General features: G+C 39.6%; 2 protein-coding genes across 5 annotated transcripts; both read right to left on the bottom strand.

Moving 5' to 3' along the window:
• Positions 1 to 21,088: 21,088 nt before the first annotated feature.
• Positions 21,089 to 54,302, bottom strand: npr3 (natriuretic peptide receptor 3). The gene is made up of 8 exons (XM_053420429.1): positions 53,318 to 54,302; positions 35,178 to 35,300; positions 34,532 to 34,707; positions 32,621 to 32,756; positions 24,655 to 24,749; positions 24,413 to 24,530; positions 24,224 to 24,308; positions 21,089 to 23,153 (listed from the first exon to the last, which is right to left on the bottom strand). The coding sequence occupies exons 1-8, from the start codon at positions 53,973 to 53,975 to the stop codon at positions 23,042 to 23,044; spliced, it is 1,503 nt and encodes a 500-aa protein (XP_053276404.1). The 5' UTR covers positions 53,976 to 54,302; the 3' UTR covers positions 21,089 to 23,041.
• A 4,620-nt stretch (positions 54,303 to 58,922) lies between these two features.
• pdzd2 (PDZ domain containing 2) lies at positions 58,923 to 104,173 on the bottom strand. Of its 4 annotated transcripts, none has more exons than XM_053420426.1 (26): positions 103,726 to 104,173; positions 92,584 to 92,942; positions 91,363 to 91,841; positions 87,574 to 88,087; positions 82,772 to 82,917; positions 82,258 to 82,390; positions 81,655 to 81,807; positions 81,005 to 81,104; positions 80,497 to 80,645; positions 79,588 to 79,707; positions 77,065 to 77,179; positions 76,847 to 76,920; positions 76,451 to 76,673; positions 76,144 to 76,261; positions 75,548 to 75,680; positions 74,648 to 74,735; positions 74,370 to 74,473; positions 73,107 to 73,272; positions 70,895 to 71,802; positions 70,578 to 70,722; positions 64,747 to 67,420; positions 63,431 to 63,548; positions 63,210 to 63,311; positions 60,342 to 60,603; positions 59,996 to 60,112; positions 58,923 to 59,416 (listed from the first exon to the last, which is right to left on the bottom strand). In XM_053420426.1, exons 2-26 carry the CDS (start codon positions 92,701 to 92,703, stop codon positions 59,265 to 59,267), a joined length of 7,413 nt encoding a protein of 2,470 aa, XP_053276401.1. In that variant the 5' UTR covers positions 92,704 to 92,942; positions 103,726 to 104,173; the 3' UTR covers positions 58,923 to 59,264. The 4 variants fall into 4 exon arrangements, with proteins under 4 accessions (XP_053276401.1, XP_053276399.1, XP_053276400.1 ...); XM_053420424.1 differs by having other exon boundaries at positions 59,996 to 60,130; positions 103,726 to 104,171; XM_053420425.1 differs by having other exon boundaries at positions 59,996 to 60,130; positions 73,107 to 73,269; positions 103,726 to 104,171.
• Positions 104,174 to 106,110: the final 1,937 nt, after the last annotated feature.

The raw sequence follows: 106,110 nt of genomic DNA, 5'->3' as shown, positions 1-106,110 counted from the left end.
AATTAAAACAATTATCAAGAAAACTAGAAAGGAAGTGGCGCTCTAGCAACCATGGTGAAAATCTCATAGACTGGAAGAATAGTGTTAAAGAATATAAAAAGGCTCTCCACAAAGCAAGAGCCGCCTACTATTCAAAACTAATAGAAGAGAATAAAAACAACCCCAGGTTTCTCTTCAGCCCTGTAGCCAGGCTGACAGAGATTCACACCTCCACCGAACCCAGTATTCCTCGATCCCTAAATAGCAATATCTTTATGACCTTTTTTAATGATAAAATTCTAACTATTAGAAATAAAATCAACCATCTCCTGCCCTCAACTGGCACTAATACCCTCCCAACAACAGAGATCTCAGAAACGGCTGAGAATCCTACCCATTACCTAGACAGCTTCTCTCTGATCACCTGTGATCAGTTTACCAAAATAATCTCAGGTTCTAAACCAACAACCTGTATCTTAGATCCCATTCCTACAAAATTACTTAAAGAAATTCTGCCCCTAATTGATAGTTCGTAACTTAATACAATCAATCTGTCATTATCATCAGGTTATGTATCACAGTCTTTTAAAATAGCAGTAATCAAACCCCTTCTCAAAAAACCCACCCTAGACCCAGAGGTTTTAGCCAATTACAGACCAATATCTAATCTCCCCTTCATGTCTAAAATCTTAGAAAAAGTGGTATCAGCTGTGTGAGTTTCTCCAGGAAAATAATATATATGAAGACTTTCAGTCGGGGTTTAGAGCCAATCACAGTACAGAGACAGCCTTGGCAAAAGTCACTAATGACCTTTTAATAGCCTCAGATCAGGGACTTGTGTCTGTCCTCGTTCTGTTAGATCTCAGTGCAGCATTCGACACAATTGACCATCAAATTTTATTACAAAGACTCAAACAGTTAATTAACATTAATGGAACCGCCCTTAACTGGTTTAAATCGTACTTTTCTGATCGCTCCCAATTCGTGCAAAATAATGATGAGTCATCTGTGCGCACCAAAGTTAACCATGGTGTTCCACAGGGCTCTGTGCTTGGCCCAATTTTATTCTCATTATATATGCTTCCACTAGGAAACATTATCAGGACACACTCTGTAAATTTCCACTGCTATGCGGATGACACCCAGTTATACTTATCAATAAAACCTGAACAAAGTAATCAATTAACTAAACTTCGAGCATGTCTCAAGGACATAAAAACCTGGATGACCCGCAATTTTCTCTTATTAAACTCAGACAAAACAGAGGTTATAATACTTGGCCCCAAACACATTAGAGATATATTATCTAATGATATAGCTGCGCTAGACGACATTGCCCTTGCTTCCAATGAAACAGTCAGGAACTTGGGAGTGATCTTCGATCCTGATTTATCCTTTAATAGTCACTTAAAACAAATTTCTAGAACCGCTTTTTTCCACTTGCATAATATCTCAAAAATCAGACATGTCCTTTCGCAAAAAGATGCAGAAAAACTAGAGACTGGACTATTGTAATTCGTTACTATCAGGCTCCAGCAGTAAGTCGTTAAAGACTCTACAGCTTGTCCAAAATGCCGCAGCACGTGTCCTGACGAGAACAAAGAAAAGAGAGCACATTTCTCCAGTATTAGCATCGCTACACTGGCTTCCAGTTAAATCTAGAATAGAATTTAAAATTCTCCTCCTCACCTTCAAGGCCCTTAATAATATAGCGCCTTTTTACCTTAAAGAGCTGTTAGTACCTTATAAACCCACTAGAGCACTCCGCTCACAGAATTTAGGCCTACTTGTCGTCCCTAAAGTCTCTAAAAGTCGAGTAGGAGCCAGAGCATTTACTCATCAAGCTCCTCTGCTGTGGAATAAACTACCACTTTCAGTTCGGGAGGCATACACCATCTGTTTGTTTAAGAGTAGGCTCAAAACCTTCCTTTTTGATAAATCTTATAGTTAGAGCTAATTAGTGCGCCAGAACGTATCTTGTTCTATTTTATGACACATGACACACGGAGCTTCTTTTTCCAGCTTCTCCTTCCTCTTCTCCATCCTTATCCCCCTTCCCCGGAATCCCTTTGCTTTATCACCCGCAGATCCAGGGCCTCTGTGGCCGCACCATGGATTGCGGTTTGAGGATCGCGCACCGGGGTCGCGGTAGTGGATCCAGTGTGGCGGATTTTGTGTCGTGTGGGCTGATCGTGGTGGTGGTGGCGGACCCTGTGTCGCGTTGGCATCGGGTACGGGCATTGGACAAGGACCGCGGCGGCAGCTCGTGGTGGGTGGCGGTGGACGGTGACTGAGGACTGGATTGGCGTTCTGGTCTGGATGGTGGATCGTGGTCCTGCTGGTTGCTGACCATGGACTGTGATTGCAGCGGGACTGCTTGGCATGTCATGTTGGGGTTGTCCTTCGGGATGTCTACCCTCATCAAATGCTGCTAGAGACTTTAATCTTTAATCTTGAAGACTTTAATCTTGATGATGTTTTCCTGCACGTGGCATCTATTGCACTTCTGTCCGTCCTGTGAGAGGGATCCCTCACATGTGGCTCTCTCTGAGGTTTCTAAGTATTTTTACCCTGTTAAAAGGTTTTTTAGTAGTTTTTCCTTACTCTTGCTGAGGGTTAAGGACAGAGGATGTCACACCCTGTTAAAGCCCTATGAGACGAATTTTAATGCTATACAAATAAAATTTGATTGATTGATTGATTGATATCAGATGCCAACACGATGCTCGATCCACAATTACGATCACGATCTCTGATTCGCGATCCACCATCATAATCCACGATGCGGCCGCAGTCGCGGCCCAGGATCTGTGACCGATAAGGCAAAGGGACTCCGGGGAAGAAGTCAAGTCAGTAACGTGTATTGATGTGATAAGGAGGGAGAAGAGGAAGGAGAAGTTGGGAAGAGAAGCTCTGTGTGTCATGGGTCCCCCGACATTCTAGACCTATAGCAGCATAACTAAGAGCAGGTCTAAGACAAGCCTGGACCGGCTCTAACTATAAGCTTTATCGTAAAGGAATGTTTTAAGCCTACTCTTAAACGTACAGATGGTGTCTGCTTCCCGAACTGAAAGTGAGAGATTATTCCACAGGAGAGGGACTTGATGGCTGAGAGCTCTGGCTCCTACTCTACTTTTAGAGACTTTAGGGACGACAAGTAAGCCTGAATTCTGGGAGCTGGTGCTCTAGTGGGTTGATAAGGTACTAACAGCTCTTTGAGGTATAATGGTGCCATATTATTAAGGACCTTTAAAGGAATTTTTAATTCTATTCTAGATTTAACCAGAAGCCAAGTGAAGTGAAGCTAATACAGCAGAAATGTGGTCTCTTTTCTTGGTTCTTGTTTGGACACGTGCTGCAGCACTTTGAACAAGTTCCAGAGTCTTTAACGACTTGCCTGAAACATGCTTCTGCGACTGCGTCTGCGGCTTTTCACGCCGCTGTGGCGCAAGACTCGTTGTCATTCATGCTTCCCCAACCGTTGCGCGTCTTACAAAGCAATTCCGCGCCAGAACACTAGGCGGAGTAATGCTTTTTGTCGAAGACGACCTGAGAGACGCCTTCCTTCTTCTTCATCGATTGTTTATTTACATAGCTACTGCGGCTCCTTGTAGCCTTTTTCAAGCGGACAAATACGCCAGTCAGTGACGGGTTATACAAGTGGACATACTTTCGGATCTCTTCTGCCAAACGCTCTTCTATTTGGTCCATATTCATTCTTCTAAATCTCCCGTTGTTTCTGCCTGTATTATGGGGCATGAAACCGGAAATGCAGCTCCAAAAGGGATGTAGAGCAGACCAATCACAGCCTTGCGGGCTGAGTGAGCTTGCGGAGCTTTGCCGTAAATTTTAGAAAAGTGGGGCGACACCCGTCAGCACGTAAGAAGGGATACATAAGCACGTAAGGGACCCGGAAGGGCTCTTGCGCTTACGGGCCCGTGAAAACGCAGAAGCATGTTTCAGGCTTTACTGCTGGAACCTGATAATAAGGAATAACAATAATCAAGTATGGATGTAACAAAGGCGTGGACTAGTTTTTCTGCATCTTTTTGAGAAAGGACGTGTCAGATTTTTGAGATGTTACATAAGTGGAAGAAGGTGGTCTTAGAAATTTGTTTTCAGTGAGAATTAAAGGACAAATCAGGATCGAAGATCACTCCCAAGTTCCTGACTGTTTCATTGGAAGCAAGGGCAATATCGTCTAGCGCAGCTATATCATTAGATAATGTATCTCTAAGGTGTTTAGGGTCAAGTATTTTAACCTCTGTTTTATCTGAGTTTAATAAGAGAAAAAAAATGGATAAAGGAGCTTTGTCCGGACAGATACAGTGCTGTGAAAAAGTATTTGCGCCCTTCCTGATTTTTTTTTTTTTTTGCACATTTGTCACACTTAAATGATTCAGATCATCATACAAATTTTAATATTAGACAAAGTTAACCCAAGTAAATACAAAATGCAGTTTTTAAATGATGATTTCATTTATTAAGGGAAAAATGCTATCCAAACCTACTTGGCCATATGTGAAAAAGTAATTGCCCCCTAAACCTAATAACTCGTTGTGCCACCCTTGGCGGCAACAACTGCAATCAAGCGTTTGCGATAACTGGCAATGAGTCTTTCACATCGCTGTGGAGGAATTTGGCTCACTCTTCTTTGCAGAATTGTTTTATTTCAGCCACATGGGTTTTGTGGTATAAACGGCTTGTTTAAGGTCATGCCACAGCATCTCAATCGGATTTAAGTCCGGACTTTGACTAGGCCACTCCAAAACCTTCATTTAGCTTTTTTTGAGCCATTCAGAGGTGGACTTGCTGGTGTGTTTCTGATCATTGTCCTGCTGCATAAACCAACTGCGCTTGAGCTTGAGGTCACAAACTGATAACCGGACATTCTCCTTCAGGATTTTCTGGTAGAGAGCAGAATTCATGGTTCCATAAATTATGGCAAATCATCCAGGTCCTGAAGCTGCAAAGCAGCCCCAGAACATCACACTACCACCACCATGTTTGACTGTTGTATGATGTTGTTTTTCTGAAATGCTGTGTTAGTTTAATGCCAGATGTAACGGGACCCACACCTTCCAATAAGTTCAACTTTTGTTTCGTCAGTCCACAGAATATTTGCCCAAAAGTCTTGGGGATCATCAAGATGTTTTTTGGCAAATGTGAGACGAGCCTTAGTGTTCTTTTTGGTCAGCAGTGGCTTTCGCCTTGGAACTCTCCCATGGATGCCATTTTTGCCCAGTATCTTTCTTATCGTTGAATCATGAACACTCACTTTAACTGAGGCAGGTGAGGCCTGGAGTTCCTTAGATGTTGTTCTGTTTTTTTTTATGACCTCCTGGATGAGTCGTCGATGTGCTCTTGGAGTAATTTTGGTAGGCCGGCCACTCCTGGGAAGGTTCACCACTGTTCCAAGTCTTCTCCATTTGTGGATAATGGCTCTCACCGTGGTTCGCTGAAGTCCCAAAGCCTTAGAGATGGCTTTGTAACCCTTTCCAGAAAGATATATGTCAATTACTGTGTTTCTCATCTGTTCTTGAATTTCTTTAGATCGAGGCATGATGTGTTGCTTTTGGAGATCTTTTAGCCTACTTCACTTTGTTCTATTTAAGGGATGTCTTGATTCAACAGGTCTGGCAGTAATCAGGCCTGGGTGTGGCTAGTGAAATTGAATTAAGCTTTCCAAAGAATGTGGTTAATCACAGTTCATTCATGATTTATCAAGGTTGGGCAATTACTTTTTCACATAGGGCCAGGTAAGTTTGGATAGCTTTTTTCCCTTACTAAATGAAATTATCATTTAAAAACTGCATTTTGTATTAACTTGGGTTATCGTTGTCTAATATTACAATTTGTTTGATTATCTGAAACATTTTAGTGTGACAAATATGCCAAAAAATAAGAAACCAGGAAGGGGGCAAATACTTTTTCACAGCACTGTATGTGTCTGTTGTCTATTAGTCTGGAAAAGAATGACTGCCTTAAAATAAGAGATGCAGATATACTCCAGTGCGGAGTGTGAATGCTTCTGCGGAGCATCATTATGTATAATAGGTAGTTCCAGTGGCGGCTGGTTAATGTGGGGTGCTGGGGTACCTTGACCTGCACCACAGAGGATCAGTCAGCACAGGTGAGAGCTGGTAGCTGATTTATCCTTATGCTTAAAAGGAAGCTTGTCTGAGCTGCCTCAAGAAGACTCTCTCCGACACACAGGAAGGACTCAGAACACTCACACAGACTTTCAGCGACACTGAGACACTGAGCTGGAAAGCTTAGGAAATTTAGGTTTATTTAGGTTTATTCAAGTGTCTGGACTTAATAAAATGTTAAAACTGCCACAAATAGTTTATTTTTACAATGTGCTTGGTAGACCGCAAGTACCTGTGAGCATTAAATATATGTTGTTTTCAAATAGTATTTGGTTAATTTCTGTCTAAATGCTTATACTTCCTGGTGTGGGGTGCTGGACAAGGGAGGCTACTCTTTAATTGATTGTTGCAGATTTTCCACGGGACACAGCTCTCTGCGCCCCAGACACTCCCACTTTTATTTACAGCGAATAGGTATTGATTTAGCTTTAGGCACATCAGCCTTCACTAAATTACTTTTGCTGTCAGATGACCAGCAAATATATGGCGAGTTCAAATGGAATAGTGGCAAAACTGATAATTTCTTTACAAAAACTATCCCAAAAAGAAAACTTGATAAAGGAGTTTGGCTGACCCGATTTACAGATTCACCCGGGCCTCACCTGCTCTTGTTATGAGAAACAGAGTTGACTAACTGGATGTGGTGTAAGTAATGTCTTTTATTGTTTTTCTGTTTTCTGTTTCAAAGTGCCCGCAAAGAGGTACTGTGGACGACGATCCGGATTCGAGACCTAAAATAACTCTCGAAAAAATGCAAATGGCATGAGAGTTGCCACAGTCACTTAGACACATTGAGGCTAAATTTTTGTGGCAGTCTTGCTCAGCAGCTCAATGAAGGCTACAGGAATGGCATGTTGGCAACACTGCGCCCCCCCCCCAATAAATGTTATCACCAGTCGCCACTGGGTGGTTCCTCACAGATTTTGGTTCTTGGTGGACGGGAGTGTAACCTAACAACCTAGCGCTCTTCTAGTCTTGATGACCACACCACACACATTCATACAGTGCATATATGGGCAGCCCTTTTTTCTATGAGGGCAAATTCAGGGTTCGGTATCTTGCCAAAGGACACTTTGGCCTGCAGATTGGGAAGACTGGGATCAAACCACCGACCCTCTTAGCTAAGAGGCTAAAACTAATTTATAAAGAGAATTAGTGGAGTAGTTTTTCTTGAAGAACCATCAAAGAGAGACTAACGATGTGACATAAAATAAAACAAGAAAACCATCCAGTTTTTCTTTCATCCTGTTAAACAATGAATAACTGCAGAGTTGAGGAAGATATTACTGTCCTGACAAGCCATGCATACTGTAGCAAGCCCAAAAAGATATAACTGTACATTTCATTTGTAAGAACAAAAGCCTGCTATGACTTACTATTCGTAAATCATAGCAGGCTATGACTCATGAATATATATATCTGTATATATATATATATACAGATGAAATATACAGAAATGTAACACTGTACATTTCATCTGTTCTTACAGATGAAATGTACAGTGTTATCTGTTTGGGCTTGCTACAGTATGCATGGCTTGTAAAGACAGTAATATCTTCCTCAACCAAGAGTTTTCAAAAGAAGACATGAGAAGTAAAAGGAAGCAAACATATTTATTAAGCAGTGTAATTTGAAACAGGGAATAAATGAGCTGCAAAATGACAACCTCAAAGCTACAACAACCACCTTCACCTGAGTTCTAGTAACTCTGTATGTCCATCTTATCACCTGAAATTAACCAGAGGGGCTGTATAAGAAAATGTAATTATCCGAATGAGCCCATGTGAGAATAAATGAGATTATCTTGGGAGTTTACTGTGCTTTTCAATGTCAGTTTTTTTCCATTTAATATTGAATGACACAAACCTTGAAAACCAGTTGCGTATTGCATCATCATCACTACCATCTGACACCCAATGCATTAGCAAAGTCAAACAGTTCCAGTCAGTCTAGTGTGATGTGACTTATGTTAAAAAATATGTTTCAAAAAATTGGTATGGCCTTCAATAAATGCTATAAAAAATGGCCCAGGCTATGGTAAAAGGTTAAACCCCTACTGAACCCCAAAACAACCCTGATGGCTGTACCGTCAGTGTGTGTAAGATGGGCGACAGAAAAGTGCTGCGTATTGTGGTGTTGTATGTATGTGTGTAATTCTGGATGAATGTGACCTTTAGTGTTGACCAATTTGAGTGGACATTAGACTAGCCATACCATTTAGCCAAAGGCTCCAGTTATTTAACTGAGCGGCAAAAGACATCAGCACTCCATCTCACCTTGTTCCGTCTCTTAACTGATCTCAGATTCCTAGTAGGCTCAATCAGACAACCCTGGTGTGCTATGGCAACAAACAGCTTTTTGATTCACTTGCGTATGCCCCATCCATATGTTAGAATAAATAAAGATTTGCAAAGCAATTTTATATGTGTTAAAAAATTTTAATTTTTGAAGGAACATTAGTGTACACTTAAGCACATGTATTATGCTGATAGCTTAGCTATCCGATTACTGTTATCACCACCCAACACAAGGCTGGATGAAGTAAAAATAAGTTTATTTAAAGACATGGAATAAAACGGAATCAAATTAGAAACAACACCAAACACTGTGGAATCGATGAGGGAGAGAGGACTGGCTGAATGCTAACAGCTATAGTTCAGCCATTCCAGGGGTGGTGAATCTCAGGCTCCTGCAGAAAGTGGCCTTCTCAAAGAGGGTTGTCACACCAAACTAAACATGTGAAAAGTCCTAATAGCCAACATATTTATTTGCACGATGCAGACGGACACCATATTATAATTATACATTTATTAAGTTAACCAAATACCGAACATAAATACCTAACATTACTCATCCCAGGCAGTGGGCATGGGGACTGGATCGATTTTGACATTATAGCACTATAGCATTAATTTGAGCCGTGTCAAGACCTTTATTTTAGGACCATTTATTTTATCAATAGAAACAACGACTTGATAATGTCATTATCAGTGCCTCAGTCCTACTATAATTGTCTGAAAAACAATTCTAAAGTCAGTGATCGAAGGCATGCGACTCCAATCCACGTTAAATCAGGCGCGCACACACACACACAAACACACACACACACACACACACACACACACCCAAAGAGAGAAAGATAGAGAGATAAAATCGAGTTAGATGTTCTTTAAATATGCAGTTTGTCTGTGTTGCTATGACACCTCACTGTGGTGTTGTGTGGGTTCTTGTGTTTAATGGCAGTATTTATGTGGCACCTTTGGTTTTAAAAGAAGGGCCACTAGAGTCCTACCGCCTGGACATACATGAAGGTGACAGAATAAACTGTGTTGCTTTGAGATTTATATCTTAAATACAACATTGTATTTTGAACGAGGTATCCAGTGTGTTGCACTGTCCATCCACTACCCTGATTCCACTATTCCTGCTTTACATACATAATTCTCAATCGGTGATTTAAGAATTTACTTTGATCACAGCTATTGGTAGTTGCGTTTGAAATAATAGTTGACAAGTTTGTGTAATACATCCTTTGCTTTTGTTCTAAGGGTGAATGGAATACATCTGTATCTAATGCAAAGGTTGTGAGCTGGAGGTTAAACAGTGAAAAATAGGGTGCAGTGGATGTGCACAGCTTCCTACTCACTGTAGCAGTGAGGTTGTCAGTTTTGCAAAGCTGAATGTCACTCTCATAATTGTGTGTAATCTCTTTATCACTGAGAGGACTTTGAAACCAGTTCTGTGATGCATAGCATAGCACTTTGTATTTCATTTGATCAGACATAATTTTTTTTTATTGTTGATGTGGAATGAAAACTGCTGAAATAAAATGGTTGTGCTCATTTACTGTATAAGAAACATTTAATTGAAATTGAATGTTTCAATTTCAAACTTAATCATATTTTTTTTTAACTACTTTTTAAATTATGTTAAAATTAAGTGAAGATGCATGATTGCTTTGAAAAATATTTAAAAAAACAGCCTGGCATGCTGAAGGAAAGTAAAACAAGCATAAGGAAAGTACGGCACTAATGAGAAAGGAAGTATAAAGTAAAGAAGGAAGGAAGACATTTCTTCCAAAGCTGAGAGGGGATGCATTCTATTGCAAATGGTCAACTTGGCCATGGAGAGTGTGAGAATTCTATCTGATAAAAGGGTTTTGACGTCACCCAAGTCAACAGATGCAGATGGATAATGTCCAAATCAACATCATAGACTTTCTGATAGGGTAATAGGGAAATGGCCAAAATGAGCTTTCTTTGTTGAGGCGAATGCTGAGTGGCTCCTTTTGTGATGTTTACAACATTGATGCCAATCAAAGCTCAGGCATCACTCCAAACATCCCGCCTGGATGCCACTGTTTCCCAACTCACATGCAACTGCATAATGTCAACACAAAGTTAATCTTCCTCTGCAAGATCTAAACTTTAAGTAACTGTACATGCAGGTTGACTTGAAAAAGCACAGGAATGCTACACTGAAAACAATATTTGAATGGGGGTTATTTGAATATGTAGCAGTTCTCATATAAAAAACAAATTACTCAAAGGTCAGTGAAATTTCTTCCTGGATATCCTGAAATATATGTACCACACATACTGAGGGGTGGTCATTGCTACCCTCCATCCACTCTGCAGGCATTTAAAGCCAGTGGTGGAAAGAAACTAAGTTCATTCGCTGGAGTACTGTAATTAAGTAAATATTTGATGTACTGAAACATGATAATGAAATATGGGTATTATAGGACACAGTGTTTTGAAAACTTGAGGCATAGGGGAGAGCGGGGTAATGTGAGACATCGGGTAATGTGAGACACCATGAAGGCCATGAAGGAGAAGTTGGTGCTGGTGCTGTGGTAAGTAGGTTTTTTCCCAAAAATTTTCTTGCTTTGAACTTAACCAACTGTTGTGTAAAAACAAATTGATTCAGGTAGAAAAACTTATATCATACATGTTGATGAACTTCCAATATATAAAACGATGTGATTGATGCTAGCTGGAGATTAGCCTGAATTGCTAAGAGATGTTTTTTCTAAAATGGTGGCTGTGGGGTAAAGTGGGACAAATGCTGTGGGGTAAATAGAGACATGAAGCACAAGTTAAGTTTAGTCTTAAACATGTTGTAGTGTGATATTACATTACATATGTTTTATTTTTAATGTCATAAACATTGTAGAAAAGCCATCATGCCAAGAAACTACACCAGGAAGACGTTTGACTACATTACATTATGGATGTGCAATATTAGCCAAACTAAGCAAAGTTAACAAAAGCAGTAATAAGACTTTGGAACGTAGACCTCAGTCTCATGAACTGGACTTACATAAATAAATGATCCTATCAGAGGACCCTTGGCTGAATCAGCTGTATGTTTAGAGCATGTCTTTGGATTTACTGGAAGCAATACTTGTTTATGAACAACTAATTTGAAGTTGTTCATTTTGTCAACGATCTTTATGCCTCCAAACTGGCTACAGTGTGAGGCATGTCTTCATGTTGTTTTCTCTTTGTTTGTATATCCATACAGTACACCGGTCCCTTACTGACCAAGATAGCTCAGGAGATAAGATTTCAGATTCAGATTTGGAAAAGAAATTGGTAAACTGACAAGCTGCAAAAGAGCAGGTTGTATGAGTACAAATGCAGCTTTGCAGAAAGGGTGTCTACTCTGCTGTTGAAAATATAAGCAAAATATTTAGTCATGGAAAATACACGTGATCGTAACGGCGGATCCTGTATCGTGCTGCCTGAGCGTGATAATAATGGCGGATCCTGTATCGTGTTGGCATCTGATAATGGTGGTGGACCACGATCGAGTTGGCCGCTGATGGTGGATCCCGGCAGTGGACAATGATAGTGGATTATGGTGGCATCTGATCTTGATGGTGGATCATGATCTTGCTGGCTGCTGACCATGACTATGATTACAACAAGACTGCTTGATGTATAATATTTCTCCTCAGATACTCAACCATTACTGACAATTATCCATCAAATCATTGACCTTTCATTATGCGTAAAATTGTTTATTCTAATCAATGCTGCAAATACCCTTATCTTGCTGATGTTATGCTTTACATGTGGCATATATTGCACTTCTGTCCGTCCTGGGAGAGGGATCCCTCACATGTGGCGCACACTGAGGTTTCTACATTCTTTTTACCTTGATACAAGTTTTTCCTTACTCTTGTTGAGGGTTACGGGCAGAGGAGGTCACACCTTGTTAAAGCCCTATGAGACAAATAGATTTTTGTGAGTATGGGCTATACAGATAAAATTTGATAGATTGATTGAAAGGGATAAAACAATGAAGTCACAGAAGATGAAGCAACATAAGCAGATCCATTGCGATCCAGCTTTTAATCAATCGAATACAAAACCGGTTAAGCAGCCCTGCTGACTGTACATTTGATTTTCAGTGAAGCTGTACCCACAAGCAACATAGCAGTTAATATCTGCAGCATATTTGCAGTGGATCCAAATGTCAATCCGTTTTTCTCCAACCAAGCTTTGCTTGTTCCAATGTTTCGTTTTTCTTCCCCATGTTTTCTGACCTGAAATGTGCAGTGAAGCTATTCAAAGAAGGACATTTGGATTATGTCATGGTTTGAAAAAAAAAGGGTTAAGGGTTCCCTAAACTGTTTCCATTCTAAACACTACCTCTATTTACGATAATATCAACATCATTAACAATGATTTAAGCAATTCAGTTTTCACTCATTGGGCCATCATGTGAGAAAGAGGTTGTAATCACATTTTTTAAATTTTTCTTAATAAAATGAACAGTACTACTGGTAAAGAAACTTTGTTCATATGTTGAAACTCATTTAGTGGTTGAACAGTTGAATGTCAGGGTTTGAGCTTGATGATAAAACAACATTATTGATAAGCGAGAAGTTGCATTAATTAATGAGCTCCCTCACTTTAGGAACGAATGCGCACGACTCTAGGTTTAATAGGCTCTAATGGTTTTGGTGGTGGTCCAATATTTTTGTAAAAACATTATAAGCAGATGTTAAACAGATTCAGCTTCCTGCTTTATTGAAAATTGCTACAGTTTGAGACTTTCTGTAACACTTTAACATAGAGCATCTCTTCACATGAAGCTTCCATCTCAGCTGTGTATTGTTAGGGGGTGGGTATAAATAAACAAGAACATTGTGGGACATGCTACTGCTCTCAGGAAACATCCATCACTACGGATACTGATGGCTCCTGTTCCTGTCAGCTCCCCAGCCAAGCTGTTGTGTAATATTATGCTTTTGCTGTTTCCCTTAAAATGAGGAATGTCTGCAAAAAACTGAAGGTTTGTCATACTTTCACAAGTATGCATGCATTATAACTTTAACCCTTTTTTAGAAAACCACATAACTGATATCTTTAAAACAGCCCAGAAACAGAGTGATGGAACAGTTTGCATTGGGTCGTGTTCATACCACACAGGCAGGAGTGTTGGAAAGCCTGCAGTATTAAAGGAAAGAATATGTTCTCATTTTTCTCTGTTTTCTGTTGGTCTATCAAAGACAAGAAAGCTAAGCGAGGCAATTTAAAAAATCAACTCTTCCCAGCTCTCATCCAGGAGCACAACCAAGGAAGTCCAAGAAATCCAAGGAAGTCCAAGAAATCCAGCAGCTTCTTACAGCCAAACCCTTTCTTCTTCTTTACCTCACTTCATTCTTCTAACTATCTGTCTCAATTTTCCTCTTTTATTGTTTTTCATCTCCTCTCGCTCACAGCTAGCTCATTTATCCCTCTGCTTTCCTACTTACTGAGGATTTATAGAATTATTCATGGCTTTAAAATGACCCAAAACGGGTCAACTATAACATTTACAAATCATTGGCAAACAGGAATCAAGCAAATAGGCAAATATACAGACATCAACAGGGATGGAAAGCTTGGCTGAATGACAATCTGGCAGATGGTGAGTGAAACAGGCAGGTAAATAGGAAAGTAAAGACTTGTGTGAACGGGGTGTGTGCAGAAAAGAGGGAGAAGTTGAAATTGTAAGGACATTTATGAAAACAGAAATTGAATGTGCAAAACAGTGTCAACCCAACCTTCAATTGATGACCCAGTAGAGTTAAGCAGATGATGGATTTCAGGAGGTTGTCCTAATGTATGGATGTGACCTAAATGTGGATAAATTACCTCAGAGATGGGAAAAGGGCGGAGGCATTCATTTCTGAGGCTTAACCTCTTGGGGCAGATCCCAAAAGGATATGTCACTTTGCCCTGGTAATAAGAGGGAGCCAGAGACCATCGATGACTGGCAGCCCACACTGAACTGTGGTCCGGATATTAGCGCAGGCTCATAGTCAAGTGTGTCTGCAGCAGCAGAAAACCATGTGTGCACTTTAAGGGGGCACCTATGCCACAATTAGGGAGAGTGTTGAGAGCATATTGAGCCAAGATATACTTTCAACACATCTCTGGGGTAGAGCGGTTGTTCACAAAGCCAGAAGGTCAGAGTCTTCCCCATATGCATCCTTGTTTGAAAAAAGTGCTGCCCTTATGCACTGGGAATAATAATACATCTTCATATTACGATTTATCCCTTCTCTTCAGACAGACAAAATGTCCATAGTTGCTCAAGCAGTGGGTCATTTAGGAGGAGGAGTTAAATGTGCAAACCTGTAGAAATAATAAACCACTGTGATATTAGTGAGGATGGAGGGAGGCCATTAAAGAGATGTGAGACCAGTCGGGGTGGCACTCAAAGGGAATGTAGCAGACCAACAAATTGAATGTGGGAACTCTTGTTTTGTGAGCACAGAGGGTACAATGCAACAAACTCCCTGGGGTCCTGTTCCATAGTTGCCAGCTAGAAGATGTCTCAGCAAAAGGACTTCTTCTGGGGGACATGCTGGGAGGAATTACCTCACATCAGGACTGGGAGACAACAAAGACTGAGGCACATAGATGTTTTTTGAGAGATTCTGATGACCCATGTCTAAAGGCATGTGGGTGTAGTTGATGAGTTGATTGTGTTTTACTTTGTGTCCTTGAAGGTAAAAGAGGAAGGCAGTTACGGCAGTAATCCAGATTTCGAGATCCACCTTCCCATTAGAATTAAAAACAAATACTTTAATCCATGAGTTTGGCCCAATAAAGTTGGAACTTCCTGTCTTTCAGAGACAGCACAACTGACAGTCGTTGCCAGCCAGCTGGCAGAGAGCAGTTTCTGAACCCAGTCACCTCATCAAACGCGAAGTCCAGGCAAAAAATGCAGGGGTTGTAACACTTCTGCTGTATGAGATCCAAAAATTACAAATTATGTCTGTTTGCCTTTCTTCCACCACAGTAACAATCGAAACACTTTCTTTCAGACTTTGTGGTTTCTGGCGTTGCAGTGTCTGCAGCCTGAAGTCCATGGACATGTTCTCATGCTGGGGAACGTTGGAGGAACGCTGAGCCATGAGCGGAGGTCATTTTATGGACCTCTAGAAGTATTGGTAAAGTTGAAAAAATTTGAAGTAAAAAAACCCAATGCTAATTGAAACTAAATTTAATATATACAGTTAACTCATATATAAAGATAAACAGATAGCTTCATTCCAAAGTTTTTTTACTTGATTTGTGTTGTATGGTTCTGTTTCCTGTTTTATTTAGAAATTTGACTTGTCTCCATGTGTATATACGTCTCTAAGCTTCCTTTGTATTCGTCAGTTCGCCTTGTTGTCTATCAGTTGTCTAGCTCTTTTTCTAAATGTTTCTTGCTATAGAAATTACTTGGACTTTGATTTTAAAGGCCTGTTTGTGTTCAAGTTTGTCAAGCTTATTTCACTTAATTTGAAATAAATAACATTTTAGTTTTTTGGCTGGACTTGTCCCCTACATTTGGGTCCTCCGGCTCGACACATTAAGAGGGTCGGGTTTATAGGAGACTGTAGCTGTGTCCGAAATCACAAACTCAGTCACTATTCCCTAATTCACTATATAGTGCCTTCTATATAGAGAACCATACAGTGAGCTCCTCGTGAAAAGAAAAAACTTTGGGACACTACCTGACTCGTTTTTGAGGGTTCAGGGCAGAGGATGTCAAAGCTTGTTAAAGCCCTATGAGACAGTTTGTGATTGGTGAATATAGGGCTATACAAATACGATTTATTCAATGATTGATTGATAATGTAAGTGTGTTTTTACTAGGGCCCAGGTGTTTATAGTATAGTTTAACATAATGTTAAGGTAGCTTCTTACATCTGGTTCAACTATAGCATCTGTGTTTTGTTGTGATTACCTGCTGTATGTCTACAGTTAATCAGGTTTGATTTTCTATATTCTCAGATTCATTCTCTTACCTTTTACCTAATTTCAACTTCATACCTAGGGGTAGGGGAGCACGGGGTAATGTGAGACATCGGGTAATGTGAGACACCCCCTGTATCTAGGCAACGGAACACATTTGTGGTCATGTGACCATTATGTTTTCAAGCCCCTCCCATTCCCCCCTGGCCATGAAGGAGAAGTTGGTGCTGGTGCTGTGGTAAGTATGTTTTTTCACAAAAATGTGTTTATGCATGTAAAAGTACATTTTCTTGCTTTGAACTTAATCAACTGTTGTGTAAAAACAAATTGATTCAGGTAGAAAAACTTATATCATACATTGTTGATGAACTTCCTACATATTAAGATACATTTATCAGTCCTAAACACATGCAAAGACATGCACACTCATGCAGGTAGGGAAATGTAGCCTCTGCTTTTGACCCATCTGGTGCAGGACACACAGAGCAGTGAGCGACCATGTACGGCGCCAAAGTAAAACCATGTGATGGATGCTAGCTGAAGATTTTTTTTTTTTCTAAAATGGTGGCTGTGGGGTAAAGTGATACAAATGCTGTGGGGTAAAGTGAGACATAAAGCACGAGTTAAGTTTAGTCTTAAACATGCTGTAGTGTTATATTACATTACATATGTTTTATTATTTAATGTCATAAACATTGTAGAAAAGCCATTATGCCAAGAAACTACACCAGGAAGACAACCTGGGGCCAAACACCCCTCGCAGAGATGGAGAGTGCAGCTGCTGAGGTCATGCAAGGAAAGAAGTCCTTAAGAAAAGCTGTAAGGGATAGAAATATTGACAAGACAACCCTCAAAAGATTCATAAAGAAAAAAGAGAAGGGGAAGTAAAATCAGTAGCCTGGGGTGCAGTAGCTGAGGCAAAGAGAATATTCACAGGTGAGATGGAGGAGGACCTTGCCAAACACTTGAAACAACTAGCTGACCAGTTCCATGGCCTTGCTCCAGTTAAGTGCCGTGAACTGGCATTTGAATACACAGAGAAAAACAATATCCCTGTCCCTGCCAATTGGACAGAGAAACAATGTGCAGACAAGCTAGGGTGTGCACATGAATCATAATAATCATAAATGTGCTTAATTGACCAATCCCCATGATTCTGTTACTAGTCCGATATTAGTGGTTGTCAATCTAGCTGTCAGGATTTTAACTATTACAACAGGTTTTGTTATGATAGTTTTAAAGTGGAAAAAGTAAGTGGATCCCTTTACCCCCTTGATTTCTCTGGTCTGTCTCACTTTACCCCTAAGCTGGGGTAAAGTGAGACACAAGACCACTTTTTAAAAAACAATCATATTTTCACTGCCCTTTGTACTGAAGACATTCTGATCATTTCTATTGCTAGGAAACATCCTGAATTAATGGGAAATGTGTAAATTTGACTGATATATCATTTTAGCTCACCTAAAGGGGAGCAAATGTAAAAAATGTCTCACATTACCCCGCTCTCCCCTACCCTGAATGCTTTGCCAATCACCAGCAAGCGGGGAGAGAGACCCACAATTTTAGTATTTTCTCCATTAATAAGGATTTAAAAATTAGGATAGTTATTGTAATTTCTTAGTTTAATATCGTTTCAATGTATTATTGTCGATTTTTAACTACAACCTTAAAAAAAAGAGATCACGAGCATGCTAGCCTTAGCATTCTAGTGATCTTTTTTTCCGATGATAATCCCGTATTTTCAAATAATTTCATATTGCACCCAACAATGTTATTACAATGACATCCCTGGCAAAGCTTTAGTCTGGTCTGTTGACATCGATGACCAATGATTGGTTTTGTGACGACTATTGATGATGTAACCTCTTCTTGAAGGGCTGTCCCAATTCATAGGGAAAGATATTAACCACAACCCCCTGGGTCTCCGTTTCAAGGGCCAAGATAACCCTCGAGAACAATGGGTAGGGGTAGGGCCAAGGGGTGAAAGTCTGGAAAATGTCAGGACAATGGGATTCGGTTATTAATAGGAATGTATCTTTCACCTATGAACAATGCAGCAGATACATTTTGCTGTGGAGATATGTTTATGCTCCAAAAAAGAAAAGGAAGAGGAAGGGCTGGCGTTGTTGTGATTACTACTGGCCATATTGAAGGAAACCAACCTGGGACACTGTTTCCTATGAGACAAATTGGGATTTGTGCTATACGAATAAATGTTGACTGACTAATTCCTTCATTGGCTCATCATTACATATCAACCTTTTCGTCTCTTCTTAGTGTCTAGAATTTCAATTCTTTGAGAGATTCTTGTGAATTTTTCTTGATATTTTGTGAAAAACCAATGACTTTGAATTTACTCCGATCTACTTTTGAAACCCAGACGTCTGGAGAGGAACTTATTAATTCTGAGACTTCTTGGAACACATCCCTCTCTCTAGTAGTAGTGAGACTGTGCCAGTACAGTCTGGTCTCCTTTTGTGAGGCTCTACTTACACATGCTTGGCAGTGGCACGTGTATTCTATAAACCAGGATGAAGTTAAATAGACTGCAGAATATGAGATTTCCCCAGGAAGCATCAATGGGGCTCTGATAGTATCCATTTAGTCAAGTAGAGATGACAGTGCTCTGTATGTAGATTTAGAGGAAAAACAATGTCAGAAAGACATGATACTTGTGAGAACTGCAGCAGTAACTAGGAGAAGGCTATCAGAGGACATTTAGTCTAAAAAAACGCTGTAATTGACCCAGTTTTGCGTCGAATTTGAATGTAGGGGCTTACTTGGATCACACCACAGGAGCAGTATGGAAGCGTTTTATGTTTTTTATTTTTGTTACGTCAATTCGGTTGGATTTGGCTGGAACATTGTTTACCCCTGAAACTCCAAAACTATATTTTAACTTTAACTTGAATAACATTCACTACTATATTCATTTATATGTACCTCGACAAAATAGTGCCACGCACTGTCTTACCAATTATCTCTGAAACGAATATTAACAATGTATAATGATTTAAAGAGTAGGCTTGTCGTTGTGACCCCTAGTTATGCTTTAGGTTTCTTACAATTAGTTAAGTGTTTTCTCTTCACTGTTGCCAAGGGCTTACTCATGGGGGGAAATTAAGTCTCTTGGCACCAAATAAATAAACTTAACTTTAATAAATTTACTTCTTCACTCAACCCCAAATTTCTAATTGCCCCCTCATTCTGAGCAATCTAGATCTGAGCCTAAAAAGAGGTCTCTTTCAATTAAAGGATGAATGGAATGAAGCATTACCTAGACCAACACGATCAACACATCAAAACATAGACACATTTTTCAATCACATTAAATAATTTCACCTCAGGATATATATATAGAAATAATTTAAACATCAATTCAGCCCCCAGGAACTATTTAATTGTAAATATATTGAGGAATAGTAGTGTCCTGAGCAGTGAATGTGTGAGTTTGTGCGTGTTGTGATCAGAGCTTCTCTGGTCTTTGCATTGGTAGCTGGGCTGAGAGTGTGTCCATGTTAGTAAAATAGCTAAAATAAAGACAGCATATGTAAATTAAAATGTGTTAGGGTAAGGTCCACCTTCCAAGATGGCCCTATGTTTTCCTGCTGTTTTAAACTCCCCTCAAGTGTGTTGCTTTAGCTGACTACCTTTCATGCTCAGATTTTCTCCAGACCTTCTCTGGCGAGCTGTTAGGGTTAGAAGACACTGACAAAGATATCAAGAGAGTATGTTTCCCATCACCAGCTGCTTCTCGCATATGTCCAAGATAAAAAATTAACTAAGAACAAAACTGACGCAGTGACGTTTGAACATGCTGTCACTCTATTAAATTGAACTTGTGCGAGATATGGACTTTGATCAATGACTTTTCTTTAAAGAAGGCCAGAGGAAAGATGGAAATGCAGTTTTGAGTTTTGTATGTGGCTCTGTACTACTTTTCATTTACTGTATATAATGTCTCAAATATGTTTAATCTTAGCTGTGCATGGCATATGTGAAAGATCTAAAATGGCATTCAACATGTCAAAACAACAAATATAATTAATCTATATGTGATATTTATGGCTGCCGTGGCTGAGGGGTAGAGCATGCGAATCTAATTATATGTCGCTTTGGATAAAAAGCCTCCGTCAAATTACATGTAATATATATGCAGTTAGCCTTGCGGCTTAGCAGTGAGTGTGAGCTAACGGCATGTTTGGGTAGGTGTCTGTAGCAAGTTTGTGTCCCATCTATGGTCCTGATAATCCATCCATGAAATGGAAAATTTGATTTTTTTTGTCAGGAAATATGTACTATAGGCCATGTAGGACATTTGTAGTCTGCAGGTAGGAATTCAGTGTACTGAACTATCAGACAGTATGCATCGGGACTGCCAGACACAAAGCGAAAAAACACAAGATTTTCAAAAGCATTTATTTCCAAAGATCTTCCTAGAAATGTCTCACCACCATCCATATTGCTTGATTGCTGTGGCTGTATCTTTTGATTGTTTTGAAAATAATCATGGAAAAGCACAACCGGGGGGCGTATGGCTCACCTGGTAGAGCTATCCCCCTATATATGCTGTGGCCTCAGTTCGATTCCAGTCTGTGGCCCTTTGCTGCATGTTATCTCCCACTCTCTCTGCCACCCTTTCACTGCTAAAACTCTCAGTCCTTTCAAATAAAGGTCATAAAAGGCCATAATAAACAAAGAAAAGCACAATTAAAAATCAAGTAGATTTATTATGCATAGACTGATCTGTGAATACTTCATCTTGAACCTTCTGATGTGCATTCCACAAGCGGTATAAAATTGGTACGTGGTATGAAATGATGTAAAATAATGTCTCGAAAAACCAGTGACAAACTAGCATCCATGATTTGTCACATATCTTGGCGTAATGATGTATTTTCTTTACATGTGCCCTACGATGAATAATACAACTTTACATGATTAGTTTATAATTGGAATTTCTAAAACCTGGCACTAAGCTAAAATAGGTATACATGAAAACATAATCATGGGAAGAAACCAAAAAGGATGAAGTTTAAATGAAAAATTGAGAGAGAGAAACAGCCTCATAATATTGATGTTATAAATAACATAAAATAATTTAAATATATTTAGGTCACTGTAAAATCACTATACCCTACCAGATACCAAAAGTCACTACAGTAATAATTGTTAATTAGTAAGTGCATGAGGTGCTCCAGAATAACACATTTTGAAAAGGTATGCAATAAATCTGTTTACCCTCCCAATCTTTTCCACAACACACAAACTGAACCAACAGGCTTGGATGGTTGTCTTTATTTTGTTTCTATAAAAACTTTGAATTCTTTAAAGTCTGCATGAATAAAGCAACTGACAGAAATTTCACATAGTCTCCACTGTTTTGGATTGTATCCCACACTGCCATTATACCATATAAATATTACCTGTCATGTATGTCAGTTAATTATGATTTCTGTTCCACTTTCTGATAAGGAATATTTAGGCTTTATAATTCATAATAAACATCATGTCTTTGGTAATATTAAATAAGTCAAAAATTAATGTGTCAGTAATAAAACATGAATAAAACAACTTTTGTTTATCCTACTTCAACAGTAACCTTGCTTTATATATAAATAGCTCTATAAAGTAATTTTTTAGCATTTTTGAAAATCGTTATCTTGTGTTTCTTTGGCTGCAGTTTTTGCAGCTCTTGCCACCAGTTCAATCAATTGTGGTGACACTGTTCTCTTTGAAAGATGTTAGAACACATGAAATGTGCTGTTGCAGGACTGGCAGGTCAGATGATCATAAACAATCATAGCTAATCCAGAGCTACAAACTACTAAGTTTGTAAATAGCTTTCCTTTAGTTCATTGGGAGGACAATTAGCCATAAAACCAAGACAACCTAACCCATGTCGTCCCTATTACTGATGTATAAACCATTTTATAAATCATTTATAAATTATATGTTGAAATGTTTGCCCATCAGAAAGTGGTACCACAGTTTTACATAGGAGCACCTGGGTTTACAAAATACTCATAATTCTAAAATAATATAAGAATGTATGAAGAAGAGATACAATTTTAAGATGATAACTGACAGTGTGTCTTTCAATTTAGGAGCAATGTCCTCATTTAAGAATTAGGAACTTGGTTTGTGTGGAGGCTGCTGGATCTCAACAAAGTTATGGTGAACTGAAAACATTACAATATCAGTAGCTTAATATCAGTAGCTTATAGCCTATATGTGTAGAAATAGATCTAGCCTATATCTCTTTTTAGTCACTTAACTCCAGCTGTATCAAGTTTAGCTCCGCTATTGTTTAAACATGAGGCCTCTATTTGTCAACCTGAAGGCAAAAGTACAGTAGACCTCACCCACCCTACTTGTGCATGCTAATGTAGTGTTACATACACTGTCTGTTCTTAATCATTCATAGTCATGATATATATATATATATATATATATATTTTTTTTTGCCAGAGCTTTCCATACACCAATACAATCATATACCTTTGTATTGAGGAACATCCAAGTAAGTGGTGCTTTGTGACTGTTACAACTGTCCTGAGTTACAATAAGTCAAAACATTAAAGGATACAAACACAAAAGATCTCAGTCTTTGGTCACATTCAGATGTGTGATTCTCTGTGAAGGGACTGCCACTGCTGCTAATTATGCTGCGGAGAAGTTTGATCTGATAGAGTCCTCTCGTAACTGACGGTGCTTCCCAGTGTCACCCTCTTCACTACGTGAGCGACGCTCAATTGTAATCCTGTAGTTCTTTCTGCAAAGGAATGTATCACATTAGAGGAAAAGTCATGTTTTTTTTTAATTCTCAGTCATCAATCATTCAATCAAATTTTATTTGTACAGCCCATATTCACACATCACAATTTGTCTCATAGGGCTTTAACAAGGTGTGACATCCTCTGTCCTTAACCCTCAACAAGAGTAAGGAAAAACTACTAAAAAAAGGGGGGAAACATAGAAACGTCAGGGAGAGCCACATGTGAGGGATCCCTCTCCCAGGATGGACAGAAGTGCAATAGATTTCACGTGTAACTGAAGACATCTAGGTCCTGATTGTCCAGGGATTGAACTGGAGAGGCCTCTTAGAGGTGAAAATCTTTGTCTCGATTTAACGAATTTTAAACTGTCCATTTTTGGGTAATTCTACCCAGAATTCCATTTATTTAGTCTTCTAATTAATCATAGTGTTTTGGGTGTAACATGCAATCAACCAATCACACTGCCATCTCCTATTCCCTTTAAATGACAGGTGAGTCTTATTATTATGACACATTTTCAAGCTAGTAAGAGAGAACACATCTCTGTAGAGGAAACGTAGATAATCTGCGTGTGTGTTGTGCACCTGTCTATGTAGGTGCATATCACTTTCTTGATAATGCACTGTAAAATAACAGGGCAATTAGCTGCTATCCAATTGTTGACATTGGATACATAGAAATAAAGGGGCTGCATTGTTCAACAAGTGGTTATTAACTGTGTAACAGTGTAATTTAATGCTCTGTTGCCAAGTGATATTTCCGAGAGGTAGCAAGTAGGATGCATAAATATAGCTGAGCCGGTTGTATTCTTATATCTGTGTGTGCTGAAAGGTTCAGACAGAATGGTTCAAATCAAGGTCTGTTTCCAGCCTGTTTGTTTATCTGACTTCTTTCTTGCATTGCTGGACTGTACTGTTAAAGTATTGCCAGTTCTTGGCTGTGAGGTTAGTGAATTGATTGTCAAAACTATAAAAGCCTTATCAAAGTGGTTTTAGGTAAATATATTTGTCTCTGGGCATATGGATGCAACAATATTAGTTTACATGAGAACATAAACATCACATACCTGAAAAAGTAGAACGCTATAAGCAGAGCAGTTCCAAGAACAGCTCCCACTATGACTCCAGTCAAAGCTGATACTCCAAGTCCACCTTTTGGATCAGTTATTGGTTGAAAAAAATCCTTTATACAGTCACACATAATGTAGGTAAAACACAAATGTCACCACTTCAGGTGAACAGTAGTGAATATTTACATGATTTGTCAGCAATCTCTGGAAGTTCTTTATGTCTTCCTCTCAAAGTGAAATGCTCAGTGTTGAAGGCAGGCAGCATCTGAAAAGATCCATTTACTCCAAAGTAGTTGGCTACCACCTGTAAGATAGTATAACATATTATCATTCAGTTCATTTCCACAAGTACATATACTAACTTCTGCCTGGTCGGGAAGAGTTCAGGGATGTCACAACAAAATGTTGTAATTTGACTCTCATCTTACCTCATAGGTTCCTGCCTCAACATTGGTCATGGCCATCAAAGAGAAATCTCCATTTCTGTCACCATTAACATCCATGGACACCTGGCCAGCAATTCCTATCCACCATTGTGTAAACAATTGAGAACATCACTTAGCTACAATCTTGAGGAAAATGATTCTCTGCTATTGTAAAATAATTTGTCATTAATCTTTAGAAAATACTAAAATGACATTCCATTCTAGTCAAAAACACACTGACACAAACATACAATAACATCTTTAAAAACAAATATCATGAAGTTTTACTAATCAATACGTGTCATAGAATTTCATAGAATAGACTGTCAGTTATTGACATTGTGTATGAAAGTTAAATAAAGCAAATAAATAGCAGTACCAGAAAGTACCAAGCAGCAGTAATAACAGCAGTGTGTTCAAGTACAACTTTGATAGAAAAAAACACTAAAGCCTTAGAACTATTCATTCTTTAATAAGGTGACCAAGCTTAAGGGGCATCAGCTTAAGACTCCTATAAACGGCAAAAACGCTATTTACTGAAAAAAGCCTCATCTATGTGTCAAGGACTTCCTTTACATGTCAAGGAGGATTGCCTGTGTAGGTGGCACTATAACTGAATATTGGCATGTACCTGTCCTCTGACTGAGTATCTTATACAACAAAGTTTGATAAATTTGGAGAATATATACAGTATTTGAGTTAAAACTATGTATTGTTTTATGCAAAACATTGAAATTTGCCATGTCACAATAAACATGTTGTTAAAAAAAAACTCAAACATTGCAATTTAGCATTGCAAAGGTCTTAAGATTACACTGACCAAATATGATGTTGATGTGATTAACTGTCTTTGAGGAAGCGGTCTAAATAAAACTTAACCAAAACTGCATAGTAATCAAAATGACGGTTTTATGTTGAGTTTAGGGTATGGCTCATAGATAAAGATGGATGATATGACAAATCCCAAAAGTGAAGCCCCCTGGTGACTGGCTGCAGTATAGATCATAAACCCCCCTCCATGGTTGCAGATGGGACATAGACCAACCTAAAAAGTCAGTACACATCAAATACATTATCCTCACAGATGGTTTCCGTCATTTTAGGTAGTTTTTATCTCACATATGTATGTTCCAGTATCATTTTTTTGATACCTCTAATAGTTTATTATCTGCTAAACAGACAGGGTGAAAGTCAGGACCTAAATGCCTCCACTTTATGATCTCCACTGCACAGACTCTGGCTTAAATTACCTTAAAGTGCAGGATGAGGGCACGTGAACCGGGTTTTATATGAGCTTAATTTATGCACAAGAGGTAGAGAAGCGACATAAATTTTTAGGTATGTATGGTTGTAAGTTAGTTTTTTTCAAATATACCACATGAGATAATTGGTTGAACCTTTCTAGGGGTGCACTATCAAGTCATTTTGCCACACCCACGCAGACCAAAAATCCACCTTTACAATGTGACAGGTGCAATGTTTTCTTTTTAAGTCTTTAATATCTGGGTGGCTTTAGATGTTGAAGTGAAAAGCTTCCTTCATAGCAAGTAAAATGAGGAAGAATAGATAACTACAAATCTCCATCTTAACTGATTCATTTTCATAAAACCAGTATAGGGAGTTTTGACAGTTTGTCCTGACTGAGGTTTTAGTTGAGAATCTACTTCTGTTTTTGAAACATATTACTCTGCACTGCATAGCTCTTAATACCAACAATTCCCTGCAAAATTCAACAGATCATCACAATTTATTATCTCACCTCCGCAAAAGAATAAAACCGCTGCTAAATAAAAATACTCTTTCAAGATGTTCGACCTCTGTTTCTGCTCCAGCATCAGTGCATGCCACTTGGAGCTAGACATTCTCCAGGGGGAGTGCAGGCAGCTGAGCAGAGTAGATGTAAGGAAACATGCCCCATATGGTGGAATGATCTAGCTGCCCTCATAGAGATAGAGGCTGAGAGAGCAGTAGAGTATGACATGGACAGTGTTGGCTCAACACCAAGGAACGCTCCAAGCTAAATAAAAGACACATAGTTTAGCTCTCTCGCGACTTGGGTTGAGCAGAATCCTGACCACCAGTGCCTAAAGAACTCCAGAACCACCAGGGTGCTAAAAAAGGAAGAAAGGGTAAAGGGTCATAGCTAATCCCGCCTAAAGTAAACACTCTTCTTCACCTACCTTCTTGGATGAGCATAATGATATCAGGTAACTCCAACTTTACTTCTTTTGCAGAAGATATTGTGCAATTTACCCCAATAGCTGCGATAGAAACATTGAAGACTACCATGGGGAGGTTGAGCACAAACTGCCTCACTACACACCAGACAAAAAGCTAATTATGTGTAAATCAACCAGTAGGTATGTTCATTGATGCCCAATCCCATGACCATCTCATCTTGTTTGTGATAATTACTCACAACTCTGCAAACATCTGTAAGAGGGATTCCTTAAAATGATGAGACATCAGCAGCCATCAGCACCATCCAGAAGAGGCATAAGAAACTGTCGTATATTCAGCTAATGGATCTTTCTAACATGGTTATAAACCACAATGGCATGTTGCCATCTTAGGCGTGTTGATTCTGAAATTCTCAGGCTTTTTAAGTATTATTCCATATGTTCATGTTAGTTCTCTCCCTTCTTGGAATGATCTATGACCTAGGGAATAATCTCTGACCGGCTAACGGATGGGTGAAGATTTAGCAGGCACCTTCAACTTAAGGTACCAAAACCTGTCCATGTTTAGTCAGAGACCCAATGGGTGACGTCATTTTGTGTGTGGTAAACATCTCCCCTATAAGAGTCTTGTCTTGCAGAGGCAAAGCTAATTTTCACTTATTGGCTTGCGTTTTATATCCGAGTTCTGGGTCCGCGGTTTCCTTCCTTAAAATATCTTCTTCAACAACACTCTGCTGCATGAAAGACACAACAAATTAGAACCTCCATAGGAGCAAGGCGGTAATATACGAAGCCTGGAAGAAGATCAACCCTCACTCCTGTGTGCACACTCCTGTTACACTAATGTGTCAACAGGGTAAATACAAAATGTGGAAAATTAGTAAAATGGCTCAGATTACATGGGAGATAGTTGTGAACCCAACTGGACAAACAGGACATTAGGTTGGTCTTTAGCCAGTGTGTCAATGTGAGGAGTGTTCAGAGTAAGCGCCCCCCAAAGCAGCTGTCTACAAAATCATCTCCACGGTAAATGTGGGGAGACTGGGTCAGGACTGTTCTCCTGAGACCTGCATTGATCCAACATTTAGCTCGGATGTTTAGAAATTGCCAACCATTTTCATTAGACTACACACCAAATAGGGGTGGATTACCAGTAAAACCCACCCACTAACCTGTAAAGCTTATCAAACTCCAAAAGCATGCACTAGTACTTACACGTTCAAATTTACATTATTGCATCGGATCACATGAATGCAAATTGAACTTACAAACTCAGCATTGGTGACACCTTTTACCAGCAGACCAAAAAGGTTGAAGTTCACCATGTAAAAGACTGGACTCAAAACCTTATTTTCCAATCATGAGGAGACAGTCCTCCCATCAGTCCAGTTTCCTTATGACTCCTCCTCATGGGTCATCATAGCAGGTAACAGACAGACTGTACCAATGGATAAAACTACTTCACACTGACCTTGACTCTATAATCATCATCCCTGACAGCTTAAAGTTTGTCTCTCGATACACAAGCTGTCATCAACCTCAGGAATATACTTATTAACCCTTTTCTCAAACACTGTGTCTTTCTCTTTCATGTATACTATCATTTGTATATTGCTTAGTTTTCACATGTAGTGAAATGCCAACTTCCCAGATGCTCACAGCCTTTACACCCGGGACATACAGCCTGCATTGCCTGTGATTGGCAGCAACCTCTGTTGCTTGCACACATGTGTCCACACCGCCCGATTGTAAGCTACTGTAATATCAGTGCTACTGCCAGCTAAATCTTCCTGCACTGAGTTTGCCTTTGACGGTAATCAATAATAATAATATTCACCGTCACTGGTAAGCAGTCTGAAGAGAAAACTATTGTGTGATTTTGGGGGGTGGGGGGGGTGGGAAAGAAACAACAGATGCACCATACCGGCGCATGCTTCTGCGTTTTCACGAGCCCGCAAGTGCAAGAGCCCTTCCGGGCCCCTTACGTGCTTATGTATCCCTTCTTACGTGCTTACGTGCGTCGCCCAATTTTTCTAACTATACGACAAACCGACGCGAGCCTCACGCAGCCCGCAAGGGATGTGATTGGTCTGCTTACTACATCCAGTCCGGAGTCTAGTTTCCGGTTTCATGCCCCATAATACCGGCAGAAATCACGGAAGATTTAGAAGAACGAATATGGACCAAATAGAAGAGCACTTGGCAGAAGAGATCCGATAGTATGATCACTTGTATAACCCGTCACTGACTGGCGTATTTGTCCGCCTGAAAAAGGCTACGAGGAGCCGCAGTGGCTATGTAAATAAACAATCGACGAAGAAGAAAGAAGGCGTCTCTAAGGTCGTCTTCGACAAAAACATTACTCCGCCTAGTGTTCTGGCGGGGAATTGCTTTGTAAGAGGCGCAACGCTTGGGGAAGCTTGGGGAAGCATGAATGACAAAGAGTCCTGCGACACAGCTGCGTGAAAAGCCGCCGACGCAGTTGCAGAAGCATGCGCCGGCCTTAAGTCTTAAAGTTGTATTTAGTATATGTGAGGAATGTGTGCAGACTGATTAATGTAGAATCTGTCATATTTCCTTTGTTTGCTGCCTTTGTAGATAGATCTCGCTTTCTCTTCTCTCCTCTCTCTTTCCTTCTCTGATTCCCTTTCTCTAACGACCGAAGAAGTTGAGTTGGGAGTTACAAAGGATTCACTAGTTGGAGGTCTAGTTGGGACTGACCATTAATTGGAGATCCCTTGCCTCTCTTGTGTACATCCCTCCCTCTCCTTGGCATCTTGTGTTTTTGTATTACAATTACAGCCCCACCTGTTATCTCTCTCCTTCTCTTCTTGTTTCTTCGGTCTGTGCCTACAAGGCCTACCACGTCATGCTGGTTGTTGCACTTACATGATTTAAATAGAGTCCTTTATGTTTGATAGCCTACATCCTTAATCTCAGTGATTTCTGCCAGGGTTTTTCATTCCAATGATTAACAAAAGCATACAATTCCTAAATTCAAACACCAAATTGCAGATTAATACACCTGTGATATCCTGGTAACATCTAAATTTACACTGACCAGTAACTTTGATTTAGATTTTCTGGAGAACAATTGCATCCCCTCAGATTAAAGTAGTTTAAAATCTTTACCCCTTGTGAATGTCTCAAGTGCTGTGTGATTGTGGAAACAGAAACTTTTCGTGGTTTCATCCTTGCACCTCACATAGAGGAGAGCGGGGTAATGTGAGACATCGGGTAATGTGAGACACCCCCTGTATCTAGGCAATGGAACACATTTGTGGTCATGTGACCATTACGTTTTCAAGCCCCTCCCATTCCCCCCTTGCCATGAAGGAGAAGTTGGTGCTGGTGCTGTGGAAAGTATGTTTTTTCACAAAAATGTGTTTATGCATGTAAAAGTACATTTTCTTGCTTAGAACTTAATCAACTGTTGTGTCAAAACAGATTGATTCAGGTAGAAAAACTTATATCATACAAGTTGATGAACTTCCAACATATAAAACCATGTGATGGATGCTAGCTGAAGGTTAGCCTGAATTGCTAAGAGATGTTGTTTTTTCTAAAATGGTGGCTGTGGGGTAAAGTGAGACAAATGCTGTGGGGTAAAGTGAGACATGAAGCACGAGTTAAGTTTAGTCTTAAACATATTGTAGTGTAATATTACATTACATATGTTTTATTTTTAATGTCATAAACATTGTAGAAAAGCCATCATGCCAAGAAACTACACCAGGAAGACAACCTGGGGCCAAACACCACTCGCAGAGATGGAGAGTGTAGCCGCTGATGTCATGCAAGGAAAGAAGTCCTTAAGAAAAGCTAGAAGTGATAGAAATATTGACAAGACAACCCTCAAAAGATTCATAAAGAAAAAAGAGGAAGGGGAAGTAAAATCAGTAGTCTGGGGTGCAGTAGCTGAGGCAAAGAGAATATTTACAGATGAGAAGGAGGAGGACCTTGCCAAGCACTTGAAACAACTAGCTGACCAGTTCCATGGTCTTGCTCCAGATAAGTGCCGTGAACTGGCATTTGAATACGCAGAGAAAAACAATATCCCTGTCCCTGCCAATTGGACAGAGTAACAATGTGCAGGTAAGCTAGGGTGTGCAAGAGATCACATGAATCATAATAATCATAAATGTGCTTAATTGACCAATCCCCATGATTCTGTTACTAGTCCGATATTAGTTTTGGAATTTGTGGTTGTCAATCTAGCTGTCAGGATTTTAACTATTACAACATGTGTTGTTATGGTAGTTTTGAAGTAGAAAAAGTAAGTGGATCACTTTACCCCCTTGATTTCTCTGGTCTGTCTCACTTTACCCCTAAGCTGGGGTAAAGTGAGACACAAGACCACTTTTTAAAAAACAATCATATTTTCACTGCCCTTTGTCCTAAAGACATTCTGATCATTTCCATTGCTAGGAAACATCCTGAATTAATGGGAAATGTTTAAATTTGACTGATATATCATTTTAGCTCGCCTAGAGGGGAGCAAATTAAAAAAAATTCTCACATTACCCCGATCTCCCCTATAGCTTGTCGGTCTCTGTATTTTAGCGAGTCTTGTCACTTCCTCATCTACTATTCTCTGCAGAGTTTACACTCACAGGGACAGGGAAGCAGTGATGTGGTGAAGAGAGGTGAGGTGGTGAACGAGCTGGTGTATATCGACAAAAGGGTGAATACAGGGTTTTCACGACGATGCAACACTGTAAGGCGACTAACATCGCTGTTGCTATTCTGCACTCACTTTACACTTAAACATACGAAAGAGAAACCTTTGGAGCCTTCAGTTGTCATAAAAACTCAAAAGGTTTTCTCGTTTGGACTGCTGGGAAAAATATGGGGCCTTACATAGAGAAGACCCGCTCCTGATGTAAATGAAGAGTAGTTGAATATAAAGGGCCCATTCAGGGGTAAAGAAAACCACAATTTGTACAATTTAGATGAAACACACAAGTAAAGACATATTCAACTTCTTCCATCTTACCAGCCAGAGAGTCCATTTTATTTACTGTTTTGGTTGTCTGTGGTTTATGTTTAACTTATTTAGGATATTTTAATATTTCTAAGTCTAATTCAAATTTCAGACTGAATATTCTTGCATGATAATGCTATAATATTACCCTTATACCAATGGTTTAAAATGGTTTCACAAAGATGACAATAATATCATTTGTTGCAATAATTTCTGGGACAAAATATTGTCCAACAAAATTTGTTATATGCTATGTAAGATATGGCCTATCTTAGTACCTTTTAATAATGCACTAAGGTAGAAGTTCCCTTGTTCTTTAGTTCTCTGTGAAATTATTTCATATCCAGGAAAATATGGGTATTGGTCAATGAAATATTCCGAACTGAATCGATATTCGAACAAATCATATCGAACTTTATCTTATTTAAGAAATTACCAATGTATATGTGAATTGTCAAAGGTATAATATTTGTACAAAAGGCACAGTTAAAAAGTTAGCCGCAACAAATGTAAAAAGTTAGTCTGGAGCCCTGAGATATGCTACACATAAGTCTTTAAAACATGCAGTGACACTTTCTGACATGAATAATACCTTATTATATAAAACATGAGACAGGACCAGTCTAATTGTGGACAATCACTTTGTCACAGCTGGTGTTTGAGGTTTAAAAACAGAAAAACCAAAACTTGAAACTGCAAACATGCCAATGTCTTCTTGGAATAACTTTACATTTTGAAGTTTTGACATGCAGTATATATTTTCAAGATATTTCAAATAACTACTATAGTGAGAAGAGTGCTTTACCCTCAAAGGTTCTGTTCCACATGTTTGAGGTAATCACTGTTCCATTCTTCTTACTGTATCCATTTTTCATGGCTTCATGCAACGCGCCGGCATACAGCAACATGGCATCATGGAATCCCTCAACAAACATGTTGACCTGAAATGGAACATTAAGTTGTAAAGAGAAGTGATCTTCTAAATGAAATTGTACTGCATAATGTCCAACAGTCTTCATAAGACAATGTACTCTTCGAAGAATTCACAGCATTTTAAATTATTATTATTATTATTTCAATTCTTTTATCATTTGAAAAATTAGGTTTTCAGCTATACTTAAGCTTGCATAACTGAAGTGTGAATTTGGACAAACAACTGATTTTATTGACAAGTGAATAAAAATTAATTTGAGTGAATGTTTAAATTTTAGTTTAGTCATCTGACTTTTTCTTAAAGGGATGGTTCATCCAAAATGAAAGGTCACTCATTATCTACTCACCCCTATGCCGATGGAGGGGTGGGTGAATTGTTTGAGTCCACAAAACACTTTTGGAGTCTCAGAGGGTAAACTTTGTTAGAGCAGAATCCAATACAATTGAAGTCAATGGTGAGTCGTTCTTCAGACCTAATAAAACAACAGAAAAAACACAACATGTCTCCATACTGCTCCTGTGGTGTCATCCAAGTGTCCAGAAGCACCGACTTTCAAATTCAACTCGAAACAGTGACATTTACACCAAGTTTTAAGCCTAAATGTCTGCTGATATCTTCCGACGAGGTGCATTCCGGGGCTGTCGAAAATGCTAACGTCCGCTAGCTTAGCCATTTCTGGTCGACTTTTGGACTTAAAACTTGGTGTAAATGACATCGTTTCGAGTCAAATATGAATGTAGGGGGTTCTGGACACTTGGAGGACACCACACTAGCACTATGGAGGCATGTTGTGTTTTTTCTGAGTGAATTTTCATTTCTGGTTGAACTACCCCTTTAAATCGTACACAGCAGACCAATTTTTTTCTGTCTGCAGTGAGTAGGAGGGAAAGGAAAGAAGAAAAGCAAGACTTTGATTGACTGACAGCCTGCCCAGGGAGTAACCCACTATGAGCACAATGTCAGTTGCAAGTCCATTTAGATCCTAACCATTCAGATTAACCAAAGAAAAGGATCCCTGCCCTTTGGACGTGATATGTCTGCAGAGAGATGGGTCCAGCAACCCTTTGATTAACCATGAGCGGAACTTTGAGGCAGGACTGTTAGGGAAATAGAGACCCGGGATACCACCTGGACAACAGAGTGCAAACTGTATTTCCTAAGAAAGCTTGGTCAACTTTTCAACTCTGTCATGTGGCAAGGTTTCATGCTGAGTTCTCAGATGTTCAACCCATTTTATCCTTTAGACCAAATGAATGTTTTTGAACCGAATTTGAAGAAATTCCATAAAGCTGATCTTAAGATATCATGTTCAAGAAAAACATAAACATTCTATGTCAGGCAACCATGACCTTGACCTTTGGCGATCAAAATCAATCGACCTTGAGTATAAGTGAATGTTTGTGATAAATGTGAAAGGATTACCTCAAGATTACAAGGCAAAAAAATTGTTTTGTGAGGCCCCTCTGACCTTTGATCTTCCAAATCTAAAAAGTGTATCCTTGAGTCCAATTGAATGTTTTTTGCAATTTTGTTTGAATTCCCTAAAGGCATTTCTGAGATATTGTGTTCACAAGAATGGGACAGATGGACAACCCGAAAACATAGTTATTACATTATTCCAGCTGCTGGCTGTTGCTGGACCAGAGGCATAAACATACTACTGATTCCCAACCTTCAGGTGAGGAGGTTCATTGCTACAAATTTATCATACATCAATTCATATTTCAGAAAAAACAAAAAAATGAGCTAAAGTTCTGGTGTGAGATAGACACACATACGTACACTTTCGCAGTCCTCGCAGTCATGAATCCCAGCTTTTTCAATGGACTTTTTCATTTCCATGGAAAAGTTCTCAAACTCTGGCTTAATTGTCCTGAGCAGCGTCACCGTGTTCAGAGAGGAATAGGCTTGCCTCGCATCATTGTCATATTTATCTCCTCTCTTCCATGAGCCATTACCTAGAATTTAATATAAAAGGGACACAACAAGGTATTTTTTCAAAACATAACTGAAAAAAATAATTGTTTGTTCAAAATCTGTTTAGACATACTAATACCTAAAGCTAAAGTAGATAAAGATTTTGTAAGGAAAGACTTAGTAACAAATAACAGTGCAGAACAGATGCCTTCAGTAGAAAAAATTGCAAACAAATAACAATAACAACAAATACTTAAAAAACGTCCAATATGAAAACTGTTTTAAATGCGAACGCAACTCTGCTCAGAATTACCTTCATTGTGATTTTGTAGCGCACAAATACATTCCAAAAGTAATCTATATAGCAGTATAGGCATATATATAATAATATATAAGTATGTGTGTGTGTGTGTGTCTGTTTGTGTGTGTGTGTGTGTAGAAATCTTATTTATGCATTGAAGCTATTGTACAGTAAAACTCACACATTAAAGTGATAAAATATTAACTCTACCATAAGAAGAAGCATTGAAGAGTTCGACATTAAAGAACATATAATTTCCATTGGTCAACCGACGTCTGTGTGCAGCCAGCATGATCTCTCGTATTTGGTCTGCTCCCATGCACATGATCACCACTGCAGAAAAATGACAGAGACAAATACAGTTATGGTCATTGCAGGCAGCAGTGCGTCTAAATACCATAGATTATAAATCTTAGTAAGAACAGTGTTTGTGAGATCATTGAAGGAATCTAATTTCCATCAGTTAATTACTAAAATGTCAAGAGGTTAAGGCCCTTTTAAGTTAAACCCTTCAGTATTATACAATGATCAATAATGGTAAATGGTTTTGTATTTATATAGCGCTTCTCTAGTCTTGATGACCACTCAAAGCGCTTTAAAGTACAGTTTTACATTCACCCATTCACACACACATTCATACAGTGCATCTATTCGCAGCACTTTGTTATTCTAGGGGGGGCCATTCGGGGTTCAGCATCTTGCCCAAGGACACTTCGGCATGCAGATGGGTCAGACTGGGGATCGAACTGCCGATCTTCAGGTTGGAGGACAACCACTCTACCCCTCAGCCACAGCAGCCCTCAATAGGCAGAAACAATGTTCAACCAAATATTTAAGAAAAACAATCAACAGAACTAAACACTGATTAAGTACAAATCAGCTATCAGAGCACTTTGCAACCATTATTCATGTCTTTATAAAGGCGTCATATGTTTTGGACCAGCACCAACTCACACACCAGCAGTTGGTCAAACTTACCTATTCCATAGGACCAATATGCAGCATTGTCATTAAAATAATCTAGATCCTAGTAACCCTGAGAACCAAATGAAATACAGACAAATTATTAATTTCATTACCTTGTTATATAGTTAAGTGAATCAGATACTGTAGTATTTTTTCTTGGATATGATACTAGAGCAAACATAGTTTTCTTTATTCATAAAATAACAGACACAAAATGAATATACTTAACCTTAAAACAATGTATATTAGAAATACTATTTGTAGTAGTAGTAGCGATGTGACCACACATCGTCAGCTGGAAGCTTCCAGAAAATGAATGAAAGGAATAAACCCAGACATATACAGAGAGACAAATTAGATGATGGCTAGGGGCCTGAAGCTGCTCTGGTTGTAAATAATGCTTGGTGACATCAAATGTGCAGGCTTGCTCTCAACAAGACAAAAGTTAGGGCCTTGAAGAGAGTTCTGAAGAAATCTATATACACTCCTGATCAAAATCTTGAGACCAGTTAAAAAATTGGATGAATTTGCATTTTGCACTGTTGAATCTTAGGAAGGTTCTAAGTAGAGTTTCAAAATGCAAAAAGAAGAAATGGGAACAAGAGACCAAAAGTTGTGAGCAGGCAATTTATTGAAAACAACAATTTAACTGAAGTAGGCTGTTCATCAGCTGATCAAAAGTTTAAGACCACAGCTAAAAAAAAAAAAAAAAACTCCTAAAACAGAAATTAAAGTGTCAAAAACTGACTCAGTAATGAGTAGCTCCACCATTATTGTTGATCACTTCAAAAATTCGTTTTGGCATGCTTGATGCAAGTGTTTCCAAAAGGCTAGTGCGAATGTTGCGCCAAGTGGTGAAGATGGCTTCACGAAGGGCATCCACTGTCTGGAACTGAAGTCCATTTTTGTAAACTTCCCTTGCCATCCATCCCCAAATGTTCTCAATTGGATTAAGATCAGGGGAACACGCAGGATGGTCCAAAAGAGTGATGTTATTCTCCTGGAAAAAAGTCTTGGTCAGACGGGCATTGTGAATTGGAGCGTTGTCCTGCTGAAAAACCCAGTCGTTACCACACAGACGAGGGCCCTCAGTCATGAGGGATGCCCGCTGCAACATCTCAACATAGCCAGCTGCTGTTTGACGCCCCTGCACAACCTGGAGCTCCATTGTTCCATTGAAGGAAAAAGCACCCCAGATCATGATGGCGCCCCTTCCACTGTGCCGCGTAGAAAACATCTCAGGTGGCATCCCCTTGTCATGCCAGTAACGTTGGAAGCCATCAGGACCATCAATGTTACATTTTTTCTCGTCGGAGAATAAAACTTTCTTCCACCTTTGAATGTCCCATGTTTGGTGCTCCCTTGCAAAGTCTAAACGGGCAATTTTGTGGCGTTGAAGGAGACGTGGCCTTTGAAGACGTTTCTTGTTTTTGAAGCCCTTCCTTCGCAGATGCCGTCTGATGGTTATTGGGCTGCAGTCAGCACCAGTAATGGCCTTAATTTGGGACGAGGATCGTCCCGTGTCTTGACGGACAGCCATTCGGATCCTCCGGCTCAGCGCCGGTGAGATTTTTTTGGGTCTACCACTTGATTTTTTTGTTCCATAACCCTGAGGATCTTTTAAGAAATGCAAAATGACTGTCTTACTGCGTCCAACCTCAGCAGCGATGGCACGTTGTGAGAGGCCTTGTTTATGCAGTTCAACAATCCTACCACGTTCAAAGACGGTGAGCTTTTTTGCCTTTGCCATCAAGAGATCTTCAGTGTGATTACTTGACAGGAAATGACATGGAATCCAAATTTTTGCACAGATTTTGGCTTTTAAAGGCTGTGGTCTTAAACTTTTGATCAGCTGATGAACAGCCTATTTGAGTTAAATTGTTGTTTTCAATAAATTGCCTGTTCACAACTTTTGGTCTCTTGTTCCCATTTCTTCTTTTTGCATTTTGAAGCTCTACTTAGAACCTTCCTAAGATCCAACAGTGAAAAATGCAAATTCATGCAATTTTTTAACTGGTCTTAAAATTTTGATCAGGAGTGTATACTATGGGAAACAATGCCACCATTCTAAGCCCAAGTAAATGCATCATGCACGGAGTAACCCGCACAGAGTATGCTAATGTTTTTTTTCTGTTCCATTGAACTTTGCATTTTTTGGTTTCATTTAGTTAGAGCTGGGTGATCAACATAAAGCAAGTAATCACTAACAGCTTGAAGGACTGGCCATCTGGCAATTTGTCAAATGCTAGAAGGGCTGCCCATGTATGGGTCATTGCATTGACAACAACAACAACAACAACAACTACAACTACAATAATAATAATAATAATAATAACTGTTGAATCTTTCCTTACTGATTGAACACAGCTGGATTGGCATTAGGACCTGTGCCTCACCTCCCTTTGAGGGCAGAGTAAGTCATCAAAACACTAAACTGGCACAGATGAGGAACCAGACATAGTGTCTACACAGTGGACATCCAGTCACATTTTCCAGTCGTTTATCTCAGGCCTGTCTGCTAGCACAGATGCATAGAATCAGTATAACAACAGAGGACTGACTCCTCTACCTGACTCTTCTTCATTATAAAGAACTGAGGCTGATGCTGCCTTATATTACACAGCCAACTCTGTTTCTTGTACTGAGCCAATCAATCCATCAGGATTAGTGGTAGCTTTATTATCATGGGGACAAATATAAAAAATAAATAATACAATTAAAATAAACATCACCCATAGTAAACGAATGACTAGTTACTCTACATGTTACTCTTGAAAACTGATCTAGGGCTATGTTGAGTGTTACTGTGTTTGACTACACAGTTCAAGTTATTTTTCATTGTGATGTAGTATATCCTACAGTTACAGCACTAATACCCTTCGAAATTAGAATTCTCCTTTTCTATCCGTCCATGTGTTTCCAAATAGTTCTCAGGAAAAATGAGCAGTGATACACAGCTCTCTGTTAACAGTGACAGAGATTCCTGCTATTCTCGTTTGGAGCTGTATTTGTAGGTTCTATACATTTTCTGTACAATTTTCCTCCACTGAGTTGATACAGAATTTTCCTTTGGTGTCCCTGTGATTGAGAATAAATAAACAAACAAACAAGAAGCTGCACAAACAAGGGTCGCAATAGAAAACACAGTAACCCCAGCGTCCCTGTTAATAAGGAAGATTCAGAGTCTTGCTGGAACATTCCTCACAACTCTGTCACTTAAACACACCTCCTGAAATATCCCTTGAGTCAGTGGGACAAACTTCACCTCAGTCCTGCCAGCACTATAGCACCCTTTAATTACACTGGGCTCTACACACACTACTGGCCCTGTGTATGCTCTGCAAGCCATTCCATGGGGCAGCGCTTGCAGCCAGCAACATTTTAAAACGTCTGGATTTTTCTTTTTGCTAGGGCACTGATGCTAGTTACAAATTAACTGAGGAATAGGGTAGCACATGGTGGGCTTAGTGTGTGCTCACAATGTATTTCAACTGACCTGTGTTGGACATTTACTTGAAAAGCTATTGCATATGCAAATAGGGGGCTATTGTGCAAATGTATTATGCCATAATTCAAAAACAAAGATTTGTGCTGCTGGAGGTGTCATAGGAGAACAGGATGAAGTAAAGAGAGTAGGGTGGAGAAAGCTAATATTCAAGTAAATCAGACTCAGTTGGAAGGAGCCAAACTTGACATAGATAGATACTGTAGCTGAGCAGGTAAATGACCATGGATAAGGTAACTGATAAAGTTCCTACTTGTTGTTATAAACATTATTGTCATGGTAATATATTGCTGTCTTTACCCTTTCAGACTGAGCCTTAAGACTTTTGTGGTCATACAGTAAGAGCGAGTCATTGCCTGTGCAGGAGCCCAAGGGGAGTTCTCTCTAAACACAAAGACTTCATACAGACTCAGGATGGGAGTGCATGTCTCAGGAGGATTAACATCAGAAATGGACCAATCATGAGAGCGGTGCTACATTTTCCCTCCTAAGTGGCTGTTACATGTTCTAATATTGTGTGGTTGATATAACATAATTTGTACAAACTGATGAGTTTTTTTTAGAAGCAAAGCATGGGAGGCTGTCTAAATGAAAGAAAGAAGTGGATAAATGTAAGAAATAAGTGTAGAGCTAGCTGAAAATAATAATAAAATTATTCTAAAATGAAGAGAGGAACATTGCTTTTGCTTCAAAATGTGTCAATCCAATTCATTTAACTTGTTCATAGATCTACACACTTTAATATTCAGACGCATGAAAACGATGAAGAAGGGTAAAGTAGTTTTACTTAGTTGATCTAATCCCAAAGCATGAACTGAAATTAAATTCTTTACACATGCTACATCTGGACTTCCTACGTGGATTAATCCAAATGAGGGGCTTCAGCTTAGTACCATGGTCACACATGAGGGCATCAAGCATTAAGTATAATTAATGAGGTCACCGTGACCTAGACCCTTGAGCTTCAGACAATAAAATCTAATAGTTCAGCTTTGAGTCAAAGTGACCATTTGTGCCAAATCTGAAGAAATTCCCTCAAGCCAATCTTAAAATATAGTGCAAATTAATGTTTATGCCAGATGTAATGGATGGAATGCAATATATGTATATATTGCATTCAAAACAACGCTAAGTTATGTGACCTTGACCCTTTGACCTTTGACCATCAAAATGGTCATCTTCATCACCTTCGCTTTCCTCTTTCACCCCCCTGTCTCCCAATCAAGTTCTTACCTTGGTAACCTCCGCCCGCCCGACCACCTACCCCCTTGACCCCATCCCTTCTCACATTCTCCAGTCTATTGCCCCTGACCTTCTTCCTTTTCTTACCCATCTTATCAACACTTCCCTGTCAACTGGCTGTTTCCCTAATTCTCTGAAGGAGGCAAGAATAAATCCTCTCCTGAAGACACCCACCCTTGACCCGTCTGAAGTAAATAACTACAGACCTGTCTCTCTTCTTCCCTTTGTTTCCAAAACTCTTGAGCGCACTATCTTTAACCAACTCTCCTCCTATCTTAACCACAATAACCTTCTTGACCCTCACCAGTATGGTTTCAAGGCAGGTCACTCAACTGAGACTGCCCTCCTTACTGTCTCTGAGCAGCTTCACACTGCCAGAGCAGCCTCTCTCTCCTCTGTCCTCATCCTTCTAGACCTCTCTGCTGCAATTGACACTGTGAACCACCAGATCCTTACTTCCTCCCTTCAGGACCTGGGTGTGTCAGGCTCTGCTCTCTCCCTGCTCTCTTCCTACCTCAATGAACGCACTTATAGGGTAACTTGGAGAGGATCTGTGTCTGAACCTTGTCCTCTCACTACTGGGGTCCCTCAAGGTTCAGTCCTTGGTCCTCTCCTCTTCTCTTTGTACACCAACTCTCTCGGCTCTGTCATTCACTCACATGGCTTTTCCTACCATAGCTATGCTGATGACACCCAACTAATTCTGTCTTTTCCCCGATCTGAAACACAGGTGGCAGCACGAATCTCTGCCTGTCTGACTGACATCTCTCAGTGGATGTCTGCACACCATCTAAAGATTAACCTTGACAAGACGGAAATACTTTTCCTTCCAGGGAAAGACTCTCCCATCCACGACCTGACTATTAACTTTGACAACTCCGTGTTAACCCCCACTCAGACTGCTAGGAACCTGGATGTGACACTCGATAGCCAACTCTCCCTTACTGCAAACATTAATGCAACAAAACGGTCCTGTAGATTCATGCTGTACAACATCAGGAGAATACGCCCCCTTCTCACTCAGAAGGCAGTGCAGGTTCTGGTCCAGGTTCTGGTCATCTCACGCCTAGACTACTGCAACTCCCTCCTGGCAGGTCTACCTGCTACTGCCATCCGACCTTTGCAGCTCATCCAGAATGCAGCAGCTCGACTGGTTTTTAACCAACCGAAATTCACTCACACTACTCTGCTCCTCCGCTCCCTTCACTGGTTACCAGTGGCCGCTCGCATCCGGTTCAAAACACTAGTACTTGCGTATCATGCTGTGAACGGATCAGGTCCAGTCTACATCAAGGACATGGTCAAACGTTACAACCCAGCTCGTTCACTCCGCTCTGCTTCGGCTAATCAGCTTGTTGTTCCCTCACTGCGAGCTAAACACTCATCAAAATCACGACTGTTTGCTGTCCTGGCTCCTAGATGGTGGACTGATCTCCCCATCGACATCTGGAAATCAGAAAGTCTACACATCTTCCGCCGAAAACTAAAAACACACCTCTTCCGACTTTACCTTGAATAAAAAAATAAAAAAAACTCTTTGAAACTAACACTTAAGTAGCACTTACAATGGCACTTACTTATAGCACTTTGTAGTTTTGCTTTATTTTGAAGAAATTGTACTTTCTTGATTCTTGTCGTCCTGGGTCTGTACCCTCGGGGTTGATGCACTTATTGTAGGTCGCTTTGGATAAAAGCGTCAGCTAAATGAAATGTAATGTAATGTAATGTAAAATCAAATCAGTTCATCTTTGAGTCCAATTAAATGTTTGTACCAAATTTAACAAAATTCTCTCAAGCAGATCTCAAAATATCACATTAAAGAAAAGGAAACATATTTTGTGAGGCCACCGTGACCTTGACCTTTGACATTTGGCTTCCAATATCAAATCACCCAATCTTTGAATCCAAGTGAATGTTTTTATTACATTTGGAGAGATTCCCTTACAGTATTATTGAGATATTGTGTTTACAGGAATAAGATGGACGGATGGATAGAAGGCTGTCGTAGCGGCATACATTTTTTAAATTTATTGCTTATATAAAGTGGATAAAGGTTGCTGTGGGATTGAATCACATAAAATCCTTTTCCTCCCAGTTTGCTTTCCACCGATTTAACACTGACCTTCTGATAAAAGGAAGACCCACTTTAACCCCTAAGCTCTACCACCATACTCAACCCAAAACTATCTTTCAAGACATAACATTTTCCTTATGGAGAATTTTTAGGTGGCCTTGCATGCGGACACAAACCCCTGCAGAATGGCTTAGAAGAGTTAAAGCAGATAGTTTGTTAACTTTGCAAAGCTTTTAAATATTCCTTGTTGTCTTTATTTAAGATACATAAAACAATCAGAGTTTTCATTTTTAAAGTGCAACACTGTCCATCATTTGTCTACAACTCGTCTCCTGTAGCACAAGTGACCGGTTTAAATGAAACTGATTTTGCTCTGATCATATCATGTTGTTGATCTCAGCCACAAATCCATCTGTAATTCAATTATAAATGCACAGCCTCAGGCACTACTTTTGCCAGACCTGTTGGACCGAAGCTGCCACCTTTGATGAACTTTCAGTTGAGGAGACGGTGATGGTTTTGTTATGAATTTTTACTGTAGAGACTTTAAATCTTAAATAAAACATTCAGCTTAATTACGACTTTGCAGAGATTGATTTTTGATATAGATATATATTTTGTTAGTTATGATCTTTTTTTTTACTGTCAGCTTGAAACAAATCAGCAGATCCAGAAGATATGACTCCCTTCCTTTGGAGGTTAGAGTTGTGAAATGTCTATTAACTGTGATGGACAATAGACAGTGGTGGTAATATGTTACTGTATGTCTTTGTCTCAGGCAGAAAAGGACACTATATCTTCACTGTGCAAAGAAATAATGGATTGAAATAGACACTCAGTCAGACTTTCTGGGGCCAAGATTTGATAGGTTATAATGTTTTGTTATAATGTTTGGCAAAAACTGATCTTTTTGTTGAATTTAGAATCTGTTCTCAGTCGTTTTTATAAACAGAATGCAGCAATTTCAGGTAAGCAGGATTTTACTTCTAGACAGCACTGAACAATGCTTTAGCCTTTTTAAAAGACAGATATCACTCACAGAGGACTGGTTACTTTTTCAGTGAAAGCCAGCATCTGTACTCAGTCAAAGGTCAAGAAACGATGGTGCATTTTTGTCAAGCAACAAGTACAACAGATTGTGAGTTGTTTCTGGTGATATGATCTGCATCACACCAGTTTCAAATTTTAGGACGTTATCATAAATATTTAATTTGAGGTTGATTCCACTGTCATATTTATCTATGAAGCTACAGACAGCAGGTCCATGGTTAGTTTAGTGCGGGACAAATACTGGTAAACCATTCTATTGAAAGCTATCAGCAACACTATATCAACACATCTGAGGTATGTCTGCTGCAGAAATCACAGGACTTAAGAACATGCTAAGAATGGAAAACCTTCATTGGTGCACTGTTTGTGCCTATGTATTGGTATGTTTCCATATTTCACACAGTAGTGGGACAAGTTTACCTTCAGGGCTCTCTGTCTGGAAATCAGGGGAAGGAAGATGTGAAGATGACTGGGTCACACGCAGGGCATTCAACTGCGAGACTGGACGAGTTGCTTCATATTTTCAAATGTTTCCCTTTTATTTTAGCAACAGTTTGTTTAGTTTATGAAACAAAACTATTTGGTTGTCAGGCAATACAACTTCTCGGTTAGATTACTGAAAGATAACAACCATCCTTTTGCTCTAACGTTATACACCAGGGACTAGCCATATCCTAAATGCAGCTAATACTGCCTGCTGTGGAGACCCAGCTGCACAAGAGGAGCTGCAAGATGCTGCAACAACAATGGACAGTCCCGCCTATAGCTCAAATCCCCTAGATGACCATATGTGGTTTAAAATTCAGAGTGGAAACTTATAACTGCTTCGAGAGATACTTCTCTTTAACCCTGTTTAAATGAAAAAAAGGTGAAACTGTGTAGAGACATGGTTTTTATTTCCCTTCAAAGGAACGTCTTTAATATATATTACTTCATTAACCTTCAGTATGATCAGATAGCCGCAGTGAGACTGTGGTTGTTCCTGTGTTGCACTGTGCTGATGATGGAAAAAAAGGTTCACAACTTAAAACATTTGGCAGTGAATGTGGGTGCTGGACTTGGGTAGAAGAGGGTGGTTAAAGTGTAGGTTTCTAGCAGAGTGGGGGCGCTAGGGCAATTTGGTAACAAGAACTTTGAGATGAGGGTTGAATCCACTCCATGTCAAAGACCAGCAAACATCACATGTGTTTCTTGATGGCTGCAATATGGAGGGTATGAGTTAGAGTTAAATGTGGAGACTGGGGCAGATCCTCTGAATTTCTTATGGCTTGCTTCACACAAATTGCTTGAATCTAAGCACAGGAACTTAGTAAGATCTGTTAACTGATGCTCATTATTTAAAAGGCTCAGTTTGTACGATTTAGGTGAAAGGGATCTTTTGACAGAAACTTAATATAAAATAATGCTAGTGATGTTTTCACTTGTGTGTAATCATCTAAATTGTACCAATTGTTGTTTTCTTGTTACTAGCCTAGAATGGGACCTTTTATTTGGTAAATGGTCTGTCTTTATAATGTTTTTTTCTATTCCTGATGACCACCCAAAATCTTTACACTACAGTTTTACATTCATTCATTTGTACACACGTGCATACAGTGCATCTATGTGCAGCACTTTCTCTATGAGAATAGAGAGGATGGCCACTCTAACCCCTGAGCCACTTTTAAATACTCTATATTTATATCTCATGGGTTTTTTTAAAATAAAGAAATAAACGTATTATAATTGTAGTAAACTTTCATTTGAATCAGTGTATATATGAGGACATGGGAAAAGTGTCATTATAGTTTTTATCACTTTTGCTGTTTCTGTACTTGAGTGGCCTTTCCCAGTTGGATTTGTTGGCTCCTTGGTTTCTAGGTTTGAAGCAACTTTTACAGACTGGCTCTGTAGCGTATGTGGGCTTTCCCAGTGAAATAATGTCATATTCCACTTCCTGTTTCTGTTTTGTCGACGAGCTGTGGACCATCAGAGAGAGCACTTGTATTAGCAGACACACCTCTCGTCTTGTAGTCATCATGAGAGCTAAAAACACCCACTATGTCTGCAGGGAGTGGAAGTCGAGCACTACACACACATTTTCACACTCTCAAACACACACACACTTCCTCACTATCGCACATCAGTGAAACTCGTAGGCAATATCTCTCTTTCTAGAACACAAATACTAGTGGTTCTAGTAAAATACAGTACACTTGTTTTAGAAGCAGGGTATTGCAATATTTTTGTGCTATTACCATGCCCCAGAGAGGAAGACTGCGGAGTATGATATGTGACGGTGCTATATCAGTGAACTAACGACTGAATAAACAGTGTAAATAGACATCAGCATGGCTGTTAACACAAGACCCAAACTTAGCAAAACATCAACTGGGAAAGGGTCAAAGGTCAGACAGCTGGAGAAAGATCAAGGAAGCCTGTCACAGACAACAGAAACAGAGCAGACCAGAACCCCAGAAGAGGATACAGCAGTTAAGATCATGGTCCCCATTTTAATTGGGCAAGTTTAATGACATTAGCAAAGTGGTGGGTCATGGTTGGCCAGGCCTGTGTGGTTGACGCCAAGTGTGGTATTTTGGTAGTATTTATGGTTTGGGTTGGCCACAGCAGAAAGTGCAAACAGGCTAGCTTTAATGGAAAATACATCAGAAGGTGGTTAAATAAACAGACTGTCACGTCACTGCTGTCATAGCTCTGACACAGATGATTCAATCCCAGTGACGCATGATAACAACAGCTCAACAAATAAATAGATTGCTCCATGAACTGATATTGTTATCTGGATGCAGACAGAGCAGCATGATGTGAACACACAGCACCACAAATGTGCCTCCAAAGGCGGATGTTGTTGGGTTTTAAGTAAATTATTAGAGCTCTTAAAATAGAAATAAATCTTTAAAAAAAAGTCGGCTTTTCAAATTCGAATCCAAAACAACTTTATTTGTCCCCGGAGGGCAATTCTTGTGAGTGCAGGCATCAATTAGTGCAGATTCGCTCAAAATACCTGATTGCAGCTATTTTACTAAATCTGCTGACTAATTAATGAGCCTATCATTAACACAATACAATGATGACAGATCATGTGCATCAAATGTCACCTCTGTTCACATCTACATGTGGGCGGCTGTGGCTGAGGGGTAGAGTGGTCGTCCTCCAACCTGAAGGTCGGCAGTTCGATCCCCAGTCTGACCCATCTGCATGCCTAAGTGTCCTTGGGCAAGATGCTGAACCACGAATGGCCCCCCCATAGAATAACTAAGTGCTGTGTATAGATGCACTGTATGAATGTGTGTTTGAATGGGTGAATGTAGAACTGTACTGTAAAGCGCTTTGAGTGGTCATCAAGACTAGAAAAGCGCTATATAAATACAAAGCCAAAGCCATGTTTGACAAGAAAATCAAACAACCTGCTGTCAATAGATAACCAACCAACTGCAGATTGATAACTAATCTGTGTCTGTTGTCCATTTTTAGCTTAGCTTTAGCTTTAAAGTTAGCAATTACAGCTGTAACAACTGTTATCATGTGAATTTGGGAATATAGCAATGAAACTCTATTCTTGATTATTTATCCTTCCTGTTAATGTGCTTATTAGGTATTTCAAACAAATATAAAAATGCAGAAAATCTCCCGGATTAACAGTTATCAAATGTATTGATTACACAGGGTCCTGAACTCTCAGTTTGACAAACACTGCAGTAACAGATGCTAGCACAGAAAAAAGATGTTGAATCTTGGAAACAATACAGGAAGGATAGAATTGTTCCTTCCTACAAAAACCACTGTACTCGATACACATGGAAACTAAGGTTCCAAAATACAAAATAAGCAATGCATTAAGGCAACAACAAACAAAAATAATCTAAAAATCAATTTACCTTATAATCTAAGTTTAAAGTTTACTCAATTTGTCTCCTTTCCCAAAAATATCACATGACATCAGATTTGACATATCCCAGAGTGGGAATCACTAATTACTGTTTTATTAACTGTCAGGGACAATAATATCCCTATCCCCCTTCCCCGGAATCCCTTTGCTTTATCACCCGCAGATCCAGGGCCTCTGTGGCCGCACCATGGATGCGGTTTGTTGATCGCGCACCGGGGGTCGTGGTGGTGGATCCAGTGTGGCGGATTCTGCGTTGTGTGGGTTGATCGTGGTGGTGGTGGCGGACCCTGTGTCGCGTTGGCATCGGGTACGGGCATTGGACCAGGACCGCGGCGGCGGCTCGTGGTGGGTGGCGGTGGACGGTGACTGAGGACTGGAGTGGCGTTCTGGTCTGGATGGTGGATCGTGGTCCTGCTGGTTGCTGACCATGGACTGTGATTGCAGCGGGACTGCTTGGCATGTCATGTTGGGGTTGTCCTTTGGGATGCTTACCCTCATCAAATGCTGCTAGAGACTTTAATCTTTAATCTTGAAGACTTTAATCTTGATGATGTTTTCCTGCACGTGGCATCTATTGCACTTCTGTCCGTCCTGGGAGAGGGATCCCTCACATGTGGCTCTCTCTGAGGTTTCTACGTATTTTTACCCTGTTAAAAGGGTTTTTAGTAGTTTTTCCTTACTCTTGCTGAGGGTTAAGGACAGAGGATGTCACACCCTGTTAAAGCCCTATGAGATGAATTGTAATTTGTGAATATGGGCTATACAAATAAAATTTGATTGATTGATTGATTGATTTAAAACCTAAACCTTAGGAAAATGGCTTGAACAATAGGGTTGGGGGTGTATCCAAATTTTGACACTGTTAAACCTTGCCCACAATTGCCTGGGGCATACTGTATTACCAGGATTCATTTATTATCACCTCACGAAGTGTTGGCTTGCATTCAGTAAATTGGCAAACATTATATACATAGGCCTATTAAAATGTAATATATAAATATATAAAATATACATAACAACACAACATTTACAATGTTTTCAACTTTTATTACCAGCAAAAATAAAACTGCAGTGCAAATACAGCATAACAGAATTAAATTAAGACCATGGCCAATACTGTAGATCGGTTCATATTTAGAGTGTAGATCAAATAAATTTAAAGATTAAAGCAAGCATAATAGAAACAAAACAAGAAAAATAAGCATAATTGTAATTATGCATCCTAAGCCTATTTTGTGTTTTTTTCACTGAGGCTGAAGGAAGGTGAATTTGCGCATCAAGTTGTGAACCAAATCACTTTCTTTTTCGGCCTCCAGCAAGAATTCCAGCTTTTATTGACTAACCCTAACCCTAACCCTAACCCTAACCCTAACCCTAACTTAACGTTCTCATCTGACACATCTTCCCTGCAAAGCTGGAGCATGGGGACGAGAGAAGAGCTGGTCACATAGTTTTATCCAAACAAAACATAATATGTTAAATACATTTTATTCCCTGTTGTTCTATTCTATTAAGTCTGAAATTTTCAACTGATGATAATCAACATGCGTTATAAAATGTGTTACTTATCTGCACTACATCTAGCCTACATTCATTAGATTGTTGTCTGTAGGCCTATAATAGATTGATGTAAGCTTACCGTAATAAGAATATGCTCTGGGAGTCCCAATTGCACTTGCTTCATGTGCCGTGACAGCTCTGTTTTTTGCCTTTGGTGTTGTGTAGCATTTTTAACAGCTGAGTTAAGATTGTGACTGAAAATGAAGCCACAGACAATACAGGGTCCTGATGCAAAGTAAATGTTGGCAGTGTTGCTCGTGGTTATGGCGGAAAGTTTATTTTCATGAAGTTACCAGTGCTGTAGTGCATCTCTGAGCGCAGCGGCAAGATTGTCTGCTAAATGGCTTTGAGGAAGATAGGTTGACAGGAGCTATTTTGATTCAAGTTTCCACTCAGGTGGGACATATGGCGTCATGCTAGCGGACAATCAATAACTAACTGCCCCGCACAGCAGCACTTGAACCTTGTTTATATCTTTTTTTTATTTTCTATACAGGCAGCTCATACGGGGCATTTATATTGACAGTTATATAAAATATCAATATAACTTTTACCGCAAATAAAATGATTTGGTGCTGTACAAATAAACTGAATTGAATTTTACAGTGTAGAATTCTTTTAATATCACAATATAGGATACAATGTAGTCATTAAAGCTAAGGTTGATAAACCTGGAAAAGCTAGCAAGAGCAGGTCACACTATAAACTGCAACCAAGACATCCCACCCCCTCCCGTCGGCCCTCCCAAAGCTATGCCCATAAGAACATGCACTGCCTAAAAACCTTTCCATAACTGGCAGGCTAACTTCTGGCTATAGTCTGTGTTTCAAGGTTTTTTTATATTTTAAAGTCATGTGAGGGGCACAGACTTTTTCTTTTTTTTCCGCTGGGACAAAAAAGTGTTTAAAAAACTAATTAAAAGCTTTACCTTTAAGCAGTGGCGATTATTTTCTAGTTACACTAAAGCTGAGGAATTATCCCAATCAATCTCTATTTTGAAGGAAAAATAATCAAGAATAGAGCACACACACACACACACACACACACACACACACACACACACACACACACACACACACTATGTTTACATACCTTTTTTGGAGACAAGAAACCTAAACTTAATCTTGAGCTAACCCTTACCTTGATGTGACTCCCCAACACTATTAGCTACTGATGTGATGAATATACAGAGTCCTGAGACAAATCTCCTGTTCTACCACATCCCAGAGGCGATCAACTGGAGTCTCCTGGGGTCACTTAATTTCACTGAGCTTAATGTCATGTTCATGAAAACAGTTGTAGACTAGCATGGAGCATTATCCTGCAGGAAATATTCATTGGAGGATGGTGTATTGTGGCCATAAAGGGAAGAACATGGTAGTCTCAGCAATACTCAGATAGACAGTTTAAATCAAACCATGATTGATGGTATTTAGCACCATGGTATGACAAGTAAACATTAGTCATAATCACACATCACACCACCACCAGCAGCCTGGACTGTTGACATTAGTAGTAGTAGTATACGTAACTAGCAGCAGTGACCGACAGTGCATCCGTAATCAGATGGGCTCAGAGCTGCTGCTGTGATTATAAGGAAAAGCTTGGGATGCCAGTATACTGCAGATGTACACCACAGCCAGGGTAAACAAATAAGCTAACTAATAACATGACGTTTTTAATTGTTTTCAGGGGCTTGACAGTCAAGACAATACAACAGCAGCTATGTATAGAGAATGACTTAATAATAAGATTTTGCAGAGTATTTCATAGTGTATGTTCATATTGTTCTTGTAAAACCCAGCTTTCTGTGCTTGGATCTAGCTATGGTTTACAAGCAAGGGGGAACATCCTCTGCCCTTAACCCTCAACTGCAGTGAGGAAAATACATAATCAAGTCCTGGAAATGTGCTAATGATAGTAATGAGTGCTGGAATTGTGCTGCACACTCACTTCTAATCTTAGAGATGCAACAGCATGGTCAAATATGAAAGCTTGTAGATTGAAGATTGAAAATGTTTTATAATATATACATTGTTTGATTAACATATGTACACATGCTAATCAAGCCCTGCTACATCATGCTGAAGTAGGCCTCTGCTTTCTAACATTGCTAAGCTGTGCTGAAAAGCTGTACAACCTTCAAACCTCCCAGTTAAGCACCTGACATGCCGGGAATACTAATTTCTCACCATCAGGTGCTCTTTGTGGCTCCAGCATTTAGCATGTATAATATATGCTAATTTATACAACAACCACTCCTGTGATATGAGGTGATGTAATCACAAACTGTTATGACTTATATACAAAGTTTAATATTCAAAATTTGTTCATGTTCAAAGCAAAAGCAATTCTGTTGCAGAGTCTTGCTTTTTTTCCTCTAAAACATAATAAATATTTGCTCTTATGATGATGGGCATCTATAAGGGATTTTGATTGGATATCTCATGGGACATTTAAATCTGCTGTATATTCTACTCCTGGAGTCATTCATTTTAATAAACACATTCAGTTAGCCCTTCTGCGAGACTGCCATCTGTAATGCATTAACGTATTGTATAAGAGCTGAGAGAGAGGATGTCCTGTTTTTCTCACTGCATGTCTACCAGCTACATGTCCCATAAAGAGTTTGAAGCACCTAACCCATGCAGCTCATCTCTGATGAGGTCTGTTCATGACTTGATGTCCCATGCCAGTAGCATGTAGGACGTTATGTAAGTGTGTGTTGGTGCTGAAGGGTGCAGGAGGAGCCCATCAATAAATGTCCTCCTCAGTGTCAGTTCCTGTTACACGGGGGAACGATGAGGTGGCTTCACTCTTAATTCAGAATGTGGTTTGGCTTTAATTTACTCAGTGTACAGTTTGGCTGCAGCTTGATTGTACGATTGTAGTTGATCTATCAAAAAAAAAAATTAAATGATTTATTCAACTATGTTTCATGCTAGGTATTATCAATGCCCAAAGGGACATCTTATCGATGTTGATTTTGTGTTGTGTTGTGTTGGTTGGCTGAACAATCGATGTGTCAGTTTATAGAAAAGAAATCAGCAATCATTCATTTTCAGACATTTCCCTGTTCCAGCTCTTTAAAAGGTTAGATTTAGATTAGGTACCTTTTTGCAAACCTGTGTAGCCATTACAGTTCATACTGGCCCTGAATAGATCATATCTTATAAATGTGATGGGTATCACTTACTCTCTTCTGAACAAAAAGCCTGAAGCTCAACTGAAGTTAATGAGGCTTCAGCAGTCTGTGTTAATGATCATCTCAAATGAATGTGTTCAATCAAATATTTCCTCTGTATTCCCTGGGTAGTTATGACCAGATGTGGAATAAGAACACACAAAGGCAAAATGGTTGCAACTGTTTTGTATTAATGCACATATGGGTATATGATTATTATTATTATTGTAAAATATATTACAATTGAAACATGTGTTTTCTTGTCAGGATTGCTTCGTTTTTGTTTTTGTTTTTTTTTAAATTCCTATTGATTTCCGGTTAATCCGAGAATTTTTCAGATTTTTCACTGGTGTTGAAACAGAGCTGATTCTTTTCAGGGGAATTCATCAGAAGTAATATATTCTTGATAGCATCAGTGAATAACCAGTCAAATCAAGCTTTACTTGAGGAGTAGTAATTTGTCATGTGGGATTATCACCTAATTAACACCCAAGTGTTGGTCGCACAAAACAACTCATTTGAAGACATTTTACTATGCTTAGGAGCATGTGATTGATATTTAGTAGCATCTAGAGTCTTTGTAATATCGTCAATTCTTTGAGCTCAGATCAATTGACACTTGAACCAACACTGGTATAAAGGCAACACCACGCAGAAAAGAATAAATCAATGTACACCTTAGATGAATCTCTTTTAATGATCAAGTGAAACTAACACTGAGCTATGAAACCACATTGTCATATTAATACGGACACGGAGGCCTAAATTGACACATTTGGAGATTTAGTTTTTTGTAAGCCTAATGGAATACAGTATTGAGGTATGGACCACTTTACATATATGGATTGAGACCACAAAGGGAGTGCTGAGAAATGCTTACCTTCAGTGTCATAGATGTGGTGGAGGATGTCCTCAGGGTCCAGGCGATCCTCCGGGGAAAAAGGGTAGATTTGGATGTTGAAGTCAGTCATGTGATGATAGACTCCCTCCAAAGTGAAGTAGCAGTTCCGCTCCTGCTTGTCGTCCTCGTACACGAGCAATGCGCTCCTCCAGGTGAAGTGCTCGAACATCGCGGTGAAGGTCTCTGCCATTTTCACGTAGGACGGGGCGATGCGGGTCAGGTGGGAGTATTCGCCGAGCTTGTTGCCGAAGGCGAGTGCCAGGGCACCTGCTGAGATCACCGGGATGTTCCAGTGCGATGCCAGCCTCACCAGCGCTGCAGCCTCATACTCACACACTGGACCCAGGATCAGATCCGGCATCTGCCCACACGACCTCTCCACCAGCAGTAACATGGCATCATTGGCACAGTCGGAGTTCTCAAAGTGGATGTTGAAGTGGAAGCCGGAGAACTGCACGTCTTTCTGGAGCCGTGTCTGTGCGTAAAGGATCGCCGGAGCGACTCGTGCGTGTGAAAAAAGGTAGGAGTTATTTTGTGGCAAAAAGACCAAAACATCTATGTCCTCGGTGATGGTGTTTGTCACAACTGGGTTTAGGACCATCAAAAAGTACACCCACAGTGTGTTGAACTGTGGCATGATGCGACTTCCCAAGTCCCACTTGAGTGAAGTAAGAGAGTGTTGGAGAGATGTTCTTCAGATGTTTCTCTCCACAAGTTGGCTCCACTTGGCAGAGCAGCTGCAAACACAAAGCCCACCGCCGTCACTAAATGCCTTAATAACTGTATTTGTCTGTTAAAGTAGCGACTCTGCTTGAATGTGCGTGTTTTATTCAGCATTGAGAATGCCCCCGAAGCCTCCTGAAACCTGCTCTGGATATTCTCCCCACAGTTCCTGCCAGGCACCGAGATCCTTCCAGCTCCGCCAGCAGCCACCACACACGCTGGCTCCGGCCTGGAGTTTTGAAGCATCTTCTCAGGATTATTCCTGCGTCATCGGAGCGCTGCCCACCTCCTTCTTAAAGCTACACTGCTGCTGAGCTCACAATGAGCCACTTCAACCCGGCTCCAGTTAGCGCACAGGTTTAATGGGAATTATGCCCCTGGAAGCCTGAAACAACTAACAGCATACAGAAGTGTGAGATGTCGTTATTCATATGTGCAGAGGATGAAGAAATATAAGATCAATTATTGTAATGTGTTAAACATGAAAAAGATTGGTGTCAATTGGAGTGTCAAAAAAACCGCTGAAGTCCATCTGGGCTGTAATGTAATATATTACTGACTGACTCTGCTCAAAAACACTGGCTACAAGTTACATTTTCCATTTATAAGTGCTGGAACTTTTTGAGAAAGGTTTAATGTTTGTCCAGTTAAGAATGCAGCATGCTCATGAACATATACCGCAAGTGTTGTTGGTATTAGTCGGTAGCCTCAATCTTAGTCCATGGCAGCGGTGAAGGAAGTAGTAGTACTAATTAGATAAGTAAATCATTTTGAATGAGGCAAACATCCTCCATGAATAGCCTCCTTGGTAGAAAACATCTGTCAAACAGTCCACACAAAACAGCTATAATGCTAGAGATTTTATTTTATTTGACAGAAATATCACCCAAAGTCTCCATTCCATCGCACACAGTAAACACTTTCTTTTCTTTCCACCTGCACACTCATTATGCTCCAAGCCTTTACAGAATACTGTGAATACACTGCTTGTACCCAGCATGTATAAACCACTCTCTCATCAACAGATGATTGTTTCAGGGGAGTATTTGATAGTGAGCATTTGATGCTGCTGGTGATTTTTATGATATCACTTAATACTGAACCTTAATGCCAGAACTGTGTTTGATAAACTGGATTAGTTCCATGTGGCTCCAGTTTTCCCTGCTTATCCCTCTGTTCAACCTAAGATGTCTCATTAAATAAACATTTCTTCAAGATTTCATTATTTCATTCAAGTGTCAATAAAAAGGGGACTTTTATATAATACATAATTTAACATACTAATAAATACCATGAATATAAAACAGTTATCGTTATTATAACTGTAATAGGACTGTTGATTACCTAAGCCTCTTCTTCGGGAGCAAGTGTGAGAAACATGCTTTGTGTCTGCCTTATCCCCCACAGGGGACTGGAGTGTTCTCTGGGGCACATGGTTCTTCCTTCATAGTAAATACCTACCATGAAGTATTTGATCTCCTCTAGATGTTTCTGTTCCTAACTATAGATGTAATACAATTGGTAAGATGTTATACTGTGTGCAACATGGTCCCTCTCTCCTTCACTACGTTATGTTCAGTGATAACCATTTTGTTTGTTGCCCATTTGTTGGGGTGTAAGGTGAACCACCAGTTCAACCAGAATGAAATCACAGACAGTAAGTAGTGCTGTGGTTTCACTCTGTGATATCACAGACAGCCTGTGGTTTTGTTTGACAGTTAAAGGAATATTTAGATAATTGTCTTGCTTCCAGAGGCAAAAACACAACAACGAAAATTTCCTTAATTGAGGCTGCAGCCCTTAATTTTTTACATGAACCCAATTGTGTAAATCCACTAGTGACAACAGTCCACAGAGAATCAACAGTGCACTTCCTCTCAGCTATAACTCATTGTGTCAGCTTCTCTCTCATCAACTTTGTTTCCAGCAGCAGACAGCAGTGGAAGCCAGTGTGCACAGTGTGTTCGCCCTAACAACAGCTTGGTATGCTGCCCCTACGTGGCTAAAAAACTGTAAATGCAGCTTGAGTTAAAAGTTATTTCAGCAAATTCTACTTGAGAGAAGCTAATTGGATGTAATTTGTAAATTGTTGAGAGTAAGTGAATCTATCGTTTTATTTTACAAGTTGCTATGTGTGAATCTTTAAAGTTAAATAAATGTTTTTTGTGTTGTACCAACTACTCGTTCTGACATTGATGTCGTTAAGAGTTTCATTATAAGCTTGTGTACTGCACAGAGGTTCATTTTACAGAGTGACTGACTTCTGTGCAAAAAAAAACAACATCAACCTCAGCTCGCATCCTCTGCTGAATTAGCAGCCTTGCACTTATCACGACACATGAACATGTGTCACTAATGACTCACCTACCAAGTATCTCAGAAGACACATTTTGTTTGCTGGCAAGTGGAGTGGAATTTGCTGACGTACATGCCAATGTTTTCCACAGCTCTCGTTACACTTCCATCATTAAATCATTACATGAAAAGGTAAGGTATTATACTGGATGTGAAGCACAATTCTGTGCTGTTTTTATCTGAAATGTCCAAATTACACCAGGGAGCACAACATGGGGATATTTTGCAATTATGTTCATTAAACGAAAAACAGCACCTTGTCATATAATGACACATTTTTGCAGTGGAATTGGCATGGTCTGTGGGAACTCAGTCTTATCATGGGAGCGAATTTTCTTATTGCTGCAATTCTGCTATGTTTATGTGCCTTCAAATCATCTGTGCAGATTGTCCAGACTTAAAGCTATTGTTTGTTTCCCTCTTATTTGGTACTTGTTCAGTAATAACGATACCATTTTGTTTTTCATAATGCTTAATGATGTGTGCATGTACTATAGATGGCCAAAGATATCATGTCAAACTACGACCATCTTTCTTTAAAGAAAAGCTTTTCATTTTGTGGAAAAGCTTTACTGGTGTCCTGACGTCAATTCTTCCTGTCATCTTTGGGATCAATCAACCAATCAAATTGTATTTGTATAGCTCATATTCACAAATATAATTGGCCTGATAGGGCACAACAAGGTTTGACATCCTCTGCCCCTAACCCTCAACAAGAGTAAGGAAAGACGACTGCACATTGCTGGAGCTCGGAAATAACCAAAATATGCATGGAGTATCATTTCAATCCAGCTACAGACCTGTTACTGTACATGTTCTTTTCCTCCCATGCTTTTGCAAAAAGGCAAAAAAACATCGACTTAATTACCCATGTATAATTAAATGGTTAGCTGTTATTAAAAAAACTGCATCCTCACTAAGATTAGAACATGACTGTTAAAATTCCTGAAGAGTATATTGTTTCCGTCTGACAGTGAAGACATTTGGCAGAAAAAGTTGAATGAATTTAGAACAGCGATAAAACCAGAGTCTGTAAAATGTTTGTCATGCCCATAAAATGTTTAATTAATTAATTCAAAGCATTGTAAATATGTGCTGCAATTAAGCTTATAGGCTAAGTATTGCATTGTGTACAAAAAAAGCCTAATGAAGTTCTTGTAGGAAATGTATATGTTCACTGAATCAGGGCAGGTTTACAATGACATCCACACACAGTCTGTCACATACATAACTCATTTTATGTACCTCATCTGGTTTTATTTCCTTTAAAGACACTTCGTAAAAATGTTAAGAAATGTGCTATATAAATTAAATATATTATTTATATATCTATTGTATACATTTATTAACCTCTACTGGAAGTTACCACTGTTCACACTGAAACTGGTCAGTATATTCTGATCAATTTTCTCTTTTACGGTACACACTGCATACATTGTAAATCATGAATTCATCATGTGTTAGGAGTGACTTGTTTTTGTTTATGTCAACAGTGTTCCTCTCACTGTCTGTCAGGACATGATAGAATGACTTTTCTTAAACGCTGTCAAAGGTGACAACACTTAAACAAAACTGTGCATGACTCTTTTGTGTAGTGGAGATAAAGAAGGTTTCATCAACATGAAGAAAATGATTTGTTCCAAGTAACACTTCACTGACAGACCAAACGAACTGATTTATTTTTGGCTGTCTGTGTTCTTTTACTGCCATCTAGTGTTCACTTCTTACACATACGCTCAAGTTGTGTGTGTTGGCTCAATTCATGAATTATAATTATTCAAAACATGGTATTTCTCACTCTAGCTGAGTGTTGATAGAATGCTAATAAGTCCTTTTGTGGCAGATTTCCTGTCTAATGATTATTGAAAAGTCAAAGTGGAAAATTCTGTTACAGTGTGTATAACACCCTCTTAAAAAGATATTAAAAACATATCCTTTTTTATTGGGTTGTTTTAGTATCTTTCTCATATAGTACAAAATCAATCAATCAAATTTGATTTTTATAGCCAATATTCACAAATCACAATTTGTCTCATAGTTTTTTTGGCAGCCAACCAAGAGAATTGTGATGTCACAACGAACAACAAACAGTTGTGACAATTTGACATTTCAATGTTTAAACATTTTCCAAAAATTTGAGTTGAATATTTGAAACTAAGATTGCTCAAGAGAACTAAGAATGAATAAACTGTGATTTAAACGTGTGCCTAAAAACAGAATAAGGATTAAGTAGCCTAAAGTTTACTGAATTGGGTTTTTGCAGCAGTATTGTAAACATCATAATCTTTTAGCTTATCTTCTCTAATACTGCCTGGGCCAAGATGCTCTTACCCAGGTACAGGTAGTACAACTCTGTAGTAACATTATCCACTATGAGCTCATACAGGAAACTACTACACCAGACTAAGGTACTATTGAGTAACTTGGGAGAATTTACACATACTTCCCCCCACTGAACAATTGTTATCACACAGGTTATTAAACATACTACAAACAAGCCCAGCCATTGGTCTTTTCACCAAGTGACTTTATTTTAAGAAAGCACAACCAATAACCATATTTTTATCATTCCAAAGTAAATCTACTGTAAACAAACTGCACTTCCCATCTGAAATAAATCATAATTCACCACAATAATGACAGGTCAATCAAATTTGACCTATTTATAGTACAAACACCGGTAACAAGACAAAACACAAAATTTCAAATGGAGTCCATCAGAAAATTTGTAGATAAATGAAAAAAATTGTCTTGCTTTCTGCTGCTCATCCATACCCTGTTTTAAAGGAAGCTTCACATTGTCCCTGCTCAGGAGGTTTCCATATTTTGTTCATTACAGTCAGGTCATCTACTTGTGAATGAGAAGTTGGTTGGGTCCGTCATTTGTAGTTTTGATGATTTTCCAGGCATCATGGTGCATGAGGCCTTCCAGAGGACAGCCATTGACAGATAGGACCTCATCGCCAACTTCAATAAGCCCCGACAGCTCTGCAGCACCTCCTGTTGTAGAGGAGCACAGCAGTCCAGCTTAAAGGGATAGTTCACCCAGAAATGAAAATTCACTCATTATCTTCTAACCCCTATGCCAAAGGGGTGTGTGTAAAGTGTTTGAGTTCACAAAACACTTCTGGAGTTACATGAGTAAATCTGATCTAGGGATATAAAGGGATGTAGCTGCCACTAGGTTTTGCATGATTGATTGGTTGCAAATCTTAAGAGGGTAGGAACTATCTAGTATGAGTCAGAGGACAGACACCAGAGAAGTGTAGAAAAGACAAAAAGACATGAGTATTTTTGTTTTGTCCCTGTCAGGGTCTATTTGGTAACTGTGTTAGCTCTGTGCACAGTTGTTAACACAAAGATTGGACCAAAAGTCAAAAGGTTTAGTGGTTATAAATAACATAAACAACCCAATTTAACTATGTAATAAGAATCATAGGAGGTCCAAAGCCTGTGGACCACAGGTATACTCCAGTCCACTGGGAATGGGCCTACACACATTACATCACTTTGTTTGATTCTTGATGAGTATTTACCTTTATCATGGACTTTCTACTAGACTTATAGAGGAAATTTCACCTTTAAAGATGCGTTTGACAGTGAGAGGCCTGTCTCCATGACTTGAAGCCTTCCCCCCATCCAGACTGAAGCCCAGGCCAGCAGAGGTCTTATGAAGCTCCACCAGTAAAGCACCATCTTGACAACCATTAAACACTGAGAGATATTAAACACAATAACAGTAATGAAATATAATATATTAATTATTCAGTTCTTCGATCTGCCACTTCACCTCTAGATGCCACTTAATTCTGGTCTTTGTAAAAAATTGCGTCTGTTTACGACTGGGGCTATCACTGGAACAACAAGAGCTGCTTATTAAGTTTGTGGATATTTATATTGTCATAGATGCAAGTCTTGGACTAACCTGCCCCGGCTTCCAAAGACTTCCTGGGAGAATGCACACTGTTTGTCTGGCTGACCGAGTCACGTTTGTCAGAGAAACTCAGTTCACTGTCTCTCCAAATGACAACTAAGGCTTGACTGGTCAGCCTGGCCTGTTGAAGACAGGACACAGCCTCTCCATGGGTTTTACCCTCCAGACTTGTGCCGTTTATGGATAAAATGCTGTCACCTCTCTTGATCGTGCCTTCGAGGCTAGCTGCACCTTTGGTGAAGACCCGATGAACCTGGACACAAAGTTTCAGTATCTGTTACAGTACCACCCCTGACTGCCCACATTATTTTTGAAACTAACATTAATCATCATTAGGGCCCGAGCACCGAATGGTGAGAGGCCCTATTGAAATTGTAATGATTATTATTAGGGCCCGAACACCGAATGGTGAGAGGCCCTGTTGAAATTGTAAGGATTTTTATTATAAGGGCCCGAGCACCGAATGGTGAGAGGCCCTACTGAAACTGTAAGGATTTGTATTATTATTATTTCCCTTTAGGGGGCTTTTTGAGGGTCTAGACATGCTCAAAAAGTTATGAAACTTTGCAAGAAATTCAAGGTCTACGGATATTTTTGTATTCTGGAATAATTTGAATTGGGCGTGGCAAAACAGCGCCCCCTGAAACGCAGCCCCTAGGTTTCCCTTTGTCCGATCTTCACAAAAATCGTAGGCTACGTGTATCATAACCAGACGCACAAAAAACTCTTAAGGGGCATTATGAAAAACGCAACAGGAAGCCCGCCATTTTGAATTTAGTGGCCATTTTGGCCATATTCCACATTTTTGACATACTTGTCCCAGGGCTTTCATCAGATCAACTTCAAATTTAGATGAGTGTTATTACAACAAGATGGAGATAAAAAACTGACTTAAAATTGTTTTCGTCACACCGTATGACCGTGGCGTGGCGTCAAAGTTTGATTAAACGCCATCAAAACACAAGGTTCTGTATCTCGGACATACACTGTCCAATCGAGTCCAAACTAGACATGTAAGACAAGAGTCCCAGCCTGATGTCATCTGCACAGAAATTATGAGTTGAAATCACAGCGCCCCCTGGTGGCTACAGAAAGTGACATGTTTTATACTTTGATGAACTGCTCCAGGTTGCTTTACAATATACAGCTCAAAAGAGCTCAGTCAAGTCCTTGGATCATGGTCAGAATTGTGAGATATCCTCAAAGCGTGTAAACATTGAGCTGCGGCGAAGGATCATCCTTCGCCAAACAACACAATGTTTTCATAACTCCACTGTGCATTGTCCTATTTCTACCAAACTTCTGTCTCATGATCAGAGACTAAGCCTGAACAACTCTATGTGTCAGTATTTCCTCAGAGTCATAGCGCCACCTACTGTTTCGCCATGAAACAGGAAGTACTTTGTTAATCCACTTTGCATTATCTAACCGGCTCCGAACTACTGACCTATGATCACAATCCTGACCTGAACAGCTCCATATGTTAATATTAGTTCAGGGTCATAGCGTCACCTATCAATCAATCAATCAATCAAATTTTATTTGTATAGCCCGTATTCACAAATTACAATTCATCTCATAGGGCTTTAACAGGGTGTGACATCCTCTGTCCTTAACCCTCAGCAAGAGTAAGGAAAAACTACTAAAAACCCTTTTAACAGGGTAAAAATACGTAGAAACCTCAGAGAGAGCCACATGTGAGGGATCCCTCTCCCAGGACGGACAGAAGTGCAATAGATGCCACGTGCAGGAAAACATCATCAAGATTAAAGTCTTCAAGATTAAAGATTAAAGTCTCTACTCACCTACTGATCAGTGTGAAAATTAAGTTGTGCTAACATTGTCCAATTGACACAAAATTGCTCACGCTACACCAGTGCGCCTACTTGAACAGATCTATATGTCTGTGCGTAATAATAGTGATGGCGTCACCTACTGGCAACAGGAAGTAAGCTTTGTTTTATAACTAGCATTCGATTTACATACAATTTTAACAGTGTGATGTGCTATTGATAGCGTGGACCGTAATGAGCAATTAGCAGGCAAGCATCGACATCGTGTGACGGACGCAGGAAGTGAATCGTTTATCCTTGCCGCAGTGCGCAAAATGCATGCAACGTCGAGATGCTCGCTTGGTCATATATCGCTCTCTCCACCGACCGCAACAGGCTTCAACGTGCGGGTGCTCGGGCCCGCAAGTGCTACAACGTAGCCCTAGTTTATAATTTTTTTAAAAATATAAAAGCAGTGGTGAACAATAAATATTGTAAGTATTGGTAGTCAGCTGAAACTTGCAACTTCACCACTTTATGTAACAAAATTCTACACACTGCAACTTTAAACAGTGAAGAGTGTTTGTTTAAATTGGTTTAATCACGTTAAATCGTTTTGTTTAATATGTCTTTTGCATGGGAGACTTGAGGACAGCAGGAGAAAGAAAGATAAACATAACCAGACATAATACAAGAGCATTCACAGAATAAGAGATAATAATAGAAACCCCTAAATAGATTTAAGCTAAAAATCTAATCAGCCAGTAAACTACGAAAACTAAAATATCAAATTCTATGTAATTCCTTCATTTTCTAAGGTGTAAAATTCAGAAAACTAAGCATAGTTAAATATGACATGTACTCTCGTGAGCAGTGACTAAATCTGAGAGATGAAATAAGGAGGCAGATTCTTCATAAATAAAAATGACAGAATGAATTTGTCTTGTTGCTTGTGGGGATTGTTTTTCAAATATACACAGTGATGAGTACAGTAGTTTATTAGCACAAAGCACAAGGATAAATAAGGTAGAAGAATGAACATATTTACATTATATAGAATTCCTGAGGATTTATATACTGTACTTACAGTTATTGCCTTCTGCTCAAGGTCAATTCCACCAGCAATACTAAAACCAAGCCCTGAGCCCTCTTCTCTAGTCAGGACAACAAGCTGAGTTTGGACATTAACCTGCAGAGAGTTCAGACACAGATTTAACAAAGGAATTCATACAAAATATAGGACTGAAACTACAGAGTCTAAGGAATCTGTAAAATATTAAATGACATGAGTCAGTGGTGTGATGTTACCTCAGAGAGGGCCCTGGCCTCCTGAAGCAGGGACAACACGTATGATCTAGCAGTCAGGGAAAGCAACCGTGTTTGCAGCTTACACTGACTCACAGGAGAAGTAATCAGCTCCTTCAAACTGCGGACAAAAGGAGTAAAAATGAACACAATAACAACATCCCCCCCATAGAAATGGATACAGTAAAAATGAGGCACAGTTAAAACAGGTCAAAAGATAATTCTTACTTTATTCTTTTGTTTTATACACTAATCCGGATGACTGAAATATTTCTACAATAGTATATACAATTACCAAACCATTATGAAACGACAACCAAACTAGCCAAAAGCAAACACAATATATGGTGTATCCATAAAATGTATGGTGGTCAGTTGGAGATACCAAAATGCAGTTTATTACTTTCAACTATATGCACAGGTCTGTTAGTGCATCAAGTTCAAATGCTGAATGTAGAGAATATGTAGGTCAAGAGTATGTAGGCTTCACGTACATACCAGAAAAATGCTCCCCATTATGAACTCAAGTCTCATAGAATGTGATTTGAGGTGACTTCACAGATTGTCATGAAAAGTATTGAAATACATACACAGTAGTTATGTGCTGGAGAAAAACCACTCCCCCCTGGTAAATTAACCAACTTTAACAATCCCCTATTGCTAACAGCTATTATTTATGAGATTAAATAAGATAATCCTCTATTCAACTCAAAACAGGGAAATTTGCGGGGAAAAAAAGAAAGAAAAGAAAATATAGATTGAATTAAAACTAATATATACAGTGTAATGTACTGAATTTAATATTTATTAGAATATTCTAAATTCAAATATTGCTGAAGTCAGACTGGTACATCAATACTTCACATTTGACCAAAGCTCTGCTCACTAAATACTAGTAGGAAGAATACAGATTCTGAAACATCTCATGTGACATGACCACAGAAAACTATGTCCTCACGTGGGTCCCCATCATTCACACTAAGAGCCTGATTTCAGAGCATTTAAGAACTAACATTATGCCTAAGAGTCATAATGTTATGAAAAAAGTCATATATTCTGAAAGAAATGTGATATTATATCTAAATATAGTTACATTATGTAAATAGCTTACATCTAAATATATTTAGATGTAAGCTATTTACATTAAATATGGCAAATAATTAAACAAATCATTAGTAAAGTCTGTAATTATTGAGGCCTGCATTGTATCCCATTATCTCATATCTGAGTGGACAAATATGTCAGATAAATTAATGAACATGAATATGATTTCAGCCACCATCATCATTCATATGATAGTTTTTAAATGAACTGCCCACCTGATTGACCAGCTGGGCTGTTGTCTAAGAGTCTCTGAGGGTCTATGAGGAGTCTCCTCAGTAGATCCAGGCTCTCCTTGGTTCACAATGTTCATATCAACTTTTGTCAGGGTTGCAGGGTGTGGACATCTCTCAGTTCCTGTGGCATTCAAAAGACTTGTCGGATGGATGCCAGGCTCTGTGTTATCTATGGATGTACCATGCTCTCTAGCAAAGTCCTCTGTGCATAGCTTTTCCAGTTCAGGCATACTGAGAGCCCTGAGTTGCTGCATCCTGCTGCGGGGAAGTTTGCCATGTTTCCTCCGCAGCACCGGAGGGGTCTGTGAAGTAATCCCATCTGTCATATTTTGAACCTCAGCCTCAGGATTGTCCTCAAACAGGGGAGCTGTGTTGCATCTTGTATCTGGATATTCAAGGTTCATTGGTGTAATGCTAGACCTCGATTTACCAAAAGGAGGTGAGTAGGGGGTGGTAGGGGTTTGATTCGCCACATAAGAAGTAAAACCCCTTTGCCGTGTTTGGCAGCCAATAGAATTGACCAAACCAATATAACCTGCAATCCTTTGGTTAAGTGAGGCTCTATATGCCAGAGCATATGACTGAATGTCATTGTTTCTAGCCACAGGCTTGTCAAAATGAGCCAGATTTTCAAAAGACTTTATCTTATGTCGGACAGAGAAGGGATTGTAGTCTGCTGACAAGGTATTGTCTGTTGAGAAACTTCGCCTTTCGGTTGTCTTTATGTGCGATCTGGATGTGCTTGACTTTAGGGGGCCACTTGTCTCCAAAATAGAAGTGAGGTTTAAGCCATTACTTGGGGTTGAGCTAGTTTCCTTAGTAGAACACAGTGAATTAAAACCTGTTTTGAAGACCTTTGCATTTGTTTTTTCTACTGCCGAAAGGTCAGGAAAAAGCAGTGGTGATATTCTTGCATGCGGGCCTCTTTGAGTGTGCTTAGAGTCTTCTGAATAAACTTTTTCGTAGCGTGTCAGCAGTGGTGAGGATGAACCAGATAAGGGAGACAGCTGTACTTCTATAAATGTTCTCTGAGTGGAATGTTGGAGTGATTGGCCCTGTGGTTTGGCTGTTGCTTTGCATCCTAATTGGATGCCATTCTCCTTGGCTAGTTGCAGAGTTTGTAATGTGCCATCTGCAAGCCTGTGCTCAGGCGGAACTTGCCTTATTGCACTAACTTTTGGCAGAGCAAAGCAGCTGTTCATATCAGTCTGGTTATTTGTCATCAAACAACTGGACATGTCTGCCACTTGTGATAATTTTGCCGACTGGATCAAAGAGGTATACGTGTTTGAAGAAAACTGACTTTCAGATCTGGTAGGTTTTTGGAGGGGCTCTTCCTGTAGTTTGTTCTTACTCTTAATACTTAGGCCTTTCAGTTTCGGAGCAGTGTTCGGTCTGATTTGAGATTCAACCTGAAGTTTAAAGATACCGCTCCACACAGGACAGACTGAATTATTAGGAAGGTTTGGGCTAGAGGTCTTGACCAGTGATGAGGTGGCACACGGGTTTAAATTAGTTCTATATTTCAAGACTTTTTCTTTGTTTGTCACTGATGCTGGCACTCTTGTCTCTGCTCTACTAATGTGTGAACATGAGGCCTCTGATTCCATTAAAGGTGAGAGGGTCAGGTTTCTGTTCAAACGCTTCTGTAAATCTGAGGTTAGCGAGGCATCTGCATGCAGATTAGAAGTCATTCCCTGTGTGACACTATGAGCACCTGATGGGGAGGGGCTGCTGTGAATGCTTAGGCTACCAGATCTGGGTGCCAGGCATTCGTTTTCACAGGATTGAATGGCACTATTAATGTGGCACTCTGTGGAAGAAATGGGTATTGTACCATTTGCAGATTGGCGTGGTTGGGCTGTTGAGGAGTCCCTGAACAACTGAGAAAGCTGTAAGCACTGACTTGTTGTCACAGAGGTTTCTTTGTAGCCCGCTGAGACCTCAGAGGAAACCTGCATCACATCACTGGTCTGAGTCAGGTTGGTATCTTGACTGCTGCCATCTTGAAAAGGTGAGGACCCATTTAGTGACTGGCCTAAATAAAAGTGGCCACCTGCAGCAGGTTGCTGCACATCAGAATTAAAAATCTCCACTTCTTCCTCATCTGAAGAGGGCTCATGAAGATGTCCACCACTGCTGACCATCTTATTGACCATTACACTGTCAGTGGTGGATTCACTGTTTGAATCACTGTCCTCTCCTATGGGGTACATCATTTCAGAACCAGAATTTTCCTTTGGTTGGTTCATATGTATTGTCTCAACAAGTGGGGTGGCACATTTCTCACTTCCTGCCACCAGGGTTGAGCAGGGACTGGGCTGCGTTGGACCGTGAATGGCAGCCTCTTCAGACAAGGCCACAGCATGTTGGCTTGAACTGCAGGGTAAAGGCTCATTCAATGATGTTTTGCAGGAGGGTTTCATGTGTGTATTTTGATCAACACAGAGGCTCGATTCTGATAAAATGTCATCTATATTGGTTATGGGTATGTGGAAGTCATGATCTATGTGGGTTGTGTGGTTGGAATTTCCTGATTTTGCACAGATTATTTGTCCTTCATGGGAGGTTCCGTTAGCAGCTCTGGCTGGATTCCGTCTGATGGCTACATCAATGCTCCCTGATGAAATTATCAAACTGGATAGTTGATCTACAGCTGGAATCAGAAATGAAAAGTAAGCAGTAAAGCAAGTGCCGACAAAATCATTTGACATGACATGTTACGTTTTTTTTCCAAAACACTCAACAAAAATTATTCAATCTTGCAACATAGTGAGGTTACATACAAGGGAGACCATAGAATAAATAATACACGGATATACAGGGTGAGGAGTGTTCAGTAAACCAGTGTCAATCTTGAATCTTATAAAAAGGTGATGATCTGTGTGATTTCTTCATAATAAACAAGCAAAGTCAAAATAGCATTAATGAAAGCAACAGATTGAACAATGAGAGGGTTGCTTGGTGGATAATAAACAAAATGTAAATTAAGGTATCAGCCCAGGAAAAATGTAGACACATTTTTTTGTCAGGTGCTAAAGACTTGACTGCAGACATTGCTCTGTTTGCTGCAGGATATCACCTGATAATTCATTCTGTGGCTTTTATTTTACAGGCTAAATTGGGGCGCACATAAAGAGAAAGACTAAAGGGTATACAGCAAATATACTGATACTACTGAACACTTGAAGTGACATGAATGAATCTTTTCACAGTGTATGTTGTTTTTTTTACCATATAAAATCTGAAATTGGATCAAATTTCAATAAAATGCAACCCCTTCACCAGAAAACTACCAGGTAGGTGTTTGCAAATCAGATAGGATTGCAGTAAGCCACAGCAATGTCTGTACTACACTCCAGCTAAATTCATATTACTCTACTGTAAAAGGAGCAGTTATTACACTACATACAGGTAAGCATACAGGGAGTAAAACTACAGGGTACCTCTAGTATAACTAAAAGTTAAATATACTGTATAAGATAGTCACCATGGATAGAAAGCCAGAAGCTTGCAGGTTGCTTTGGGGAAGTAAATGAGGGAGGGTGGATCCTACATCTTAGGTCAGCATAAAAGGGAAAGAGATGGTGCTCTATTTAAAGACATACTGAGTAGCATCCACTAATGACGTGTAAACAAAACAAGCAAAATTATACACCACACACATCACACGCTGGTGCATGGCTCCAGAAAACTCCACTGATAGAAAGAAAGTCAGATTTAAGTTTTTTCAATATGATTGAGAAAAGGTCTGAGTAAATTTCAGAACTGCCCCTCTTCCCCTCAGCACCTGGAGGGGCATGTATGAATTTGATTGACACTGGCATGATAAACAAGCGTTGTGGCTTACAAGTCCTGGGTAGACAGTGTGTTGTGAGCAGTGGTGTTAAAGAGTTAGGAGCACATGCATTTAAAGTTGCAATAACATTTACATTCTCTTTATTGTGCTGCAGAGGAGCAACTAATAGCTTCAATGGGCCTCATGCAAGAACATCCTCATTTGTTTGTGCGATGAATTTGAAAGAAAAGTGCAGAAAAGTGTGAACTCTACGATGAGTGCTCATATGATGCTAATTGTAGAGGCGCCCATTGTCTTTTGTGCAGGTTGACTAGAGGTTAAGCAAAACATTAATCCCCTGTATAAAATAGAGAATTTTATGGAAATGATATAAATATGGGTTCATGTAGACAATTGACAATTTCAGCCAGCCATCTCTGTAAAGGACCTTGCACACAGACGCGTGCCAGCTGAAATAGCAGAACAAGAGTTTTTTACAGGCACAAACAGACTTTACAAATTGCCCAGACCTGTTGTAGGATTCATGGAAATTAGTTTTCCACAAATGGATAATACATTTTACAAATTTGGACGATTGTTAATAAATACATTTCTGTAGCTACCCGACAGAACAGAGTCAGGTGGATGTAGACTTGTGGGGATGATACATTTTGCAATTTAATACTACTACTGTGGACCAAACACCTGGTCAAGCCGCTAAGAATTCTTTCAGATAATCTAGATTTGTCTGTTGAGAGTGATTCCATCTGTGTAGCTAAATTACAACCAATGAATCCGTGCCTTTCCGCCAGTCACATTAGCCACATTTATGCGAAATACACCAGCTTAAAATTAGAGCTGTGAAAAATAACGCGTTAACGCGTTATGATTAAATTACAGGATTAATTCGGTTTTTTTTTTTTAAACGCATTTAACGCATGCGCAGAAGGACCTTCCAATTCCGCCGCCTCTGCACTAGTCGCCGCTCTAATGCAGTCAGACGGCAGCTGCCATTCAAACAAACAAACAACATGGATAATTCTGATGAACCTGAGGACCTTCTGGACGGGAAGATCGTGTTCCAAAAAAACAAAGATCGAACATTCAGTAAAACCAAGGTGATATGCACACTCTGCGAGAAGTTATCGTTTCACCGTAGCAATACCCGCCTAACCACCGCAACGCGAAGCATGTGTTGGTCGGCGAGGGGCGTTCAAGTGGAATAGGCCAAACCAGACTCACTCGCAGGACACATTGTGCAAAAGAAGCGGTCAGCTTTACTGTCAGAGAATTTGAACAAGTTAGTTTGCCTCACCAACTGGCTAAAGAACGAGTAGCTAAGAGGGCCTTTAGAGGCATTAGATTGTATCATGGTGTGGTTAATGGTTGTGTGACAAAAAATATAAAAAATGTCAACCATCCTATGGCTAAGAAGCTCAAATAATTTCTGTTTGATTTAAAAAAAAAAAAAAGTTTTATTCAACCACACAATGGCTAAGGAGCCCGAATATTGTTTAGGATGAAGATTATATTAATGTTCCATATGGAAAAGCAATGATAACTGCTGAAGAACTGCTGAGTTGCAGCACAAAAGAAAAGTTAAATGTCATAAATCTTGTTTTCACAAAAATATTCCGAGAAAATCGGTAATGTGATTAATCATGATTAATCCATAGAAACCTGTGATTAATTTGATTAAAAATTTTAATCATTTCACAGCCCTACTTAAAATATAATGGCATCTTCCTTTAGTCATATACTGTTTCATTTTAAGTGTGCTGACTGAATAAGAAAGGACTGTATGTTGTTCGACAACATAATATTACTTGGCAGCAAAACTGCTGCTTTTATTGCTGGATTTTCTGCGTCCTGTCCACTCTCCTATACAAGTGTTACGAGCATACATACAGCATCACACCTCAGTCCGAGATTTACCATCAGCGAAGAGTACCAAGTTAAATGGAAAACAGTAGCATCGACACTGATACTGAATATTATAATTCCACAATACAATGATTCAAAATGGAAGTCTTACCAGAAACTGGTCTCTTGACTTCCAAGCACAGTGTCATCGGAAGGTTGTGCATCAGATCACAGATTTCCTGGTAGCTGGAAGAACACACTAGCTTTTCTCCAATTTTTACAATCTCATCTCCAGGACACAGAAGGGATGAAGATCCCTGGAAAAAACAAATAAACACAAAAGATACAACTTTTTTCATTGAGCAATATACTTGCCAGTGCAAAATCCATTATAGTCAAAGTTTTTTTCACACTGAGAGATTAAGCATAAGTCTGATGCATCCATTCACTAATACTGGAGTGAAAAAAGAAAAAAACAATTAGACTTACCCGTTCTGCTGCACCTCCAGGCTTCAACCCTGTGATGACAACTCTTAGAGGGGATGATATAATCTCCAGGTCAAGCCCAAAAGACTCGTCCTCACTTCTCCTCAGGGTCACAGTGTCAATGGCACAAACACCCAAGAGTTCACTGATCTCTCCCTTCTGACAGTGCTGGTAGGATATCGACCCACCAGCAACCCCAGGGCTTCTCCCATACTGTGTAGGCTGGGATAAGGGCTGTGACAAAGAGAGCTCATCAACTTTGGACTTTGGCTGCTGGGGCAGGTTTGTGGCTTCAATGCTCATCATACTTTTGACCCGCGTAACTGCTTTATGCTCAAGCTTGGGGGACCGCTTGGACTCCAACTGTCCATCATCTTGATTTGTATGGTTCTCACTACTGAGGGTCAGATTACTGGACACAAAGCCCGCACTGCTTGCTACCGCTGCTTTGTTGTCAAAGGGACAACGGATGATTTCCTCTCGCTGTGAGAAACTACCATCGAGTGGTGTTGTCATATCATTGCTTCCGCACCTCTTTAAATACCAACCATCTTCACTGTCTCCATCTACATCTAATGATGATGTAACAGATGTAGCAACAACACCAATTGATTCAGTTTTGGAAACTTGGGAAGCTTGGGCATCACTCAATTTAACAGAGTCAGATTTTGTTAGTCTGTGGGAGTGCTCAGCGTTTCCAGTGTTGTCCGAGTTCTCTTCATCAATGAACTCTTCCTCAAAACACATCACTCGTCGCTGGCGGAGAAGTGGACTTCGCACTGAAGTTGGGCTAGAGACGGCAATGGGCTGGCAAACATCCTCTCCATGGTGATGTAGAGGGACAGGGGTCTTGTCGTGTGATGTGTTGTACACAGGACTACTCTCCACTTCTATTAGGGAAGGGGTGAATGCTGCGGAATAAGATGCAGGTAATGTGGTTTATTCAAAAAGAAAATATATCTAAAAAGTAAACCATCATAAGTATAGTATGATTTTGTGCTTTACAAATAAAATGTAAATGTCTTGGCTGTCTTTAGTGTTGTTAATTTAAATCAAACAATGATTTAGGCTGTAAAAGAAAGGTCACATGATCAATCATTCAATCAATACTTACCATAGTTTCAGGGGTAAACGGCATTGCAGCCAAATCCAATACAATTGAAGTAGCTGATTACCACTTCTTCAAACGTAAATAAACATCAGTAACTCGCTGTTCTTGTCTCGCGTGAACTCGCAATAACTGCAGCAGTAATTAGGAGGAGGACAACAGCGGACATTTCGGCTAAAAACATGGTGTAAATAACATCATTTCGAGTCGAATTTGAATGTCGGGGCTTTCGGACACTTGTTTGAAGAATCACTTCCCACCCCTCGATCGGCATTGTGATGAGTAGATAATGACTCCATTTTCAGTTTTGTTTATTGAGCCACACCTTTAAAAATTTGCAAGAGTGAGGAAAAAAAAAAAAAAAAAATTAACAGGTGGCAAAAAATGTAGGGGAATATCAGAGAGAGCCACATGGGCGGCTGTGGCTGAGGGGTAGAGTGGTCGCCCTCCAACCTGAAGGTTGGCAGTTCGATCCCCAGTCTGACCCATCTGCATGCTGAAGTGTCCCTGGGCAAGATGCTGAACCCCAAATGGCCCCCCATAGAATAACTAAGTGCTGCATATAGATGCACTGTATGGATGTGTTTGTGAATGGGTGAATGTAAAACTATACTGTAAAGCACGTTGAGTGGTCATCAAGACTAGAAAAGCGCTATATCAATACAAAACCATTTACCATTTACATTGGAGGGTTCCCTCTCCCAGCACAGACGAAGAAGGGCAATAGATGCCATGTATGCAATCTTTGGTCAATAAACTTGCTAGTATCTCTTCACTGTATGAAGAGACAATGATGGCTGTTTCTTAGCTTTGAAAGGTCAAAAGTCTGCATTGCAATTCTGACAGTAAAAAAAAAGACCATATGATCTTCCTGTTTAATCTACATGTGAAAAAGTCCAAATAATCTAATAATAATCTGTGCATGAGAGCTAACCCTGTGACCACCTCAATTCCAGATGCAAATCTCTGTTCAGGTTCTTGTTTGACTTGATTGTTTGATGCATGGCTGCAGTATGAAAGTCAGCGCACTCTACAGTAAGGCTGTGATCTTGTCCAGGTAACAAATTCCAAACATTTTCCATGATGATCAAATAGTTGAAAATGTACCATGTAGCTGTGACGTGCTGTCATCCATGGACGTACTGCACCTCTGCTGATGGAGAACCTCGTCACTGTTCAAGCTCATGAGCATGGAGTCAGACAGGAACGAGGGGCTGGACATGTCCTGGGAGAAGTACTGAGATAACTCTGTCTCAGAGCTCAGGGACCCCTGCTTCAGAGTTGTGCAAATGGAGGAAGATAAAAATGTAAACCACAACTGACACATTTTTTAAGTAGATTTCCATAATTTTCACGATATTGAAAGTACATTTGACAATGTACACAAAGAAAACAGACAAGTTAATTGCTGAACTTAAAATATACAGGTAAGTAGAAAAGATTATCACAATGCAAGTACCTGATAGTTTAACTCGATTGTACCGATCAACAGTTGTTCGCGGTAACACGCAAGATAGATAGAAACATATGTAAACATGGGTGTAAAAAATACAAATGTTATATGGAGGAAATCTATCAAACAAGTTTTAAGGATCTAAAGGATACACTAAAGGTTGGTGTTGTTTTCACCTTGTGAGTCTGTTTGTGTGACATCATCACAAAATATGGGAAGACCTATAGCAGCAAAAACTAGCACAGAGGTGGTTTTGAACAATTTGACAGATGTCTGTCTGTCTAACTGACTGCAGATAGACCACTGTTACATTGTCTCTAGTGTCAAAGATGCAGTCACAAAACTAAGGGTATGTATCTGAGATCATAAAGTGAACAATATCCCTGCATATTAAAATCCATGGCCAACTTTGTTTTAAGATCACTGTATCCCAGTCTCAATATTACCCATCCACTCAAACCCCTTGACCAGATGGTATCTAGTTTGAAATTGATTATGTTTATTTAAATTTACATTACATTACATTTTATTCTGCCTTTTCAATAAAACAGTCGGACAACATAAGTTAAACTCTCAATTTCAAGACTTTTAAAGCTTTATATATCTAATTACTAATGTAAATGATCTCAACAGTAATTACTAACAACAATAACAGTTCTTGGTTGTAAGATCTCAACCTTACTATGTAAAGTTCCATGAGATAATGTATGTTGTGAACTGGCACGTTAAAGATAAAACTTAATTGAATTGTGTCCTTATGATATTATAGGGAAAACCAAGAGTTCCCACGACGAGCAAACACTTGGCAAATGTGGAAAGAGAAACTACCAAGAATGTATACATATTGTATTGTATCTCCAAATCTCTCAAAACCTATGAACTAAGCAATCATATCTGAATCTTAGAAGAACACGTACTCTGCTGGCAGGCTCAAGGAATCTCTTCATGGTCCAGCTGAGAGCAGGGGAGGCACTTCCCTGTCTGTCCTTCATCGTTGGGTAGGGGCTCTTACAGGACAGACCTGTGGTTTACAACAGAGGCAGTTAAACCCACAGAGCTAAAAAAAAAACAGAGCATTTTCAAAAGAAGGTATTTGGCCATGCCGTTGAACTCCCTCTAACACTTAGTGAACATAATGTAGTAGAAAATAAAAGGAAAGGAAAGCCAAATTAAAATGTAGGTAAACACAGCAGACCTTGGGAGTAAGTTGAGTGTCTGTTCCTGCTCATTTTGTCCCTGTGTGCGGATCGAGCTATAATGTGATCCATCTCCTGTTCTGATACCTGAGAAATATAGAAATGCACTTTCATCATGATTGCAAGTTAAATAACATATACACATAAAGAGCATTGACATCAAGATATAGATAAATAGCATTGTCTACGTTACATGTTTATGCTGCCCTCTTCTGGAAAACACAGAAATGAAAAAGACCCCTTAAAAGAATAAACAGTAACTAACCTTGTTTACCCCCTATAATTTTTGGATGACCTATTCCTTTAAGTCTGGTAATAACATTTCAAACAATAAGTTTTACATTTACATTTTAAACAAATGTCTAAACGCATTAAAAGTCGATTTTAATGTGGACTTTGTTTTGCTATAAAATATGATGATATAAAGTTTCATTCTTACAGCAAGTCGTGTTGAGCCCAAATATCTGTTACAGGTCTCTATGATTACAAATAATATTTGTCAATTCTGAAATAAATTAATGGTTAACCACTATCCATAAAATGGTCTTATACAAGTTAAGTTTCCGAAAAAGAATGGAGAAAATTTGCTGTGGCAAAAAAAGGGTTTGTATGTTGACAGGACAATAACAAGTTGGATGAAATGCTTTTAAGGGTTGCTGTCCTTATATATAATGGGGCATTGAATAAATACAATTACTTGGATAAAGGTAGTTTAAGATTACAGACTCATCTGCTTGGTATTATTTTTTCTTTTCTTTTTAATTTACATGCTCTGAACATCTGTGGGACACCAACTGCTGAGCTCTACAGATTTTGGGGCTCCTACACAACTATAGATATTTGTTATAAATGCTAAAAGAGAGAGGATATGTCCATAGAAACGGAAACAAACGTATTACCTTAGGATTTGGGTGCCTGCTAATAATGAGACTGACTGGTCCTGGGCCACATTCACTGAGGATGGCATAAGCCTCACCGAGAGCAGCATGTCGAAGACTTTCTGAGTCAACCTCCAGTATTTGATCGCCCCGGCTGCAAGGAGAAGCACAACCCTGTCAAAGACCTCACTTTGTAAATGCAACAACGTCGCGACCAAAATGATCTGGTTGTGAATATAAAAAGAGGAACTATTGAAGTTTGTTTCTAAAATTGATTGATGCCAGGGAGTGTTGTGCATGTTCATATTTTGTAAACGCTGAACTGAACAAATACGTTTTGCGTCAAGCTTACTTTAATACTGTTGGCACTTTCAGCACATTGTACTAAATGGTCTGTATTTATATAGCACTTCAATCAATCAATCCAATTTTATTTCTATAGCCCATATTCACAAATCACAATTTGTCTCATAGGGCTTGAACAAGGTGGGATTTGTGCGATTTGTGTGTTATTCCTGGTAGGTACATTGCAAAAAGAGGGGCGGTAATAATATTTTTCGCCTACAGTGGCAGAAGTGCCTGCGCCGATCCTGAGTGAGACTACATATACATTTTACCTGAGCCTGCCATCCATCTTGGCCACAGATCCCAGTGCCAAGCTGTGGATGTAGATGCCAGGAGCAGAGTTTTCCAGGGCCAGACAGCAAACTCCAATCCCCAGACCAACACCGGGCTCTAAATAAATTGACATTCACTATCAGAGAAGAAGTGTTCTCAAAACAGAGATCACTGCAGATGAGACCTTTGTATGACATCTGGCAAGAATATGTATTTCATATTATCACAACGGCAAAAAAGCAGCTAATGATACACTATGTACAGCTCAAGTATCAATGAAGGGAGTTCTTAATTAAGTCAGGTAACCTTTATTAAGTGTGACCTCCATGATGACACAGTCTTTTGGACCGGGACCAGGGCCCTTGCGGCCATCAGCTTCTTCAGACCCTGAGGGGACAGGTGTTCCTCCACTGGTATTGGAGTTGGGTGAGCTGGAGCGACTGAGGAGGGTGGGGGTCGGACAGGGTGTCAGGCTGGGACTGCGCAGACGAGTTCGAATCGTCAGTTTCACAACACCTTTTTTCAATTGCTGTTGGATAAAATAGAAGTGAGGTGTAATGAAGTGGAGATGAGGACAGAAGTTTTTCCCAAAATGACTAAAAATGTGATCAACTCAGTGAACTTTCTGGCATATGTGAAGAAGAAAACATTTTACACACTAATTTTAAAGAATGTTACACTTTATACAACATGAAAGTCCACCTTGAAGGTCTGGATGGCCTGTTGGTGTGTGAGTCCTAGGAGAGACTCTCCGTTCACTTCCAGAATCTCGTCTCCTGCTCAGGGAAGCATAGAAATAGAATGAGATGCATGTGCAGCACATGTGTAAATGTCGATAAATGTTTCCCTCGTAATACATATTTAACTTTCCTATAGCCTGGACTCTCAATTCAATGGAAGAGAATGAAAAGTTAAGTTACCCTCTTTCAATCGTCCATCAGCTGCTGCAGCTCCATGAGGAAAAATGGTTTTAACAAAAATCCCCATCTGACCACGTGCTGAGTCCTGCCCACCAACAATACTGAATCCTAGGCCCTATGAAACATAGATCCCAATACATTTCAGATGCAACAGTTTTTCATTATTTTGGCATATTCACAAGAGTAATGGTGGTGGTTTTGGACATAAAATGCCATCATTTTATCCCATCAAGATATCATGTGAACGTGACGTATGGATATCCACATGTATGGATGGACAAATCAACAACATAATGCATCTGTCCACCGTTGCCAAAACCATATTCTAATATCTGGTTATCTTTTTGACAAAAATATATCATAACTTAATGTCAGCACAAAACTTACCACTAGATGGGTTGTACTGAAAATTGTGAATACACAAATAATAAATGTTTTCACCTGTGCACACATTCCACAACTTCAACTGAAAATTAATAAATAATGTTTTTCTGTTTAGACAATGAATTTGATTATCAGCACATCAGCTGCTGCTTTTTTTTAAATCTGTGATTGACTGTTACTACTTAAAAAATTCGCAAGGTATAAATGACCAATCCCAGCTGAAATTTTTACAAGAGGCAGTGTAATCTCTGGACATGATGACAGCGTATCACAGGATTATTATTATTATTGTTATGTTATTATTATTATTATTATTATTATTATTATTATATAGACAGCAGAAATGATTATCGAAGTATGTTAAGTATTTAACCTACCATTATAAGAACTAAGACACGATAAGGATATGTCATAAATATGAATGTAACATAGGGCTCTGGGGCTTCATTTATAACCCTGCGTTCGCACAAAACGGGGCCTGAAAGATGCGTACGCTACATCTCACGGAAGCGTTGGGATATATTCAAACAAACTTAATGGGAGTATGTGGTTTCCAGGCAAACTCTGACCCATGCGTACAAACATTTTGGAAGCGAGAAAGTAGGGTTGCAGACATGAGGTGGTGAACTGAAGCCAGATTATTGATCCTCAGCGTTATTTGTGCTCATCCGCCAAAACTCTTCCATAAGAACCTTCAATTGAAAAATATATAAAGCAACTTAGAGCGAAATACATTTAAAAACCATTCAACAGCAGAGTGTCAACGAGTGTGTGTAAAATCACTGCAGTGAACGTGACTGTGCGATCAGGCACAACGAGCGCACTGGAGAGCACTCACAAACAATTTAGAAAAACTATTCACTTCATGAAAATAGAGACTAAGAAACATATTAGCAACATGTGTGTACAGTGACATTGGGCCCCATTTACTAACTTGTGCGCAGACTAAGTAAGAAAATAAGTGCCTACGCAAAATCGGTGCCAGATCATGACATGTGCGCACCAGCCGATTTTGTTCTCACCACCATGCGTATGTTTGGGAATCTGAATCATTCTAAATTGACAGATGCGTGTCCTCTCTCTGCAATTACCATACTGCCACGCCTCTATTTCTCCCTATAAGGAAATCCGTTGGTCATGAAGAGAGCGGTGTAATGAAGAGTTGAAGTTTTAAGAGACCCCCCCAAAAAGTCAAAAACAAAAGAAAATCACAACAGCAGAAGTTGAAGGCCACAAAGGTGGAAGACACAAAACACAAACTTTCCTGTAGCATTTCCTCCGGAGTGACGATGTTTAAATTCAACCTGGGCTGTAATAACTGAACCGCTGAATGCTGTGTCCTGCATAGAGCTGAGCAATAGAGATGTGGACATTTCTCTTAGATGCATCAAAAAGTGGATGACTGGATGTTAACTCCGCTGAATAATTATAGCTCCAGGATCAGAACAGACGCTCGTCCTGTGTCAGAGTCTCTGTCGGTGTCTATGTCGGAGTCTGTTTCCTCCTGATTCCTCTGACCTGCGCCAGGACATCAGGGTTAAAGGGACCGGAACGATTCAGAGATATGATCACTATAAATAACTGAATACATGTGATTATCAGTTTGTGTGTTAAGAGAGACAGAGATTAGCAGACAGACAGACAGACAGACAGACAGACAGACAGACAGACAGACACACACACACACACACACTCACACCCACACACACACACACACACACACACACACACACACACACACACATACACACACACACACAGAGGAGTTCCTCCCGCAGGTTATTGCTGTGCTAAAGGGGGTCGGTTTAAATTTACTAGGACAGCTGGGCCTTCATCATTTGTGCGTACGCATGGTCTGAGGAAGTTCTAAAATTGTTCATAGAGTAGAGAGAAATTAATGTACAAACATATTGATGAATCCCACATTTATGCGTCAAATGACTATATGAAGCTTATGTTGGAAGCAGAACACTATTGTAATCGGTAAGGAAGGGTATGATTAAAGATCAAACATAATTGAAGTGATAGTTGCGATTTTACACACTGTGGTTGTACAATCGGTGGTCTGTTTGTGTGAGCTTACATACACACAAATGGAGTACAGCTTTATTCACTTACATGTCAAAGGAGTGCACTCACCTTGCCCTGGCCTTTCATCAGGACTATGCTGGAGATAATAGATGGCTGTGCCAGTCGCCATGGAGACTCCACTTGAACAGTGCTCAGGGAGCGGGCTGATTTCTTAATTATCTGATACTCCTGAAAAGGTGATGGATACAAAAAGCAAAATAATATGTCAAATTTATCTTGTAAAAACAACATTTTCTTTTATTTGTACTCATGGTTTGATGCTTGATGACTTAAAATGACTCGTGTCTTGTTTGTAGGGACTTCACACCTACAGCTGCTAAGAGGCTGAGGTTCTTAATGTTGTCGCCTTATTTTAATTTCTCTCCCTCAATTATCCAAATATGTGATTAGTGCAGCTCTCATTGTCATTGTTGTCATGAAAGAGAGTGAACAGGCTTTGTTCTGGTGTGTGTGTGTGTGGGTGTGCGTTTGTGTGCGTTTGTGTGTGTGTGTGTGTGTGTGTGTGTGTACGTGTGTGTGCGTGTGTTTGTGTGTGTGTAGTGCAACGTGTACCAAACATCATTCTTCAACCATAATACATGTAACTTACATATAATGTGTCTCTGTCACTAGGAATTACTTACTGTCACTTACTAATCAGATGGAGTTGCAAGTGTTTTCTAACAAATCATGAATCAGGCCTTGACATTCAAGGTAGAAATTTATGAGCAGTCTTGTTTTTTCAGCGTTGTTGTCAGGTCGTTCTGCGGTTTATCTTGCTAAACTAACATCTTGGACAGAAATAGCGGACAACTGCTTTGTAATAAAGGCCTTTGATAATCTAAGCTAATGGTCTAAAGCACAAACAGTCACTTGATTCAGAAAGACTGTACTTAGTCTCTTAATGAATTATGAGTGTGGTTTGGACGTTACATATGATATACCAATCGGAGTGGCAGCAGGGAGGCGTCCACTGACCTGTCTCAGTCCAGCAGTATCTAGTTGTTGAGGTAGAGAGTGTTTACGTCGGCCAGGCGGAGGCTTCTCGACAACTTCACAGCTGCTCACACCGTTCTCCACAAACAGCTCATCATCCTCACCCACTGACTCCAGGCGACTGCTCCCCCCTGATCCAGGAAATACAATAATGTCATTCCACTGCATAGAAGCAGCAATGCTTCAATGTATGACTTCAAATAAAAAAAATCCAAGTTAGACGCAAAGTGAATAAGGTCAATAAAATACCATACAAAAGGAAGTGCTGCTTTCACTATCTGGGGCAACCCTAAAGAGCCCTAAATCACCTCCAACAAAATGAGTACAGTTTCCGTCTCTATCAAATATTATTCATGGAGCAATGCAATTTTTTCTGAAAACAGAGAGATTTCTTTGCTTAAAAGTACTTTGTAAAGCCTAACTCGGATATTGGTTTGATTACATTTTTAAGGATTTTGGTGCTAATAACCTGCTACTGTGAGGTACCAACCTTGGGATCGACTGCAGGGCTTCATGGGTGTGAGGCTGCTGCAGGATCCTTTGGGTGCCTCTACCTTACTTTGTTCTTCGAGTTTTTCAAGGTTAGATAACTGCAAGGTGACAAAGGAAATTTTCAGGAAATCTCATGTTAAACAGATATGGATTTTCTGATATCTGATATTACTATAATTAAGCCACTCAACAATTTGTATAGATTTCCCAGTGTATAAATCATTTTCATGACTAGATTATCACATGTAATTAAGTCTGAATATAGCCTATATTATATAGACCTTGGTACATTAGCCCTGTGCTGTTTACAGATGAACAGTTCTTCGCTTCTCTACTGTACTCAAAGGAATCTGTTGAGAAGGTTCAGTCCTGTGATCAAAATACATCTGGATTACGCCTCCATCTGGATTAAGTAGGGCAGTCCCAGAACACACTTGAGGGATTATGCCTCCCATCTGGCTCAGGAAGTGTTGAAAATAGTGAGAGGAGAGGAAGACCTGTCCAGCTGTCATCACAACCTTTGACCACATTACACTAAATACCCCCTGGTGCTCATTAATTCTGCTTTGTGGGCTGGATCGATTTACATACAACAAAGACATTCACCCACAGTTACATAAACATCTACTAGAACATATCTGTCTATACCAGGAAGGGGTTGTGCAGATTTGTGCTGCTGTTAGAAATCTGAGGTGAACGCGGGACAGCAGTGTGAGACAGAGAGGACGAGAAGCTGCAGGTGCTGACCAGGTCTGGCAGACTGGTGGAAGGGAAACGCTCAAAACCCACTTCTGACTCCTCCTGCAGGGAATGTAAATGTATGTTAAAATCAAGGGGGTCGAAACTCATGTGTAGTATATGTGTATGGTAAAAATATACATTTAAATTTGTTTATTGGCAATATCTAGCAGGACTAGTAAAGAATACTTGCATCTTGTAGGACTTATTAACACATTAGGAGAAACTGTTTCCTTTTCGTCGACCCACATGAATCCAATATAAAAAAATACAGTTTTCAGAAGAGTAAAACAGCAAATGTTGTTTTCATAAAACAGGAACAATTTATTGGCAGAAGGCCACTCTGCTCTGTTTCCCTCTAATAACTCATCTAGTTTGTCTTTTGTTTTTGTCCATTGTCGTTGTACTGTGGTCCTATAGCAGCTGTGTGTGTGTGTGTGTGTGTGTGTGTGTGTGTGTGTGTGTGTGTGTGTGTGTGTGTGTGTGTGTGTGTGTGTGTTTGTGCACGCTTACTCTGTTGGCCACCACCAGTTGGACCAGACCAGTAGTAGAGCGGAGAATAGCGACAGCCTCCTGATGAGTGAGACCTACCAGAGACTGACCATTTATCATCAGCAGCTCATCACCAGCATGAAGACGCCCGTCCCTGAAACACACACACATTTAAACAGACCAACATATGTTATACTCTACAAACATACACACACACATCGGCTCTTCTTTAATCCTTTGAACTCCAAATTGAAAATGTCTTGAAAACATTAATATAATTAAAGTGTATGGGTACAAGGCAGATTATTTCCCAGAGACTTTGTGGTGAGAAAAGTTTGAAAATACAAAACAGAATTTAGATTATAGCAAAACAATTCAAACATTTAGAAATTAACTTTAAATAATCAATGAAAACAGCTAAACATTTTACTGAAGGCAGGAGCTCATATACTGTCAAACTCATTATGATTCACTGGGGAATGCAGAAAGAGACACACAGACAAACACACAGAGTACTAAAGAAAAGTAGCAATACCTGTGAATGGCGCCCCCCTCCTCTATATGAGCTATAATGATGCCCTGAGGAGAGCGCTTGGAGCCCCGCCCCCCTGTTATCTGTATTCCTAGGCCTTCCTGACCTTTCACCAGATGCATCTTCCAGATGTGGCTGCCATCTCTGGGCTGCAAAAGACCACAAATAAACACACATATATCAATAAATCATACATCATGAAGTTGAAAACATCAATTTAACCAAATTGAATTCATGAAAATGTGACAGAAAAGCCAAGACAGCTTAATCCTTAGACTGCACCCACAGTCTGCCACTATCGCATTGTGTGCCTTGTACAGGTAACAGGTTATAATAATAATAATAATAATAACGATAATATTGTGTGTGTGTGTGTGTCTGCAACTGGAGTCATACAGTCAGTGAGTCACCATTTGAATGAAAGAAACTCTATAATGATGAACATTCATTACATTACATTTCATTTAGCTGACGCTCTTATCCAAAGCGACTGACAATAAGTGCATTCAACCATGAGGGTGCAAACCCAGAACAACAAGAATCAAGTAAGTACAATTTGCCTCAAGAAAATAAAACTGCAAAGTGCTGTAAGTGCCATATAAGTGCCACTAAATATATATAGTTTTATTTTTTTTATTTTATTTTTTTAATCCAAGGTGTAGTCGAAAGAGATGTGTCTTTAGTCTGAGGAGAAAGATGAGTAGACTTTCTGCTGTCATGATGTCGTTCCCAATCCTCTAACCCACATGCTAAATCACTGTCCCATCACTCTCGCTTTCATCATAACAGTTGTTGCAAGGTTGGGATACTTGTTATCCTCTTAGACTTCTGTACACAGATTTGTCATCTCTACTGGAACAGGTTTTTTTGGATCCAACAATGTGTTACTTATCATCCACTACAATCAATGTGTTGCAGTCTCCTGCAAGCTTGACATTATATAACCAAAACTAATAACTCTTTCATGTAGTCATGTAGATGACAATGGTTAAATCAAAGTTTCTTCTTCTAAACCATGGATGTCTTCATCTGAAGGTATCTATGGGTTCTGGTAGCATGTGCAGTGGACATATGCAGAAAAAACCTTAATGCTTTGGGGCCTCCAAAATACTTTTTTGTTTGAATGATGGGGGACTGTCTACTGGTTACCAGTTCTCAAAACTTGGCTACGTTCCTGCTTATTCATCCACACGTTTAGGCTCTCAGCCAGGTACACCAGGTAGAGTTTGTTTTCAGTACAGTATGGGGAAAAACTCCCCAAACAGAGTCAGCAGCTCAACAAATAGGCCTAACATCAATATTTTACCCAATAAAATAGGCTGACAACTCTCATGCACTAAAGATGCATGCCATTGACACAGATCTCACACCACACATGCCTTCTCTCGCTCACTGTTCATCTTGTCTTCCTTGGATCATGTCTGTATGATATGCGCCATTTTACCTCAACCCACTAGAGCACTCCGCTCCTAGAATTCCGGCTTACTTGTCTTCCCTAAAGTTTCTAAAAGTAGAGTAGGATCCAGAGCTTTCAGCTATCAAGCTCCTCTCCTGTGGAATCATCTCTCACTTTCAGTTCGGGAAGCAGACACCATCTGTACGTTTAAGATTAGGCTTATAACCTTCCTTTTTGATAAAGCTTATAGTTAGAGCTGGTCCAGGCTTGTCTTAGACCTGTTCTTAGTTATGCTGCTAAAGGTCTAGAAGGTCGATAACATCAACTGGCGGTATGCATTAATTAGTGGGCAGAACAAGTTAGGTCTTTCAGTCTCACTTTCCACCTTTAAACTATGAAATTAACTGAACTATGAACTAGTTCAGAATTTAAATGGTGAACTATGAAATTTGAACTAGTTCATGAGAGGTGTAAACTTGCACAACACTGCTTGTTGAGGGTTAAGGACAGAGGAATATCAAACCATGTTAAAGCCTTATAAGTCAAATTGTGATTTGTGAACATGTGCTATAAAAATACAATTGATTGATGATCTGTCTCCATTCACTCAAAATGCCTATATTGATTATAAAAGCACATTTGAGGCAGTGGACTAGTGGCAGAAACTTGGACTATGGGCAGGAAAGGTCTCTGGTTCGTCTCTGGTTCGACTCCACGGAGAAACAACAAAAAGAAGAACCTGGATTGATCTGTCCAAAAATCCAAGAGGATTCTCCCTACCCTGTCTAGTGCCCCTGAGCAAGGCACCTTACTCCCCCAACATCTGCTCCCCGGGCGCCGTACATGGTTGCTCACTGCTCTGTGTGTCATGCACCAGATGGGTCAAAAGCAGAGGTTAAATTTCCCTACCTGCATGAGTGTTTGTGCATGTGTTTGGGACTAATAAATGCATCTTAATCTTTTTATTTGTGTGTTTTCAACTTTCGTTGCCAATAGTCAGTCTGAACAGCTGGTGACTGCAACATTTCCTGGTCTTGTGGTGTGTACAGCTGTTCTATGATTTTCTTTTTTTAGAGGAAGTGTCACTCTTAAGAGATGGACATTATGCAGCGCTAGCGAAACCTAGACATGCATTATTCTAGGCTGCTTGCATTGAGAAGAATTGAGTTTTGTACAGTGGTGGTTATTGTTGGGAGCTATGATGCACACAACGCTTACGTAAGGATAATTTTACTGTGATAATCAATAAGATAACTATTTTTGTCTTTTGTAATTATTAGATTTAATTGGTATGTGTCTCTTTATTGGAAAAGGTGCCGCCAGTGTTCTAAACATTGCTTGATCAGTATTACCCTCAGTATTACCCCTTCAGTATTCCATAATAGTTGAAAGCACTAATTGTTTTGGCATGTAAGTTAATGTAATGTATTATGGGACAATCAGACTGAACTTCATTCCACATTTTTATCCACCTGGCACAGGGTGAGACACATTCACCTCTAGTGGCCAACTGACCCAACTCCTGCTGTTTAATCAGATTGAACTTTGACATTAGGAAATAACACGGCTCTCCATTGTCCAGCTTGTCTGAGAGAGGAAATGGAACTCCTCATTCAGTGAACACTGTTTATTCTTGTTTTAATGAGAGCATGTTTCTTACATGGTTTGTGTTAGTGATTAGTATAAACAATTTGTTACAAATAATTATCAGAATACATAACCATTTAGATTCTGTGCTTTCTTGTTGTAGTGTAGTCACACACCCATGTGGTGTACTTCAAACTTATTTTCTGTGACAGGTGACATTGGGCATGCCATGTACACTCCTACAGTGTGCAGAAGTGATTTGTTGCTCGTGAAGTTGAATGACAGAAAGAGCTAACTTTTCTGATGCTATTTATGATTTCTCTCTAGCACAGCTTCATCTTCCAATTTAGTTTGGAGTTAGTAGAGTTAGGTTTAAACCGAGAGGGAAATAAAAGAACACGGTAATAATTTTGGCAAAAACCTGACTTATACCATGTCAGTGCAAAATTTGGGACGCAGCTAACTTACATGACCAAATATGTCTTGTCTTTTGAATGTAAAGCATTCACTCAAGTTTTTCTGCAATATCTGGAGCATCAGGAGCATGATTTATGCTTTTAGTGTTCGGTCTAGACAATTCAAATCGCCAAAACTACAACCTTTCCTGAACCTTGATCAAGTCTTTTTTGAAGCCTTGTGCAAAATAACCAGAACATGATAGTAGTACTCTCTTGATCTGGTTCTTACCAAGTGCATGAAGGGTCCATGCAGTCCAGCATGCAGTTTTTTCTTTCATGAGTGCAGTCTCAATGCCTGCTGAGAACTGCATGACCCTCAATAAAACGTTCACACCGAAACAATGCCCGATGGTTGCCTGAGAGTACTGTAACAACTCTTAGATGTTTTGATGGCCCATCCATGTGCAATTTACCCTAGTGGTGCAGATGAAGAGTGAGAGAGAGACAGAAAAGCAAGAGCCTAGCAAAGAGTGCTGCACATAGTTCTAGAATAAATCAATGGCACAAAACACAAATTTAGAGAACTTAAAAGTTATTATGAGAAGTGTAGAAAAGTTGAATAATTATGAAATGAGGTGGGACAAATTAGACTACAGAGGTTGTGTTTAAGGTTGCCCATTGGGTGTGTGTGTCATGTGCTATTTATTCATAATGAAGGTTTTATTGTTCAGCTGCTATCTGTTGCGGGCACCTGGAGATTGGGCAACGTCCTCCCAGAACTTTAAATACAAAATGAGTTATTTTATCTTCCTGATTGTACATAGTCAGTTGGTCTTCTGACCAGGGCTAACTGGTTATGCATTGCACTTTATTAAAAAAACTAAGGAGATTGTGCAGTTGAAGTTGTTGCTCTGACACTTTGGAACACCCCTCTTGCAGACACAAGACCTGTGGTCTCTCTTGATGCCTTTATAAAACAGCTTAAAATGTATTTATTCAAACTGTCTCTACTATTTATCTTTGTGGTACATAGGCAATGGCACTTACTTCTGTTTTCACCTCTCATCCTTCTTCTTATTTAGTTTTTCAAAACTAATATTTTCTTTTTAAATTTTTTATTGTTTATTCTTTAACAACTGTTAAACTTTGTGATTTTGCTCTCTGAGATTTACTTTACTAAACAAATAATGCTTGAACTTATTTAAAATCACTTCATCTGTTTTTAAGCTTTATCTTGACTGAAGGAATTTTATCTTAAACTTCATGAAAATGTGATGCAGAAATTACATTTTAAAATCATTTGTGTCAATTTAGAAATAAATCCTGGTTCTTTGGAATTAATATTAATATTAATATGGAAGTGAGAGAGCCACAACGTACGCTGCAATTGTCCATTTTATCTGAGCACTGTATGAGGGTCTCACCTGGCTTGAAGAATCACTGCTGAATGAATCCATTTTGCTTTTCAACGGCTGACTGTGACACCTCACTGGCAGGGTGGCGGTGCCTCCACTATGCAGATGCTGAGGAAGTGCTCTCACCTGAAGAAAGGTTTCTGGGCTTTCTTCTGTGGGTGTATGTGTGGAGATGATGTAACCTGCATCAGTGCCTGGAGAACGGACTTCTGCATTAGTGGGAACAGAAGAATCGTAACCATTGTAGCAGCTCTGGAGTTCTGAGTCAGTACAGTCCCTGTTGTCTCGGTTAGAGGATGATCGTGATATGACACCAAACTTTCTTGTGCGTTTGCAGTTTGCTGTTGCGTCAGAGGGTTCAGAGGCAGCTCTGCCTAGCTGCTGGTCTTCAAAGCTGCAATTGCAGACATGGGTACTAACTATGCCATTCACATCACAAGGAGGGAGGGGAGCCTTTCGTTTGACTCTCCGCAGCATGATCAGGTAGACACAGCCTCCATTCCAGCACTGGTCAGCCAGGTAACTGAAAAAAGCATTGAAAGAATACTGTTGTCATTACATACAAGTTCATATATAATAATCCAGTTCTTACACCGTGACCTTGCTCTTTGACCTTTGACCACCTGATCAGTGAGTCCAGGTGAACATGTAAGCCAAATTTGAATGATTCCCTTGAGGTGCTCCTGAGATATCACTTTCACAAGACAAAACATGTGTTCGAGAGGTCACAGGGACCATGACCTTTGACCCCCAAATTCTAATCAGGTCATCCAATAATCCACGTGAATTTTTATGCCAGATAAACTAAAATTCGTTTTGGGCATTCCCAATGTATATCCTTTAACAATCAAGGTCACATGAACTTGGCCTTTAACCTTTGACCACCAAAATCTAATCAGTTCATCTTTGCGTTCAAGTGAATGTTTGTGCCAAATGTGGAGACATTCCCTCATGGTGGTCCTGAGATATCACATTTACAAGGAATGTGCTTGTGAGGTCACACTGTCCTCGACCTTTGGCTATCAAAATCAAACTAGTTAAGATTTGATTTTCACTTTGACATTCACTTGGACTAAGGTCCAAGTGAATGTTTGTAACAAATTTTAATTCCATCAAATACTGCATTCACAAGAATGGGACGCACAAAACAGCGCACCAGACTTCGGCTATTTTAGGAGACTGTGCAACAAAATGGTATAACTAGTCTCGTTACTGTTAAACAATTTTTTGTTTAAATGATCGCATAGGCTATCATTTGAATTACCAGGAGCGAGAGAATGCCTAGGGGATACTGCCAGGGTCTGTATGTACGTGTGTGTGTATAGCCTCCACCTCGCTCCCAGCGCACACAAACACGTACATACAGGCCCCGGGGCTTCGCCCCCAATCACTGGCACAACAACACACAGTCAGATACGAGGAGCAGGAGCAGCTCGTGCACATGAAGCCGGTTAGTGACTTTGTCGAAGAACAGTGGAAACAAACAGCGAAAATACAGAGTTTCTCTCTGGGCCACAGCTGTTCGAATGATCAGAAGGTTGGTTTGTATCTTGCTGGAGATTCTGTGTCTTCCTCCGCTTTCCCGCTGACCTGCTCTCACTTTAACTTATACACAACAACACAAGTTATCAGGACCTGATCAGTACATGAAGTAACCTAGTGCTTGTTTGATTCGCTCCAGAGTTTATGAGACTGCATTTAAGCATCATGAAAAATGACTCATCAACATGTTGTGCTCAGTAGGGGAGAGTGGGGTAATGTGAGACATTTTCTACATTTGCTCCCCTCTAGGCGAGCTAAAATGATATATCCGTAAAATGTACACATTTCCCATTAATTCAGAATGTTTCATAGCAATGGAAATGATCAGAATGTCTTCAGGACAAAGGACAGTGAAAATATGATTGTTTTGTAAAAAGTGGTAAAAGTGTAGGGATAAAGTGAGACACACCAGATAAATCAAGGGGGTAAAGTGATCCACTTACTTTTTCCACTTTTAAACTACCATAACAACACAGGTTGTAATTGTTAAAATCCTGACAGCTAGATTGACAACCACACATTCCAAAACTTATATCGGACTAGTAACAGAATCATGGGGATTGGTCCATTAAGCACATTTATGATTATTATGATTCATGTGATCTCTTGCACACCCTAGCTTGCCTGCACATTGTTTCTCTGTCCAATTGGCAGGGACAGGGATATTGTTTTTCTCTGCGTATTCAAATGCCAGTTCACAGCACTTAACTGGAGCAAGGCCATGGAACTGGTCAGCTAGTTGTTTCAAGTGTTTTGCAAGCTCCTCCTCCATCTCATCTGTAAATATTCTCTTTACCTCAGCTACTGCACCCCAGGCTACTGATTTTACATCCCCTTCTCTTTTTTCTTTATGAATCTTTTGAGGGTTGTCTTGTCAATATTTCTATCCCTTCCAGCTTTTCTTAAGGACTTCCTTCCTTGCATGACTTCAGCGGCTACACTCTCCATCTCTGCGAGGCGTGTTTGGCCCCAGGTTATCTTCCTGGTGTAGTTTCTTGGCATGATGGCTTTTCTACAATGTTTATGACATTAAAAATAAAACATATGAAATGTAATATTACACTACAACATGTTTAAGACTAAACTTAACTCGTGCTTCATGTCTCACTTTACCCCACAGCCACCATTTTAGAAAAAACATCTCTTAGCAATTCAGGCTAATCTTCAGCTAGCATCCATCACATGGTTTTATATGTTGGAAGTTCATCCACATGTATGATATAAGTTTTTCTACCTGAATCAATTTGTTTTAAAACAACAGTTGATGAACACATTTTTGTGAAAAAACATACTTTCCACAGCACCAGCACCAACTTTTCCTTCATGGCAAGGGGGGAATGGGAGGGGCTTGAAAACATAATGGTCACATGACCACAAATGTGTTGCGTTGCCTAGATACAGGGGGTGTCTCACATTACCCGATGTCTCACATTACCCCGCTCTCCCCTACATTAGGGTTGTGACGCCCACAATCAGGATAAATTGACCTGAGCGATAATAATCCAACACAATCTATTAATAACTAAAAACATGATTGATGAACTATTAACGTGAACTAGTTCATTTACATCTCCGTGAACTGAACTTTGAACTAGTTATTTTTGTGAACTGGCACATTGATTGAAAGTTCGTCAACTAAATCATAACCATCCCAACCTGTTACTGAGCTGGGTACATATACCCTGAGCCAAATGTTTAATATTAATTTAAGAGTAATTTTTGTCAACAAAGCCAGAAAGTCTGTTTTATTTATTGTTTTTGTTGTTTGTGTGGTTTATTCTATTTATGGTTTATTTATTTAGTATTTAATATTTTTAAATAATGAATATTTTTAAGAATGGAAAGTTTATTGCTATTTGAAAGGGTATACTTACAGGATTAGGCTCTAATATTTAAATTTTTTCAGTGGAATGAGTATGTTTTAAAATTATGACAATAATATTTATCACAATAATTTCTGGGACAAAATATTATCAAAGGTGGTGGTGTTCTCCATTAAAAATACACATTCAGGCTCTTTATTTGTATATATATCAATCAAAGGTTTTTGAGTTGTTTTAGCATTTTTGCCTCAAGTCCACCTTAAATCCTAATAATTTATTCACAATATCTGCATTCACTTATAGAAAATATCAATCGGATATTTCAACCATATAATGATATAAACGATGACCCAACAGAGATTTGTCATGCAGTAGATATCGTGCAAATGTATTTCAACTGTGATCGCTTCAGTTTTCATTGAAGTCATCTTACCTGGCTCCACTGACGTCCACTCCAACCATCAGCTGCCCATTCAGCGAGAGCAGTTCATCTCTAAGTTTAATCCTCCCACAGCGGGCTGCTGGGCTCCTCTTCTTCACCTCTGTCACCCAGATGCAACCCACATCCATCATGGGGCCCTGGTCCCGCCTCCTTCTCGGCCCTCCCTTCTTTCTTCCATCGGGGTCCCCAAAAATGGGGATGTTCCCAAAGCTGAGGCCAAACTCAGCAGTATCCCCCTCGTCTTTACCGAGGAAAACGGCATGAACCTCGACATCTAACCCCTCTCGTGAGAGGGATGGGCTAGCTGACGGAGCTGTTTCCCCCTCCATGAAGTTGAACTTAATGTACTCCACCAACTTCTGAATGGCAGCCAGACACAGGGACTTGTCCTCCATATTAACACTGCGAACACTGCTGCTACTGCACACACTATCCCCTTCCCCATTCTGGTTGGAGTCCTGATCCACATGCTGGAGGAGTAAGAAGAAGAGTGACGAGTGAATGAAGCTGGATAACACTTCATGAAAAGCCTTTAACAACTTAATGTTCATTTCATACTACTGATTGTTTGCTTAACAACATTATGGTCACTAGTTTACAGTATATCTTTAGACCCATGCAGGGAGTCTACATGGATCACATAAGATGTTTTAATTTTACCCACATCAAAATTTCTATGAGATTTAAAAAACGTAATTTTGGAACATCACACAACATATTTAGTGACAAAACAAGTTGTCACAGACAAAATATTAGATACAAACTAAATGTGAAATTGATAGGCAACTTCACATAGGTCTTGTGTGATAAACATGTAATTGTAATAATCAGTGTTTTGCTCACCACACTTTAACAGTGTTCAAATGTGGTGAACTTTAGAAAGCAAAGTCACACCATATTTTATATTTAAGTAAAAACACAAGGTGTGTAAATGGTTTGTATTTATATAGCGCTTTTCTAGTCTTGATGACCACTCAAAGTGCTTTACAGTACAGTTTTACATTCACCGTCACACACACATTCATACAGTGCATCTATTCGCAGCACTTTGTTATTCTATGGGGGGCCATTCGGGGTTCAGCATCTTGCCCAAGGACACTTCGGCATGCAGATGGGTCAGACTGGGGATCGAACTGCCGACCTTCAGGTTGGAGGATGACCACTCTACCCCTCAGCCACAGCCGCCCACCGTATGTGTGACATACGAAGTACCTTGATGCCATAACTGTCCTGATTCAGGTTGTGCTCCTGCTGGGATCTTGTGCTTTGTTCCCCCTGCCAGTCCTCCAGCAATGTGAGGATGCTGAGGGCGTTGTCCTGAGTGATGGGCATCCTGGCATCCTGGGCCTTTTGTTGGGTTTCTCACCAACAGCTACACTGATGATTCCAAAGGTTAGTATAGGCACAGTAACCAGTGTAGGCTGATGGCACCCAAATCCATCTCTGAAGCAGGCTGGCTGCAGAGAAACTGTCCGAACTCTACTCTGAGATTTCCAAAAGAGCCAGGGTGGAAAGTAATGGATTACTGGCTGGACTTTTGTGCTGTGGTGTCTGCAGCAACAGCTCATTACCTAAAAAGAAAACAACAATAAGTCACATTGGGGCAGCAGATAGAATGGTAAACAATAATCAAATAAGATTGATGAACAAATTTACAATTAATCCTAACCCCTTATACCAGAGAAGATTACAAAATAGTATAATAGGATTGTTGGGGCTGAATATAAAACAATGTCTTGCCAATTCAATATGTCCCTTCCTGCTCTGTCTCGTTATCATCTCGCAATCATCAAACTAATTCATTCAACTCATTGCCTGCCTGTGTTCATTTGTAATTCTTCAATCCATGATTCAATGTCTTGATAGATAGTGTGGAGAATCTGCTGCAGTATCTTACAAAACAAGTAGTCAAACCAAAAGGCTGACTTGTTCACAACAGAATGTAAAGCTCTCTACTTCCCTTTCAGGCAGTTTCATTAAGCTGGACATAAGCCGCTCCCTCCATACTCCATACCATAAGTGCTTTAATTATTGAATGTCTTATTTTATTCTCGAGAAATGCTATCCATCAATCAGCTGAATGTTTCTTACAGTGTGTGAAACCTCTTGAAGGATTTTGAGAAAATTCCAGTCACTGGGTATTAATGTAATTAAACACAATAATTTTATCTGGTGGGTTGGTCTTAACTCAAGTTTTGAGATTTTGAGTCTTTCTCCTGGGTCACAATAAATTTTCTATAGAGTCGGCTCATTATGTCTACGTGTTATTATGTTATATTATATTTTACAATTTACAATGTATACAATTATCTAAACGTATATATTAATGTTTGTGTATGTCATATTGGTATCTAGACTAAGACTTCATTGAAGGTTTATCTTGTGTAGTGATTCTCAGCTAAGTAAAAGTATATGGTTGATAAGATTAAATAGACATGGTGTGGGGTGAATGAGGAGACTATGAGAGGTTTGATTCTGGATACTGTTCCTCCTTGAAAAAATAATATCTTCAGTTTTCACAAGGCGAAAATATGCCAAAGAAATCTGTCCGCAAGATGTCAAAGGTAGTTCCTGAACAATGCTGAAATCAGCGTTCTAAAAAATATGTAATGTATTTGTCTATGTTTGCTAAGAAAATAATGAGCTGGTGGATCGAGAAGTACAAGTCTTGTCGATGAGATGAAAATGATTGGCATGGTAAGAATAAACCCCTTAATGACTTCACTATAAGATCTGGAACAATAAAAAAACTTAAATTAAAATTATGGACATTAAATTGGGGGGGAAAAAAGGGACAGTCACCACCTCATCTGTCATTCATGCTACTGTTATGCTCAGCCAGGCATGGCTCCACTGGAACTGACACATAGGCATTTACTGATGATTACACTGCTGATGGAAGCAACAGGATGAATGCAGAGATCTACAGGAGAATTCTGTGCTCAGATTTAGTCAAATGCATCAAATCACATGTGAGGACATTTCATCAATCAGCAGAATAATGATTCTAAACATACAGCCAAAACCTTTCATGGTGAGGAGGTGGAATATTTGTGTCTGGCTGTCGGTCATCTTCAGACAGTCAGTCACTGCAAATTTATATATGGAGCACAGCTACATACAAATATCATTATTACAAAAATATAATACAAATCTTATAACGTAGTATCATGTAGTCTTACACTACACTTGAGATAATCAATAATATATTCCCTCATTCAAACACAGACATAATAAAATGCATCACATTTAGAACTAAAATGGCACTCAGAGTGAATACCTCTGCCAAGGCCCACATACCTATAAACATCTGTCTCTAAACATGATAGATTTTTTATCAATGTCCATGATTTATTCTCTATAAGAAATCAATAAAAAATCGATATTGTTAAGAAAGGAAGTTAAAAGACACTGGATCTGCAGGGATACAAGCAAACAGACGTAACGTACTTAATGGAGGAAATAGTTAAATGATATTTTGACTATTCCTTAAATGCAACAGAAATACTTGATTTTGTAGAATTAAGCAAATACAGAGTAATGTAAGGCAGATTAAAGGTCCAATGAGGATCTGATAGCAGAAATGGAATATAATATTCATAGTTATGTTATCACCTGAAACATGTCAATTTTTTTTTCTAAAATCACCCAGAGCCCAGATAGTCCCTTTAAATCTGTAGCCACTCCCACAACACTTCAATCAATCAATCAATCAATCAAATTTAATTTGTATAGCCCATATTCACAAATCACAATTTGTCTCTTAGGTGCTTTAACTTGGTGTGACATCCTCTGCCCTTAACCCTCAACAAGAGTAAGGAAAAACTACTACAAAATTATAAAATGAAAACAACTTAACACAAATTATATGTACACATATTTTTTAACAGAGATTAGATTTCACAAACATTTCCATTCTACCAAACATTAATATTACAAAAACAAAAAAAATTGGAAAGTCAGAGAAGATATTGGAACAGGGGTTGCCCATGTCATCAATTATAAAGCTATTGACATAATTTTAGAATCAGCTTTAAATAGTTGCTTCCACCGTCCACTTGTCAAATGCTACACTTTCGTCACTTGTACACTGTATGTCCGTCTCTCAGAAGAACTTAACACTATATCTTATCACACCTGATCCTTTTTCATTGCTCTTCTTAATAATGCAAATAGGCTTTTGTTAAGAGCTGTCAAGGTGTTGTTTAAATGCTCTAAACACTACAACACATTTTGTGTGTATATGTTTTTCCAGATTACCACTGCAAAGCACTTAAACAACTCAGGGAATGGGTCCTTCTGAGGAGCATGTGAATGCACTGCACAGTATCTGCAAAACAGATGATGGAGACGCTCTGTGGACACCTTAAGTTCTACACATTAAAAATAAATCTTATTGATTATAATAGATGGGTGTTAACTTTTCCTTTATTTGAGGAAGGCTAAGCAATGACACCATTTTTTAAGCAGCTGTTAAAAACAGTATTGTTAATGCTAAATCTAACCACCCGTAAGAGGCTGCTCTCCTGCTGAAATAATGAAATCAATGAATGTCTGGATGATACAAATCTAGTGTATGCTTAATCTCTTTAATTTAAAGTTAATTTATGCTTTCTAAATGTTTTCTTTTTGATGGTCTCTACTGCACATAGTGGTCACGCTTATTGTGCAAATTGTTCTCGTAGTTTGCTGTTAATTGAAGGCTTTGCAAGAACACTGAGTGCAACTACGCCGGAGTCAAATTCCTAGAACTCACACATGGCAAATAAAGCTGATTCTGAAACGTGGAGCTAAAGCAGCAAAGGCCTTCAGGGGCCTAAATCATAATAGAGCGCTTATATGTAGTGGTTGTAGTTATATGAAGTGAGGAATCTGGGTTGACCCTTGTTCTATGCTTAACTACAGACAGAGAGTGGAGCAGAGCCACATCTGTGGCAGATATAGACAAAAACACAGGCTACCATGTGACCACACTTAAATGACTATGCAGAGCTTGGGCTTCAAATAAACTGGTGGGCTTTGTGGTACCATCTGTCTACTATTCCTGTACACTCCAACTGAAGACAAACAGGGCCTGTCCTGTTCTGGTCTCAGCTCAGCCATCAACTGGAATGAGAGATTGAGGTTTCCAAGGAAAAAGTGGAGGTGAGGGTGTGCTGCAATCTCAAAAGGATGAAGCTTTCAAAATACGGTATCAAGTGACAAATAATGCGCCACGACCCCATAATAAGCCCGATTTAAACCGCAGAAGCTTTCCCGCAGAACTGATACTTTGCAGGAACACTGTGCCTTTCCACCACAGCGACCATTGTCTAAATTTAGTTCCGGGGATTTATAACCCCAAAATAATTTGTGCTCGGGCTGTAGCATGCTTCATGAAAATACAGAAACCTTTGGGATCGGGCCTGCAGTGCTGAATATTGGTATTCCAGTGTTTTATTTGATTGGTTTATTTGGTTTGCAGATATTTGACATATATTTGACATAAACTCAGAAGATACCACTTTCACTGTGCATGTTATTGTGACACCAGTGTTCAACAGGTAGGCCCACCTGGCCACACTTTGCAGTAAATACGTACAGTCCCTGATCTTAGGACAATGGTGGAATCATTAGAAACATTAAACATTCAAAAGCTTTCTGCAGGAATAATTAGATTCCTTGAAAAAGAGTTCCTGGGTCTAAAAGTTCCATGATCTTTTGGTCGAAACACAACAATTTATGATTAAAAGGAGCAAGTCCAACAGATGGATGAGATGCAGCATTTTAAAGGCTGGTCATTGTGCTTATCAATCCTCAACCTGTGTGGTTCAGGAAGATGTTATTCAAGTAAAATAATATAACCCTGATTAGGTTATCTATTTAGGGTGCTAGTGAGATGCATTATGGGCTATGTAGGATCCAGCGTCTCTTTTGCTGGACCTATTGCAGCTGTATTCGCCATGGCAATCATGATGTGGGTGTGTTGAAAAAATTGTGCATCACCACAGGCAGCTGGCAAACAACTCCCCTTCCTTGTATTTACAGTACCTCTGGGCAGGGTCACTTAGACTGAGAAAAGGCTTTAAATTCTAATATTTAAACAGACAGAGATAGACACAAATCCATTAGACAACAACAGTATTAACATGACATTTCAAGTTACAACCTAAATCCTTCTGAAGGGAGCCCTTCCCCCTCTCTACATAAGCTCTGGCTGAACACTTGTAACAGAACTAAAGAGCTTTAGTCTGTATTTTTACACAGAAAAGGCCCAACTCCACTGTCACCTCCAAGAGTTTCTGCTTATCACTGACATTATCATCCATTACAAACACAGCTATTGTTAAATACTTAAAAGATTTGATATTGGTTGATGACCTGTCTCTTTTTGTGTGTGCTATATCATCATGGATTTTGGAGGAAAGGAGCAGGTAATGCAAAGCAGTGTTGAGTTTTTGTTACAGCACCTCAGAGGATTATCTATTCAGGGACATGCAAACATTGTGATGCTCCTCCCCCCAATGTCTTCACCATAATGTACATCATCTGAAACACTCATCTGTTTGATGATGCATTTTAAGTCTGCTGCCTGAGCAAAAAAGCAGAAGACACTGTATATTCACATCATACAGGAACCTTTTTTACATACTGTATATGCACACATTACAATGTAAACTGATGTATACATCATAGATGTAGAAAGTGTATTGTCTGTTGTCATTGTCCAGTGACCTGAGGCATTTATTTTGAAAATTCATTATGTTCTAATAAGTGACAACCAACATCAAGAGCTTTAAAAGAGTGAGCTGGTTGTGTTTTTCTTACAAGGCCACAAAGGAGACACATGACATGTGTGCGTGGTCAGTGATGACAACATTTACTAAGCAAAGCAATGGAGAACATTGACTCCTAAAATGAGCCTTAAATTAACATTTGGTTTATCTGAAACCACAGGAATCAATGTGGCCTAGAAAAAACGACATTAGCCTTATCACAGTAAAAGGTCTATTACAGTGGAAAGCTCTAAGCATTGTTTGTGTGGGAACCCACATGCCATCTCCTTATGGGTGTATGTGCACTGTAAACAATTAGTGTTTACAATGTTGTACCGGGCAGGACATGGCATTGCTTCTTCGACACTGTGCAACATCCCACAGCTAGCACTTGAGAACAGTACTGCATAGGACTGCAAAAATATGTGGTGCTGCACCATCGAGTTGTAAACCCTCCGACATTTCCCTCTACCTAGGTTTGACAACAGGGATTAGTTGCCCACTCTTTGTTCCGTGTTCAGACTGACCTACATGTCTCGTCCCACCCATCCCCCTATACCCTGCACTAGTCCTAGGCACCATATGGCCAAAGATTACAAAAAAACACATTTCAGTAAATCCGAAATGTCACATTGTTATAGGATAAAAGGGAAAACACACTAATGTAGTCCAATGTAGTCCTGATACTTTAATCAACTGGCGATACTGACTATAATAAACATGTTTTGGACCTTCAATTTACCATAGAAGATTCATAAAAAAATGACATGTATGCACAGCAAATAGATCCTACCTGAAGATCGTTTTTACTGTCATTATTGCAATGCATGAATAAATTGGCAGCCCTTTTTTCCAGTGTAATCTGAGAGCTGTTTTGTATCACTTTCTAACAATTTCACCTAAAGTTACTTTTAGGGCACTTGAAGGTACTATTTATTCAGGGTGTGTCTAACACTTCATAAATCAAACTACTGCATTGCATTTGGTTTGAAATGGTTTATTAGAAAAATAGTCTGTTGTTCGGCTGCCTACTCATTTAGTGCTGTTCCATATTTTGTCCCATCGCTCAAGTAATTAGTTGTACTAATAATTTGCGAAATTAATATGGTTGTTCCAAAATGTATATATTAGGGGAAATACCTTGATTGCTTAGCGCTACAAATTCTTTACTTTTGGCACAAAGGTTTTGAAATCAAAGGTTCCTGAGGAGTTTGTGAACATTTTATAGGAAATAAATGAAAACGAATGGCACACATCTTGATTTAACTGATTTAACTATGACTACTGAAAACCACTTCCTTTAACGGGTAAGGCAAGTACTGTTGCAAGTTCCAATATTTAAAGATCTTAATGTAAATCTTGATAACAAAGATTAAATAGTTCTTTATAGTCATCCCTCACAATCCTGCCATGTCAATGAGGCCATATCCACACTCTGTGTTTAGCCTACAAAGAACCATCTGTTGTGCAGCTGCTGAATCATCACTTTATACCTGAGCTGGATTGAACATATGGAATACCTACACCAATCCCACATGCATACATTCTTTTGATCAGAGGGCTGGCCCAAAACTGACCCACAGTCAATGATATAAAGCTGCTTTCAGACATGCACTGAACAACAGATAATCCCTGAGATTATCTGGAGAGGGGCTGTATGTGAGAACCCAAATTTCTGAGTGAGAGCCTCCAGACATTCTCTGAAGTTTCTCCAGCCAGCCCCTTAGTAAAAACTCAAGATGATGTCTGAATGAGCCCGAGTGAGAATATAACAGGAGATCCTCTAGAGGATTTACCACGAGCGAGTGTTTGAGTTGATGATGTTTTTAACACACTTATATCAAGAGAACCTTTGATAAGCGCCAAAAACAGTGTTGATGTGCTGCAAACAAAAATACCTGATTTACAATGTAAGTTGTGTCCTGCCTCTGCCCCCTAACCTGAATGCCTTGGAGATTTCTGTTGTGTCTGAGGAGTTTCAGCAACATGAAGCTCAACCAGAAAACACACTGTCCTTACTCCTCTAAGATTAAGATTAAGATTAAGATACATTTATTTGTCCCAAACACATGCACAGACATGCACAGGCACACTCATGCAATTTAGGGAAATTTAACCTCTGCTTTTAACCCATCTGGTGCAGGACACACAGAGCAGTGAGCAGCCATATACGGCGCACGGGGAGCAGATGTTGGGGGAGTAAGGTGCCTTGCTCAGGGGCACTAGACAGGGTAGGGAGAATCCTTTTGGATTTTTGGACAGATCAATCCAGGTTCTTCTTTTTGTTGTTTCTCCATGGAGTCGAACCAGAGACGAACCAGAGACCTTTTCTGCCCATAGTCCAAGTTCCTGCCAAATGTAACATTTAATGTCTGGTGAATGTCTGGTGAAAGATTCATTGATCTCAAAACTAAACTAATCGAGGGATGAGATGAATATGTGACAATCATCGATGGTTCACATTTTACTAACACTGCAGAATATAAAAAGAAAACACATTTTTCCATATTAACCTGCAAGTCAAACATGCTGCAGTCAGCCCGGCATGTTTAAGAGTCTGCATCATAAAGTTAGTTTCCATTAATTCATTTGCAGTTTTATTTTGTTATACAGCATAGGACATTTTTGCTTGAAGGGGAAACTGATTCAGGGCTCAGAGGCTGAACAGGGGCACCGGAACATGCCCGGGATTAGAGATATTTATTGTTTCAGGCCATGTGAGCTGCTGTCAGCAATTTGTGAGTGGTGTGCCGAGAGAGCAGGGCAGGCAGATTCTGTCTAGAACAGGAACAGAGGATTTTCACCTTATGTGTTCAAATGGTTGAGCCCTGTTGAACAAGCAACACAACGTAGCACAAGCAACATAACATAGAACCACAAAGCAGTTTGACAACACATGATATGTATGTGTGTGAGTATCAGGCTGCACTATCCCCAAACTAGAGAGAGTTGAAACAAGCTGAATCAAGTTCAGACTGAAACACTTTCCCCTTAAATCATCTTGTCATCACCTTCATTTGTGTTACCTAAGGGTGAATCTAAGTGTATTTGCAGAGCCTTCAGCACAGGACCGACATGTTTAAACATGTGGGGTGGTAAGAGTGCACTGATTATGGAATATGTTCGTGTACAACAGTTGTTTGGGACTTTCTGTCTGGGCAGGTGCAGAAAATAAATGCTTTCGGGGGGTTTGTAAATAATGATTATATAAATATATATATATATATATACACCCAGGCATGATGAACAGTACTGCGTTAGGACATTTCCAGAGTTACTGTGGACACAGTCAGATTGAAGGTCCTTGATACGTACCACAACAGAATTATGATCATGAATGAATGAAAAAAAAATTATGGAGACGCGCGTATCCGCTTACAAGAAGAGTTGGCCATATATTAGATTAGGTGATAATCTGTTCAGAAATGACTGTTTATAGCAGTGAACAGTGCAAACATCCATTCCTAGAATAAGCAGGGAGCAACCAGTGCCCCTCCCTCTAACTAATGCTCCAACAAAGTGCTGCTAATAGATGCAATGTATGAATGTGTGTGAATGGGTGAATGCACAACTGTACTGTAAAGAGCTTTGAGTGTGTTCATCAAGCCTAGAAAAGCACTATATAAATACAAGCCATTAACCATATGAACAATTGCCTCCTCGAGAAGAATCACAACTTAGATATGATCTGTCTTAAACAAATGGCCACTAGTGCCATATGTACATTAATAGGTTCATCAAATAATTCCTGCTGCCCATAGTGGTTAAGGCATCCTTTCCTGACACAATTTGAATGACAGTAAATGGGGACAAAGTCCACAGTGTTTTTCCATAAATGTGAAGTTTATCTAAGGTCATTAAGATGCTACAGTGGTCAGAATATTTTCAAAAGTTACAAACTTTTATTGTGAAATTATCTCCTTTTATTTCTCACTGCAGTGTGTGCTTGTGGAGGTTCAATGGAGGACAGTATTACAAAAAGGACATATGAAAAATACTCACTTGATTTATCTAATACAGGCAACTGAAATCTCTCATTCAAACTTTGGAATCAACACAACTCGATGACTGTGGAGTTTGTCACCCATGTGAAATACTTTACAAGAGTATATCTCAATGACCACTGTGAGATGGTCCAGAAATGAAGGATGATTTATGTGCTGATGTTCATTTGCCCCCTGACTGCTATTTACAGACACACGAGAAAAAATGGTATACAGGACCAACTCATTCTGATCCTTACAAAGAAACGTCCTCAGCAGAGCCCAACTTGAAGCAGATGTTTTTTTAATATCAAAACTCTAAATTTTCTTTCTCCCTCTCCCTCGCTCTCTTCCTCCCCTCTTTCTCACGCACCTACTCTCTCACACACACACATGTTCAAACCACATTAAGTGCAGTAAAAGACCTGCTCTTGCACTGTGTTATAATCACAAAATAACACAAGACATTTGTCTATGGACTGACTGTTGCTGTGGAACATCCCTGTCAAAAAAAACACATACGTTTTCCCCGCACAACACTTAAAATGATTATTTATTTCTTAAGATTATTCTAAGGCTGTCTTCGCTGTGGCCACAATTCCTTAACTTCCCATCCTACATTCATATATACACTGAAGGAAACGTTCAGTCATTCTGATTGGATCAAATGGAAGAATATCTGCTCCTATCAAAAATGCTTCAAACAGCACTCTCTGTGTAGACCTATAGAGGTGGACCAACTGACTGCTCCTGCAGATACTGCTCCAGGCAAAGCAACAAACGCTGTATGGAGAAGTGTGAACTATAATCACATGTGTCTGGTTCCTTAAGGTGGTAGGCTGGGAATGATCAGTGCAGTCTGGATGGCAGCCTGTAGATGTAAAAGCTATCACATTATTATACAGTGAGGTCATTTGGAAACGGCAGTCAGAGGAGAAAAACAGTGAATGGAGAAGCAGAGATTTCCTCAGCAGGAATGCAATGATAGCAATTCACCCGCTGCTTTCCGTCAGGACAGAGAAGTCCAGCAGTGTCTGACAGAGGGATGAGCTGAAGAGGGCCCATCTGTGGACACCAACACAATCTACTGACCTGCCTATCTGCACCGTTACTCTGCTTCACTCACCACTATACAGCACACACAAACACAAGTTAATGTTGATGCAGGAGCCCAGCTCATTTTAATTTCTGTTATTTGCTTTTTTATTAGAGGAAACTTTTTAGTTAATACTAAACCGATTCTCCACACAATGTTGTCAGTCACAGAGATGGCTTATGTGTGGTAGTTGGACAATGGAGCAAGATGTGGACAGAATGAATCCAACGTTATTTTCTAGTTTAAAAAGTCTCATACAAATCCAGCAAGTACTCAAATTTTATACGGATTCGATATATTGAACAAATTCAAGTGGCTGTAATGAGGTGACGGTGCCGTTGCGTAGTGACTGTAGTATTATGAGCCACCGTGATCCTTCTATGTTCATGTCACAAGAGCACAGTAAGAGGACACAACTAACTGCACTAGTTCACTCACTGGGACTCTCTGTTGCAGTGTGTGAGACCGTGTGAGAAAGTATAATGCAGCGGATAAACACAGACGGCACAGGATGTCGTACCTTCAACTACATGGTCACTCATCCGAGGGCTCCCGATCCCACTTCAGAGTTGGAATATTCCATGTCGTCCGTTTTTTCTTTTATGAAAATAAACGAGCTGTTTACTAATTCTTCAAAAAACGCATATACACAGCTCATAAAATCTTCTTAGCGGTCAAATCCGCGCAATAATAAAGTAGCGCAAAGCTGCATTTAGGCGCAGCTTGGGGAGAAAAGTGTCTCCAGACTTCAGCTCCATTCAACAGATATCAATAGCAGGAAAACACGTCCAAGAAGCGAAACTTCCGCTGAACTGCACTTAAAAATGTTCTGCGTTCTCCTTTCTCCGCAGATGGATACTCCGCGTCAGGGAAACTGATGAGCTTTCATTCGGCTGCAGGCGGAGGGCGGAGACAAAATGTCCACATTTTGTTGAGACGGCGGTTTTATCCTGAACTCCGCCTCCAGCTCCTCTTCCTCCGTAGACTGTTCATTCCCTGCTGTACTCCAGCTGACAGCGGCGTGGCGTCGCTCCAGTCCACTGCAAGGTTACCAATCACATCAATACTATAATAATCAACAACAATGTATTTCTATTGTTATCTTCGTATTTATTATTAGTACTCATCTATTATTGCGCCAAATCATAATATACATTATCTCAAGGCACTTATCATATAAGGTCAGGACCTTAAACATTATTGAGAAACCAACAGTTCCCACAATGAGCACCTCTCTGGCGACTGTGGAGACGAAGAACTCCCCCATTAACTGGAAGAAACCTCTAGCACAGGGGTTTTCAACTGGTTTTGTCCCAGGGACCACCATTCGGACCACAAAATAATCCGCGGCCCACTGATGTGCCTACGCGCGCGTGCCTACGTGTGTGGGTTTGTGTGCGTGCATGTGGATAGAAGGAAGTTTTAACATTTGGTTTTCCATGTTATTTAAAAACCTCAAACAAATCTAGAAAAATCTGTGTAAAAAAACAACAAAAACTGCTGTTTTGCATTGCTTAAGAATTGAAAACAAAATTAAAATGCAGTTTGTAGTTGTACTGCATCTCAGAACCATATGTACATCAATATATAATGTTCATGACTTAAATGTTCATACATGTAGCTGACATGTTGAGAGTATGTTAAAGTAACGGTGATCAATAACAATCAACATAAGCTGGGGCTACAACTGAAGAGTAAGATGACAAAGTATTGCAGAATATGTCACAAATGATAATCATACAATATCACATAAACAATTGGGGCGTGCTTAGGCCCGATTTAAGCGTGTCTATTCATTCTGTCGGGAGAACTGCTACTGGATAGACGTAAGTCTTAGAGCTCTCCTAAGAAATTGTTTCTCGACCAGCGAGCAAATAAAAATTCCAATCATACAAACTACATCTCCAAGACCTCCTGAGAGTTTTTCTACCTAGCTCAACCGCTCTTCTACATCTACCTTTAACACGCATGCACAGGGGAAAACTACTGGCAGTTTCTAGCCCCAAGCCGGTTTTAAGGTTCCTCTCATCACCTTTATTTTCTCAAGAGTAATCTGGAAATGTGTTGAAATATCAAAGCGAATTTCGCGGACCCCCTGCTATGCCGTCGCGGACCACATGGGGGCCGTGGACCCCTAGTTGAAAACCCCTGCTCTAGTAGAAGCAGACTTCAGCCTAGTATTACTCAGTGAGTAACTCTTTAACCCCAATTGAGACATGATTATTTTCACATATTTGTATGTAAACCACCCTACCTGGTCTTGTTGTTTGAAGGTGAAAAAGGCACTATTCACGGAAGACAGTACAACACCTCCATCTTTCTCTAATGTTCAGTTACAGCAGGGGTGTCCAATCTTTTTATCCCGAGGGCCACATACAGAAAAAAATTCGAAGGTCTGGGCCACTCACACTGCCACGCCCCCCTGCCCTTGAGCGGACTGTTGACAGTGCGCCTCAATCGCATCGCTCAGGGCGGGGGCGTGGCGGCTTTCTGAGGGACAGCTGGCAGGTCAGGGGTGAGATGGGCGCCACCTACTGTCTAAACTGAGAAGTACAATACAGTGGGCCATAGTTCATTACATTACAATTAATTTTGCTGACGCTTTTATCCAAAGCGATTTACAATCAGTGCATTCAAGGGTACCCAAGGGTACAAACCAAGACCAACAAGTATCAAGAAAGTACAATTTCTACACTTCTTTCTCACTCGTAATTTCTGTTTGCATGTAAACAAAGATCTCCAAATGTTGGTTAGCAGCTCCTATTGGTTCAACTGAGCTGTCAATCTAAACTTGACCCAATCGGAGCTGGCATGGGCTGGCATGGGCTGTCCACAGCCTGCAATAGCCAACGAGGCACCTTGTTGTTGGAAAGAGCCTGCCCCTCTTCTGACGTGTAAAGGCTTC

The sequence above is a fragment of the Pleuronectes platessa genome, chromosome 4 (genome assembly GCF_947347685.1).
Source record: "Pleuronectes platessa chromosome 4, fPlePla1.1, whole genome shotgun sequence".
Classification (NCBI taxonomy): domain Eukaryota; kingdom Metazoa; phylum Chordata; class Actinopteri; order Pleuronectiformes; family Pleuronectidae; genus Pleuronectes; species Pleuronectes platessa.
This window is presented reverse-complemented; position numbering and strand designations above follow the sequence as displayed.

Coding starts and splice junctions, on each gene's coding strand:
- npr3 (XM_053420429.1), bottom strand. CDS start 53,975: ATGCCACAGTTCAACACACTGTGGGTGTACTTTTTGATGGTCCTAAAC. Junction 32,757..34,531: donor ACTGCGAGGACTGCGAAAGT/GTACGTATGTGT, acceptor GTTCCATTTCAG/GTCAACATGTTTGTTGAGGG. Junction 24,750..32,620: donor GTGGAACAGAACCTTTGAGG/GTAAAGCACTCT, acceptor AATGGTGGATAG/GAATTGCTGGCCAGGTGTCC.
- pdzd2 (XM_053420424.1), bottom strand. CDS start 92,703: ATGCCCATCACTCAGGACAACGCCCTCAGCATCCTCACATTGCTGGAG. Junction 80,646..81,004: donor GCCCTGCAGTCGATCCCAAG/GTTGGTACCTCA, acceptor TTCCTGGATCAG/GGGGGAGCAGTCGCCTGGAG. Junction 76,674..76,846: donor AGGCCATCCAGACCTTCAAG/GTGGACTTTCAT, acceptor TTTATCCAACAG/CAATTGAAAAAAGGTGTTGT.